Source organism: Anoplopoma fimbria, chromosome 13 (genome assembly GCF_027596085.1).
Source record: "Anoplopoma fimbria isolate UVic2021 breed Golden Eagle Sablefish chromosome 13, Afim_UVic_2022, whole genome shotgun sequence".
Taxonomy (NCBI): domain Eukaryota; kingdom Metazoa; phylum Chordata; class Actinopteri; order Perciformes; family Anoplopomatidae; genus Anoplopoma; species Anoplopoma fimbria.
This window is the reverse complement of record NC_072461.1, coordinates 5,922,908-6,042,366: the sequence shown is the minus strand read 5'-3', so window position 1 is coordinate 6,042,366 and position 119,459 is coordinate 5,922,908. Positions and strand designations below refer to the sequence as shown.

The 119,459-nt window shown below is 39.8% G+C and overlaps 1 protein-coding gene across 1 annotated transcript; it reads left to right on the top strand.

The window, feature by feature from the left end:
* The first annotated feature begins 17,363 nt into the window (after window positions 1–17,363).
* Window positions 17,364–96,738, top strand: ntrk2a (neurotrophic tyrosine kinase, receptor, type 2a). Its single transcript, XM_054610523.1, has 20 exons — window positions 17,364–17,617; window positions 21,414–21,488; window positions 22,986–23,057; window positions 23,510–23,578; window positions 24,766–24,914; window positions 32,558–32,691; window positions 33,437–33,569; window positions 33,805–33,876; window positions 34,057–34,298; window positions 35,251–35,269; window positions 35,805–35,816; window positions 36,754–36,791; window positions 37,031–37,130; window positions 72,256–72,444; window positions 80,231–80,361; window positions 84,595–84,767; window positions 84,964–85,119; window positions 85,747–85,837; window positions 93,770–93,928; window positions 96,553–96,738. The coding sequence occupies exons 1-20, from the start codon at window positions 17,364–17,366 to the stop codon at window positions 96,736–96,738; spliced, it is 2,454 nt and encodes an 817-aa protein (XP_054466498.1).
* The last annotated feature ends 22,721 nt before the right edge of the window (window positions 96,739–119,459 follow it).

Sequence of the window (119,459 nt, the reverse complement as noted above, 5' to 3'; positions counted from 1 at the left end):
AGATGTACTTGGCGGCAGATTCCCTAAGCCAAAGTTCAATGACCAACTTTTAGGTCATGTAATAAGAGATATAAGACCTCTCTCTGTCTCAAACACACACTACACTTTGCAGAGTCAGCGCTCGGTCAGTCCCTGACCTTGTCTCAGTCCTGTTTAATACATAAAGTTGCAGTTTGAAGGTTGGGTTTAGGTGGTTGATTAAAGCATATTTCTGCATACTGGGTGGGCGTTTTAAGTGAATTTGACTAAAATGACAATGATTGTTTTGTCTAGACTACATTGATTGAAATATTTAATATTTAGTATATATTCATATTCAATATATTCCGGATTGCCCGAAGGCTGTGCCTGCGGTGTATGGATGGGTTTGATTTTTTATTCCTGATGGGCAGGTGGCACCTTGCAAATAGTGTATGAATGGGTGATTGACATGTAGTGTAAAAGTACTAGAAACTAGAAAGGCGGTATACTAACAGGTCCATTTACCAAAATAATCTGACAAAAGAAGGGCATTTGACACAGAACTAAGAGTTAATAAAAATAAAACACACAAAATTAAGAGAGAAAACCTTTTGTTGAAAAGTAATGACGAAAAGTTGAATAAAATTAATGGCTTTTTGGCGTCTAAAACTACAATACAATTAAGGGAGATAAAATGAAAAAAATGTGACTAAAACTAATTAGCAAGACTAAGAATATAGCTGAAATAGCTGCCAAAATGATCAGTGGTCCTGTGGGGGGTACTGAAGGTTTACGGGGTACTAGTCATTTGGTCCATGGACCAAAGTGAGCGCTGTGTCCACACACTCGGCTAAAAGTCAAACACTATTACAGTGGGTTATTGTCCTTTTTGTGATTTTCGTGGACAGGATCTCAAGGCCCAGTCGGGGGGAAGATGGTGTGTGGTTTGGGAACCTAATAATTGAGTTACTGCTCTTTGGAGACCAGGGTACACCCAGAACATGCAGGAGGTATTATAAACCTTCAGGGCCTATTTAAATTGGTTTTAGTGGTATTTCCTAATTGTGGTAGCAATTTAACATTTTCAATAGAAGTCCAAGATTCACTGCAAATAACATAAATAACTACTGGCATGTTCAGCAAAAGGAGAAGATGTTCTTTTGTTCTTTATGTTTATTGGGGTTTTTCAGTTTGGTCATTTAACCCTCTCAGTATCTGGCTTAAATTTGAATGTTTGTACTACTTCCTATTTGCCTCCAAAACCTTCTTATGGGCTTTTAATGCAGATGTATTGTACCTCTTCTTTTTCAGAATGACCACAGCTATATGAAAATGAATAGTCCCATTAAGAATATATGACAAATTATAAACATGTAAAATTAAGATGGGCCTGGTAAAAAAAGCATTTATTAGAATTCTGGATGCTTCATATATGATAACTGCTGACAAGAGTCTTAATATATCAGTGAAATTTGTTTTTGGTGGAACTGACTGTGAATATGGGGTCACAGCAGTATTAAAAACAATAAATAACATAGGTGATAAGTATGCACATTAGAAAAATAAATAAAAAATAGTATTTATTTACAGTAAACAAAGTCTGTCTTCATCCAATTGGGTGTCTAAGTCATTGTTTTCAAAGGTCCCCGTTTCTGCCCGTCCACCACCGAGTTTCAAACTAACACGGTGTCGGTAGCGTTTTCAAATGCCTCCGTTTTTTGGACACTACTCTGGAGTAGTGTGGACGCTAGGCCCAAACATAGCAAAAGATATGCGTTTTAAAGTGGAAACGTAGTTTTGTGGATGTAGCCAGACACTGTTAGAACTGGTCCGGCCTGGTAACCCCTGGCCCAGGTGTTAAGGCCTTAACGATCCCCTGCCACCAGGTATCTGGAAAACATGATGGACACACACACACACACACACACACACACACACACACACACACACACACACACACACACACACACACACACACACACACACACACACACACACACACACACACACACACACCTACCTACCTACCTACCTGACTGATTCCTCAAAAGACACATAATATTTGCTTTCCCTCTTGACCTTTTAATGGTGCTGACAAACATTAAAATTAGCTACATTTTGATATATTTTAATGGGAGACACATGGTAACATGGCGCCTAAAAATGTCCTGTGTGTCAGCGTCTGATTGCTGGTGTCTAATCTTTCCTCTCTGTGGGTGTGTGATATTCACACACCTCCTGCCTGCCGAGAAGGGAGCCATCTGACCTTTAGCTTGTGGTGGATTTAATGAAGAGACTGTCATTTGCCGTCTCTGTGTCTGCATGCTCGTCTCACACATGCACTTGTTGAAAGTGCAAACCCCTTGATACCCTCCTCTTTGTCCGGCCTGATCATTTCTGTTAGTATTAATGAGCCTGTTACTTGGACAATCGCTCTGCCAGTCAAACCAGTCTGACTGACTGGTCTGACGAATCTGACGGGCACTTTGGCATGTGTTGCTGAATGGGAAAAAGAAGACACCAGTGACATCCGGTGGCCAATCAATACACTGCTTTAATTCTGGCAGTGATGCTCTGCATTTCAGGTATAGTTTTGGTCCTGTCTATCAAATCTGAGCTGATTTTCTTTCTTTTTGTCTTGGCAAGGATTCTGACTCAGGAGTTATACCAAAACTTATCCTTCCTTTGGAGGGTATGGCAGCAGGCAGGTGGGAAACAAACAAATATATACATCCAACATATATGTACATAAAAAAGAATATAAAAGTTATTGCCATCAAACTTCTCAAGTTGATCACTAACATTAAGACATTTTTTTTCTGAAAATGCATATTTAAATATGCAAATTAGGCAGCATTTTATACATTCTCAGAACAGAAATCTGAATTTTGGATTAAGCCCGGTTCAAAATTCTTGTTACATTTTTATGACATATTAGAGTCAAAGGTTTTTACAGAGGGATTTTTTTTATCACCCATAAATCAGTCAACAGCCATAAAGAAAATATTTCTACTATGTTTTTGGGAATTAATATTATATAATTCAGATTACAAATGATATATGAACAAACCCCTCGGTAAAAACCTTCAGAAAATAGTTAGGAGTTAAAATGAAAGGTTTAGTCTATGTAGGTGCTACTAAAGGGGAGGTTTCTGTCTCAGGGTGTGATAAAAAAATAATTTTGAAAATTTAATTAATTAATTTTATAGATATCTATTGGAAAATTTGCACCATTCTGCAAGACACTACAGGTGCAGGGTTAAATATTGACCAATTATTATCACCATGAAACCTCCCCAGTAAGAGAGTGCATTTTCTGCACATCATCAACTGGGGAGGTTTCATGATTAATAATTAATTTAATTAAAACTCTCTTTTTTAGTGAAATTAGTAGTAATCTACAAACACATAAAGTTTAGTAAAATAAAAATCAAAATTTGTATTTTGGATGTTTTCCTTCCACCAGTGTGAAAGAGGACAGTTAATGGAGCAAAATAGCCGAAAGTCTCAAAATTAACCGGTGCATGAAAAACAATGTTTTTTCCTTTGTTGGTGACATGATTATCATGACATGGTTATTATTCTTTTTTTCTTTTTTTATGAAACCAATGCATGACAACTTCACTGAAATTGTATTATCCAAACAGTAAACAAAATAATACTCATCACAGGGCTCTCTACCATTGAGGTGTGTGTTTTTGTTCACAGTGATTCAAAGCACCAGGCTGTAGCTGAAGTGTGTGGGGGGATGCTCTGACTGAATCCTTCTCCGAACGTCATGTTCCACGGCTTATACACCGTCACACTGCAAAAAAAAGCACACACCAACACCAACTTACTGAATCACAGTATCACTCTTCTCCATCAGCTGTATTCATTCTAAAAAGCTGTTTGTGATGTATTTATAAATGCTCGGAGATGTTGCACTCACTCACTCACTCACTCACTCACTCACTCACTCACTCACTCACTCACTCACACTCACACACTCACACACTCACACACACACACACACACACACACACACACACACACACACACACACACACACACACACACACACACACACACACACACGTTATATAGTTGTGTTCAGCAGTTGACCAGTTGTAAGCTGCTGGTCACATTGGCATTGATGAACTCTGTGCTCAGGAAATGTGGGCACTGAAGATCAGGGATGTACAACATACCTAGAAAACCCACAGAGCACTTGAGTGACAGGATATTTTGTGACGATCTAATATACGGATATTCTAGGACATACTATATTTTCATTACTTATGACACATCGCTCTCCCAATAATTTCCACATGCATTTAGATATAAATAAAGCTAACAGATATACAGAATTGAAATTAAAATCAGAATTAGTGTATTATGTATGAGTCCCATTTACCTTAAAAATGTTGTGGATACAAAATAAAGCTAGAATAATGAAATAAGAATGCATTATTTGCAATTTGTGATTAAAATAATTTCATTATTTATAATATTGAAATTATTTCCACGTAAAATATAAAAATGTATATTATAGATAACAATAAAGGTGCTAAATACAAAAATCATAGCATATCTATTGCCTTAACATGGCTCTCAACAGGGCGACAACCAGTGCGGGGCCAGCTGGACTATTTCAACAAGAGTGAAGAGAAGCTTGGATTAAAACACACAGAAGGACAGCGAGTTCAGTCTCTGCTCAGGAAGCCATTACTCCACTATATCCTTACACAACAAATGTAATGCTTTGAATATCATTGAGAGAACCTTTAAAGAAGTAAATATACAAATATAAGTAAGATAGTAAACATTAATGACTAGAATTGATCAAAAACATTTAAAAATCTATACATTTTTTTCTTGACTGTATAAACTACTTTAACAGTATAAAACAAATATTAATGATCATGGCTTTATATGGTCAGTATATTTTGTCATATGTTATTGAAAAAAAAGACAATTTACTGCATGCTAGTCAATACTGTAATTTCTTATTTCACCTGCCGCCTTAATTTTGAGTTTTCTTTTAAATTAATGAATACATTTCCACCATAAATTGCTATATAGAAATGTTATCAGAATGCAGGAAATTAAGTGTTTGATGATAAAATTCCCTATTGAGGAAGCCATAATTACACTATGTGGATAAATGACAAAGAAGCAAAGAAGAGTAAAACGTCACCTGCAATACAAGCTGTCATACAACAGGAGACGCTGCCTGCAATCAGAGATCTGAGGGCACAAGTGGAGATTTCATTTTCCCGCTTGCAAATGATAGTTTAACTTTGTTAAAAAAAATGGATTTTTTTGCACTGCATCTTCTGCTACAATGGAAATGTATTTCAAATTACATATATCAAGGATGAACTACTAATTTGACATGCTGAAGGCATTAAAATGAATGTTCATCTTTGGAAGAATCTAATCTGTTTCTTTGTTTTTTCATGGAAACATGTTTTCACATCTTAAATCATCATCAAAGGTGACCATTGTTTCAGAGTGGACAGGATGGAAACAACCAAATTTGTATAAATTGTTAATAAAAAAAAAGGTCATACAAATATATAAAAATATTATCACTATGTATGTTTCCTAATTTATATGTAGCTCTTGAAGGCAACAAAACTGATGGAAATGTAAAATTCTTAAAGCCTTATAAACATTTGAACTAAATGCTTTGTTTGTTACAATTGAGACATTCATTGGAGCAATTAAATGATCAAATGGGGCCATAACATTGTAGATAATAATAATAACTTGAGGCCCTTCCACACTAGCTTTTATCTCACACAGGCCAGACAATGACTGATACCACTACATAATGCTCTCTTACTGGACCGATTTGTCAGCTATGTCATACTGAAACATGAAAAAGACAAAGACACTGACGATCTCAACTAAAGAAGAGTGAGAACACAAGAAATTATTGATGATTGATAAATGTCTTTAAGCTAATTAGTTCAGCAACAATGAAACTGTCCTCCCAGGAAACACATCATAGAACCTTAAACAGACAACATTCGGTTTCCATTCAGATCTTCATCAGGTGAAAACACCATATCATTTTTTATTATTTTGACAGATTAAAATGTTCTCTTATTAAATAAATGTGTGGTTGGAGTCAGTGTGCAGATGTACCTTTTCATCTATGATGTATTCCAACGTACATGTGATGTGTGTACATTTACATACCTACTATTCAAATTCTGTTCTCCTATACTTTATGCATTGCATTAATATAATAAGCAACGGCAGTTCTTTCTAAGTACAAAACTAAACACGTAACTTCTTTTCTTCTTATCTTAAGATCACTTTTTTCAAAAACAATTTTACATAATTGTGAAACCATCATACTATGAGATATATGAGATATATTATTCATGGCACCATGAAATCAATTATTTGTGTCTTATACTGTTGGCAATGTTGTGGAGCTAAAGAAGATGCCGACTCCATGGCCTATGAATTAACATTTGTAATCAAGACTGGTTTGTAATTTTTAGGGTCTGATGTCATTCAATAAAACTTTTAATCAATGCTTTTATTCTATCTGAACTAGAATAGTGAACATTCTTACAAATTGAAAGGTCAAAGGCATACAAGCTCTCAGATAGAGCCGACGACTGATAGGCGGAGAGGATTAAGACACAGAGGAGTGAATGAACAGCTTTGTGTATTGTTCAAAGGATGAATGGCGTTAAAGAGAGAGTTGAGAGATGTTTAAAGTTTGTATTGTATTTCCAGCCCATGGTCGATTTTGAGGATATTACTGGCTGTTCCACTCGAGGCCTCTGTTTCAGGCTAGAACATCCTGGCAATGGCTAGAACATCCTGGCAATGGCAAGGAACGCTGGAATAGACATCACTGCTGCTGTCAACAAGTGTGTTGCTTCAACCTCAAAACAGAGGAACATGGAACAAGATATACATTTTGAGGTCAATCATTGACTTCCTGTCAGAGCCGATGTACACTCTAAGGTTAGTGTCAAGGTCAGTCAAGAGTCTGTTGAGTTTTGAAGTTGAAAATAAAATCCCCACCACACACACCCAAGTCCTTTCAAGTTTTTTTTAATTAAACTTAAGTACATCAAAAAGATAGAGTGGTAAATATTTATCAATTTATGGTGAAGTTACAATAATGTATTCTTAAATAGTCTTGCAGTTTACTTAATAATTTATTATCTTTTGTCTTTGCCTTTTCCTAAATGAAAATATTGGATAGATTATAAACTTATTTGCTTGCCTCTACTTTTAGATTGTTATTTATTTTGTAAATAATATATTGGATGTAAAGGGAGATTTCCGTACCTTTGACTGTTTACTTTAAAAATATCGGTGAAGGCATTAGTATATGCAGCTACTGTCTGCAATCCCTTTACTGTGGAGAACTATGATAAACAAATCTCAGGATAATTTAGGTGTTTGTCACCCCTGAAGAAAACATTATAAGTAGTTTGAAAAATGTTAAATTAACTCTGATATATCCCATTGTTTGTGTCCTGCTTTTTAATCATCTCTGAGAATCCATATCATTTTCAAATATATTGGGAAAATGTGTTTACTACTCCTCGTCCTTGATTGAAGTAAATAACGTTTTTTAACTGCTAAACTTGTTCGACTTATTTCTTGGCTTTCCATTTAAAACAATCTATAATAAAATAACTGAGGATATCTGTAGATGTGCTGCTGAGGAGGAAGACATATGAATATATTTTGGTATTGGCAAGTGTTTGCAATCTGTTGGCAGCAGGTGGCAGATGTTGCTTGGCAAAGTTTGTAAATTAGATACTATAAAAATTCTGGTTTTGAATAAATTTTACATCTCAAGGGTTATTATTTACAAGAGAGATTATTATGAAAGGTAGAGCAAGAAGCTTAAATTGGAATAAATGGGAGATCCTGAATAGATATTCCAAGTTATGATTATTCCATGTCACCAACTTAATATTATCTGACTTTTTACTCGTATTTCCTGCTATAAGATGAAGTAATTACTTTGATCTGATGTAGATATGATTGATCTATGGAAAGTTATTTGTGGGTTGGTTTAAGAAGGGTTGGTTTAGGAATTCACACCGTACAGGTAAATCAGTGCCATTCCCTTCCAAAGGAGATATAGGCTCCCAAATTGCTACCAGAGACGGTGGCAAAACCTGCTGTCATCACAGCATGGATCTCAGAGCGCGTTAGCCCGCTGATGTATGGACAAATCAAGAGAGGTGACGCACGGAAAGGGAACGATAAAGATAAGTGCTGGTTTATTTGGGACAAGTGCTTTACCGATTAATATTATTATATCAGTGATTTGCTTGATGTTTTCGTTCTTGTTTAAACTGTTGTTTACCTGTCCCAAGAATAGATTTACAGCAGCAGCCATCGATTCTGCTTGAGATGTTACCATGGTAACCAGCATTATGAATCCAATCTGTGAAAAAACACAGAAAATGAAAAGGAACATAACTGAACTGTAGATGATTATAATGTAAACAATGCAAATCAGAAAAGAAAAAAAAATCATATTTCTGATCATAGCATTGTGCTCATTTTGAGTTACTCTGAGCAGTCAGTATCTGTCTTTTATTCCTTAAACTGTATGTCTTATATGAAAGGAGCTTTAGATATAAAGGGTATGTAATAATTGATTTGACATCAAATATTTCTCTCTGTCCATGCACTTAATCCTCCCACTTCCTCACCTTGCAAATGAGCCAATGTAGAAGAGGATGGAGATGACAGAGCTTATAAAAAAAAGGCAACTTCAGATTCATGGCTACAGGAATAAGAGAGTGACGAGTGCAGCGTGTATTTGTTTCAAGCATCCTGTAGAGGCCAACTCAGGAATCAGGATCAGGAGCTGTTCATTGCCAAGTATGTTACACATACAAGGACTTTTGCTAGGTGATTAATTTGTGCGGACATTTAAAAAACAAATACAGTGCAATAATAAAGACATCATTTTTAAATAGAAAATGAAATATACAATAAAATATGGTCAACAAGTAAACCAATAAGAGTATGTTAAAACAGGTATATTATATTATTAAAGTGTCAAGATGTGCAGGGGTGTAAACTGTAAGACATTGTCCTGGGGATGTAATTATCTAGGTAAGTGGGGGTTTATTGATCAACCCACCTGATGGAAGTAGATCAAACTCCTTGAGCTGGGTGAAAGTTAAGAAGCTTCAACCCCATTTGGTACATGTTTATTCAACCCAGTTGTTACATTCCTGTTATATTATTAAAATTAAAGTATAAATAAAAGTTTTTATATTTTCCATATTGTTTGATGCTTCACTTTTTTACTGTTGTAAGTGGCTTACTTCACTGTAGCACACAGCAGTTCTTCCTCAACTTCACTTACCATCAACTTCCTTTATCCTGCCCTGTTTGCATTCAGTGCTCATACTGGGTAAGGAACAATGAACTTCCTCAGTCTGAGGACATTTTCGTTGCCAAGAGACGTATCTGAACTGTGTTGCACATTATATACATTAGTTATAGCTACTAAAAAGGATTTTTGGTATACTGACTTTACAATGTTTTTTTTGCAGCATCATTTAAAGACCACTGAACCTCCGTCCGTCTATAAATCAGGAAGGTGCACACCAGGGTAGGAAAGCTGAAACAAACCATTTCTTACCATCTGTTTCAAAACCAGTTTCTGTTGTGAAGGTCTCTGATAGGAGAGAGCTCCTCCCACACCGGGTACCCATAGCGTTTCATCATCCAATCCCGGGCAAGGAAGATAACGGTTACCAAGGAGATGACCAGCAGCTCCACAGCCTGGTTGAAGTTAAGGACATATGCCGCTATCACTATGGCAACAAAGCCTGAAACAAATTTAGTATTAATATGAATGACATCCCACAGAGCTGACAACATTATCTTTAATCAGAACAAATCAAATCTTTTTATTTATTTTCTGCTTTAATTCCTTCAGTTAAAAAGACAGCAGGAAGTGAATTTAATTTGAGCCCTGAAATTACTGGTGTGTGACACAGAGAAATACTACCATAAAGGCAAGTCTTGTCGGTAACTCTGATGGTAATGATGGCACTTTTAAAAAGGCATAAATGTAAAACACGAAGTCTGAAATCTTGTGAGCATGTAAAGGATCATTTCACATTTGAGTGTCCTTCATTTCAGTTCTTCTTTGATCTTTTCTTGTCTTAAGTCTTAAAAGCATGCAGTGTGTTTTGATCTGTAATCCTGAACGACCTTTGATTTACAAATACTGAAGGAACTGAACTGAAATAAAGGAGGAATGTGTAGCATTTAAGGGGATCTATTGGCACAATGTAATATATTTTTAATAAGCATGTTTTCTTTAATGTATAATCATCTTCACCACACCTGGTTCTTGGCTTCATTATAGTTTAAATTTAGGTATTTTTTTGCACCGCCATGTTTCTACAGTAGCCCAGGAGGGGCAAACCAAACATTGGCTCTTGCATTTTCGAGTCAGCCACTGTAGTTCTCCTTCACCTGTGGCGCACAAGATACGTTTTAGTTAGTTGCAATCTGCAACCTCGCCGCTAGATGCCGCCAAATCCTACACACTGAACCTTTAGGAAATTAATGCAACTATCTGCAGGATTTTCATTGCATTTTACACACAGACGATTACATTAGCTTGAGAATGGTGCAATTTCGAAAGTCATCTCTCATAGCAAAAGTACAGGGTTTGTGGTTGAGGATTCCAAAACCGTTTTTTAAGAGGTCAAAACTTTGTAGGAAGAGTTTCTTTGGCTGAGCTAGTTGTCTGCAAAATCAACTTCGGCTCATCGCAAATCTTGAAAATGAACAAAACTAAATATGTGGGTTCAGGGGTAAACATTTGAGTTTCGATAGAATGCATTTTGGGAATATATCTCCAGGAACTGTAGAGATATAGTTTGTGTTTCAGAGTCAGAACTGATTTCACTCATCTATTTACAATGTTATATAACATCATACATTTCTCTAAAATATTTGTAAAAAGGGCACAAGAGTCCTTATTAAACTTGAGAGAACATAACAACAAGTTCTACAAGTCATACCTGCAGTACTTTCTGTTATTATCTTTGGATCAAAACAGCTTCACAATACAAGCTAGCAAATGCAAATACGAATCATGTTTATGTTTGTGTGTGTGTTGTGCAGTGTGGACAGCCCCACGACAAACATGCACATACTCATAGCAATTGTGCAGTTCATTTCCCTAATAGAGAATTCTCCCTTTTGCTCTGATTTTTCCACACACAGACATACACTTTACTTAGGCAACTTTAGGGGACATTACATAGACTTGCATTCATTTCATAGATACTTACCCTAAACCTAACCTTAACCACTACTTACCTGAACATGAACCTAACAATAACCATAACCACTGACCCAAAAATCTGCCTTTTCCAAACTTCGGAGACAGCTGCACAAGCCGTCTCCCATTAACCAGTCTTTGGTCTGAAATGTGTCCGGACACAGACCTGCAACCCATTAGAGTCCCGGGTTAAACTTTAATGGATGCTAACAAATATACTTTACCTGCTACTAAAACCAGGTGGACAATCAGGCGGATCTGGTCTTTGTGCTCTGCCAAATAGGCCTGGGATACCTCAATTTTTTTCTCTAGAAAGCTAGGCACACAAAAGGGAGAAAGACAAGAGGAAAGATAAGGAGAGAGGACATAAATGTTACAACAAAGGGACAAGAATTAGGCTTTCAGAAAAAAAATGCAAAAATCTGACATGAGGGATGTGTGTTTGGCAGAAACAAAAACGTAACCTTTTGTTATGTTGGCCTGTCTTTTTCTGTGCATCGTCTGCATCTTCAGTAGCTCTGTCAACTTCAATGTATATCTGATCCTGCTCTTGTCACACACACATACTCAGCTTGAGGAGAAACAATAAAAGGAATATATTCACACAAATGTGCTTGTGCAAGGACACATATTTACTCAGAGCAAAAAGCTAAACTGGTTGAAGAAGAGCTTTTACTCTTGTGTACGCTGAGCGCCTGTGTCATGTACAGGTGTGTGTCTGGTTGAAGCCTTTTTAACCTACAAAGACTAAAACCAAACATTGGCATTCTTGTTTGGCAAACACCTTGAGCAGCTGAGAGGTGCTGCTCTTAAATTGTATAAATTATTGTAACGGGATTCCCTAAACTTGGTATGAAGTTTGTAACCTATCATTTGCTCCATTAGCTAAGCTAATAGTCTGATTTAGTGAAAAACAGCAGAGAGATAAGGTTCTAACAAACAGATACATACAAATTAAGATTTCTTTTCACATAGAATTGCCATTAGTATATTGTTGCAACTGACTGCAGGGGTTCTCCAATGTTTTCTTTTTGATGGTATTATTCCAGTACAGCTTGAGAAACTAGTCTTGCTTACCTCTGACCCAAAGGCCTTGTTGTCTTTCCCCATTTTTTGACTCTTCCTCTCTATTCCATCCAGCTCCACTCACTTGCTGTTCACGTATTTTCAGACACTGGCCAGACTTAATGGGAAGCACACCTGCCCAACCTCCCTTCTGTCTGTCTGTCTGTCTGTCTGTCTGTCTGTCAGTCACGTTTTCATGACTTTTGGGAACAGTAAATTGACTTACATTCATTTCCTGGAGACTTGCCCTTACTCTAACCACCACCAGGCTTATCCTAACCCTTACAATAACCTTAAACTAAATCTTCACCCTAAAATGTAATCATTTACATTTTTGGGATGTGTATTTTGTCCCCAAGGGAAATGTGAGTCCCCACAATGTGACTGTGTAATCAGATGTCCCCACAAGAAAGGTAAAACAGGCCTACTCTCCCACACACACACACTAATAACTTTGTCTGATTGGCTGACTGATGGCTTGTCTAGCTGTCATCAGGTTAAAGGTCATTAAGGGATTTGCTCAACACACAAACATATTCACATGCAAGTTGATGTTTAAAGTTCAGTCATGCAGGGGCTGTTCTTTGCAAGCAGGAGTAACCTTCCAAAATCACACCAAATACCAGTCAGCATGACATGATCTCTTTCTTCTCCATTACTCAGCATTGAAAGAACAGTTTTTACATGTACAATGTCAGTGTGAGTGTTTTCAATAGAGTAAATTGTTCTCACCCTGTATCCTCCCTGAATTGAATATTTTTTAAGGAAACACTACTTGGTAATATTATATTGTTTATATATGGATTTAGCTTTTGCAAATAACACACTGCAGTCATAGTGCTTAAGTATCACAGCAGCCACTAGAGAGCACTAGTGTATAATTTCTCAGGATTTCTTATACACATGGCTGATATGTAGAGGTTAGAATAGGTTCACGTGAGTCCACATGACAATATTTATTCATAATAGGTGACACATTGGGAGCTCTCTTTTAAAGCTAAACACTGAGTTATCTACATAATTAAATACAGGGAATTACATTAAAATATGACCTTGGCAATGAAGAACTCTTCACAAAGATTTCTGTAATTTGACATGCTTGTGTGTAAAAGCTTAACATCCCAAGAAAATAAGCTGTAATAATTAGATTTGACTTCCTTTCAGTTGCAAAAAGCCAGGCATCTGTTTTGCATTTTGTTGGCCGGATTTCCCCCAAAAACTTTTCTCATGGGAGGGTAACAGTGTAGTTCAGAAAGCTAAGTGTCATTCAGTCATTTTTCTTTCCACTAAGGACACATGGGCCCCAGTGAAGACTACCAGCTTCTACCACTTAATGTAACCAATCGACATGTTAAAACCATTATCATGCCGAAGCCGAAATGTTAAAAGAACAAAACTTGGACACAGTATGGAAATGGTTCCGTCCAACTGAGGTTTGTTTATTCATACACAAGGTGCCAAAACCGCTCACAGCTAGTGAAGGAAGAAGAACACTGCACAGAGGAAGAGCTAGTGTGCTTTCTGCACATACTTGTATCTACTCAGAGTGTCTAGTGTCCCAATCATGACCCCATCTCTCTGTTACTCATAGCTTTGGGGTAAAGCAGGATATACGCTTATTCGTGTATTTTAAGGGGCCCACATGAATACATCATAAAAGTATTCAATAAATGTTTGAACTTTTGAAAGATGTATTTTCTTTCTTTACCTTGTGCGAACCTAAATGAAGTACTGTTAATAAACACATTATTTGCTAATTTAAAAGAAAAGAAATTGCAGCGCTGGCATAGGTGAGATCATGTGATGAAACAGATCGTGATGCAAGAAATATTGATTATGCAACAAAAGTTGATAGTGATGCATCAAAAGTTTATCCCGATGCAACAAAAAGTTGATCCCGATGCAACAAAAAGTTGATCCTGATGCAACAAAAGTTGTTTGTGATGCATCAAAAGTTGATCATGAAGAAACAACAGATGATTGTAATGCAACAAAAGTTGATTGTGATGCAACAACAGTTGATTGTGATGGTACAAAAGTTGATTGTTATGCAACTAAAATCGATAGTGATACAAAAACAGGTGATTGTGATGCAACAAAAGTAGATTATGACGCAACAAACATTGAATGTGATACACCTGAACTTGATAGTGATGCAATTAACTAGGTGGCAATGCAACAAAAGTAGATCGTAAGGCAACAACCAGTGATTATGATGCAACAACAAGTGGTTGTGATGCACCTGCCACCTTACCAATGTAAGAAAAATATTTTTAACATGAAAGTGAAAATTCACCTTAAAAGTGGAACAACTATTTCAATTACATTAATTGTTTTTGTATCCATTTATAGTTTTACTATTGTTCATCTCAGATAGTAATTGTGATCGTTTTTTATTAATTATCATCCAGAAACAAATTCCGGAGCTGCTCCTATATAGATAAATGACTGCAGGACACAGGGAAGGGTCTAGCGCTGTGATTTTTGAGGAGCCACTCATTAACAAGGGACTTTGGTTGCTAAGTCAGGTAAAAAATGTAAGTAAAAAAGTATGGACACCTTTACCATTTTGAATCCAGTCAGTGACAGCAATGCATCCATTGTATGTATGTACAGTATAAATAAGATTCACAAGAAGCTAAATAGCATGGCAAACTACAATATGCTCACAGTGTTGGATAAAACACATCCTGACTGATGCTTTGTCTGTGGATGACAGATGGTTCAAAAGCGTGATTGCATGTTTAAAAAGTCTAAGACCTTGAACACAGGTTACAACCTCTGTCAAATTTCAAAAGGAGCATGAGAGTAATTGGAATATTCTGTTTGTGAGATGTTTTAATTGGGACGCCCACACTCTTCTGTGCTGAATGCGTACACCTCGATTTCAGGCATCCACCAGATTGGTTCAGACACAGGCAGGGCTCCATAATTACACTCCTCTATTCAGCAGCTCTGCTCGTGCGTCAGCACAAACGTCATTTTAGAGCTGGGGACAGGATACTGGAGAGGAGAAGAGAGGAGAAGAGAGGGGAGGAACGGAGAGGAGAAGAGAGGTGAGGAGAAGAGAGGGGAGGAAAGGAGAGGAGGAGAGAAGAGAAGGGAATAATGAGAGAAGAGAAGAGAGGTGAGGAGAAGAGATGGGAGGAAAGGAGAGGAGAAGAGAGGAGAAGAGAGGGGAGGAACGGAGAGGAGAAGAGAGGAGAAGAGAGGAGAGGAGAGAGAGAAGAGAGGAGAGGAGAGGAGAGGGAGAGGAGAGAGAGGAGAGGAGAGAGAGAGAGGAGAGAGGAGAGGAGAGGAGAGGAGAGGACTCCTCACAGCTGTGATGTGTTGGGTCTGTTGCTGCTCACAGGCAGATATGCTGTCATTTTCTGTCTCTCACATACAAGGTGAAAGATTGAGGAGAAGAAGAGACTCCGCTCTGTTCTTCAAAGGCTGTGCAGCGTAAAAAGACGGAGCAACCCTTGCGTTAGAAACGCACCCAGCGGTTGGAGATCTATAGTGGCAGAGACTGACTGGCATGCAGCCGTATAGCCTCCACTCTGAGACGACAGATTATTGATTCAGGTCTGGTTTGGCTGGGAGCCCCTTATGATTATGAAATATGGCCTAATGATTTAATAAGGTGATGCTTGGCCTAGTACATGCCAGCTAAACACTTGATGATTGGTGATTGCTCCCTCTTTCTCTCTTGGTCTCCCATTCTCTCTCTCATGTGATGTTTTAGACGTTACATCCCCCTCTTGTCCTGGGTATTTACAGTGGAAGCACCAATCAGCTCTGCTGCCATTAAAAAAGGTCTGTAGGCCAATTACATATGCTAACACACGCTGTTAAATGGGAAATAGCAGGATGTCCTGTTCCCATGTAGAAGACTGTAAATGCGGCACTTGAGTGACTACGTAAAATCAAAATAAGACCTCCTTCAGACAGCTTTGTTTCCCACTGATTAGTTGTACACAGGTGTACTTATGAAACGCCCAGCATAACAACAAGATGATAATGATGATTATAATAGACGGCAGTGATGAATGATTATGACAATTAGAGCCTGTAAATTGATACCCCCTTATATCTCATTTACGCTCATAATCTCAAAGCCATCTAGTAGATAAATGAAATAACATCTTCAATGACGAAACCTTCTCCACCTGACCTCACCCCAGACTCTCTCTCTCCCTCTCTCTGTTGGCCAAGGTCTCTCTGTTCACAACTCAAGGCAAGGCCGGTGAAGCCTGTCACAGACTCCGAAAGGTACTTTAACCTCCTGACTGCCCAAAACAATTTTAAACAGACTCGCAACGGTTGGATGACCAGACGCCTGTCTAATGTGGCCCTGAGCAAGAACCCCCTTTCTGCTCCTTCCTCCAGAACAGGCAACATTTCACCAAAGGGGATCGATCAGGTGTCTCAATACAAGCGGGATCTGCTCTGGTGCTGGTACACGTCCTCTCTCTCTCCTCAAACCAGCCTCCATCCCCTTTCCAGGGAACAGAGATGAGCATCCTGAACTGACACATTTACTCTGTGGCCTACCCATCAACCCATCAACCCACCCACACCCCCAACAGCACCACCACCCCTCTCTCTCTCCCTCTGTCAAGATTCACACACAGAGAACATTGTGTCGAGGGGGCTCCGTCCAGTGCGTGTCAGCTGAGCAGCTGAGAGAGAGAGAGAGAGAGAGAGAGAGAGAGAGAGAGAGAGAGAGAGAGAGAGAGAGATCCTCCTTGGCACACACCCGTCAGTGTGGCAGTGTGATTTTGACTGACTGGCTGACTGACGGGGATTCTGGAGGAAACACACAGGGAAAGGGACGACACACTCTCCGGTTCTTTTTCTTCTTCTTCTTCTATTCTGTCATCACAGTCACAGGCAGATGTTTGTGTAACCGCGCCGCCTGTATCCACCTCAGACATCGGATTTTTGCTTCATTTCTCCTCTCCTTGATTGGCTGAGCCGGGACTAAACCCAGCCAACCTGGGCCGGGCTGTGGGGCTGCTCAGCGAGCCTTATAGCTGAAGTTGGCAACCCCGAGATGAGCGCCTGGAGACCCGGGAGCGGGGCTCTCTCTTGGCCGGGGAGAGGGTCTGGGTCGTGGCGGTGCTGGTGGTGGTGGGTTGTGGTCATCGGGGTGTCGGTGGGCTATGGGGACCCGTGGTTGTCCGCGGAGGCATGCCTGTCCTCCTGTTCTTGCAGCAGCACCAGGATCTCCTGCGTGGATCCGGAGCGGGGCATCAGTGCTTTCCCCGTCCTGCAGAGCGAGGCAGAGATGGAGAACATCACCGACATGTGAGTGTGTCTCTCATAATGATCACATGTCAGATTCACAAGTGCTCCCTTTCATATTCATCCCGCTTTTATCAATATGGCTGTATTCTACAACACATTTCCAAAATAAAGGGATGCCATCCTTTAACCATCATCTGCCAGCTGTGTCTGGAGCTGACTGACACCCAGACCCGGTCCAGAATGTTTGTTGTACTTAATCTTAATCCAAATACATGAATTTAAGTCGAATTCACAGATTTACCAGTTTGAATATACACCTAAAACATTCTAATGTATTGGACACGCACCATGTGTAACCTACATTACATAACAGACTCGTTGCCATCACATCACTAACCCTAACCCTTTCATATCGGGGGAAACAGCTCATTTAAATTAAAAAAAATAAAAAAATCATATTAGACAAAGCACTGTCTGTGTGCGGGCGCGTGCATGTGCCTACTTGTGTATGCGTGTGGCCCGAGACACGCACGCCAGACACCACTGTCCAAATATTTTCACAGACACTTCCCAAGATGGTTTATGAGTGAATTTAAATGAACCACAGAAGCGGATGAAAATCGATGTTGAAGGTGGAACAAAAGCACATTTTTCTAGTCGAGTCAACATTTGGCTTGTGTTTGAAGACTGGACCCTCCTGAACAGGGGCGCCGAAAAGGGGGGGTAAAGGAGACGGATTCTAGGGGCCCATGATGGAGGGGGGCCCAGAGAGGCCCCTAATGATGATGAAATTATAATACAGAAAAAATTCAGAGTTAGTGAGTTAGTATTCAGAGTGCTCAGTTCTTCCCCTACTGTACATGTCAACTGTCATGCTGTTCTTCTTTCACAAATATGGTAATGATAGTCAAAAATACCATTAAAATGCATAATTGTATGTAAAATAGCATCAAAAAATTTTGCCGCTGTGTTGGGGGCCCTGTAAAGATTCTTTTCATGGGGCCCAAAATCCCTAGCGGCGCCCCTGCTCCTGAATACACCATCTCAGTGTGCATTTCAAATGTAGGCTACTCTACTCCCTTTTCATAAAACGTCATATCAATAGATCAATAGTTGATATCCGAGAGCGATTAAAAGAGGAGATTCAAATATTGAATTGCTGCAGTATATATATTCCCTGGCAACGATAGACGGCCTTGTTGATAACGACTTGTCAGAGATGAACTTGGGAGAGAAGCCTTGGGCGATGTTTCAATGAGCCAGCAGTCTGATGAAAAGCATTCACCGAGTGCTTGTCTAATGCAAACAGACAAATTACTGATGACCATGCCATGTCTAATTCCAAAAAAACATAAAATAACGTGGAGATATGTCATCACGTTCTCTGTCCGTGTTAATTGGTTAAATGCATCCTTAGTTTGCTGCCCACAATTTGACAGAATACAATTTGCTTTCAATGTCATTGTGGATTCCTAAATGGGTGTACAATCTTGTATACAGCAGTTTGTGTTGATGTGCTAATATGCTCCAGTAGACCCACATGAGGAGAAGGGTGTACTAAATGATACTGATCAATATTAATAATGTTGGAAGTTTTTTTTTCCGGAGAGGTGTTGGCACTTTTACTACTAGCACAATAGAAACAACAAATAAAGTTGTTTCATAGATAATGCTGCCTTTAATGATGAGGAAAAAGACATAAAACACATAACAGAAATATATTTTGTATCACAATACTCATATACAGGCAAATATAGTTCATTTAGGGCAACTCAAAGCTTAACTCCTTCCTGGATACTAAAACATGAAGTGAAGAGTACATCAAACCTGATAAAAAAAAACAGCGATTTATATACCGTATGTGCATGCTCTTAGTATAGATTGCTGCAGGAATGAGTCCTAAAAGTCGGAAATTAGTTTTTAACTTTGCACTTCCAGTACTCTCGTTTCGAAGTCAATGGTTGGTTTGAATGGGCTTTTTGTTAGATACTTGAGATAACGTCTGTGGTAAACTAAAGCTTAAGAGATTTTAACGTTTTGTTCTTCAATATAACAAACAGCCTTTACCCCTCTCGTGAATTCCGAAGCTTTTATATGTCTTAAAAAGGCGATGGCTAGCCAGTGGCTGAATGACAAAATGTCATCAAGCCAAATACTCGGCCTTCAGTGGCATACAGTGGTATAGGTCGTACATAGACTAATGCTAGCTATTTGCTTCTGGTGATTGAGTTTTCCTGCTACATAAATCATAAAAGTGGTGTTTATTTGTAGAGATTTTCTTGTTGAACAAAACATACAAGTATCATAAAGTCGTATCCCCCCCCCAAAAAAAGAAAAGCCATCCCTGCAGCACTCTATTTGGCTTTGACATTATTATTCTGCAATCTTACTTGAACTGGAACACTGCCTGTCTGCCTTTGACTTTATAGCTGATTTACAGATACTTATCTGCTGATGTTTATACTGTAATTGGTGATTTATTGTAGATTATAAATATATTCTGTACCTGACACATTTTATTTTAGCCGTTATATTCAGGCAATTTGACTCGTATGTGAAAGTAATTTAGTCCAAGAGTGTGTTGAAGATGCTGCTTTCCAAAGAATGCATTGACATTCTGGGTCAGCTTATTTTATTATTGAAAGGCACATATCAAATGTTATCACTATTTCAGTGTTTCCAGGCTTTTTTTTTTTTTTTTTTTTTACTTTATTTGATGGTGAAGGCGGAGGGTTGACAGGAAATTATGTGAGACAGAGAGGAGAGGTGATGAGCATCAAAAGTCCCCTGCCAGCCTTGAAGCAGGGACATTGCGATTGCGTGGTGTGTGGTGTGGTACAGCGTCTTGAACCCCAAATAGGCCACAAGGACACCCCTATGAAATAGTTTCAAGGGCTAAGTGTTGTCTTTTCAGTTCTCTTGTACCAATCGTAATGCAATTGGTATTTAATTCCCTTTTTTCCCTTTTTTCTCTGAATCATCATGTTTCGGTCGTTGGTGAAGGAATTCTTTCTGGACTTAAGGAAAGCTGCAATACTCAACTGCAGCAGCAATAATCACGTTTTTATGAGCAATAAAAGACATTTCCTACAGATTAAATTGCAAAAACTTAATGAGAATATGTCGCATCTTTGTTTAAGTTGCAAATAAACAATATTTTGTATTCCCTTGGTATAAATTTAGAGACCTAAGTGAGGTAAAATAGAGCGTATCTCATCAAATAATTAGTAACAAAAACATATCTTAGACAGAAGGCCCCTCACTACCATTTAATGATCTTGGAAATCAATGCATCTCATTACATATGTTTTTTTGTTCCCATTCAGACGTTGTATGTCCATCACATGAGAAACATTATTCAATGACCTTGTGATTTAGCCAAACAATGCGTCCAACAGTAAGACTGAAGGATTTTCTGCTGTGACAGTTCCAGCACGTTCCTTCTGTAGGTGACATTGTGCTGGTTTTCTTTTTCTCTAAATGTGCTCAGACAATGTAAACCCAAAGCTGGGACGTTTGAAAAATACACGTTGTTTTGCAGAACCCGTTCTCACAGTTTTACTCATTCGCACAAGGGAGTTGCCCACAATCATCTTCTGTTTGCCCTTAAACGGGTCAAGTGCCTTCCTCCAGTGCAGCTGAGGAAAAGAGGGAGGAGAGTTGTGCCTGTTTCTCAACTATTACAAACTACCAGCTCCCCCCGTGGGCCATTTATCAGCCGCAGTTCATTTTTTAAACTTGAACTGTAATTATATGGGCTTATTATGTCCCTTTGTCTTGTCGAAACCGCTTCTGTTTATGCTTCCCTCCGTTTACAAATGAGCCTGCTGACACACACACTTGTATTCCCTGACAGTTACATCGCCAACCAGAACAGCTTCTCCTCCATCAACGACAAAGACCTGCACTACTACAAGAATCTCAGGAACGTGTAAGTTTTCTATGGCCTATTCCAACAACACAAATACTTTGGCTCAGGGCAAATATACATAGCTATTCTCAATAAACACACTTGCTAATAAATGATTACGAACAGTGTTTTTTATGTTATATATTTTGATATTCTCTGGCTTCTATCACACATCACATGTCTGTAGTGCGGTTTATCGCAGGATTTTGTAGTTACTGTGTTTTGCTATGCATCTATGTGTCTTTTATTTCTTACTCAAAACAAATAATTGTTTACCAAGCAGCACTTGGTAAACAATTGCACTTGGTAAGCAGCACTGTTGCAGTATAGCCTGTTAAGTGGATACTACCTAATTTGCCAGCAAATATTCCAATTGGTAGACATATTAGTACAAAGCATGTTATTGCAAGTGTATGCTTTTAATTGTGGTCAGACCCAGTGGGAACAAAACGAGTGCTGTGTTTGAGCAACAATCAGACAATAGTCCCACTTGTCTGAGAAATATACTTTATACACACAATTACACTCTGTCTTGATACACATATGCTAATACTCTTGATGTTTTTACAGTTAATAAATGGTTAAATGAAAACCTCTGCTAATGTCAGTTGAGATGATTTAGTTACAAAACATCTGCCAGACCAGCAGTTCATATCAGATAGTGAAGTCTGCACCTGGTTTTACAAGTCCTGAGCAAAAGATAGTATTTAGGAATATTAAAGGCACCTGACCTTTGTAGAAAGAGGCTTTCTTTTGAGACATCTGGTAAATTTACAAATGTGCAGGCGTTGGCGTTGCACTGTGGCAGAATTTTGAATGCGCCTGAACAGTGGCACACTAAAAAGATCTTAAATTGGGATATTGTGCCCTGGATTAGTGGGCTGAAATCATTGTTTTGTATGATTCATTCATTTTGTATTTCTTAAAACAGATGACAGTGTTGTATTCATGATGCTTGGATTGTTCCTGAAAGATGTTCTGTTGATGTTTGGTACAAATCTAAATTTAGTATTACAGTTACATTCGGGTAGCTAAAGAAACCAGCAGGGTTACTGGTGTCTCTGGAGAGAAAACACTTTGTTTGTTATGTTAAATAAGTTCATGTGTGACAAATAATAAATAAATCACAAATATAACCAGAGGATGTAGATTATCCTTAGATGGATAGCTTTTGATGGCATCATTAGTTTCAGTAGTTAGAAAAAAGCTATTTTTGTCTCTTTCACAGTTATAACTACACACCATTGACCATAACTTATTTCACGATGTTAATGTCTGCCAATGTCAGTATTCAGATGCTACATTTACAATTAGCGATAAGGCAATAATTAGAGCAGAATTTGGGTTGCCAGGTGCTGATTTTTCTGTGTATTCTACACTATAACCTGTTAGAAACTCCACTGATCTGAGTTGATCGGGAACCTGAAAGAATGTTTTTGATGTTGCGTTTTTTGTTAATTATTGTTTTATTCATGATGGCGATGACAATGACGCTGTTGTATTTGTTTTTTGTGTCAGAACGGTGACCAACAGCAGGCTAACATACGTATCGAAGCTCGCCTTTCAAAACAACATCAAGATACAGTACCTGTGAGTTCATGCTATCTATTCCTTGCTTTCTATTGACTTGACAGCCACAGTGCAAATTTATTCATCACCTTTGGTGGGTGAGTTTTTTTTTAAAATATCTCATCTTTTAAAATGTACAGCTATGTTTCAGTTTCATTAATTTATTCATTGTTGAAATTTATGAACAGGAAATGTACATCATAAGGTCGAGAAAACGTATTTGTGATATTATTAAAAGAAAGTTAATGAGACAGGCTCTGGTTCATACTGAACATGATTTATAAATGATCAACATTATGAAAGTTTAAAACTTATTATATTGATCAAATGCACCAATTAGGTTTAATGATAAACATAATTCAGGATCATTGGTGCATGTAAAATGTGTTGTTAGTTTCTGTAACACCAATCTAATATTTTGATGTGGTTTTACAAAAGCAATCTCCTTCCCTGATGTTCGACTTAATTTCCAGGAATCTGAAAGATAACAACCTGTCATCGCTGTCCTGGCGGATATTCAGACACCTCAACATGTCTTATCTGTGAGTTCAGCTCAGCCTTCTCTATCAGTCTGTCTATCTCTGTGTCAGTCTGTCTGTCTGTCTGTTGATCTGTTCCTGGCTCTCTCTCTGTGGTTTACCTGCCATTTATCATCACAGTATGTAGATAAACATATTCCTATAGGATCTGTGGTGTCACCTATTTAAATCTGATGTGATTCTGCTGCCTGCAATCTTGAGATTTCCTGGAGCCAGAAAATTATTATTATCATTATCTAGATTTATATAGCAACAGGGTGGATACAGAGATTAGCAATTAACCCCCAAGGGTTGGTAAATGTGTGATTGGCAATGACAATATCAATAAAGGAAAACTTGCTACCCCAATACCCTTTACCCAGTCTCCCATTATATATTAGTATTATTTGTAATAAAGCAGTAATTTTCACATTGCATCGAGAGATATTGAGAAAGTAAAATGGATGGGAAAGTATACACTTTGCATTTCTAGAGAGAGAATTTGGCCATTTTAAAGGTTCAAATAGTTCAATAGATTATTTTTCATTCATAGAACATTCATTGGACATTGAAATAACAGCATCTTGAAGGAATAATTGGACATTTTACACTTATTGACTTTAGTCGGATGAGAAGATTGATACCATATCTGTCTGTGAAATATGAAGCCAGGAGTTATTTAGATTAGCTTAGCTTAGCATAAAGACTTGAAACAGGGGAAAACAGCTAGCCTGGCTCTCTCCATGGGTCACAAAACTAAACAGCACCATCTTGTCTAATCTCTACAATAAACAGAAGAGTCAAATTACATTTACACAAATAATATTGAATATGTTAATAAGGGAGCTTAAGACGTGCTGGTTGGTTGATTCTGTTTTTTTTGTTCGTGGTTCTTTTAACAGAGCCATACTATCTGTTTCCCCTTTTTTACAGTATTAACACAAAGCTAAGCTAATTTGCTGTTGTTGGAAGCATCGTATTTAACAAACAGACATGAGTTGTATCTGTTTATTGCAGGAAATAAGCACATTTCCCAAAATGTTGAACTATTCCTTTAAGCCACTTGGACAGTAGCACAATTCAATTGAGCTATTGCTTTGTAATGTCAAATGTACTACTCACTGTTCTCGACGTGTCTTGACCTTGTGTGTGTGTGTGTGTGTGTGTGTGTGTGTGTGTGTGTGTGTGTGTGTGTGTGTGTGTGTGTGTAGGATCCTGACAGGGAACCCTCTGCACTGCTCCTGTGAGAACATGTGGATCAAGCTGTGGTTAGGAGAGGAAGCAGACACTCAGGAGCTGCGCTGCATTGAGGATGGAGGAGGACGCAAGCTGCTGTCCAGACTGACACTACCTAACTGTGGTGAGGACACACAAAAACACACAAAACACACACACACACACACACACACACACACACACACACACACACACACACACACACACACACACACACACACACACACACACACACACACAAGCTGGAAAATACATTCACAAGCTGTAGCAGAATGCAAAGTGTTGAAGTACCTGGAGGAAAACACTTACCCTAATGGTTTCCTCTAGAAGGATTTTCACAAATCTTTATTTCTGATTATGTGTTCTCTCATATGTTTTGCATGTGTCTGACACATCTGTTTTTATGTATGTGTTTGCATAAATGTGTGTGTGGTTAAATGTGGGTCATATACTCTATAAAACTTGTTATTGCAAGTGTGCTAAGTGTTTGGTTGGTATTCACAGGAGGTGTGTGGGGAATGAACAACTGGAGAAAGTTTGTTGTTACTGTAAAAGCTATGAGGATAACTGTGCAAAGAATAAAATACATGCATTAACTATAGCCACTGCAGTAATCAGCACCAGCTGGTACATGTGAACTTTCACAAGCTTCAGCGAGGATGCTGCACATACTGTGTTTCACTTACGCAGGACTCTGCTTAACATGTATATTGTAATTTTTCTTGACACCGTGCAGTGCAAAAGGCTACAATGTCTTACACATGAACAAGCAAACAAATGTCCAAATGAAAGCTTGCATGCGCACACACTCTTAGAGCCCTGCTTTCATAGAGGGCTTAAAAATGTAGTAGGGTTTCTACAGGCTGTCATTAAAAGAGCTGAGAGTAAACAGGCTGACGTTATCTCTGTGCTGTAGGGAATTTTCTCATATGATGCATCGATTAGCCGACAGTTGGAGAAGAGTGATATATGTGACCTACAGAGTAGTGTTTGTGTGCACTGAGTGAGAGGTTATGTCATCTTATAAATTAGTTACAGTCATACCAGACATTTGCTCGTAGGTGTAGAAAGGTCACTGTGCAGGACTTATAGAAGCAGGAAGATGTTTTATCGAGAGGGAGTGTTTGTGTGAATCAACACACAGATGACATCAGCGAGTTCTGAAGATGCTGAGTGGAGAAAATTTGCTGCATGTATGACCATAAAATGAAATGTTGTAAAGACCATCTGCTCTATGTCCTATGGCACCAGTGACCTGCTGTCTAGATTTAATTCCCTTTTTTCTCTGAATCATCATGTTTCGGTCGTTAGTGAAGGAATTCTTTCTGGACGTAAGGAAAGCTGCAATACTCAACTGCAGCAGCGATAATCACGTATTTATGAGCAATAAAAGACATTTCCTACAGATTAAATTGCAAAAACTTAATGAGAATATGTCACATCTTTGTTTAAGTTGCAAATAAACAATATTTTGTATTCCCTTGAGGAATTATCTGTTTACAAACCACAATTCTATTTCCAGTAGCAGTGCATTCAGTTATCTACAATGTCAAGTTAACCAGCACGCTTTCTGTCGAGACAGACTTCAACAGACCACAAGCCTTTTATGTACTTGCTTATGGGAGTGTTTAACAAGCTTGAATGTCAGCAGTCAGCTTATGCTTTATTCTTCCTCTCTTAGTTTGTATAAATCTCTCTATTTTGGACTCTCCTCTTCATGACCAGAGCCAGATTACAACTTGACCTTTCTGACTGTCCAAAACAAAGGTTTTTATAAGCACAACTGGCTAAAAGTGACATTTGGTAATAATTTAGAGTTTGAGCTTAACTCAAGCAAGTCAATGAAACACAGATAGTTCAAACCTTCGGGGCAATAAGTTCAATCAGTTCCAGTTTGTACATAACATACATAAAGATTTAAATTTATAAAACACACAATAACAGCAGTCAGAAAATCTTTATAGGCCTCAGTTGGACAAATCAAATGTCCTCTCTAATAAGCCAGAACATGAATCTGAAAGTATTTTTGTCGTCTGGTCCAAAATAGCTCAGAACAATCTGGACACAAACAATAAGTTAGCATGCAGGAAGCTAACCATGTCATTGATAACTGCTATTGATCCGTCCCCTCTGCCTCCCTTCCATTAGCGGGGGTTATTTTTGGCATTAGCACAGTAACAGCAGGGCCCCTGGAGAGGTGGGCAGGGGACCCCCTGGCAGTGTGACATATGAGTAGGAAGATGACCTGGTGGTGCAGGGATGCCAAATGATGCCCCAGGGCTAACAGTGATACACAAAAAGTCCAAACTGCTGGCCTTTTGCTCTCCATGTCAGTTTTTCTCGCTATCTGCTGCCTCCCCCTCTCTCAGGCTGTCTTTCCTCCTCTTTATTACTCATTTTCCATCTCTCTGTCTGCTCGCATGTATGACTGTCTGTCCCTGTCTGGCTGAACATTTCGGAGTGACATATGAGGAAGGCACAAAGCAAAGGAAGTGCCCAACGATGCCCCCGGGCTGACACTGATCTCTCAGGCCACCCGCATATGTTTCGGTGCCTGCTTCTCTCTGTGGACTGTTCTCTGCTGGAGCTCCACTTGGAAACGCTGGCAAAAACAGACTGTTCCTACTGCAGACACATACAAAACTTCACAAAAAAAACGATGCTCCGATACTTACTGCAGTCCCATGCTACAGTAGGTGGACTGTGCCCCTCAGCATAAAATGTTGGGGTCCAAACAGCTGCAGGTTTTAAAAACACTCCCACTCAGTTCTTTGTTAATACAACAATTAAAACAATAAAAAAAACAACTATAAACTCCCAACTCTTGTTTGATTCCCTTTAACAACTCTATATTAAGTTGTAAGATCACTTCAGGGTCATGCTTGTTAATGTCAAGACATTTAAGCTTTAACCACCATCGTACTCATTACACCGTAAATTTATGGGGCTTAATCAGATTTTTTGTTAAATGATTCAAATATATAAAAGCTTTCATTGAAACCAGCTGTCCACAACAAAGGTGTCGTGGAAATGACAGCAGATGGATTACCAAACCTCTGCTGGTCACATCACAGCACTGGTGTCCTCTGTCTTTATCCGTCTACCTCCCCCTCTGTCTTTCTGTCCATTTGTTTGGCTTAAAGACTGTCTATCAGGTTTCATTTACCTTTTCCCATCCATTTTCCACTGTTCAAGTTATTTCCTCTGCTCTCATCCTTCCTTTTCTTCCTTCTGTCTCCTTTGCTTATGCCTGGCTATACTGTACAGTGTAACTATATACTTGCATATCTATCTATGTGTCAAACTTTCTGTATCTCTCTGCTCCTTCCTTTTGTGTAATGTGCTCTTACAGTTGCATATGTTAAACACAAATGCATGCCACAGACTGGAGCTGTAATCTGGCAGTAAAGTCTGACCAAAAAGGCCAGATGGCTCCTGTGTCTGTGGGCAGCAGATGCTATTCACATGTGTGAATTTCCTATAGGGAGTACACTCTCACTTTTTTGTTCGATAACAAGGAATTTAACAACAAGACACAAAAGCTGCATAACTTTAACTTTAAATCAACACAGAACTTAAACAGCAGAAATAAAATCCGCACAGGGCAAATTGACGGAAACAGATCAGGATGTTATTCATGCCTAGCAGTCCTGATGTTTCAGGTTTTTTTTAAAAGGTAATGGACACGATGTTTAGTTGGCCTTTCTGCAGTCCTTTTTAGGCAATGCTGCTGTCATTTAGCAGTGAGATTTTGCAAAGAAAAGGATTTAGGAGAGTGTAAAACGGACAACAGCTTCAAAAACAAAGAGCATAGCTGGTCAAAACCATACAGTTAATCATCACTAAGGTAAAGGGAAGAAAGCAGTTGCTAAGAATTTGAAATGGGGAAGAAAAGTTCTAGTGTAAAGATGGAATATTGTGACGTTACATTTTTTTAATTGAACAGTGGTCCTTCATATGACGAGAATGATGCATAGCTGAACCAGCTCAGGATCATGAGGAATTATGTCCATGTAAGACGGTTATGCGCCTCAAGATTTACGCTCAATGCAAATGCAGGAAGCAGTGTGTCCTTTAGAGGTGGAGCGAAAGGGTGTGGAGGTCGCAATGATGGATGGGTGTTTCTGCCCTTAATGCAGGAGACGAAAGTTTCAGCTTTAATTGACCATTAATGACGTTTCCTTTACTTTAACCATGTTTTTTAGAAACCTAAACATCATCATATGTTTAACCCTAATATATTTGCCTTAAATACAATATCTCCCCGACCCCAACTAATAGTTGCCACGTTGTGCTACAATTGTAGAAAGTGAGAATTAAAAAAATGATGAAACTCGACATGAAAAGACAGATACAGACAGATACAGCTAGGCAGGTGTTGACAGATTTGAGGACAGTTTATGGTAACAGTTTTTGGGTTTCAAAGCTGCTCAGCCAGTTCTGCCTCCCATTCTCCTTCCTATTTCTCTGCAGTCTTTGAACAGAAATTACTCTGTGAATGCCTCTCATAATACAGAGGCTCATTTAGAAACTCAGCATTTTACTGATTTTTTCCTTTTGACAGGAAAAAAAAACGTTTGCAAAATGGACACTGAAATTCAACGCGTGTCTTAACCTTTTACTGTCTAAACTAATTATAAATGGAATTAATAATTTTTTTCAATTATTATTACTGGCCATTATAAAGGCCCCAGTTGCAACAGTTCAGCGGTGTGACCCAGGTGAAAGATGAAAGATCTCCCTCTCTCTCCTGCTTTTCATCAGAAATCCACACATCAACACTTCTCTAAACACCAATGTGGATGCACCTATTGTGTCCCATAACAGGAGCTGACAACAATGACACCTCCAACAATGAGGCTGAAGTAGGCTGTGGTGTATTGTGCAGAAGGTTCAACCCAGAGCGGATGTTTTGCTTTTAAATATGGTCTGTGAGCAGCTATTCAGCTCCACATCACCAGGGCATGTCGCCGATGCTGCGCTTGTAATTCACAGCCCATTCATAGCACATCCTCCTGGTGAATGAAGGTACTCTGAATTCAAGGAGTGCCAAGGACTGGCATATATCCAGCGCTAAAACAAGTCAAGTCATAGACTATTGAAAAAAAACTTCCCAATCGATACGCCCCCATCTTACCATGAAGTACAGAGCCACATGAATCTATAAATTCAAATCTAGAGTGATATTGCAATCAAAGTTGTTACTGCAAGAGTTTACTTTAAGTAAAAATTGGTGGCAGAGTAAAGAAAAAACCTGAATTAGTGAGTTGAGAAACAATTTATGCAGATGCTTCCATACTGGCCATGAGGATTCACCATCCAGTAGAGTGCAGAGACTTGGATAATCCAAAGTACGCTGACGAGCACTGGAACTGTTGAAGCTGGTGGAGGCCCAGTGCTTTACAAGAAAACTGCATTTTGGATTTTCCTTTGTCATCTTTCTGTACTCTATTTCTCCTGGTAATGCAGGTGTATATTAACTGAGCAAATAGAGAAAAAAAAACTGAAAATATGTTGACATCTGAGATCAGAAGCTGTTATGATTTCAACCATTGTCCATGTTGGCTGAAAGTCCCAGTGAAACAGAAGTTTGAGCGGATTTAGCTTCTGTACGGTGAGCATTTCAGAGTGAAACTGAATATTTGAGCGATGTACAGTGACAGCTGGGATTTAAATCATATGGACCTCAAGAAAATGGGCGGCTTAGAATGTAGAGCCATATGGAGCTGAAGAGGACTGTGACTCCAATGTTGCTAAAAGTTGGTGATTGATTGATGGATGGAAGTCATGTTACTATTGGTTGATACAAAGAAATTTAAAAGGGATAAAAGAGGCATTTTTTATTTAATCTCGACTTTAATCACAAAAATTATTTCTTAACATTGAAAATCGTAGTCTGGCAAAACTATTCAAAGCCAAGTTCTAGCATTTTTCTGAGGTTTTATTTTGTAGACATCTGAACACTAGTATGTGGGCCTTGAGTTGGAATTGTTTTGTAAAAAAACTAAATGAAAAACATTTTTGTGCATGGCCTCCTCTCATTTGTCATGGATGTTTTGTATTAGTTGGCTCACCCTCTGCAGACACTTGACTGTCAGTATTTTCCATATGTTTACAACTGTCTGAAGGTGGGTTGTAGCACGTGCCAAACGCTGAAGCACATAATACAGAGATCTTTCCACGGAATGACTCATGTGTTGTCACTGACACAGGCTGGTCTGCCATGCTAATTACGGTAAATTCCTCTTCAATCCCACTTGTTGATTGTGAACACATCCGTGCCGCTGAAGGATTACAATCACACAGGATGTCATGGCTGGTTTGACTACCAAATAGTTTTACATGTAAATCATTTTCTTAATACTGACAGGTCATGATAACTGCACTCACATCAAAACAGACGTTTCAATGTGATGTAGGCGCTGCAGGGTGTAGCTTTGTGTGTGTGTGTGTGTGTGTGCGTGTGTGTGTGTGTGTGTGTGTGTGTGTGTGTGTGTGTGTGTGTGACCTGCAGATGGCTGTCGAGTCAGTAGAAAGCTGATTTATTGAGAGCCTGTTCAGATATGTGGTCCTGATATGGCAGCTGGCCTGCCACCACTGAAATCACTGGTTTTTAGTGGCGTCTCACAGTGATTGAGTGGGTTGCCGTAGTGATAAGTGGGTTGCCCTGGTGATAAGCAGTCTGCTGACGGACAGAAGAGGTGGAAGAGGAGGGGGGGGGAGAAGTGGAGAGTAGAGGGTTCGATAAGGAATCTGTCCAGTTTATCAGCAGGAGCTGTCGACACCCATTTCTTCCCCTCTCTTTTTGTTCTCCTTTTTCTCTATCGCCTCTCCTTTTGCTTCTCATCTTTTATCCTGCTCTGTTCTTCTCCTCTCTTTATTTTTTGCCGTTTTTTCTTCCTCTCTTCTTTTGGTTATAGTCTTGTCTCCTCACCTTTTCTACTCTTTGTTTTTCTCACTTCTATTCTTTTTGTCTAATTTTCTCTTTTCTTCTCCTTTTCTCTTGGTTCTCCTCCGGTATCCTCATCTTCTCTTTGTTGTCGTCTCTCCGACCCTTTTGTCTTCTATCTTTCTTTAATTCCCTTGTCTGCCATCTTGTATTCTATTTTATTCTCTTCTTTTTGTTCTTGTTTTCTCATCTATTCTGCTCTTGGTTCTTGTCTTGTTTTCACGTCTTTTCTGTTTTTACTCATTGTTCTTGTCTCTTCTCTTCTTTTTGCTCATTGTCTCGTCTTCTCCTCTTCTCTTGGATCTCGTCTTCAAACTTTTTTTTGTCCCCTTCTCATCTCTTTTTATCAGGGATACTGTTGGACATGGGATGAGGGTGGCAAGACTCTGATTGAGTCTGATTGGTCATACCCAGGTCACCTCCTGGTCAGCACCAGCGTCTTTGCTTTTGACTGAAGCTTCAGACTGTGTCCAATCAATTTAGTACTTGGGCTGCTGAAAACATGCACTAGTAATCAGTGTAACCATCACCGTGTTTGAACTCTGTCTCTTTGTCTGACTGTTTGATTGGGGTGAGTGTGCTTTAATGAAAGCAAGAGAGAGAGGGAAAGAAGCAGATTGAATTCGGGGTCTGTGGGTAGTGGGTGTGTGTTTGCCTGTTCTTCCACTCTTATTGTCGAGGTTGTTACGTGCCTTGTGTTTCAACTGAAAAGACAAGAGTTGGCCATGAATCCTAAGTTTGCTTCCTCCTCTTTCTCTCCTCCTCGGCACCCTCCTCTTCTGCCTTTCCTCCCTCCCACCCCCCCTGGTTGTATGTAGAGGTTCCCATGGCAACGTTGAACCCACCCAAAGTGACACGAATGGAGGGGGAGCATGTGGATCTGTCCTGTACGACCTCCGGGGTGCCCTCCCCTGAGCTGATATGGAACATGGCGCTGGTCTCCAACTATGAGGTCAGGTCACACACACTGAAACACAAACTCAGACATGTTTGGATTACGCATGTCATATCACATTACTTGCCTTCCATATTAAAGCTTTGAGAAATGAAACAATTAGTAAGTTCATTGGTAGACAGAAAAATAGTATTAATTATTCATATTAATTGTTTCAGTCATTTATCAAACACAAATGTTAAAGGGTTGCTGGTTCACGTCTCTCAGATGTGCGGATTTCGTGCATTTCTTTGTCATGTATGATAGTAAAGAGAACATCTTTGGGGTTTTATACTGTTGACAAAACATGCCAACTGAAGAAGTCACCCTGGGCTCAGTAAAATTATACCTTTCCTATTTATTTCAGATGTAAATAAAACTAAAAAGAAAATCCATGAGGAAAATAAAGACATTTTGCAGTCCTAAATGCCTCACTGATCCTTGATCCCATAGACATTTGGTACCTTAGCTCAGCTATGCCGTCAGTACACAAGCAAACTCACATGCAGACTTTGGATTTTGTAATGAAAATAGTAAAAAGAGAGTGGGATGAGCTACCGGAGTGTGCAATTACTGATATGGAAGCGACTTTTGGTCCATCAAGAGTTTGACGAATAGTAGGAAAAAATGCAATTCTGAATATTCTGAAAAATATAGTATTCCTATAATCAAAAGTTATGTGACTATGAGTTAAACAAACTTGTATGTGTTGAGAAAATAGCCAAATCTTCATGCTGATATATGGATGCGTTTACCCTCTCAGATCGAGACATCAGGCCAGATCTCGTGGCTAAGACTGTCCAACTTGTCATCACTGGACCACAACAGTAAGATCAGCTGCACAGCTGAGAACATCGTTGGAGAGAAAGAGTCCTCGCTGCTGCTGGATATACTTTGTATGTTTGCCCTCTGGCAACCAGTCCTAATTCAATGTAGATTATTGTGGGTCAAAATGTTCATCAGTGCAGTCTTTAAACAGTAGAATTAAACGCTAGAGAAGACAACTGGTTTTTTTGCATGCTTCACTATTTTACCTCTAAATTGCTCCTTGTTCCTATCTAATTTTCAGTCTTAACTGTTTGTATCTCACACTGTTGCTCTAAAAGTCTGTATTCTCTCTGTTACACTCAGTCCCTCCCAAAATCACTAAACTGAGTGATGCAATCCCTGACCATCACTGGTGCATCCCCTTCAGCGTGTCAGGTAAGACAGACATCGTCATCATGTCCTTAGGCATTAAATAAATCAAAATCTTAAATTGTGTCACAGTAAACAGGAATCACAGTAATTACTAGAAAAGCACAGAAAAAGAGACTCATAATAAAATAATCTGAACAATGAGAATCACAGAGTCTCTTGTATTGTCTTCATTACCTTTTTCAGGAAACCCAGAGCCTAAGCTACAGTGGTTTCTGGACGATAAAGCGGTGACAGAGGGGGACTTCATCATGACCATGATTCATGACGTCACAGAGAGGGAGTGGCACGGCTGCCTGCAGCTGGACAGCCCCACCCACCTCAACAATGGGCGCTACAAGCTCTCGGCCAAAAACAAATTCGGTTCAGACAAAAAGGAGGTGGATGCTCACTTTATGCGCAAGCCCTGGGATGGTGAGGAGCTCAATGTTGTTTTTAGAAAATCAAGCTTTTACTTTCTACAAAACGTACAGAGCTTAAAACATTATTCAACAATTGTCATCATTAGCATATTCAGTCTTGAGATATGGCAAAACATGTGCTTTGTGAGTACACACTGACATTTGATATCCAAAATGTAATCAGTTCAAGCTTGTGTGCAAGCGGATATTTGTAGAAATTCCCTTCAGGCGTTTTCTTAGATATTCCGCTTTCAAGAATGGACCGGATGGACGGACAATCTGAAAACATTCTGCCTCCAGCCACAGCTGTAGCCAGAGCTGCAATCACTTTACAGTTTCAGTTATTGTTCCAGGTTGTGCCATTCTCAATCTTTCTCTCTTTTTGTTCCTCATTCTTTATGCCTAGATTGTAAATTGAGTAAATTCAGCAAATAGGGAGTGTTTTGACCATTGTCTGAAGAAGCTTCTTCCTTTACACTTTCAAAGCACGATCCTCTAACTGAGGCCGTCCCACAGCTTGATTATAATACAAATTTTGGGCAAAAAAGGGATGCCATACTCGCAGTTTTTTATATGCAATTATGGGAAGTCACCAGATTTAATGTAGGAGCTGTCATAATTATCATTAATTGATGGAACACAGAACGTGGCAGATTTTAGCATATTAAACATGAGTACGCAGATGATAATAATAATAAATAGACATGTGACGTGCAAGATATTCATTGGCATGAAATGGTTTTCCGAAGATGCAGATAGGTGGTTGAATGAAGGATAACAGAATTGAAGCTGAGTTTCCGAGCAATAAAGCGGTGAAAACTTTTCTACCCCCCTGGGTCTATCGGGCAAATGGCTAACATGTCAGATATACGTATATATAACTTTAATCAAGAGTGTGAATACTGTCCAAGGGATATTTGATCTAAATTAATTTTCAAACGTAACCTGTTTTTTGTTGTCTGTATGTGCAGGACCGGAGAAGGATCCTTACTATTATGGTGAGTGAAATAAATATTCTTCGCTACAAATGTAAAAGTGTCAAATCCAACACATCCAGTTAAGATTCATTGTGTCTTCATAGTGTCACTGTTCTCAGATCAATATTTTTTTCTGTTTAACATCTCGTTATTTTTCATCCTCATAAATTAACACAAATTACATTTTAGAAATCTTTCTCTTTCTCTTTTTTCTTTCAAGTTGCTGAGGGTGCGTTACATACCTACACATCCTTGCAGCTAGGGATTAGGGTTGTTGTTTGTCTTTTTCCCACACTGTGTCCCCAATGTTACATATATTTTTTTTCTGATGTTGTGCATGTAAAATATATGTTGTTTGTTGGTTTGTGTATCGTGTTTGAGTGATGAATATGTTTTTTAAAACAAGCTCAGAGAACAGGCATGACTGACAACATTATTTGTGGAATGCATGTCAAATAATTTACACTTCAAGGATATTGATTTGTTTGGGACCTAATTTGTCTCCATTGTCTCTTTTCTCTCCTGCTGCTTCTCCAACACCACCGCCCTCCTGCAGATGTAACCACAGGTACTGCCATGCCTTTTATTTGCTCACTCCCGATCACAAACATCGCTAAGCCCTGCCCACCGAAGTTAACGTTAATACGCCTATCGAGCTTTCCGTTCTGGCATAGCACATATGCAGTTAACAATGATAATGGTGGCAGATTTACCTTGATTTCATACGGAGGTTGACAAAAGCAGGCTTCTCATTTCTAGCCGTTGAATATCGATTTTGTTGGATGAAATGACAATTTATGTGCTTTAACTCATCCAATGTTAGCCCCTTAAGTTGGTTGAAAACACTGTCTCTAGCTGATTTTTTAATGTTTTCAGCTGACTAAAATGAGAACACTGTAAAAGGCTCTTAAATATACACTTGGCTAAACACATTGTGTTAAACACCTGAGACTAAAGCTGTGCGTCACAGGCAACATGTAAATAAAGGAACAGCAATGTTCTTGAATTGCAGTGTAGAGCTAGTTAGTAATATGTATAAGGATAACCCTGACATACAATACTTTAGATTAATGCTTAATTATTCGTATGCTTAAACATTATGTCCGACTTTTAACATTACAAGGGAAGAGCCTTTAGAGGACGAGGGCCAACCAAAGTTTTTGCCAAACGTACCTCAGATAATAAGGCTGAGGTTGCGGGAGCTAGAAGAGAGGGACAGAGCTGCTAACATAAGCCTTCCCTCTTATATTATAGGAATCAGTAATGGCTCTCACACATGGCTCTGTCAATTAACAAAGTGCTAAATACTAACCACCTTGAACTAAATTCACCCGCTGAACAAGCTGTTCAATGTGATCAGAAGCAAATTGCCAACAATTCATATTTACTCAAGAAAGTTGACTATTATACTGTCCTTCACCCCGGCTGCAAATCAATTCTCCTCTCTCTCTCTCTCTCTCTCTCTCTCTCTCTCTCTCTCTCTCTCTCTCTCTCTCCATCAACAGAGGGCCCCCCTGTGGACCCCCCTGAAGACAGAGTTGCTGTAAGTCACGTATTACTGTTGTACTCTATTTTTCTATTTCTTTACTGATTGCCTCAGTCCGCTTTTGACTGTTTGTGCCTTCTGAATATGTGTGTTAAAAACATCTAAGCTGCAATCTATTTTTTCATTCAAAGATACATCAGTACTTTAGAAAACCTGCCTGTGGTTTGTGAGTGTATTGTGTGCGATTGTCTCTTCAGTATAGGAGATTTATAAGTCTATTTTTTAAAATTGTGCAGGTGTACGTGGTGGTGGGCATTGCTGCTGTCGCCTTCACGGGTTTCCTTCTAATGTTGGTTATTCTGAAGTTTGGAGGGAACTCAAAGTTTGGCATCAAAGGTAAGACTTCTGACTTGTATCTGAATTGGTGGTTTCCATCTTTTGGGGTGACTTAGTTAATAAACAGAAATGATCCCCGCCAAAAAAGATGGCGATTTGTTGTTTGTGGACATTGATGGATTCATGGATACATCAAAAACACATTTCAAAAGATTTATCCAAAATCACATGCTATGACTTCCAAATTGACTCGTCTTTTACGGAGGTTAGCAGAAGACAACTGAAGTGATGAAGAAAAAGAAAACAAAATTAATTTATGGGTTTGGAACTCAAAATTTGTGTTAGTGGTTGCACAATAAATCTCATTGTAATGTGCAAACCATCATGTGTCAATGAATCCATCCCGTTCAGGTGGAAACAGAAAGTTGATCGGGTGATTAACATGCATGTCGACTAAACTGCAGTCTTTGTCATGTTGATGTTACTACTGCAGTGACTTCTGCAGGGGCTACAAGTGTAACTAATCTATTATATTTATCATACTGACTTCCTGAGACTGATTTGTCTTTGTTTTGCTCATTCTGACGCTATGCTGAAAATTCCTCATACTTTGTGCACTAACAACACCTCCATCACTCCTTCCTTTTCTACGTACATACCGATGGTAATGCTGTTTTTTTCAAATGTAGACGTGTTCAATGTGCAGCTAAAGAACTGCAAGCATACAGAGGATCATCTTTGATTTCCACTGGCTCATTTTTGGTTGTAAAAGAGATTCAAGTTGAGACTTTATGAAAATCCCAAGATACATAAGCTTGGCGTAAGAACTGTTTTCTGTTCCTTCTATTCAGTTGACTTTGGAATTGCTTAGTTTGGTTAAAAAAGCTTAATGCTTTCATGATAAGCAACCCAAGAAATCAATATTCTGAGGACGTAATTTTGAGCTGTTTAAACAGTTGTTTTAGGAATAGATAACCGTTTTGCGCTGCTCGAACCATTAGAATTTGATGCAGTGAAGGTCCACATGTGCCTTTACCTGTGTGTGTATGTGTGTGGGTGTGTGTTTGAGTGTGTGTGACTCACAGTTTGCACTGTTGAAGTGCAGTATTTTGGCATTGATTGATTTATGACCCCCCAGAGAGGAGGGGTGCAAGACAGATGAAGCAGCTAGTACATACATTGTATGTGTGTGTCTGTGTGTGTGTCTGTGTTTGTATTTATGGTCTTTTGTATTTACGGTTTCTTCTTTCTCCAAGAGAGGTGAATGAGGTTGCTCAGAAGGAAATGATCCATCTAATGCCTCTCTGCATCCCCCTATATATCAGTATTTGTGTTTAAGTGTGTTTTCTTGTACGTCTAAGCATTTTTGCGCGTGTGTGCGCTTCTTTTTTGTGTGTAGGATGCTAGCTCACATTACGGTTTTGCCCTTCTGATTGCTCCCCTTGAGTCTTGATCCTTCTCTCTTTCCACTGTCGACTTCCTCTCCTCATGCCGTCCTGTCCTCATGCTTCACATACATCCAGATGTATGAGCCCTGCAGCATGTTGACATTGAGTGTGTGGAGAGAGAGAGAGAGAGAGAGAGAGAGACTACAACAGTGTATTAGAGCCATTGGAGGCAAAAAGAATAATAATTACAGAACTGGGGGAGGGGGTCATATACGGAGAGAAACTCCTTCTGAGATTAAAGTAATAAATAAACTATGAGGGAAAAAAACAAATAGTGGAGCAAAGAACTGTGGTAATGAAAAACAGTGTGCTTTTTTTTTTGAGTAATCACATGGCTTCACTTTGCAAGGTTGAATGAACCTGATCACACCACAGATGCCAGTGTTAAACACTGAGTGCAGAACATATCATAATGTAGCGGACTCTCCATCCATCCAGTCTCATCTGCTTATCTGTGACTTATCTGAGCAGACTAGGCATCCCAGACGTCCCTCCACCCAGCAAACTCTGCTGACATTATTCTCAGTAATCTGTGGTTCAACACAAGCAGAGATATCATCTGTCTTGTTTTTCCTTCACACTGAACAATTGACAGTTGGACATGGTCCAAAAAGAAAAATGCTAACATAATAGCACTACATTAGGGGCCGGAGAAATTAGACTGATGGTTTTAACCACGGTTTAGCACTTCTTATGAATTTATGACTTGATAATCAGTTTTTTTTCTCTGTGTATGCCTCTCTCCCCCAGCTCCATTATTATTACTTTTAAGTTTTTTTACTACGCAATGGCCCTAATACACTGTTCTTCAGACAGTGGTGTCAGTATGAACAGCAGAGTCAGACGCAGAGTTGGAGAGCTATGAGTAATCCACAGCAACGACTGTGCCCACCCTGTTTGAAACTTCCACATTTTTCCTATACTTGACCGCTGACCAGAGTTCATCATCAGAATAATATATATTTATACATAGCCGCAGATGTCAGCACACTAGCAGCTCTTATCAAATCTAACAGCACTTTGTCATAGGAACATGGTTTTCAAAACTCACAAACATGTGCGCAGATGTATTTACATGCATCCTCCCACACACACAAACATGAACACGGTGCTGACTATGATGATGTACTTGTGATCAGTAAGTGGTAATTTGAAATGGTCTTGCATTTGTTTAGCACCTTTCCAGTCCTCTGACCACTCAAAGTGCTGTACACTACATGTCCACTTTCACCCATTCACACACCGAAGGCGCAGCATTCAGGAGCAATGTGGTTCTGTATCGTGTCCAAGGACTTTGACGTGCAGACTTTAGGAGTCAGGTATTGAGCCCAACGATACGCTCTACGTCTGAGCCACAACTGTGGAGAGAGTGCTTGAGGTCTTGTACCTTATAGAACAGGTGTGCATGAGAAAAGCACAACTCGCCTCACTGACTCTGGATGTCCGTCTCCTTCTGCCAGTCGAGTAAAAAGCTGAGGCTGGTTTACAATATTTATGTTGACTGCATTATTATGCTCCTCTCTCATAAATAACACATGGGAAACATTTGGTACACGTTGCTTCTCACGATCTCTTCGCCGCTTCTTGACACCCACAGGATGGATATACTGTATATAGTTGTGTGTGTTCTTGTGTTGGCAGATGTAAGATTAACCATGTGGGTAGCGATGGTGTTCGATGGAGATTCAGTGGAATACTGTAAATGTTGTTTGTCTTTGCTCTTGACATGTTAAACCAATCGTGTCACAATAAGCGCAATATTGCATTACTGCCCTATTGGACCGCATGGGATGGCGAGCAACCGCCAAAGCAGCTCTTTTTTTGACGTATTTTCATTTTTTTTTTTAATTCTTTGTAATGGGATCCCTGTGTATTTACCCTGTGCTACAAATGGCAGCAGCGTGAAGCTCGTTTGGTGTTTTTTTAAGGTCGCCAAGAGTTGAAAAATGTGAAATTTAAGGTAAAATGCTGCTCTCGTCTCTGTCAGTTACAATCACAGTGGAAGAGGGGCAGGACAAATAGCAGAAAGACCGACCGTCAGATCCTACATGTATGCTATGCTGAAGTGCTGAACAACAATGCGATGGAGGTGAAATGATTACACACAGACCTGCACGTCCGTCATCTCTCCCTACATTCGTCAGCCTTCCTTTAATCCAGAGAACACTACCATGTGCAGACATTTTTACTGCTGCTGACACTCTGTATCATAGCAACCAGACCAAAGCATCTCAGCTTAAAAAAATGAGGTGCCTCATAGCCCTTCTGTTTTCTAAAATTTACTTTAAACAAGTATTTAATTACTTTTAAAACATCTTTGTCATTTAAAAAGAAACATTAAACCTAATAATAGCATTACAATAAAGCTTATTTATAATGCAGTGAAATCAGGATAATTTAAATAAAATGTACAAAAACAGGCAATAATAACGCATAACACGCTGTTTAGCCAATCAATATCACTGCAGGGGAAATTCCTCGCAACAGCCCTATCAAAGCGTAAGGGGAAGGTAAAGTAGCCAAAAACTGTAAACAAGTAAGAGTACTGCTACTTGGCAAACCAAAGTTCTTCAGTAGAAGCAAAAGTAGTCATCAAAATCCCTCCAAAATATTACATCAAAGCACCAAGATTTTGAGGAAGGTCCCAAAAAAACCCTTATTGTCAATATACATTAGAAAGCCACACGTGCTGAATGCCCAATGACCCTTCGTTTGTGTTTTTAAAGGTTCATGAAATACACCATTTTTAGAATAAGCGAGAATAACAAATTTATACTGCATGCAAAAAAAAGTTCATGCTTTTTGCCCTAAACTGTATGGGAGTAGCATAAAGTGGGCATATTTGTAAAGAGGAACCTTGTATGTATCCATAGAAACCATTCGAGGGACCATTACTAAAATTGCAAGGCAGTTTTCCTTCGCCAAGATTTAGCCTGATTTTGGAGCATTTTTCAGCCCCTTTCCTGACAAGCTAGCATGATATGTTTGGTACTTAATGATTCATTTGGTAGTTTAGTTTCATATGATAACAGTATCTTCTAGAATTAAAACTTAAGCAGCGCTTGAGCCTACAGCCTCTGAAAGACACTATGTTGGATTGCTGGTGATCCCGCGCTTATCTATTAAATACATGTATGTTCACTTCTTCACTTTGACCTGAGGAAGACCATCTGTGGTTGAATCATTATATTAGTTGATCCACATTAAATAAACACAGCTTCCACATCCCCGGTATGTCTCGGTTACTCGGGACAAGCCTAGGATTCTGCTGTGAACTATTTGTAGTGGGTACTTTTAAATTAAAACAACAAATCACAGAGCAGTGAGGTGTGTGTTATCTGGATTAATGGGGGCATTGTTTCTGGACAGAGGTGTTTGTTGAATCAATGTACTCTGCACAGCCAATAAGACCACAAACCACACAATTGATTAGCTGCTTTAAAGTTAAAAAAGTATTATAGTATTTGGATATAAACCTGAGAGACTTGAAACAGAAATTCCTCCGTGGCTTTATAGTGGCTTTGCACGTCGGTATCGTTCATCGTCCAACTTGCTCACAAATTAGGCTAAAACTATCTGATCAATACAACCTTCCATTCAGAAGGAGGAAGCAACTACACCGCCTAAGTCTCGGCCTAAAATACCACACTAAGGCTGCATTTCACCTAACAAAATTTGGGGTTGTATCCTGGATGAGTCCCATTTGCCAGAAATTGGCTCAAAAGGAAGGTAATCTTGTGAAGTCCCAGTGCCAGCAGCTGTTATTTACACTGAAGTGTGTGAACAAGCGAAAGATTGTAATTAAGTTTGATTTATTCAGGAAGTCATCTTGAAATTAAGATTTATTTTCTAAGAGGGACGTAAGAATTCTGTGAAAATGTTGAATGCTGCAAAAAATGAATGATTTGGACTCTGAGAAACAGAAAGGGTGATAGCAGGCTGTCTTAAATAGGCCCTGTTGGAAGCTTGACAGTTTCCACAAAATTACACATAACGACCCTCCCAAAGTGACAGCAGCTTCCTGGAAGAGAAAAACGGATCAGACAGTGCAGGCAGAGAGGGAAGGAGTTACCTCAGCAGCATCTATATGTGTTCATGCCCTCGAAGCACCTGCAGGGAGGGAAGCGTATACATAAACCTGAGTTCTGATGCAGGAACAAGACGGAAATGTCAAGGCAGGGAAAAAAAAAAAGGAGTGAAACAGTAAATGTGAAGTGGAGAAAGTGAGAGGAAGAGAGAGTGAATGCTAAAATTGACATTTGACAAAAAGAGATAAGAGAGATGGAAAGAAAGCAAAGAGGATAAAAGAGATGGAGAGATAACAGATAGAAAGCAGATGTAAGAAACAGAGAGCAGGACGAAAAGGAAAAATAAAAACTGAGAGGAAAAGAGGGAGACGGAAGAAAGTCCTCCTTCGTCCACTTATCAATGATTCATCATTAGTGCAGGTTTCAGTTCTCCTTGTTTGGTGGAGTTACACGCCTCCATCCATCCGTCCCCCTCTCTCTATCTCTCTCTCTATCTCTCTCTCTCACATGCACAAACAGCTCCTCACTGCTGATCGATCAATATGACACCCTCAAGGTCAGCAGGGCTTCATTCCGGGGCCGACCGAGCATGCTCAGCGTACCCACAACCTCCTCCTACTCCTCACCCGCCTCCCTTATTTCTTCCTCTCCTGCTCAAAAGTAGCTATTGCCTCCAGCTCTTGAGGTGTTTTTTCGACGAAAGCTTCTCACCCACAAAACTTTTGAAAAGGAAGCAAAAGCTGAATGAGTTGAACCACAAACTGAAGAGGCTGAAAAAAAAGCTATCTATGATTCTGTATTTTTCCAACCTTAATTCTTTTAGAGCACTGGCAGGAAATGTGTCCGCACAACTGTAGTGTCAGCATCTGCTCAGATTTTCAGTCTTATTCTTTGTTAAAATATGTCTTGATTTAATTTAAAACTTTAATACTGGTGATTGTAGACTGTAATAATGCAGGCAAAGATCCTGTGTGGCTGCTTTTTATTGAGACAAAATGTATCATTGATACATTCGGCAAGTTTGATTCATTTTCAGGGTATTACCCAGAAAAAGTTGTTAGGCCCAGTGACAGGGGCCTGGTAACCATGGCAGCGACAGACTAATGACAGCATTTTTACTACGCAATGTGTTGTTATAAGGGAGACATTTATTCAACACACATTTGAAACAAAATAAACCACTTTAACAGATTCTTACAAATAATCTGACAAAGTTAAGTCTTGGCATGCTGTAATGCTGCACCAAGAGCAATAAAGAAATTTAATTTAATTCAAATAAATGATATTTATACTTAAATTGTGTCCACTCCTTCATGAGCTCCTTCAAGGTACATGGTAGATGGATTTGTACTTGATTAGGGCTTTTTCTGGTCCTGCCACCACTCAAAGCGCTTTAACACTACATGTCATTCACCCAATCACACCTACTCATCCATTGATGGCAGAGACTACTGGAGCAATTTTGGGTGAAGTGTCTTGAACAAGGACACATTGTCATGGACTATCCTCTGATTGAAGGCCTACCCGTTATAACACTGAGCAACAGTCCCGACCAAGTGGTGTTGCTACCATGTTGCATTAAACTATCCATCCTTTCTGGTCGTCCATCTCAGCCACCATTTATTTTGATCTGCATACAAGCTTCTCTGAGAACTGTCTTGATCTATTGAAGAATAAACACATAAATGCAGTCATTAAAATGGAGCAACACAAATAACTTGTATAAACACCTTACAGACTAGCAGGTGAAAAGAGAATAATCACATGTTCTACCCTCTTTATGGAACAGAAGTCTCTTTCACAGATCACACAGAGAGCTGAGCTGGTCTTGAATACATAATCCACAGTTTATCAGAGTCAGAGGGCAGCTACTTCATCACCTCCAACTGTGACTTCTCCTAGGATGAAGCAGAAATATTTAAAGAACAAGATTTTCATTTAATGTGCAAGATTTTTCATCAAACAATTCATTTTCAAGAATTTCATCAAACATTTGTTTAGTAACACATTAACATTTTCTGCTCCTCGCCTTGTAAATACACCTTGAAACTGGCCCATTCCTTCAGCAATGCCCCCTCATCTACGAAGGGGAATCATCATGCAAGAAGTTTTACATTTTCAATGCTGTAGTCTTCCTCTCTCTCCAATGCTCGTATGTTGATTACATTGAACACAACTACAATGTTAATCTACGGGAATCTCCTCTCCAGGTGCTTAATCAAATGGTCCCAAGGACGACTTCATTAGCCTCTGAAAAGATGCGAAATGATAATAAGAATAAAAGTTATTTGATTGGCACTTTTGCAACGCTCAAGGTGATTAATGACATAAAATAATCACATTAGAAGCAGTGTTTTTAAGGTCCTATTTTTCAAGACTGTAACTCGAAACACTGAGTATTTCAATACCCAATTCCGAAAATGGGTTAAAAAATGGGATTGGTCCCCATGCCCCCCGTGGCGTCTCCTTCTTTCCTTTTATGTCTGAATGTTTAGACTTTTCACCCAGCTCGCCAAAGTGTGACCCTGGTGGCCTCTTTGATTTGTCGAATGTTCTCAATGTGACAGGAACCTGAGGATTTTAAAGCAATATATTAAAAGAACAGGGTGATTTTCTATTGATAAATTGGTGTTCAGTCAGTAATTTTAAGTCAACTTAAATTGTTCTGTAATAGTTGAAAAAATTTAATTTTCCTTCTGGAATAGTTTCGAAAGCCACTTCAAGTGAGGACATCTGCCTGAAGCCTCAAACCTGTTCATGGCACAGTGTGTATAAACACCACAGTGGCCAGGATTATGTCAGCTGGTTGGCAACACCATTCTGTTTTCATCAAAGATGCAGATCACATTAAGTTCTGTGTTTGGTCTAAAACACAAACTAGCTCGACTTAAAAGCAAACACTTCTTACCTTTCATCATAGTGGCACTGTCTCTCACTAAACAGAATATACAAGCCGTTGGTATCTCTGTGGTTGCGACAACCTCACGGATGGCTTAAGCGCCGGGGTCAGCCCTCTAATTACTGACTCCATGTCAAGGAACTGACCAAAAGGTGGCCCTTCTCTCTGCCTAAACCATTCAAAACATCTATATATTTCATACAGTATACCCAGCTCGAAGTCAGATTTATATTATTCAATTATAAAATGAAAAAATGAAAGTATAATCCAGCTGCCCGGTCTGTGACACATACCCAGGATATCCAATTTGTCATCCATCCTTCTTTTCATAAAAATCAGTAGTATTCATCGTCTTGAAATCATGACTGTTCGAAGAAAAAAAGTCATGGCAATCAATCTAATAGTTGATATTTTGGTCTGAAAAGTGGTCGACCGACAGACAGATCGACATTACCAAACATTTGGGTTTGGCAACTGTATAGGTAATTATGATCACTATGCAGCCCCAGTTTTTGCAAGACATTCCACTCGTATTTCAGACAATAGTAGACAACCACATCTCCCGCCAGTCATAAATAAGGACAGGTTTAAAGATTAGTTGGTTAGGAGGCTAGAATAATGCCTGCCAGAATACAACTCCCTTCTTTACACAGACGTTTCCTTAGCAACCAATACAACTTGTTTGAATATCTGCAGGTTATTTGAGGTGAACAACCTAAAGCCGTAAGTACTCAAGTCACTGAAGCGAAAACAAAGGCACTCACAAGATATTAACTTATTCAGCAATTATTTGGCTGGTTGTAGAACATAAATGGGTTGCTAGTTGGATGGACAACAAGGCCCAGGCTATAGTGTTTTTTATTATTTCCCTTTGCGTCCTAGATCACGTTTTTCAAGGAACAGTTTGGTTTGTTTGCAGATTTTCGTGTTGACAGCAGGGGAAGAAAAGACTAAAGGCCTGTGGCGGATCCTGAGGGCAGTGATGGTATGAAGTGCTCTGAAATTGGAAAGTGCTCTAAACGTTGCCTGAAAGATCTTGTCTGTGCACGTGCCTGTTTGCAGCGTTTCTTTTTGTACACATCGCACAATTCATAAGTGATTGTTTTAGTGTTTGGTCACATTGATTTCTGGTGTGTTCCCATGTTGTTCTGGACATATTTTGAATTCAGATTCTGTGAATTCATAGTGACCATGAGATGGTCTCTCTCTTCTCCTCTTTGTTAGGGGAGTCCATTGTGCTGCTGTACATTATTTACTGTACTGTATTGGTCAGCTTGACCTTTACAAAAGGTCAGTGTAGTGAGAATATGGATGGTTGAAACTGGGAGCGACGTGGGGTAACAGGACATTTTGTATGCAAACAATTTATGCAGGGCACAGATGAAAAATATTACAGAGCGGCTGAGAGCAGCTGAGTAGTTAGAATTTGTTTCCATTTTGAAATACGAGGGCTTTTAAAATTTGATTATTCTCCGCTTTAAAAAGGAAGCACTTTGAAATGTTCAGTGTGACCTCATTTGATTCTCCCACATGCTTATCAGAGAACATAAATGGACTTTCAATGGTCATACAAGGAAACCAGGGGGTCATGAGGCTTACTCAGCACATGCACTAACTTCATATTTATCTACATATTTAGGACATTACAGATACCAGAGTCTGGGATGTGAGGTTTTCTGGCGGCAGCTGTCATTTATTAATGGAAATCATTTCACTTTAATGTTATTTTCAGATGGCTGAACATAGATCAATGGTTGGACTTTCATGTAATTGCAACATAAACAGAGCTCATATTTAATTGTTGGAAAGTATTCTATAAAAAAACACAGTATGACTATTGCTCAAGTGTATCCTGAGATTCTCTTGGCAGCACAGCTAAAACCATCGGTGCCAGTGTTTCCTCTAAACACCACTCAACCCGCCAAACCCCAAAAAAGGATCTCATCTGTGAGAAGAGGAAAATGACATGAAAAACAATCTTTTTAATTAAATTTTCTCCGGAACAGATTCTGCCATTGTTACATGGACGGCCAGCGGTTACCACATATATTTGAGGCATTCAGAGCCTTGACATGTATATGCCTGATAACACTTGAATCACAACAGAGCTTTAACAATTTAGTATAATTTAACACTAAATAGAAATATTCAAGTGAAGTACAAGTACATCAATACTGTACTTGCTGTTGCCAGGAAACTTGGGAGCCAATCTTTGCTCAGTTTTTTTTGGGAATATAACTGTTACTGTTTGGGCTTGGGAACAATATTGTCAAAAGGCACAGGGTTTGGGAGGAAGGGGCAATATCATGTCATTTCAAGTCAAAAGGCTGAAGTCCAAGTGAGCTCAGGAGTGGATCTGAAGTCAAAGTGAGCTCAGGAGTGGATCTGAAGTCAAAGTGGAGTTTAAGTCTAAAGTCATAAGATTCAAGTCATCAAATGAAGTTATGGGAGTCCACACCTGTTTGTGTATGCAGACATTCATATTGCCTGTTCGTGTACATCATGTCAGTGGGATTTTTCCCCTCCTCAGACAGTATAACAAAGTGTTTTTGTTCAAGGTCCTGCTGGTCACTCTGTAAATGCCACCGCTGCCAGAAAGTGTGTACATGCTGCATCAATGTGGCTTTTTCTTGGCAGTACAGTGAATGTCTGTATGATAGGGACTATGATAATGAGGCTTTAGATATCGATCAACACCTAGTCCTGCTGCACTCAGGCAGATACTCAAGCAACCAAGGGACAAACAAGCACACACACACACACACACACACACACACACACACACACACACACACACACACACACACACACACACACACACACACACACACACACACACACACACACACACACACACACACACACACACACACACACAAGTCCCCAGAGAGTTGGCAAAGATGCATGCCAATATCATTTACTGTGTCTGGCAGCTTTTGTGTTGTGTATTTATAGAGCATTTTCTGCACAGCAGGGAAGGATATAAAAGAGAGGGGGAGAGAGAGAAAGGAGAGAGAGAAAAGAGAGAGCAGCAGTACTGAGCGATTGGGAGCAGCACTATAACGGATAGAGGTTTATTGATTGATCAATTGATCGTTTGCCTCTCCAGACTGAGCCCGTCTTCTTGGCCCTGCCTTCCCATCACTGCCTAATGCTAGGTTCAGCAGCTCTGGTGTGTGTGTGTGTGTGTGTGTGTGTGTGTGTGTGTGTGTGTGTGTGTGTGTGTGTGTGTGTGTGTGTGTGTGTGTGTGTGTGTGTGTGTGTGTGTGTGTGTGTGTGTGTGTGTGTGTGTGTGTATTTGTTGCATCCAAACAAACAAAAAAGTCCCCTGTGAATAAATGTGTGTGTCGGTCATAGTCCTTTTTTCCCTGATACATAAACATGTTCATACTCGCATGTCAAGCAAAGTGCTACAAAACAACCAATTCCTCTTTATTCTAGAGAGCTTCAGAGACACATCCAACCAGTTAGATTTATTACTGGTTCTTAAAACCCAGTCTGCACTCGCAACAAATCTGAAGCCAACATGCAAAGAAAAAAAACTGCCAGCATATTTCCTGAGAGCATGCTGATAAAATAGATGTTTCACAGAATACAGTCAAAATGATGACAAAAAGCTAGTATGTTGAATAATTGCACATTCAGAAGGTGTTGCATTAAACAAATTGATTTAAAGACGAGATATTTACATGACAATGATCCAAGACCGTGGACTTTATATCATTATGGCGGCGGCTGTGGTGTAGTGGAGAGCAAGGTAGTTCTCCAATCAGAAGGTCGGTGGTTCGATACCCGGCTTCGGCAGTCGATGTGTCCTTGGGCAAGACACTTAACCCCAAGTTGCTCCCGAAGGCTTGCCATCGGTGTGGACTGGATGTGAATGAATGCTAGTTAGAGTCTGATGGTGGCACCTTGCATGGTAGCCTGTCATCAGTGTGTGAATGGGTGAATGATATGTAATATACTACTGATTGTAAGTCGCTTTGGATAAAAGCGTCTGCTAAATGACTGTAATGTAATGTAATGTAATTATCAACAACAATAACTACAGAATTCGTCCAAGTACTGTTAAATTAAAAAATGATTACAAAGAGTCAGCCATCCTGCAAAGTTCATTAAATGATAATAGTTTGAATATTTACAGAAGTGTGCTTGTTTGTTCATTTGCATTTCTGTTTATTTTTTCAATTATTGGGCAATAAGCGTCACGGTTTCTTTCGCTGATCACAAAAAAACATCAAAAAGAAAAGTAGAAGTAGCATTAAATATTAAAGATGATGTATTAAAGATTGTATTAGAGATCCTATGAATTTTTAACAAAGTATCTAAGTGGCAGGATTACTGTAAGGTGATTATCTTTTATTTTTTTTATCATGTTAGATGTTAAAAGTCTTTCTAAAAGTTTTTCTCATCAAGGGGGTTAATGCCACTGTTTATTTCCTCAAAGGAAAACAGAGAAATGAGACGTCAACCAAATCGGTCTGAGTTATGCCTGTTTCTATATTACTTTATTAGAGGAAATGTTTGTATGGTCGATGTAATGCTTGTTTGATGGGATAGCTGATTCATTTCAAGAGTTTTCATGAGAATTTGAGTGAAAAGGATTCCAATTTGAAATTCATGACACTGGCTGGAAGATAGTGGTGCATGATTGTGTGTGAGGCGTACAAGAGGGTGAATCTTGGCGTGTGAAGAATGGAGAGAAAAAGAGGAACAAATGTACGTAACAGACAGTGAAACAACAAGTGAAGAGCACAGAGAAAGCCTTTAATTTCTATGTGTTTATGTCTGAGAGATAACATCCAAACAACAGATACAGAAACAGATACTACAGCAGATACTGTATGTTAGCAGCCTCGGAGCACAGCCGGTTGGATTTATTACTGTGTTTCTTGAAGTCCAGTCCGTGGCACAGTGCCAAGACCTACCATTTTGCTGAGCTGTCCATGGGTTCCTTAGCTGACATAAGACAACTGATGAAAGATACCAGCAACCAACGAAGAAGCAGTGCCGAAGCTGACATGCACAGAAAAGCAAAATCTTCTTTCCTACGAAAATGCAGTTTAAACAGACTCAGAAAGCAGTCAACACAATAAGGAGAAATATGTGTTGTATATGTAAGCATGAGTAATCTTTATTGCTCAATACAAGCACATTTCATGAGGAGCTTTATGGATTTCACAAATGGATTTGTGAAATCCATATTGAAATCAGTTGGTGGGTTTCTGCAAATTAGGCCTGCAACTAGTAATTATTTTCATTATCAATCCATCTTTCCATTATTTTCTTGATTAATTCTTCCATTATTTGGTTTATTAAATGTCTTAAAATAGTCCCAGAGCCCAAGGTAATATTTTTTTCCAATTTGCCTTTTAAAAAGATATTTAGAAAAACAGCAAATATTCACAGTTGAGATGCTGGAGCCAGACTTTAACAAATGAGAAATAACTAAATAAACAAAAAAAATACAATAAATGATCATTTATTTATGAAAACAGTCCCCATTTCATTCTCTGTCAATCAAAATACTGTTTCAGCTTCAATGCATATGGATATTCCAAATGCATTGATTTTTATAAAAAATGCATGATTGCAACAACTGCTGATTTGTGTTATTCTCACAGACGTAACGTCTCTTTAAGCCTGTCAGTTATTTAAAAAAAATAACGGATTACAATGATGAGATGCATCATTTACCATTTAAGTTTTGTCAAAACCTGATCATTGATGTCAAACAAGATGACTGAAGGAAAATGAAAGAGGACTAAAACTAAATAACAAGGTTGTTGAAGGGAAGTTTGTTAAGTGCAGAATAGACTTTTTCTGAAATGAAGGAGGTTAAAATGGGAATGATGTTCAGTGTTGCATGTTGACACTTTCCTGTGTGAGGACTGCATGTACGGCTTTGACCAGTCGTTGCTTGTAGCGGATGAAGCCTTGTGGTGTGTGTGTGTGTGTATGTGTGTGTGTGTGTGTGTGTGTGTGTGTGTGTGTGTGTGTGTGTGTGTGTGTGTGTGTGTGTGTGTGTGTGTGTGTGTTTATGTGTGTGTGTGTTTATGTATGTGTGTGTGTGTGTGTGTGTGTGTGTGTGTGTGTTTATGTATGTGTGTGTGTGTTTATGTATGTGTGTGTGTGTGTGTATGTATGTGTGTGTGTTTATGTATGTGTGTGTGTGTGTGTTGTATGTGTGTGTGTGTGTGTGTGTGTTTATGTATGTGTGTGTGTTTATGTATGTGTGTGTGTGTGTGTGTGTGTGTGTGTTTACAGAAAAAGTGAGAGACAACAAATGAATCTGTGTGAGAGATGTAGACAGAAAATGTGTACAGTATATGTGTGTATGTCAGTGTGTGTTTCTGTGTGAAAAGTTGTCAGAAGGTCTGTAGTGTGACATAGGCGACATCCGTTGCCCATTGCCTGCTGTTGCCATGGCAACCTGCGTCATTGCCAACCTGCGCTGCTCTGAAACTAAATCATTATCACTAGCTGAGTCTGGGAGAGGAGTGAATCACTACCTTCAGACACACGCACACACCCACAAACACACGCGTAGCAACACCTGGGACCGACTACAGCCAGCAGTCGAGACAGAGAGAGGATCAGACAACAGACGTCAAATCCTAAAGCACGAGTTTATTACTGCAGTATAATAATAATAGAGAGATTGTTTGCCCCATTTACTGGCTTTGTTTATGAAAAGTGAGTCTTAGGATTTTTTTAACTCCTCCCACACGGACTGAGAGTGATTGGCAGCCAAACCGGACATTGACATGTTTTTTTGAGGTTGATATTGTAACATTTAGTTTGGGTGGAGTGATGCTTTGAGATGCTGGGCAAGGAAAAAATGCCTGCACACATTGTGACAAATGCAACTGAACATTTGATTTTATTTCATGTCTGACACAAATAGATTTGCACAACACAGCACATAAACCTCCAGGATTTTATGTATTTATTTTAGAGCAGTGAAATATTTTTGTGTTTCCTTAGTCCTTCTGAATTTAGAATAATAAATGTGGTAAAATAGCTGACTTTCAGGTTTAATTTGAGGATATTTACATCCATGTCAGTCCAGCTGTGTAGGAACTATAGTACCTTTTCATATATTAAACATTCCATCTTTGGGGGACAGAAAGTAATTGGACAAGTTAATAAACAAATAAAGTAATTATATTCAATATTTTTGAAATAATTTGCAATTAGTGAAATACGCTTTTTATCTTCTATGGAGGGGCTTTGTGATGCCAGTACTACAGCTATCAACGCTTCTTGCTTGCTTCGGGGACTTCTCTTTAGTTTGGTCTTCAGGAAGTTGGATTTAGGTTATTTTGCTATTCATTGTTGCTAGTGTCATCTTTCTGTATGTTCTAGTAACTTTTCGGGGTGATAGAGGTATTTTTTGCAGTTGAGAAGTTGAGCCCTGACCCAGTTCTGGCTTTTGCTAAATGCATAAACCATTACATGGAAACCTTCTGCGATACCAATAAACCTCTTTGATCTAACATTCCTCTGCTGTGTCTCGGGATTATTAATCCACTAAATTTCCACACAAGTTCTACACAAGTATTCAGCTGAGTCGGGGTACAAATTAAAGCCCTAGGTGTCTCTGGTGGATTGTTATTAGGTCACTGCGTGAATCTCAAGGAACGTTCCTCAAGGGGAACATCATGTTTTTTGTCTTTGTGGTTACTTTGGTAGTAAAGTAGGTGCTTTTGACAAGTTGGTTTGTTTTTTTCTTGGTTACGCTGCAGATTTTACCAGAAAAAGAAACGACAATTGCAGCTAAAGGGGGAAAGCAGGCTGTTGTTTTTGGCTCGCCTCACCCTGTCCTTTATCATAAAGTGTCAGCTGCCTGGAATGGTTTTCTCCTATACATTCCTGTCCTGACAGACGCCTCAGCCATTCCTTGCCTGGTCTCACTTTATTTCCACTGCACAAGCTCCCTAATTGCACATCCTTCTTCCACAGACCGCCAGCAGTTGTGGAGATATTCTTTTGGGACAGGACATAACAAGCAGCTACTGTACGATTAAACTCAATCTGGATGTATTCCTCAGTATTGTGTGTTTATTCAATAGTGCTGTTTTTCAGTTTCAATAAGCAAACAGAGATGCCAACAGAGGATGAGTATCACCTCTATCTCCGACTCTCTTAACCATTGGCCCTCATTAGTTTTTGGATAAGAGCTACAGGAGTTATAGCGTAGCTCTTACACTTATTATATGAGTTCAGGGAGCCAATGCAGATTTACACCTCAAGATCATCATGATCTTAACATCCAATGCCCATTGAGGCAGCAAGAGAGTGTGGTCTTTTTGTAGCAAGACAGAAAGTAAGGGAGTGATGTTCGAGTGGTTGGTGGTTTGAATTTCATGCAGGAGACTGGAGTCCTTGTCCCGTCACACAGGTGACGTGGGAAAGTATTTTAGAAGAAGGGCTCTGGACAAAAGCATTTTGGCGCATAACCATGCATACTTCAACCAAATTTTAATGTTCAGATTACAATACATAAGGAACGCCACTGATAAACTACAGAATGATATTAAAAGCTAAAAAGAAAAAAAAATGAACTTGCCCTTTAATCTCTCTTGTTTGACAAAACTGTTTCCTTATGCAAGAAACAAGAAAATGGACAAGAAAATGACCTCCATTGTTAAACTAAATGTTAAAATCTCAATAGCTGCATGAGTTGGCATATATCCCCTCTAAAACACAGTGGGGGGCCAGACAAGGCCTAACAGCAAGTGTAGTCCAAATGATTAGAAGCATTTTTTTTTTTATCTGCTTAGGCATGTTGAGCGCTGCAGCAGGAAATCTAAAGAAATGTAACATCGCTGTGACACGCCTGGAATTTGACTCTTATTCTCCCTTTCCCTCATCTCTATCTCTCTCCCCTCGTCTGTTTGATGTTTGACGAGACATGACTCACTTACCTACAACCGTCTTCCATCACACAAACTCTGGCTGCAGGTGTTTTGGTGACATTTCTCATTTTCTATCAGATATTTGGAATGCATTTAAGCCTTTTATGCCACATCCAGCTGAGAGGTTTTATTTATTTTGGCTGGCTCAGCCTCTGTCGTAAACTGACAGGTTGGTAACGTGTACACACATAATCCTCCATCACAGATAAGGCTCTTATGTTTGGCTGGCGCTGACTCCCCCAGTGTCATGCCAGGTGTTAGTATCAGGCCGTAGCTTTTACTAAGAAACGTGCAGTGATTGTCTTTTATGTGTGTATTTGCAGGCAAATATGTGACATAAAGTTAGAAACAGTTGGATATGTTAAACAGCCCATTGTGCTAGGTGTGAGGGTGTCCTTTGATCTGGGAGCATTTGGAAGGTCGAGGAATATAAAGTGAAGCTCAGATGTGTGTAGGATCAATACGTTTATTGTTCAGGTTTTGGTAAAAGGTCACTTCATCCCTACTGTGAGTTATTTTTTTAAATAAATAAACACTTCACTGGGAAGCTGCTCTTTTGTGGATCTGTGTAAAATATCACGGTGGCTGTGACCTTTGCTGCCTAATTGATAAGTAAATACACTCAACATGATCACACACAGTGAGACGATGAGGTCTGTGTGCCGGTTAAACTGTTGGCTTTTCTTTGTTCCTTAAGATCTTGATCGGTCTTTGGAGATGGGGTTAATCTAGAAGGCTAGTTGGTCACACTTCATGATTATTTGGCTCAAACAGTGGGTCCACACTGAAATCTCTCAACTATATGACGGATTCAATTTGGTAAAGACATTCATGGTCCCCTGTAGATGAATCCCACTGACCTTAATGATCTCCTGACTTTTTCTAGCGCCACCAGCAGGTCAACATTTGACTTTCTCCAATACTTTTGATTTATGGCTTTAAACTCAGGAAAAAACTGATGACATACCCTAAACACTTTGAGTTTAGCGCCAATTAGCAAATGTTAGAATAACACTCTAAGATAAGACGATAAAAATGGTAAACATTACACAGTCTAATCATCAATAGTATTGTCAGTGTGAGCATATAAGCATTGTTTTGGCACCTAGCTACTACAACACTGTTCAGCGCAGTCTTACGTTATCGGACTTACTTTAAGTGTTTGTATCTTTCATACTTTCCAAAATATTTTACATTTTTGGGGAATTTTTCCCCTTTCACATCACTATACAGAATGTTCACAGAATGGGTAAAATAATACGCAGAGTGGGGTTAAGCTGTCGAACCGTTTTAAAAAAAAATTATCTTGAACTTTCTCTCACTCACACAATAATTACTCTTCATTAGATAAGATAAGACATTTTCCCCCACAGGGAAATTTGTCTTGGGCTCCAAGCCGCTGCCTCACACAACACACTTGTCAACAACCTCACGATGCACACACACACCTAGAACATCGATCATACCTCCATAATTGTTTCATCAAATTGTTATCTTTCAAACACTGTAACTATGAAACCAAACCAATCTACACATGTTGATATATGATCTTGAAAGTGCCGTCCAACTGCCCCATTGACTCCAGTGTTTCTGTTTCGTCAGTCGACGACGGGAGGTTTGGTCTGTGGATGAGTGCTCATTTGTTTCCTACCATGTGCTCTCTTAAACTAGCTGAATGTCCGTTTGGGCATTAATTAAACGGCAAGCTGATTCTCATCTGGCTGTGGAGAGAACAGTAAATGACGACTTAAAGAATCCGGGAATTCCGTGATCTTCCTTCTGCAGGTTAAAGTGTGGGAGCACGGGGCAAGTTATCCGTTTCTCCTTCGTTTCTGTTGTTCGGCCATCACCTAGGGATTTTTCATTAAAGGCACCAACGTTGTTTCACTTCCTTTCATACAACTCGAGTCACATAGGAAGGCAGAGGGTTAAGGTATGCGCTGGTTCATATTGCCTTGGTGACGACATGGCCGTGTCACAGGGACTCCCTGGGGTTCCCGTTGATCTTTTCCAATGAGGCAACAGTGTTGTGGTTTGAACAAAATCTCACACATGGGTGAGATTGAAAAGTCTGGCATTGATTTTTAAAATCTCAAAATTACATGTAGGCCTCTCTCTTTGTTTCAACCCCATGATGAAGTCCCAACAGCTATATTGTATTTCCAAGTACACTGACTACAAGAAGCTCTCTGCCACTCTGGTGTGAATAACAATAACCTAATTTACTAAACCTCTGCTCTAATACCAGATTGAAATAACCTAGAAGATTCTTTACTCACAGTACGTGTAGCATAAATGAATGAAGGGTGGAAAAACTACACAAGGATATTGATATAAAGCTTCATTTGAAAGATTGGCATTAAACCTCAAAGAAAGTTGCTTCCTTAAGCATTAAATGATGTTGCAGAAGCCTTGTGTACTTTCTCCATCCTACAGTGCAACAACATAGAAACAACTTTTTTAACAAATACTAAGCAAAAAAACTCTTTGTGGTTCTTACACCAGCAACTACCCCTCTCTTGCAAAATTTGTTCGTTTTATTTGACTCGTATTATTTTACAGTTGTGTTTTTCTTTTTGTTACCGTTGTTTTGTTTTTGTTATTGTTTATGTTTTCTGTCTTTCCCTTCAGGCTGTGCGTTGTTTCAGAACACCCCAGTGGAGTTGGTCTCACGCTAACAGAGACGGACACACAAGAGACTAAAAGCAAGAGAGAAAGATTGTTTGTGTGTCTAAGAGAGTGTTTGTGGGAGAGAAAATGGGAAATGGAGGAAGATAAAGGAGAAGAGAGTGGTAGGGGGTTACGGGGTTGTGCCAACACACACACACACAGTGGTCAGGTAGACGGTGTCCATTATCAACTTCTAAAGGTAGAGGAACCAGGTAGAGCTCTGGGATGCAGCAGCCTGATCAACCAATCAGAGAGAGCCTTCAGAGACACATAAAAGCCTCCCATTGGATGAATTATTCAGCTCAGAGGGACAGAGACAGCCATTAACCTACATCTTCCCCAAATACACACATGCCTCCTACCTCTCCACACACCCAACCCTCTACACACACACACACACACACACACACACACACACACACACACACACACACACACACACACACACACACACACACACACACACACACACACACACACACACACACAGCTGCAAATTTAGGCTGCTGATTTTGGACATTATCACCCAGCCCCTTAGTGCTGATATAGCCCAACTTAATATTTATTCATGCACACTACACAAGCCCCTCTTACGTGCATCCAATCCTAGCTTTGTAAACAATGTCTATATTAATTTGTATAATAACACCACATCCAGACACGAAAGACATTCAGCAACTCTACTGGCTCTTGGTGATGCTGCCAAACTGACAGAATAGAGCAGAGCAGTTTGAAGAAGTTTTGAGGTTCATTAAACTAAGTAACCAAAACCACTTTGCAGACTGGGGAAGAAAAAAGCTTTGAAGAGAGAGAGGGAGAAAAAAAAAGTGATTTTGTTTGAATTTGGCAGCGGCTTCCTGTTAGTGTAGCCGGCGCCGCTGCAAGTCACAGTTAGAACAAGTAATAAAAGTGATAAGAGGAATGGGAAGGCATTTGAGAGGAAATGGCTTCACTTCCATTTGCCTCGCTCTTGCGTGCTATAAATGCTAAAAAGTATAACTACGTGATGAGTTGGGCAGGTTTCTAAAAGTCTATATTACAGATTGTTAACACCAGGAGTGACAGAGCACCCTACCTTACTGTTTGGGAGGCACTGTGCACTCAAACTGCTGAGTTACCGTTGAATTAGTTTTGCAAGTATTCACCACAACTGTCAAAACATCCAGCACATCCGCCAGAAAAAATGATTTATTTTCCTCCCGCTCTTCCTACCAACAGTGCATGCATAGAGGAAAATCAGTAGTTCTATAAATCAAACAATGTCAGTAGAGTTTTGTTTTTTTTTTACAGTGAAGGATGTTTAAGATGTTTCATTCCTTGTCTGTAATCCACCAGGGAAGACACACCTCGTCAGTTTCCGATACTGACACACACTAGATCATAAATTGAGGTCTCTGTTAAATTAATCATTGGCTGCCTTCCACCCACCTTTCCTCTCAGAGACAGATGCAGTCACGCGTGCACATCTGTCTATAACTGTACACATGTGCACACACAAAGACCAACATAGAAAACCATAATAGTTTAGGCTACATTGGACTTTTATAAATATGTTTTTTAATGCACTTTTCAGTGTCCATGTTGCTCACACATGTTTATTTTAGATACGTGGAAGGATTTGATGCTGCACATCTCAGTTACATTGTGGAGGCAGATAAATGCTTATATTCACAATTGCACACATGAATTAATAATTACATGCACATGTCAAGTGCTTAGGTGTCCCATATGCACGTGTAGGAAGCATTTTACTTTTTACAGTCCGCCATCAGTGCTCATGTCAGGTCAGTATGTGGGATGACTCTCACACACACACACTCACACACACATGTACCCAGAGAGAGGCAGCACTGTCTGAGATTGAGGTCAGGGCAGATGCATGGGGAATATTTGATTAAGAGGACTACAGGGTGAAGAAACACTGACACTTTCTGATGGTGTGGGAGAAGTATTTTTTTTTTAATCCCAAACCCCAGACAGCCAAACTGGTCAGCAAATCTAATCTGAAGAAGAAAAAAAAACACACACACCGTATTGTGTTTTCAGATAGCTGATGTTTTTAAATCACATTATCTTAAGAGTGTGCACTTGAATAGCCTCTGCATCCATTAATAAAACAAAAACAAGAGGGGCGGTGCACTTTTACTTATGTATGAAAATTGACATTCCAAGTGGTGCTCACTGATTACATTGTGGTATACTAGCTGCTAAACTGCACTTAGTGTTTATACTTTATATATACTTCAGTTTAAGGGTTCACCTCTTTACTGTTAGAGTGATTTTGAAAGTGCTATGGTTATGGTTTTTATTTTAGAAATCAGCCTTTGCCATAAACTACCAGCCTACTCTTAAAGCTTTCTCAAGCATTTACAGAGTCAGATTGATTGGATCAAATATGCAAATTAGGGAAAATAAGTTTGGTTAAACCTTCACAGTCAGTTTAGTTTGTTGGTTTAGCTCACTTGTTATTCATAGAAAAAAGAATGAATATGCTCATAATGAGAAAACCCCATATTACAATCATTTTGGGCCTTAGAAAAAGAGATAAATAATCAATCTGCCAAAGTGCTAATTAGGCGTCAAATACTTAATTAAATTTAAAAAAAGATCTGACTGATGAACGTTAAAAAATGCAACAAAATGTATAAATAAATAAAAAGGTTAATAATATTAATTAAAAAAAGCCCTGAAGCAACTAATGATGAAAGTGAATGGAGTGGGTAGATTGGGCAGAGTGGGTGTGTTTTTGTCTGTCTGTGGTTACTGAGAGTGTGTTTGTGTATGCATTGTGTGTGTGTGTGTGTGTGTGTGTGTGTGTGTGTGTGTGTGTGTGTGTGTGTGTGTGTGTGTGTGTGTGTGTGTGTGTGTGTGTGTGTGTGTGTGTGTGTGTGTTTTATGACAGATTGACAGACAAGAAAGATTGTTTCAGTAATGGAGGGTAAACGTCAACCGGACACATTATCAATCTATTTCTGACATTGTAGCTCCATCAGCAACATGAATGTAACTTTGTGTCTGTTGCTATAAGTGTGGACTTGCATTTAAACAGCTATGGTTAAAAAAATAAATAAAAGTATAGTATAGTATATATATATACCAGAGAAATTTACGGTCAGTTTTTTTATATTTTCATTAGCGTTTAGTGCAGAGTGCAGTTTTACCAACCATTGGACAGCCATATCGGTAGATCATTTACTTGGATAAAACCAACAACCAAATGTCACATGACCAGTATTTAAACTTCACTGCTGAACAAACAGAATGGACTGAACTACATTAGCCTTAAAACCTTTCAAAAGTTCAACAGTTTGTGAAATACCTTTTTTCGTTTGAAAGATTATGTTTAAAAAAGTTTTTTGTACAGATTAAACCACCAAGATGCAACATGTTTATTAATGAGTTTTACATGTTCTGGTAGGAAGGTTTTGTTACCGTTTCCCCTTGTTTCCAGTCTGTGTGCTAAGGTAAGCTAATGGGCTGCTGGCTGTTTTTTCAAAGGAAAGACATGGAGGGTGGTATCGATCTTGTCACCCAACTCTCCGCCAGAGAGCAAATGAGAATATTTCCCAAAATGTCAAACTATTAATTTTTAGGGGAACAAACACAAGAGGTGGATTCCTGTAAATCAGGATTTGCTCTATATCCATATTTTGAGCTAACTTTGGTCAAGAATTTATTTTATGTTTTTCAACAAGCTGAACATTTCGGACATTTCATTTGGGATTTTTATAGCCAAGATTCCTCTGTATGATTAAACAACATATAAAGTGCATTGCCATTAATGACTTTAAACCCTTACAGTTTTTTTTTTTTTTTATAAACCATATGCTAGGCTACTTTTAAGTCTGAATTGCTTAGATTTTTTGCACATTATTGTACATATTTTATGTTTGATCATTGTAAATTGCATATTTTGAGCTTCTTGAAATTGTTAAAGATGTTTTAGCTAAACATTTACAAGAACACTAACTAACACTGGGACATATGACAGTACAGTATAGTAGGTTTTGAACTGGAAGTGAATGTTATTTTATGTTATGTTTATTGTATTTGTCCTTTGTATTTCCTTTGTACATTCTGATACACAATATTCTTAGGGCCTGTTTTAACTTCATGTGTTTGGGACAAACATAACCATACCTAGTCTTTCATGCGTCTCCATCAGCGATGGCATGTCCTCTAACTGTAGCACAGTCCCTAAAACCTTTCGATATTGCACAATGGTAACCTTTATACCTCTCCATCGTTAGCACATAAAAACATGTCAAGTCATGTCATATCTAGCACAAAGGCGAAGCTGAACAACAAAAAATAAATAAACAGCTACATTTGGAGTGACAAGGGCTTTTTGGTTATGATCCTCTTCCATAAACTGTTGTTGTGGCATTATAGCTGCGCTCAAGAGGCTAATTGCTTAAAAGGCTCATTTGAAAAAGATATTTGATACTTCAGAGGGAAGAAAGTTTTTTTTCTTTTCAATAAAATAAATCATTTATTGGTGTCCCTTGTGTGTAAATGTGTCTTTTTCATCGGAAAGTGCAAGAGCTTTTAGGTGTGCGTCTGTGCATATCGAGTACTGTGTGTTCCTGTATTTATCAGTACAAATGGCTCAGTGAGACCGGGTACATGAAACAGAATATATCTGTGACCATTCTGGCTTTGAAATCAATGCCACATCCAACTCCTCGTTTATTGTACTTCCTCTTTTCTGTAAGTCATATTTTCCTTCCTTCCGTCTCTTTGACTCTGTCCATGAAGGCAGCAACAGTGTTTCAAGTCATCAAGGCTTTTCTTTTTCAAATGCAAAACAGTAAGGATTTCCAACAGTCCCACTGTCCCCGCCTAATTACAGTTCAGAGCTTTGTTACTGTTATTCATGGAGTGAGAAGTTTTAATATAGTGGGATGGGTTAAGCTTAAACTAATATTCAGATCCTTTACTAAATTTAACAATACCACATTGCAAAATACCTAATTTCATGTAAGGTGCCTCCACAGAGTCGTTTCCTTAAGTAAAAGCAAGTATAAAAGCAAAATGTACTAAAAGTATCAAAAGTATTCAGTTCAGAAAGAGTGTTAAGGTTGGGTAATAATTTGTCATCAGATCATATTGGAAAGCAAACGTGTTTCTAGGTAATCTGAGTGTTCACACTCCAAGCTGAAAGGGATTAGGTGTAATAACCGGTGAACGGTGCTCATCTCTTCAAGCACTCCCTCATGGAAGGCATACATGACGTTGCCACTCGTTTATTCATATGAAAAGTGACAGTCTAGTTGTGTAAAGAGAAGAAGGAAAAAACAGACCTAGACAGGGAAGTTAAAAGCCTGATTGAGTGGTGGAATTTAATTTAGTAAATTAACTAGAGCACTTTACTGAAGCCCAAATCTGAGGTACAGTGTGGGTACTTTTAGTTTATGCTACTTTTATTTCACTACAATTTAGAGGGTTATATTTCCCTTTTTACTCCTCTAATTGTATTGGACATCTAATAACATTTCCATAAAAAAATAAAAATAATAATAATTTAAGTATCTGCTTAAGGCCCTAAGAGTTCAAATTACCCAAGATTTGAATAAAAAAAAAAGCCAAAGATAAGAGAAAAACTAAGTAAATACAAAAAGTGCAGCTTATAGGTGATGCATGAATATTTGCAACCTAATTATGGATAATATCATCTTATGTTTTGTGTTTAGAGTCAGAGGTATAGGGGCAATATTGAAATACTTAAGTTGAAGAACATCAAATTTGTACTTATATAAGTATATGTACTTTATAAATAAATATTGAGATCTAAGATTTACTTATTATTTACCATTAATTTAGGCGTTATTAACAGGTTAAAGAGGGGTTTGTTAATGTGAGATAAAATAAAGGTTGAGATACGATTCTCTTTTATAATATGTTCTAATCTGAACACATTTTTCTCCACAGTGAACAAGTGCCTGGTGCTATGATGGCCACACAACTAAACAACACAGTCATTTTTTCACACTTTAATTCCTTTCACTGTCGCCTCCTTCCCTGCTTCTTGGTTTTCACATCTCTGACCACCTCAGAGTGCCTTCAGTAGGAGGAACCGGTCTTCCAGTGTGTCATATGAGAAGGTGAATGTGGGTTGAATATTAAAAATAGAAAAAGATCAGACTGAGGGGACAACAAAGAAGAAAAAGATAGAGAGAGGAGAGGATGTGGGGGGGGGGGGGGAAAACAAGATGACGAAAGAAAGTGTGGTGGTAGACACATGCATGGAGATGTGAAAGGAGATACGTGACGCGAGACATACGCAGTAAGACAGAGAGAGAAGAGGAAATGTCTATTTTTACCAGTGGTCGGTAGAGAGAAAGGGGAATGTGATAGGCCTCTGCATCAGGCCAAAGAGGAGGAGGATTTCTGACTTGTACAGGCAGATTCGTACGGACATTTACTGAACTGCAACGTAGAGGAAATTCTACCCATCTACTGAATCCATCCCACTAATTCTCTGCCCTTTCTTCTTTGTTAGCCCTTCTCCCTCATTTATGAATCTTCTTTGTCTGAATTTCTATTGTTTCTCTTTTTAATAGTTTTCTGTATAATCTTTTTATATTATATCTTGCTCAGGAAATAATTTGACATTTATTTCAAAGCTATTTACTATCACAAGTTGCCATATACCCCAGGAACGAAACATACATGCAGATAGGTACCTATACAATGGATACATGATAGAAATAATTACATAGTAGATTTTTTATTCATTTTTGAAGCAAACAAATGTCAAACAATCTCTGGTTACAGCTTCTCATGTGCCACATATTATTGAAAATATTTTGTGTTGGTCAAACAAAACAAGACATTTTAAGACGTCAACTTGTGATCTGTGAAGTCACCCTGAATGATTAATCAATAATGACAATAATTGTTTTTTTTTTTGCAGCTCTAATAAATGTAATGAATGTTAGATAAACCCTTTCTATTTGTCAACAATTTATCATGTTGCAATCCTATGGAAAAGAAATCCAAATGCTCTGGGGAGAATTTTAAAGCCCCTGAAAGACCCGGGTTTGAAATCTCAAGTTTTCTATAACATTAAATAAAAAATCTGAATTTAAATATAATCAATATACACAATATAGAATTCCAGTAATGGAATTGCAGAATTCCATTACCAGGGCCGGTAACAATAACTAATAATTATCTGTTTATTGTGGCAACAATAAAGACCGAAAACATTTGTAAATATATCAGCAGTAAACTTTTTCAACTTTTTGATGACTAAATAAGCAATAATCAGTCATGTTTTGGTACAAACAGCCTTAGTTATTACTTATCAACACTAAAAAACAGTTTCTTCAGGATGAGTGTGGGTGGTAAAATCAGATTGACATGGAAACATAAGCAAAAATCCCCGCAACCTTCATTTTATCTAGATTCAACTAAATAGTAATTTGTGACATCACCCCTACCTTACTTCAAACAAGTTAGAAGAATAAAATACAGAAATCTTTTGTGGGAAATAACCTAAACTGTTGTACCGTATTGCTCAGAGACAGAAGCTGATTAGCCAAAATAGTTTTCATGCTCTAAAATGTCATCTGCATTTTTTCCCTCTTGCCCTGCATTATTTGACTCTATTTATCCCCCGACTGTCAGCCAGCCACTCAACCAATCTGCAGCTCTTTACGCTCTTCTTAACTCCCCCTTTGTTTCTGCTGTCTCTCCTCTGTCTCTGTCTGTCTCTCCTCTGTCTGTCTCTCTTCTGTCTGTCTCTCCTCTGTCTGTCTGTCTGTCTGTCTGTCTCTCCTCTGCATCCCTCCATCCCCCTTCCTCCTGGATCGATAAATTACTTCCTGTGTTCAGCAGGGTGACAGCACAGTTTAGAGACCACGGAGTTCAGGTTACCAGTCATCTGTGTGTGTGTGTTTGTACGTACTGTGATGGGCTTCAGGGGTCACCGAGACCTTTGGGGTCAACAGTGGCAGCAGTCCTGTGTTTGCCCTGAAGCCTGAGTGACTGCTCCACTGACTGCTTGGATAAAATCCACCAGAGACAGAATTAGGGGGTTTACATGGGAATTTCTTGTCTTTTTGGTTTGTAGTCAATTATTTTTCGTCGAGAGGTGAAATGTTTATATGGCAGCCAGCGGATCTGCATATTTGCCTGTGAGATTGTCAAGAATACCTCTGTTTCTGCTCTGGTACATGATATTTAGTCATCAGCTTTAGAGCCAAGAGGGTTGCAGTAAATGTACTAAATTCCTTTTTTTGTCAACTTGTACGTGATATCTAAGCTGTCCATCACCATCTCTGAAGTACATCTGAACCCTACATTTCAACCAATCTTGTGCTCTGACCTCACGGACTACGACCAATGAAATAATCTCAAGTCATGAAATCCACTATTATCTGCAAACAACTGCTCCTGCTGTTCCTCTATTGGCACAAGACAACCAAGCTGTTTTAACAGACTGACTGACAGGGCCCTGATGTCCTTAAATCCCATAATACCCTCTCTGCATCCATCGCCCTGGGCAACGAGCAGCGGTAAATGGCTTCAGTTCGTCTGAGGTGTACCCAGAGAGCCTAAGATAGATCAATGTAGTCACTCACAGTCATCGCTTTAACTCCACTCCAGCGTAGGCTCCTGCCATAAAACTCCTGCTCCACTACAGATCCCCAAACCCTCGGGCTCCCACAGCAACGCCGGTGTCACAGCAGCAGTTTAAAGAGCTAAAGAATGGACCGTAGCAGTGTTACATTGTGTGTGACTCAAAATCATTGGTTAAGGCTGGTTATCAGTACACGAAAAACCTTTAAGATATCAACTGGAATAACCCAGTACCAAGTAGTATCAAAACTTATACATTAAATTACTAATTGTACGGTTTTGCTTGCAGCCAAACACAGCAAGCATTTCTTTGATTAAATGCGACGTGTTATTGGCTACCTACTGCAGCAGCTACAACACATACAGCCGGGGTTTCCTGCCTGCACATGGCTCTGAAAACTTAGATGTCTGAGCTGCTGGCAAGCAGGTAATGGTGCGAACAGTTTACCTGAAGGGTAACCAGAGGGTGGGCACTATGGTTCCCCGACAACGCGGTCCCAACATTGTGAGTTGGGGGACAGCGCTATCAGCGGTAAGCATTCATAATGTTGACATTTCAAATATAATTATTATTATTACTAATAACTTATGTAATTATTACCAAAATGTACAACCTGTTGTTATCTATCAACGTATTTTGCTTTTGCTTATTTGTTGGCATTTGACTTTCCCCCCAATTTTTTTTTAATGTGGTCAAAAACTTTTTGCTCTCTTTTTAACAATACCACGCCCTATTGGTGAGTTGCATCTGTAGGTCTTCCATCACCCCTTTTCCTCGTCATAACTGTGACATCTCTGAATTTGTACAGAATGCCTCAGGGGTGCTTTTTAGCTGAATTACCATTGATTTAATTCCCGGCACTCATTGTGTAAATCAGAAACACTGTAGAAACAAGATATGTGTCCAAAAACTTCAACACCTTTTTTTTTTTTTACACTACAGCACTAAAGTTTCCGTCATCTCCTCCACATTTAAAGTGGGGGGATTTCCTTCTATCTTGACAAAGTTGTATAATGTTGTATGCACCAAGCATCTAATTTCCAGCACTCTATATAAACCTCTAATGAAGCAGGCCGTGTGGACTAAAGGTCATTAATTTAACAATGTCACTGTTCATGAGCTGTACTCCGATTGGATGGCAGTATTGCCCAACCTCCCTTGACAGAAACAGCTGTTCAATTAGACACAGAGACAAACCTTTATCCAGAATCAGACCTAAAGTAGCAGCAGTCCTCATATGGCTCAATCATAATGATGCTGTGTGATGAGTAGCAACCTATTTTCATAGTTTGGTCATCATTCCTATTTGTAATAGTAAGGGTTTTACCCATCACGTACAGACGTAGGAACGAAGCAACATCACTAAAAGTAGGTAGGTGGTGTGAACTTTATTAAAGGCCAAAGCAAAGTGGCAAAGACCCATGTGGTCGCAAATGAGTGGCACAAAACGAGCTGAAGGGGAAGTTATTTCTACTTTACCACAAAATGCACAATTTGTAACCCACTTTAACTTCGACATAAATTCCATTTCACTGACGTCTCAAACACCCGACATCAAAACACAGTGCCTTTACCTGTTATTTAAAAGACAAATAATTTAAAACAATGTCATAATTGTTATTGTTAGTGCTCATCCTCTTGCCATCCACCTCTCAGTCATGACCTGAACGTTGAAGGTGAGGCACAGTGTTTTATTGACTGTTAACCCGAGCTGCTCCTCGCCAGACTGCGAGAAGCCCCAGTCTCCACCAGTTTAAACATCGGTTCCATGTCTATTAACAGTGTTGGGTCATGACCTGACCCCACTTATACCTTCACCTCTCCTGTCCATCTCTCTCTTCCTCCCTCCACCTCCCCACTCTACATCTTTTCATCCCCCTTTAACCAAGTCACTCCCTGTGGACCCTCGGCCACTTCTCTTTCTCACACACACACACACACACACACACACACACACACACACACACACACACACACACACACACACACACACACACACACACACACACACACACGCACGCTCTTGTTGGCCCTCAGCTTAACAGTATTTATAACGATCTGACCCTGGGACCTCTCTGCGTTAATGATCTTCAGCCCCTCCCAACACAAACACAAACACACACACACACACATGATGACAGACAATAACCAGCACTCTCAAGTTTTTCTTCTTCCCTTTGTTACGTTGCGATAATCTCATAGCTGTAAACATTGCAAGTAATTAGACAACTCAAATAGCACAAAACTCGCAGCTTCATGCCTTGAATGCAGAATTTGGAAAACCACGTCCTTTTCGAACAGCCAGTTGTGTGGTATCGTAAACTGTAATATGCAAAATGGCTGCCTTTAATTTAGTAATGCTGAAATAGTCTCAATTTAAGAGGAAACAACAATCTTCCTCCATTTAAAAACATGAATTAAATGCACAACTCTCAAAAATCAAGTTTTAATTAAAACCGATTGAACCAAAAAAATGTATCTCTTCATCTGGTGATCTGTACGTTTTCAGAGAAACTGAATGATTCTATTTGCCTTCATGGGTTGTCTAAATCTATTTTTATCCTCATTTTAGGATTCAAAAATGGAAATATGTAGAATCATCTAGAAAATTTGCATTATCACGGAATTAAAAAAAACAAAGCTGTTTTCTTTCCTCCTTTTTTGACCAAATATGTATTTCCCCTTCCAAAAGAAAAAAATCACTACATGAGTAAGATATACAATATATTACAAAATATAAAAAATAAAGTGAAAAATCCTAATAATACAAATAATATCAAGACATTGACATTTTAGAAAGAGGTTGACATTGTTTTCCTAAGGCAGCAATTATTTTTAATGTGTGAAAACAATTGTCACAATCATGAGTTACACCTGAAAAGAGTTTAATTACATTTTTTTAATTCCCCCCACAACTTGTTTGGTATTCATCGCTCGCTCCCCTTTTATCACTCTGTAGGGTCTATTAATTGAAAGTGACACATTAGTAAACATGTCTGATCCTGGACACAGAAAGATGCTGCTGGAAAAAAACACTGCAAACACATAAACACTTAAACACACGTAGAGCAAGCATGCACATCCTCACACACAAAAAACAAACTAGTGTGCTCTCGCTCTCATTCCTCTTCTCTCCCTCTCAAGGCCTTTTCAATCCTCATGAGTCACCAACGCACGCACGCACGCACGCACACACACACACACACACACACACACACACACACACACACACACACACACACACACACACACACACACACACACACACACACACACACACACACACACAAACTCTGTTTCTCCCTCTCAATCAAGCCCTGTCAGCGGCACTAGAGCCTGATGTGAGGCCAGGGACAGAGGAAATGAACGACGTCAACCAGTGTTATAATTCAGCACGAGCGATCACATGAGAGGGGATACATCTACTGTACTTTGATCTCATGGGAAATCAATCTCAACTCATGATACGATGTTGCTTTTTACTAATGCTTTGTGTCTTGGAGATGTCTGGAGAAGGAGTGTGTGTTCACTCCGCGGGCGTGTAACTCTGAATAATGTTACCCGGTTGAAGGGACCCATGCTCTGACTTGTCTTTAGTTTTATTTTTTCTTGGACTGACACACGGTGAAGAGCTGATGAAAGACCAAGACTAGATGGAAGAATCTAATTATGCTCTATAAGAGATCCTCATACACACACTCGGTTTTCTCTCGTTCACACCCCTAAACCAGCGAAGAACGCATAAAGGAGTGAGAGGCATGAAACAGACCATCACTCACAAGCTCTTATTACAGTACTTGTAGGACAATGCACTTAAAAGCAGTAATTTGCTAACCCCTCCATGTACCTGAGTGATTAAGATGATTTACAAGTGTTGCCGGTTATCATTAAGTTATTTTGTGTGTTGGCACTGGAAGCTCTTTCTCCTGTGATTTTAAAATCTGGTGCAAACACATAGTTGGTGTTGTGTAATTTTCAACGAGCTCTCCATGCTCTCCAGAAGTTTGTTTTCTTCTGATCTGACACCCTTGTCGGCTGGACGACATCATTTTGATGTGCCTTACAAAGTCGTCACAAATCATCGTTGAAAAATGAGTCTGTTTTATGATGAGACAACATTAAGTTTAAGGTTTGCTTAGATTTACGCAGATAAATCACTTACTTAATGACGGAAATATCATTTTTCGGTTCCAATAAGTACTTAGTTAGGTTTAGGGGAGCTTCGTTGTCATGGCAACAATAATATGCATGTATCTAAGGTTTTGCAATTGTTGTGCCCATGCTTCTGAAAACAACGTTGACTTGTGGAGGGTAACAGGGAACAAAAGAGCAGTCTCCTGTGTCAAAGTCTGACGCTTTGTTGACCCATCTATCACAACCTCATCTCCCGTGTTTCGACAGGAGGAACAAATACAACGACCAGTGATGCTTTCAATATGCATACGGGCATGTGGATCTTGTTTTAAGACAAAAATGTGAATATATCCTGTAAGGTTGTGAGTTTAAAGAAAACACATTAGGGGTTAAAGGTGACAGAAGCTCACACAGTTATGTTGTGAAGTATGTAGCAGCATTGTTCTGTGTGTTTATGTTCCTTCGTATGTGTGGGAGAGGGAGCATCAATGTGTGCCAGTTTGCACACGCATATGAAGCTGCCATTTAGTGCTGATATTGTTTGCCTTGGCACTCCACCTAACAACACAAAATATTAGATGCAAGATCATGAAGGTGTTCTGTAACTGACAAACTTGTCAAGATGGGATCAGCTTCATGGACTGTTTCCACTGTCTTAATTAGAAACTAATAGCACCTCCATTCTGTTGCCAAAACACACTATTTAAGGGTTGGGCCCAGTGACTCTTGCATCCCACCTATCTTCTGTTTCCAACTCCATGCCTCATGTTGTTCAAAAATGTCTGTTGTATAAAACAAAAAGTTTAATCTAACTTTATTAATCAAAGCAATATTTGTTAAAGCTGAAATATGTGTCAAGAAACCATTTTAAATTAAATATTGTTGCTTTGAAGATATGACCTGCACATCATCTACATACGCCATAATCATTCGAATGTTTTCAATAAATTGAGAACAATTTTCATTTCCTCTAATATCGCAAATCATATTGCAATTGCAACACCAGTCAATTATAATCGCAATTACAAATTATTTCTCAAAATCCTTCATACCCAATATTATTATAGTAATAATAGTTTAACTGAAAAAGTGACAGAAATCTGAGTTTTGATATAGAAACGGTTAATCTCCAGAGATCTTTTCTCAACCAGGTTCCCCGTTTACTGGCTTTCGTCTTTTTGAGGAAATACATTAATTCCGTCGGTTGCCCACCAGCTTTGTAGAAATTCTCTTTCTTTATCCTTTTTCCTTGACTTCATCATTAAATGCTTAAACCCAGCACTCAAACATGAAAACAACCAGTGTTGACAAAGCACCTCGTGCTATTCTTCAGGCTTGGCCCTTTAATAGGATTGTTGAGGCTAAGACACCCGTTTTCCACACACGGAAATGTCACATTTCTCATTCAAACAAGATGACCCATGTCAGCACTATGGGAGCTGCCACCACCTGTTCTAAATATCCAACAAACAGTAGTCTAACTTCTCATATGCTATTGTCGGCCCTCCTCTGACGTCTAAGCAGTGCTGTTGCACATTAGGATGTGTTAGTGTTTCCAATGCAATGGGGCTCGTGTGGTCAGCCCAAGGATGTACCTCCCTCCACATTCTGTATAGCAAGAAGGTGTGGTGAAAGCCTGTTTGGAATACAATAAGTGGATGTCCAGACATTCAGAAATATAAGAGGCTGTGTTATTGAATACTGGTGAAACAGGAAATACGATCCAGTTGGTTCAGTTCAGTTCAGTTCATGAGTTTGATGGCTAATGAGCACTAAAAACACTGCAACGCAGTTTAAAATATTTGGAAAGTAACCATGGCGGCATCTATTTTACTCCCCAGGTAAACAGTGGAAATACAGCGTCACAAAGTAGTAAACTAGGAATGTGCATTAGCCAACACAGCATCCAGGTTTAACTTTTTGCCACACAACTCTTTTTACAAAATGCATCCTGGTCAAATTGGTGGTTTCGGAAAAACTCCCCCCAATTCCAACCCCGTAAAGGAGTGGGGAGAGGGTGTCTCAGACACTGCTCAACCATCAGACAAATGCTTAAAAGCCATATTTGAGGGTGAAGATGTCAATGATAGTAACAAACTGTACTTTACTCTTCTTCTATGGTCACAATTGGAGCTTTGTCATGAGTCTCTTTGCCATTTCACAAGTCAGTGAAAACTTAGGGGGTGATTAGGGATGGTAAAAACACATGAATACATACGTGACTGTCCATTTTGTAGCTTCCACAATCTAATGTTATGAATCTAACTGATGTCTCTCTCTCCTCTTAGATGTCTATTGTGATCAATAATAACAGCTTAACTTCCCCTCTTTATGATCTCATCTCTTCAATCTCTGCTAATAACAGCTTAACAACTTCATTCATTCTCTTGTGTCTTTATACCATTAACAGGGCTGCCATGTGTACTGAAATGTTCCGTCTCACAGGCAGGACCTCATGGTTTAAGATAACTGAACTCCCTCTTTCTCTGCTCTCTCAGGACCATCGTCGGTGATCAGTAACGATGATGACTCGGCCTCTCCTCTCCATCACGTCTCCAATGGCAGCAACACTCCTTCGTCCTCAGAGATGGGCCCTGACGCGGTAATCATCGGCATGACCAAGATCCCGGTGATAGAGAACCCTCAGTACTTCAGGAGCACAAACAGCCTGCTCAAAACTGACACGTGTGAGTAAAAAAACCTCACTTATCCATCATGCGTAACCCAAATGAACAATGTTAACAAATGCCTGCCAATCCATTATGAGCAATGTGCTCCAAAGTAGTCAAGGCCTTGTGGTGTACGTGGGGGTTACCGTGGCAACATCGTTCCTGCTGTCATGGCAATGACCTTGGAGCTGCTGATGATAAGCTGTCAATTCTGAGGGACAAATGGGAAATAGAAAGTCTATTTATATGCATGTGTGTCTGTGTGTGTGCCGCAGCATAGGTTAAGCATGAATCCATTCATAAATTTGAGACGTCCATGTGTGACTCATACTCGAGCATTAACCAGAGCTGAAGGTAGGCAAGCATACAAGAGTCTGTGAGCCGTTACAGGTAGAAGTTTTTTTTTTTTTTTTTAACAGCACCACATTTGAATAGTGACACAAAACCAACAAAGCAAGAGACAAAAGGGCGAAGAGAATGTGGTCAAAAAAAGTGGAAAGGAGAAAGAGACAAACTGAAATAGAAGTGAAGAGAAACATGAGGAGAACAGAAGGAGACAACAGTCAAATAGATGGACAGAGAGCACACACCGATATTGACCTGGTCCATCAACATGACATTAGGATTATTGGCAAGTAATAAAAGCTTCTCCGGGCTTTGTCCTTGCGTTGCAGTAAATTATGGAACCACATATATGCGTGTTTGTCTGTGCGTGTGTGTGTGTGCGCTGTTATTTTTGAGGGCACAGTTGAGGGAGATATAATAATGGGAGGGATTGCAGGTTGACCTCTTTGGTCGTGCGTTATTACGAAAAGATAGACTGGGATTTACAGCCGAGAGACAAGAATGAAAGCGCTGAGGATCAATAAAAGTCAATAACGTACCACTGCGTTTGTGTGTGTGCCTCCGTGTGCGTTTTTAAAGATATAACAGCCATTACAACTATTACCCTGTATGCTTCTTCGACTCGCAGACAGGCGGCATAAATACTGAAAGTATCTGACTGATTATTTGGCACTCTTCCTTTTTCCGACCCGAGCACCAGCCATTGATGGAGACAGTTTGGCAAAGTAGCGCTCAGTCCCCTGCCAGGAACTGAACTCTTTTTAAACATTGGTCTTAAACAGCTTGCGGCCTCTAATATTGAATACAAGCTTTGGCATTAAAGGTGGCACAGGCCTCTTCCTGGCAGCAATAAAGCAACAATTACTCAGCAGAGATGATGGATCCGTGTGTAATTACGGGATCTGTTAGCAGTGGTGCAAAGCTTCAGTTGTGCAGCTTAGCTCTGGAGTGAACACCTCATTAACAATAATTACCTCAGAGGAGCTAGCGTGGTTGGAGAGTGTGTTGCATTCATTTTCAGAGACTTATAGTGAAACCCCTATGGACTTGCAGTGGTTGGAACTACTGTGTTTATTATCTTTCTCCATCCCCACATAACTGTGTTCATTTTATGTACACGATGTCAGTGTGTCGAGCAACTGAAGCAAACGTAGTGAAGATTTTAGAAGTAATGAGGTCATGAATTCAATTCCCAACAGTAACCCCATACGAAACCAGAAAAAGGGTCTTATTTTTTAATTCATCAACCCCTTAAACTGAACTCTAACTATAAATAACTGTCAGTAATTTCCCTATCCTTAGTATTAGATTACATATTGCTTTTCAGAACACCTCTCTTTGGAGAGATTATTATTTGGACATTCTGACCCATCTTAACATTTTGGAAAAATACGCCATTTGCTTTCTTGATGAGAGTTAGAGAAGAGTGACACCACTCTCATGTCTTGAGTTGTGTGACTATTTCTTGGGCAGGTACAGCAACTTCCGGGAAGCTAACTGTCTTTGTGCTAAACTAATCTAACTGGCTTGAGATACATATCAATCCCGTCATCCAACTATGGCATGAAAGGAAACACTAATATTTTTTTTCCCAGAAAGTCCTAATTCCTTGCAGGATTCAAATTGAATGCTAAAACTCAGAGAGATAATAAAGAGGACTTGACCTCAGTTTCCTCAGTAGTAGCTATAGCCCGGAACTGAAGGAGAGATTTCTCTTTCTTCATCTTTGTGGAGTTACACCTTCCTCTTGGCTTCGTCTACGGTATCACTCAATTTTTCCACCGTTTCCATCACAGCAGATCGTATGGGGTTTGTATTTTGTTGTATCTAGGGAATGAGGATTAACTTTGTTCTGGAAAATGTTATTCACAAGTCAACACGTGCGTACAGCAAATGAAAACACCCATTTACACAAACACACACACACAAACACACGTACACACTAAGCTTATGAAAATAAGGTCACAATTAGCTACACCTGCTAGGACGACATGTAGTTGGGAATTTGGCTGAACAGAAGGAGTGTAGGGAAAAATAAAAAAGGAAATATACGAGTCGTGACATGAACTGCATGAGGAGTTTTATAGAGAAAAGGGTTGAAGTCTCTATTGACTGTGTTTTCAAAGCATCTGTCAAACATGATTGTCTCTTTGACATGTCACATTGCTTGGTTCAAACTTCCAACACACAATTTCCCGAACTGTTTTATGTCAGCATCCCAGGTCATGGAAAGAGTTTTGGGCAGATGAGGTAAGGAGAAAGGGAAGAGGAGGCAGACGGGAAAAGGTGGAATAATTATGTCCCGAGACATTCATTTATGTGGTTGTTTATAAGATGCTGATTAAGGAGGAAAGGTATGAGAGGCGGCTCTTTCGGGAGATGTGGAGAGCTCGGAGGGACCGAGGGAAAGGACAGATGGAGAAATATGGGAGAGGAGGTGGTTGATGGGAAATATGAGTCCTCTAGATGTTAATGTTGTCAGCGCTGTCATAAACAAGTGATGGAAAACGAGGGATGAAGCAACAGAATGGGGGAGAACGTGTGCCTGGATGTTAATGTTTAGAGGATGTTGATTAAAAAGTGATATGTTCAGCAAATGAAGTGAAACGAGAATAGAGGGAAATAAATGATGGAGCAGGGGGATGCTAAACAAGGAAAGTGAGAGTACGATAATGAGACTGGATGGAGGGATGCTAAATGAGGGAAAATGGGTACTAATTAAGAAAAACATCAGAGAGTGATAGTGTAAAGTTTGGTAAATGGGGAATAATATTTCTGTAGATCTTAATTAAAGATACTGATTGAGGAGAAGAGAGGCGATGTGTAGCGCTGCACAAAGAGATACAGTTTAATAATGAAAGCAGTGAGGAAGGAGTGTAAAACTGGCAAAGGCAGACAGCTGCAAAGCAGAATTCATGAGCAATATGAGGCCACAAAAATAAAATAACTTGATTTTGAAAGTTCTTGATTGCTATGCGAAGCAATTATGGAAAAATCTTGAATATATGAATGCGAAATGAGTTGCAACGACACATTACGAATGTAACAATAAAAGACACATTTAAAAAGGGGGAAAAACAGCAGGAAAGGCTGTGAGAACAACACCAAATCTTCCTGCCAAAGAAAGAAAAGCGATAGGGGAAGCATTGGTCTGCACACGTCAATTTATTTCCTATTTGAGGGTGTTAATTAAGGAGAAGTGGTGCGAGGCGTTTTCATGGGTGAACGCTTATTATACAACTGCAGTAGGAAATGGTGCGGTCAGGTAATTAGCTGGTTAAATAGTGGGTATAGATGGCAGATTGTTTAGTTGGTATTTCCTGTGTTTTCCTTACATCTGCTATTCTTTAAAGACATTTTACTCACGGACAAGTAAAATTACTTGGGTAACAATGTCACAATGGTAACTTAGATAAAAGTAAAAAGTAGGTCAGTGAAAATGGACTATGATGAGACCACACAGGCCCCTAATGTCAAATACAAAGATGTATTTCTATTCTCAAGATGGCACTTTGCAGCTTGTGCACACAACTTATCATCAATTACACAAGAACCTTCCTCAGTGTGTAACATTACTAGAATTTACTAGAAAAGAGGCCACACTTAAGACAATCAAACAAATCCGATCACCAATAAATAAAAAAGAGCTATGGACACGGCGGAGGGTGTAACACGCATTAAGGCACATACATGAAATAACATGACACTTCTCATAGAATCAAGAGTGGAATAAAACAGCAGCAGTACAGACAAACACACAGATGTAGCAGCTGCAGCCACAGACACACCAACAACTTGAGCTTCACAGTGATACACACCGTGTGATGCACGCACACGCACGCACGTACGCAACGCTACGTTGCCTAGCAACGTTCTCCTCTGAAGAGTTACAATCATCACAGCATGTGTGTTGTTGCACTCGCCACTTTCTTCTCTGTAGGAGCATTGTGCAACGCGAAGTCCTGCACAAATCTGGTCCAGGTTCAACTTCTCTGCTCGTTTTATTCCCAGTGAAAAGTCCAATCAGCCTCACTGACACACTGCGCCGCTTAAAGTCCTCAAACACTTTGAGCTGATTGAGGCTTTGCAGTCACTGCGAGGATTATTGTCACAAAAGCAGGAAAAAAAGGCCTCACGCGGCTCACTGAATGATCCGTGAGCATTTCAGCTTTTAACAGATCTAGCATGCACCTGCTGGTGATGCAACTCGTGGTTGTGTCTGATTTGGATCATTACATATCATTATTTTTTACTAAAACAGTGTACCCCAACTCTGGCTTCACTGTGGGCTCAGCAGACTAGCGTGACACTGAGGCTGTTACATTCACACCTGTCCCCCCAAAAACAGGCAGGTAGGAACCGAAATTACTCTTAGGCTAATGGGGCCCGAAATAACAAATAAAATGTACACGTGTAAATATATACTATCAAACTTAAGTTTGATAGTTATGTACAAAGAAACAGTAGTAGTAGTATTAGTAGTAGTAGTTTATATATATATATATATATATATATAAACTACTACTACATACAGCGGGTAAAATAAGTTTTGAACACATCACCATTTTTCTCAGTAAATATATTTCTAAAGGTGCTATTGACATGAGAGTTTCACCAGATGTTGGTAACAACCCAAGTAACCCATACATACAAAGAAAACCAAACAAATAAGTTATGAAATTAAGTTTTGTGTAATAAAAAGGAATGAAACAGGGAAAAAGTATTGAACACGCTTACTGAAATTTATTTAATACTTCGTACAAAAGCCTTTGTTGGTAATGACAGCTTCAAGACGCCTCCTGTATGGAGAAACTAGTCGCATGCATTGCTCAGGTGTTATTTTGGCCCATTCTTCCACACAAACAGTCTTCAAATATTGAAGGTTCAGTGGGCCTCTTCTGATCTTTAGATCTTTCCATAGATTTTCTATTGGATTCAAGTCAGGTGATTGGCTGGGCCATTCTAGCAGCTTTATTTTCTTTCTCTGAAACCAATTAAGAGGAGTTTCCTTGGCTGTGTGTTTGGGATCATTGTCTTGCTGAAATGTCCACCCTCGTTTCATCTTCATCACCCTGGTAGATGGCAGCAGATTTTTATCAAGAATGTCTCGGTACATTTTTCCATTCATCCTTCCTTCAATTATATGAAGTTTGCCAGTGCCGTATGCTGAAAAACAGCCCCACACCATGATGTTCCCACCTCCAAACTTCACTGTTGGTATGGTGTTTTTGGGGTGATGTGCAGTGCCATTTGACCTCCAAACATGGTGTGTATTATGGCATCCAAAGAATTCAATTTTGGTCTCATCTGACCAGACTATATTCTCCCAGTGTTTCACAGGCTTATCTAAAAGTTGTGCAGCAAACTTTAAACGAGCTTCAACATGCTTTTTCTTCAGCAATGGAGTCTTGCGTGGTGAGCGTGCATACAGGCCACGGCGGTTGAGTGCGTTACTTATTGTTTTCTTTGAAACAATTGTACCTGCTAATTCCAGGTCTTTCTGAAGCTCTCCACAAGTGGTTTTGGCTCTCCTGATAATACTTTTCACTCCTCTGTCAGAAATCTTGCAAGGAGCACCTGGTCGTGGCCGGTTTATGGTGAAATTATGTTCTTTCCACTTCCAGATTATAGCCCGAACAGTGCTCACTGGAATATTCAGAAGTTTAGAAATCCTTCTGTAACCAATGCCATCAGTATGTTTTGCAACAATAAGGTTGCGAAGGTCTTGAGAGAGCTCTTTGCTTCTACCCATCATGAGATGTTTCTTGTGTGACACCTTGGAAATGAGACACCTTTTTATAGGCCATCAGTTGGGACTGAACCAGCTGATATTCATTTGCACTGACAAGGGGCAGGATTGCTTTCTAATTACTGATAGATTTCAGCTGGTGTCTTGGCTTTCCATGCCTTTTTGCACCTCCCTTTCTTCATGTGTTCAATATTTGTTCCCTGTGTCATTCCATTTTATTACACATCACCTAATTTCTGAACTTATTTGTTTGGTTTTCTTTGTATGTTTGGATTACTTGGGTTGTTACCGACATCTGGTGAAAATGTCATGTCAATAGCACCTTTAGAAATATATTTACTGAGAAAAATGGTGACGTGTTCAATACTTATTTTACCCGCTGTATACTACGTATATATATATACTACTACTAATGTTAATTTTTACATAACTATCAAAATTAAATTTTATTATATATATATATACAAATATTAAAATTATTGTACATAACTATCAAACTTAGTTTACAAGTACAAAATAACAGTGATAGTAGCAGTAGTAGTTTGCAACGGTGTAATTCATTTTTTATTCAAAAAATACATGTGGAAAAACAACTAAGTTTGTAGGAGACCGGTGTGTAATGTGCAAAGCCTACAGACACACAGACATATTGCATGGTGTGTGTTCCTCTCCATCAGAATCTCAGATGCTTTTGAATATTTGACTTAGATATTTTCTCTTTCTCTCTCCCTCTCCCCCTCTATCTCTCTGTGGATGTGTGTGCGTTTTTGTCTTTGTGTGTGTGTCCCTCTTTCTCTGTCTGTACAATATTCGTTTATGGTGGACCTCAGTAGCTCACTGTGTAGATCGATGCAGCTTCTGGGAGTCTAGCTGGGCTTTAATGTGATATTCTGAGTGGACAGCTTTTCTTCAAATGCAGCTCTTAATCACATCACAGATAAATCTCAGCTCTTGGTGTCCTCTGTGTGTGTGTGTGTGTGTGTTGTGTGTGTGTGTGTGTGTGTTGTGTGTTTGTGTGTGTGTGTGTGTGTGTGTGTGTGTGTGTGTGTGTGTGTGTGTGTGTGTGTGTGTGTGTGTGTGTGTGTGTATGTGTTCAAGAAGTACCCAAGTGCATGTGTTATAGGATAATATGTGTTTCCTTGCATGCAGAGAGTTGCCCATGTGGTCTGCAGTCCTAAAACAGGGCTTAGCGAGGTTGTAGTAAGGGCACCTTTTTCTGCAGAACAAAATTTAAAAACTACGCTGGCATTGAGTCGCGAGTTACTTAGCAACAGAGAACAGGTTTGCCGACCCAGACATAAAAACAGAGAGAGAGTGACACGTTTTAATGATTTTAATTATAGTAAAACCTGGATCAAATTAGTGTATGACAACTACAGAGAAACATTTCAAAAATGTATAAATGGTCATATAAAACCTCAGCTTGTAGTAATAGAAAATAAATCTACAACAAGATACGTATTTCCTTTTATTTTCTTTAACTTGTATTGTAGTTTGTCTTGCTGTGATAAAATCACACAGACAGAGATGAAATAAAACAAACACATTTAAAAATGTAATTGTTTATATTTATTTGACATAATGTGTCACAAAGTCAGGCATCTCGTTTTTGCGACCTCATGTGAAATAACAAACATAATGTTTCTAAACCAAGATGGCCACCTTTAAAGGGAATTCTCCTCTTTCTCTCCGTCTTTCCTCTATTTCCAGTCGTCCAGCACATTAAGAGGCACAACATCGTGCTGAAGAGAGAGCTGGGAGAGGGAGCCTTCGGAAAAGTCTTCCTGGCCGAATGTTACAACCTTTCACCTGACCAGGAGAAAATACTGGTGGCTGTCAAGGTAATCTGAGGGCCTTCTGGTCTTATTTTCCCTTTCTTTACTGCATGAAACACAGTTCAAACGTATGTAAAGCAATTGTGTATGTTCCTACTGTTAAAGTGTTATAGTTTCCTCGTACACTTGTATGAATATACTGTTTCTACAGTAGTGAGAGTCATAAGACCTCTGGAATTTGTTTTCATGGCCTATTTTCTGTCGCCCTATTGTCCTTAAAAAATGAGATTATTAGTGCAAGTGAAGAGTCGCTCAATCACTTTGTACATAACACAAATTTAGACATGGAAGGACAGATTGGCTCTGCCAAAAGAAATAAAAACATGTATAACAAAGAAGGCGCTTCAAATTATGAGGGGTCTAGTTTCAAAATGAGATTTTGAAAACCCCTGCACCTCCAGAATGATTGGTGGCACCAAAATAACAATGTTGATATTTTAGCTGAAGTTATTGGCTCCTCTACACCTCCATTTCCCTTGCTTTGTTAGAAGGTCTTCCTTAAAGAGGTTCTGTATAAACGAAAGGTGGAATTACACTCAAACTGCTGACTTCCGGGGTCAAATTGAATGGTTTACCGGAGAGCTTCCTCCCATCACGTCTTTCCGTTCATCCATCTCTCCATCAAGGATGCTTTCTCTCCTGGTCTGCGGTGAAACACGATCTGATTGGTGGAGATCTTCTCATTAACAATACATGACCTGTGAGAGACCCCCCTTCCCCCTGCTCTCTTTCTGTCACCACTTCCTCTGTCTTCCATGCCTCACCTCTAACTCTCACCTGCAGTACTTTTCCTTTCTCCTCTACAGCCTTTCTTCTTACTACTTTCCTCTCCTCAAATCCTCCACCTTCTTTTTCTCTATAAACCGCTTGCTGGCCCGCTGGTGTTTGCTGCCAGCTTAGCTTCAGCTCAGTCTGAGCTCTCTGTAAAATATGCACCTGAAAATACCACAGAAGCACAGTTCTTTCTTGTAGAACAAGATGCTGTGTGTTGCTGTACAGCATGTCAAATCTGGTAACATTATATAATCAGCAGTCAACTTACACTAAATTTAAAGTACCATAGGTGTGGTTGCATGTAGATGAATCCTTTAGACATTAAAGTAACCTCATTGATTTAACTCTTCCTATTCATTGGATTTTTTTCCCAATTAGCTAATGTACCACCTGCTTACAGCACACTCTTCCTGCTCTTTTCATCCTAGTGTTTTTGTCAACTGGTATGACTCACTGTTTCTCTCCAGTTGTCTTTTCCTCCTCCTCCTTGTTGCTGCATCAACAAAGAGGAGACGTGATGAAAGCTGGTGGAGACACATTTTTCAAATAAACGATTGCATTGTCATTGACTTCTTCTTGCTTAAAAGGTTGGTTCATCCAAATTATAAAACAAGCTAAAAGAGGGCATTTCTTTGGTGGAAAGTACAGTAATTCAACTGTTCAAAGTGAGGTCTTTTTTAAATGCTGTGAGAAACCACAAACAAAACAAAAAAAGCAGATATCTCAGAGGCAGATTGCTCAACACTTGGATAACTTAGACAAAAAACACCATGATGTTTGACTACATGAAACAAAAACATTTTTATTTGGGTGGTCTGACTTTCCGATTTTGGCAACATCTTTGTTGATGGCCATTGTTGAAATGTACAGAAATGTAAACAGAGAACATAAATTAATCAAATATGCTATATATGGATTCAGAGCATTAATGTAGCATTAAAACATAATTTGCTATGTAAAGATATAGTGGAGTAAGTCTACCTGAGCAGAGAGTGAAGCCGCTGTGTGCGTTGTTATTCGAGCTTCTCCTTGATTTGTTGACGAAGTTGAGCAGGCCACAAGTGTTTTTGTTGCATTTGAGCATGTCCTACTGGCTAGCTCATGTCTGCCGCTCTGCACTAGTCTCATACGGCATTTACAGCTAACAACACCTTCCCAACTTACAGCGTAGTCACGTCAGCGTAACAACCGCCCTCCGATCCCCCTTGGTAATCACGTATAGCTCTTTTAGCGCTTTTGCCATAGTTTGCACTGTTAACACTGTTTGCACCGTTGGCTGAAAACCTCCGGATTAGTCGTCACCATGTTGAAAGCCATTGAGAGGCAATCAAAATGCTCCCAATCTTGCACTTTTAATGTAATATAATTGCCATATTACAATTAGTACAGTTAGCATAGGACTTAAATATATTACACATCTCACTGGCACTTTGGATTATGAAAGTTTGCAACAAACTGATTTCTTTTTTTTCCTTTTGCAAACATTCTGAAATTTCTCGTAAAATTCTTATAACATTTAAAGGGATATACATATCAAAATGTACATATATCGACTCCAAGATTTGTCAGTGCATTCAATCATCATTACTCATAATTTCTCCACCTTTCAGCATAAAGAGAGCATGTTGAGCTCCCCTCATAAGTACCTTCCTCTTGTACATACCGTACTTATGTTGCACTCTGTCATGTATGCTACATTAGAGAAACATGTACTCCACATCCAAATAACCTACACTCACTAATAGACCCTAATGGTCCTGGTTTAAGAGTCAGCTATCAATCAGCCAGTCAGCCATAATACAGAAGCGAGTTTCACCGTTACTGTATATCATACAGTGAGGGGCCATGGACCATAGGCACACTTTAACAAGTGCAGATACACATAGAAATATGTACGCGCCTATGTACGCTTACTATCCTGCAAGCCATCAATCATGAGCACCTAGCACTTTCAGTAATGTTGCCTTCGCACATGTAAATGTGAGTCACTACATTCCTGGGCTAGAGGTTGTTGATTGCTTCTTATTTGTCCAGGGACCTGAATGTGTGCAGACTGGATGACTAACAATATTATGGCTTCTAGCCCGGGAATTAATGCAGCGTTGAGTTCAGAGACTCAGAGCGTGATAGTTCATTCTGTAGGTAGATGTTTCATAGGAAAGTCTCTGAATTTAACATTAAAATATTTGTTACAGTGGTCATTTGATAAATTGAACCATTTGGTTAACTGATTGAATGCATGTGTTTTTCTGGAACAGACTTTTCTCTTAAATTTGAATATAGACTTTCTTGTTCAGGGAGCACACAGTGTAAGCTACATACAGCACAGTGCAGTGTGAGTTCTGTAGACCAACCATCGGTCGAATGTGGATTTATAAAAATTGTCACGCTTGAGCCATCTCATTTTAGTGCCGTTTTTTAATAGGTCACTCTATATATAGTCACATAAACCGAAACTGAAAGGTCTAACAAAGACAGGCTTTTAGAGGAAAGCCAGCCCAGTTTTCCCATACACATCCAACATCACATTTTATACTGAGATTGGAGTGTAGGCTTTCATACAGTATCCATACTGTACTAATCCACCATCATCATGTAGTATCACATTACAGCCTATAATGTACATGACCAAGCCTTTGTTTGATCATGATACGTGATTGGTTGAATATATAGATGGGTGGAGTTACAGTCCGTCTCATTTTCCGGTATCTCAGCGTTTCAGCTGAAAGGTCGCGGGTCATTTCCGCCTCCTTGAGATTTCTTAGTGACTTCTCCTTGTCCTTTAAACATATATGTGTAATAGGAGCTTCTATCTGTGATGTTAGTCCACACACACACACATTAACACACACAACACACACACACACACACACACACACACACACACACACACACACACACACACACACACACACACACACACACACACACACACACACACACACAAGGTGAAAAGCGAACATATATCCATGTCATATACTGTAGGAAGACAATCAATTATTCATGTAGGACAGAGGAATTTTTCTATATTTTTCTTCTTTTGATGTGAAATGAATACAGACCCTGTATCACTTTTATTTTCTGCATTTCTCATTCTCTCTCTCCCTCTTTCACGTACACCTGTTTTTCTTTCTCAGATGCTTGCATTAGACAACCTTCCAAATGGAAAATAATGAATGTAAACAGTGTTGTACATTGTAATGGCTTACATAAATATAGAATTTGTCCCTGCTCTGCAATTGTATCACTTCTCCGTGCCATGAATTTTACTCTCTGTGTGCCGGGTTGCTGTAACTCACTTTTACAAGGCAAGACATTCACTTTTCTTCTCTAGTGGACATCAGCCAAAAATTGGAGCAGACTGGGTCTACTGTGCAGATGACTAATTGGCAATAGTGTACGTGGCATAATGTGTGACTTTTTCATTTGTCAGTGTATTGAAATGTCGCTTCTGTGTGTGTGCAGACACTTAAAGAGGCCAGTGAAAATGCCAGGAAGGATTTCCACCGTGAGGCAGAGCTGCTGACCAACCTTCAACATGAACACATTGTCACTTTCTACGGGGTCTGCGTGGAGAGTGACCCTCTCATCATGGTGTTTGAGTACATGAAACATGGAGACCTCAACAAGTTCCTCAGGCACGGCTCTTTTCTTCTTTACATCAAAATGTCATCAAGATTCTTTTGATTTTGAATTAGATTTTTTCTAAAATGTTGTTTTGACAACAGAGGGATCACTAGACAAAGAAGATTGTACAATAGAAGTTTCCTCGCTTTTTTAAAAGAGTCAATCTTAGACTATAACTGTGACAACTTTCCACCTGTTTCCTCACAGGGCTCACGGTCCAGATGCAGTTCTGATGTCAGAGGGTCAGACCACCAGACCTGTGGAGCTGACCCAGTCTCAGATGCTGCACATCGCCCAGCAGATAGCATCTGGCATGGTCTACCTGGCCTCACAGCACTTTGTGCATCGCGACCTGGCCACTAGGTTTGTCACTTACTCCCTTACTTCATACACTACACACTGCTTATTTCTACAGCCAACATCTATTATACAGGGAAATGTATTCAGACCTTTGCTCATTTAAGGAATAACATATAATGACAAAGTGAAAACACACTTTTTTCAACAATTTTAGAATGTTATTAAATAGAAATACCAGTTAATTAATCATGTTTCCTTTAGTTATCCTTTTAGATTTATGTAGATGGTTAAATTACACTTGACAAATTCAGTCATTTGGAGATAATTTATGAAGCTAGTATCGAAAACATGAGTGGATATTCTGTAAAACAGCAGCTATCAATCATCTATAATTGACTGATTAATTAGTTTTCTCATAGAGTGAGTAAATGAGTGAATGATTTTCGTGTGATGAAACAACACCATAATTAAAAGCATGTGAACCAACCAGTGATTACTATTAAAAAAAGATTAACTATTAAAATCAATTCTGACTTCTAAACTTTTGTCAGGTATAAACATATGTATGGTAGATGTTTAACATCCTGTAACACAAGGTATGTAAAAATATCCACATTTATGTCACCACAACATTTTGCTGTTATTATTTTGTACTAATTTTGTTGTTTGGTTATGTCTGTTGTCCAACAGGAACTGCCTGGTGGGGGAGAACCTGCTGGTAAAGATTGGTGACTTTGGCATGTCCAGAGATGTCTACAGCACGGACTACTACAGGGTAGGTGTATGTGTCGATATCTTTTTTGGCCCTTTTTTTAGCCTCAGTCTCCCCTGCTGCATGGCTCCCTCTCTGCTTCTCCCCTGCATGGGCATGATTGACTGACTCCAGTGGAGTTACAGTGAGAAGCTGGCTGTAGAAGGTAGAGCAGTGATATTAAACTTAACATGTAGCTCACTGTGAGGCGGTATGCAATTAAAAATAAGGGGAGGGAGGTTAAGTTTCATGCTTTGTTAGGTCACACTTTGTGTAAAATAAGGGCTGTGCGTTTGGATAAATACTGCAGCATTTTCGGCCACTGAGGGCTGATATACAGCATTTGTTTTACAGTATAATTTATTCACTATTCATTTATTAAGCAGGTGTTCATTTTATGTAGCTGCTGTTCACAAGAGAACCGCAGAGCAGAAAACTGCATTGCAAGCATCAATATATTTGAATACCTCCTCTCATGAAAACTATTTATTACAATGAAAAAGAAAGAATAGAATAGGAAGAAGAAATGCCAGAACCTCCCCTTAAGAAGCCATATTGATCATTTGTGATGCATTTTGATTGGCCAATCAATGACAAGGTAATTTAAGGGTCTTTAAATATTATGCATATAATATATTGCATATAATGAATCATATTCATATTATTCGAATACATTCAATCATATGAGCACACATTTTTTTATAAACTGTAAACAAACTCTAAGATATAACACAAGAAAGAGTTTTATTTTCACTACCTTACTTGTGTATCTTATTTTACTTTTCTAAAATGTTATACAGGGAATGCACAAACTGCACATAGTGTGGTTTTTCAAAATATGTAAACATAAAAACATTGTATTTTGTGTTACTTGGGCCAATCAAACTCCAAACCACAGCATTATAAGAGTTAGTTTTTTATTCCAATATTTTGAATCTGATTTAATCTGTAAATACAAAGCAGAGCTGCACAAAACACATATATATATACAGATCTATTCACACTACATACAGGGATGTTACACTGACCTGAAGACCCATCCTAAGGGAGGTGTAGAAAGGGTTTCTTTGCAGCAAGCAAAGGAATAGGAAATGCAGCTGTAATTAAAAAAGTTAGACATGAGTTCACACTTTGTGTATGAGTATGTTTGTGTGTGTGTTGCAAGGACATTTAGCAGCTCCACTATGAGTGTCACGATAACTCAGGGGTATGAGAGACAGCTGAGAGGTTGTGTGTTTTTTTTGTCCCTACACCGTACAGCAATCTGTCACCTCTCCAAAAGGCCAAAATCAAATAAATCGTACTGATGGATTGATAGTGACTGTCCATTTTTCCTGCCCTTTCCCGTCCACTGTGACAAACTGACATAAGTGACAATGACAGAAAACTCTGAGAAGGAGGGAAAAAGAGGGATAGAGTTTAAACTTAACAATAAAATTCTGAAAGATAACAATGATCTGTAATCCGTTTGATGGATGTACAATTCAGTAATGGCATCGAGCGATGCATTTTATTTTTGATGTAGGAATCCATCCAATGAATCACCAGCTTAACATGGGGGAGGGGGTTGTGTGCTCCAGTAACCCTGGGAGCTGTGTTGTCGGGGGCAATAGCTCCTGGTAGGGTCTCCCTAGGCAAAGAGGTCCCAGGGAAGGGGCTAGACCAAAAGTGATTCACTGAACTTATATAAGAGTTGTAGCACCTGCCCGGAAAAGGGAAACCGGGGCCCCCTGCTGGAGCCAGATCTGGAAGGGGAGCTTGCCGGTGAGCGTCTGGTGGCTGGGCCTTGACACATAGTGTTCCGCCAGGCACAGCCTCAAAAATCAACATGGAGCTGCCGATCGCAGGGATAGGCTTTGGGGTTGGGGGCATTGTGAGCCCTGCACCTGAGGCCCCTGTCCACGAAGTCTTCAACTTCCGCCTCCAGAAGAATTGTTTGCGTATTCTCAGGGGAGGATGGAGACATGGAATCTGATGAAGAAGAAGAAGAGTTTAAAACTTTGGCGAAGACATAATCTCATTCCTGGCAGAAGTCGCCGAGGTAGTCAACAAGTTTTTCGTCAAGGCAAGATTCCCTTAGGGATTTTCATGGATAAGATGCCAAGGGCGCAGCTGGGAAGCAAAATGTTTGGTTTGGGGACCTCAGAATTATGTATCTGTTGTTTCTAGATGATGTGGCTCTGTTGGCTCCATCACACAGTGAGCTTCGGCACGCACTGGGGTGGTGTGAAGCGGTCAGTATGAGAGTCAGTACCATCAGTCTGTCTGGGGCCATTCTTCTCTGCCAGAAAACGGTGAACTGCCCTCCCTGGTTTGGAGTGAATCGCAACTCCAAGTGAAGGGGTTCAAGTATCTACAGGTCTTGTTCATGAGGATAGAATGGAGCAGGAGGTGGACAGGCAGTTTGGTGCGGCGTCAGCAGTAATGCAGTCATTGTACCGGACCATTGTGGTCAAGATTGAGCTGAGCTGGAAGGCAAAACTTTTGATTTACCGGTTCATTTAAGTACAGAGCCTCACCTTTGGTCATGAGCTTTGGGTAGTGACCAAAAGAATGAGATTGCAGATACAGGCAGCCGAAATGAGCTTCCTTTATAGGGTGGCTGGGCTCAGCCTTAGTGAAAGGGTGAGGGGCTCACACATCCGGAGGATACTTGGAGAGGAGACACTGCATCTTTCCGTCGAAAGGGGCCAGCTGAGCTGCTTCTGGTATCTGATCAGGGATCCTGCAGGAAAAGCTTGCTGCCCCGTGACCTGGCACCAGATAAGTATAAAATGATGGATGGATGGATGGAAAAGCACAACAGTATAAAAAAAAAAAAATGTTCAGCGTAGTTAAAGAAATACAAAAAAATTGCTTTTAGTCTGTTAGGAAAGGAAGATCAGTCTAGATTAAATGTATATATTCCAATTTGCTAATCATATTTCACTTCCCCCACAAGAACAAAATATTTCATGACCTAAGCCACAATTTGAAAAGGTCAAACATACAAGATCCACATGGCCACAATCAGTCCGTATTCTAAGCACATGAAAATTGACTTTTCATTGGTTCATTTTATTTTATTTTTTCCACTGTGGAGATTAAATATGAAATAACTAGTTGCATTTTGCATCAAATTAAAGATGTAAAAAAAAAAAGATAATGGTCTCTCCACTTTTGTACTATTGCTATGTGAAGACACACAGCAACCCCCTCTATTCCTTCCTCCTTCTCCTTCCTTTAACTCTTCAATACAGCTAAGCGCCGAGGCTGTAGTCATGACAACGGGCGAAGGCAGTGGCGGAGAGCCTCGGAGTTGTATCCAACGTTTCTCAGGAAGAAAAATAATCAGAGAACTTCCGTTTAGTATGCTGAGGCAGTACTAGAGAAAAAGGGGGGGTGGGGGTAGATGGAAGTGTGGGAGATGGAGGCAGGAGGGAGGGTGGCAAAGAGATGAAAGGAGGGAGAGAACTGGAAAAGAGAGAGAGAAAAGGGCAGGAGGCCAGGGAGGGAGAAAACAAGACACAAATAAATACACAAAAGGAGAAAAGGCAGTAATAGAGCCATAAAGCAGCATACACATGCTGAGGTGGCAGAGGAGAGGTCTGCAGGCAAGGCAGCCTGTATACAGTTTACAAGACAACAACACAATACTGCAGCTTTAGACATCCACAGAGACGCATATCAGAGACAGAGAAACAGCAAGGAATGTCAAAGAAGGACCGAAATGTAGATAGACAGGGAAAACAGCAAAGAAGAAGAGAGGTACAGCATGGTGGGAGGGAAAACACAGTGACCCAGCCATGTTTCAGCATCCAGGAGAGACAGAGGTGTGTGCGTGTGAGCGAGTGTGTGTGGTGGTGTTTTGGGGGGTGGGTGGTGTAGAGACCCAGTCATGCTCTTGCGTCAGAGAAGAGCAAAGATGAGTCATAGAGGAATTGGAGCCCCGTTATGTGTGTGTGTGTGTGTGTGTGTGTGTGTGTGTGTGTGTGTGTGTGTGTGTGTGTGTGTGTGTGTGTGTGTGTGTGTGTGTGTGTGTGTGTGTGTGTGTGTGTGTGTGTGTGTGTAGGGAAATAGAAGCAGAGGCGGTGAACTGTAGGGGCTGTGGTGACGTCATTGAATCCCTTGTTACACAACGAACCCGACAGGCGCTTCAGAAGATAGACAGAATGCCTCAATTCAAACCTTGAGCCTCTCCTTGCAGCCTTTTCGCAGTGTGCGTGTGTGTGTGTGTGTGTGTGTGTGTGTGTGTGTGTGTGTGTGTGTGTGTGTGTGTGTGTGTGTGTGTGTGTGTGGGTGAGGCTTGATTTGCAGTTGGAGAGGGATGTTGCTGACACAAACTTAGCTGTAGGAAAACCCCGGCAAACAAGCAGAGCTAAACAATCTCTGAAGAGTTATTAGATTGGACGATACTGTACTGTCCACGTGTCAAAATCACATTCAGACAGACATAAACCCACCGCACTATATGGATTATTAATCTATATAAAATTGGACAGCAAAACAAGCAAACAAACCAAATCTTAAGCCACGGTTTTGCAGGAAAGTGCAATGATCTGCTTTTCAGGTTGGAAATAAGACCAGGAAAACTACTTGCTCGTTTATAGCATGAAGGTCAAAGTAGTGTCACTAACAATATGAAGTTCCCTCACCTGTCCTAACTCTGCTTGAGTCCGTTCATTTGATTGTAGCTTGATCATTGTCCCATTCAAAGCTCATTTTGTTGTTCTCATGTTCCAGTTCTGCTTTAAATTATCTGATTCAGAGATGGCACAAAAACATTCCTAATGATCAATGGCTTCAGGTAGCCACATATTTAGAGCTGCTGCAATCCAACCTCAACAACCTTTTAAATATATGATATCATTTTTGGTATATTGAAACCAGAACACTGTTAAAAATAAATAGTTTGAGGAATACAACGGAATTGAGTCCAGCAGCAACTGTAAGAATTCACTTTGTTTTTAACTTGACAATTGAGTGGTTTGAAAGTCCTGAAAACAGTAAATATATTTTTTATTTGCTTGACATAATTCATTTATTTGAAATGAGTGGCAGCATCACTAAAATCAACAGCGGCACGTTATGTATATTTCAATCATTTCACAGTATCTGGGCCAGGCCAGGAGAGTAAGCGCCTGACTCCAGGAAAAAAAATATAACCAATACACATAAAGACACACACAAACACACAGAGAGAGAGAGAGAGAGAGAGAGAGAGAGAGAGAGAGAGAGAGAGAGAGAGAGAGAGAGAGAGACCCACACCAGCATTCTTGGAAAGAGTTTTTGTTTCCATAGAAACACAGAGGGCAATTAAGGTAGGGTTCCTGAGTAACAAAGAGTGGGCGGGGTTAGTCACATAAGCCCCTCCTACACCACATCCCATAATGCTTTCTTTTTTAACGAATCCAGTTGCCATGGATACCACAGCCTCCAGGAGGTCACTACAGAGAGCCCACAGCCCTCCTCTGCTTTTTTTTATCCTCCCTTTTTGAGGCTTTCCTGGAACACTCAGAGGCAGTGGTCTATAGCCTAAATGATGCATATTTATAAGATAGAGAGGGAGAGAGACAGACAGGCGGGCTTAGAAACGGTGAGGGAAGGTGAGAACGAGAAAGAGTGTGAGGGGGAGAGCGAGAGAGAGCAACAGCAAAGGAGACAAAGACTGAGGAAGGCTTCTGACAGCAAAGAGGAAACAGAGAAAGAGCTGATGACAGAGCGAGATGCTCCGTCTTTACTTCAGTGAAAATCTATGAAAGTTTTCGGTCTACAGCTCCTTTTCTTTATTTTTGATGGCAATGACAAGAAGATTTAATCTATGGCTTTCCCTTCCTGCTCCTTCATTTGTTTTCTTTCCTCTGTTTTCTCTTTCAATTCAGCCTTGTTAGAGCGTTTAAAAACAAAGGCTGCCCTTCTCTCTCTCATACACACTGAGTCAGATAAACATAAGACGAGATGTAGCCCTGTGGTTCAAGAGCCCAATATTAATATTTCAGACCTTCAGGGGAAATAATCAGCCATGATGAATAAAACAAAAAGACAAATGTATGTGAGAAGGTTCAGACACATCAGTGAATAAATAATGTCCAAATGTAGAATAGAATAAACAATGTCTGTCTCTGACACTTTCACTATTTTGAATCTAATATTAATCAATATCTATTTACTATGTAGTGCACTATTTCTTTTTTTTGTTTGTTTACACCAGCTTTGGGTAAATCCATATCAACATACACTACAAATGCAATACATTGAGATACATTTGAGGTGTTTATTTTTCAAACTGTGAAATGGTCTATAGCCTAGTTCAAATCCATCTTGCCTCTCTCTTATCTCTGTTGAGAGTTGCACATGCGCAGTACTGATCAGGCAGAATGTAGGCTACCGATCCCGTATTGACGATTATACAGTTTACGTGTCGATGGTTACCCTAGATTTGCGAAAATGTCCAAAAATTCTTGTGCGACTCACTCCCCAACCACCTATGCAAACCTTAAACATTTAAAGACAATGCCTAACCTCAACCACCTCACAAAAGTTTTGCAAATTGATCTGACATCTAAAAACGACCAATTATACCGCATGACCCTCGTTGCACTGCAGCACTTATCGTTGCACTTAAACGTACAATGGCAAAAAAAATTCAGAGCATAGCATTGTTATTCTGATTAAGGATATACAAAGATTGAGGAAATGTGCATGTTGTTGTATAAATAGCATGTGTTGTATGTGTAATGTGTTAACCATTTATGTCTTTTTTATTGTATTCTGTATAATCATTCTTACATTCTTACATCGTAACCCTTCTACCAGGCTACTTACTGTACTTCATAATGGCCTTCCTATAAAGCACAGTGGACCTTGACAGAGACAGAGAGAGAAATGCAAATAAGGCCCAGACAAACCAGCAGCAAGACACAGCATTAGAGGGAGAAAAGCGAGGACCTGGTGATGGAGAGTTAAGGGCTGCAGATATGTTTCCCAGAGAACCCGATGGCTATCTATGTGACCGTGTGCATTTTATTACTCCATTAAATAACCCTCTGACTAACAAAGAAACAAGCCAAGTGTGGGTACCAGGCCATTAATAATGGATTGTGCTATCTGTGTGGAGCAATGGAGTGCAGATGGGTCGGTAGATTCATGTTTGGGAGTTAAAGTGTGTATGGAGTCAGTTCACAGGGTTGGGTTTAATTCACTTTCTCTTGGAGCAGGTTTGGTTTTTTAAGCACCCCAACCTCAACGCAGTAGATTATTCTGATTTAAGGCTCCAGTCTGTGAGAGTCTCAACTCAGAAATGAACTGTCATGTTTATGGAAAGTAAAAACAGTGAACAGATGGAATAATCAAAAGGTTTCAAAGGCTCAATTCAGATTAGAGTTTAATGAAATTGGCAAATGTTTCTCAGAGTGCCTGTGATTTCCTGTGTGGGATTAACTGTTGATTTATGCTTTCTGACAATCGCTGGAACTCACTCTGATGACTGTTAATCCATAAATTCTAGTTTTTATCGTTATTTGATCAGTTTGTGATTGATCACTGTATAATAAATTTTCGGGGGCAAATGAATTAGTGTTTAAATTGTTTTTCTGAGGGAATATAAAGCAATGCTTTTCTCACCAGTGTACCCTTCAGTTAAATCAAATTATACACCAATCAGGAGCGAGGTGTGCCTCAGTCACAGAGATGATGCAGTCTGCTGTGCCATACCATCAAACTTAGCTCCCTGCCTCGACACAATGCCTCAGGCGGCAGTTTTGAGGAGTGAAATGTTTGCAGCGCTACTTTAAAATGTATTGAAATTCTTGAGTGATCCTTGTGAAAAATGTGAAAAGCTGCATGACCAGAATAGAAAAGAATAGTAGAGAACTGGATGTAAAGAATGTGAAGCTAACTAAATCTTTCTTACGCTCACTGTACACAATACTGACTTGATTCTCTCTCTCTTTCTGTGTGTGTGTATGTGTGTTGTCTTCAAAGGTCGGAGGTCACACCATGCTGCCAATCCGCTGGATGCCCCCTGAAAGCATCATGTACAGAAAGTTCACCACAGAGAGTGATGTTTGGAGTCTAGGGGTTGTTCTCTGGGAGATCTTCACCTATGGAAAGCAGCCTTGGTACCAGCTCTCCAATAATGAGGTATGGCATGAAGTCACAGTCACTGATCCGTCACAATGGCTTTATGTGTGAACTGAAAAAAAAGAACGGTAATATAATTCTTTGTAAATGTTACAAGGGAGTTCACCTTCATCTTAATAAGTGATAGCAAACAATATTGCAGCCCAGAGATATGAGAAAGCAGCCCAGTTCATTTTAAGACTAAATATTTGATCCCTTTTGTGTGCAAGCTTCTTATCGATATATATATAGTGAGAATAATTTTGCCCGAGTCATCTCATTATATGAAGCTAAAGCAAATCATTTTCTCATTTTGTCTTGAATCAATTGTGAGTACGACACAGAACTGGGGAGCTTGGAAGCTTGGGAGCAAGATACTGAACTAAAAGCTTTTCGATGTGTTTTTTGCTGGTTTTGCTCGGCTCACCATTCACAGTGTGGCAGAAGGGAAGGTGCTGTTGTCAGGCAGGCCTTTTTTTGTCATGGATCACATTGAATTTTGTGGTCTGGTGACACTGATACAAAAAATGAAAAAATGTTTTTTTTCCATCTGCCCTGGGACTGGGATCCCTCCTCAGTTGCTCTTCCTGAGTTTTCTTCCATTTTTTTCCTTTTTAAAAGTTTTTTTTCAAGAGCTTTTATTTTTTCTGAAACAGGGGTCCGAGGACAGTAAAGCTCCTTGAGGCAAATTTGTGATATTGGACTTTATAAATACATTTGATTTGACATCAAGTATACAGTGACACAGCCACTAAAACTATGATTTCTTCTAAATATTCAACACTATGGCTGCAACCAACCATTACTTTTGTTATCAATTACCCTGATGATGAGCTTCTTGATTAAATATACACAAATTGGAGAAGCCAAAGATGATGACTCCAGATGGCTTGTTTTGTCCAACAAACAGACCTAAACCAAATATATTCAATGTATAGTGATACAAAAAGAAAAACAGGAAAACATTACATTTGAGAAGCTGGGACCTGCGAATGTTTAGCATTTCTGCTTGATAAATTACGTTTATCGTGATTGCCATTTAAACAACCTTAATAAGCAGCGGCCTGCTTTTAAATTAGTCGAAAGAGACTGAAATAAAGCAGCCAAACATTCAACACCCCAATAACCAAATTATAGTGGAGACCACAAAGCTCCGTCAGGATGAAGCCTGGGGGGAATATGAATGATGCACAATAAATCTAAAATATTTTCATTGAGTGTTGCAGCCATAAAAAAAACATTGAATCTTGGAAAGATTTCAATCGGGGTAAACATCATTTAGCCTCACTGAAGAGCTGGAACAAGCTGATGTACTGATTATATAATGTGATAACGTCAGACAGTGTGGAATAAGATGATTCTCGACATTTTATACCTATAAAAGGCAGAAATAAGACAACATTTTAAAAGAATAATTCCTGTTGAGTGTCTAAACGGCCCCAAATATCTTTGGGGCATGTGCAGTGTTCTGCATCAGTAGAAAAACAAATAATGAAACAAATAATAAAAAAAGTAACAATTGGTTGGTTTTTTTTTAACTCTCACCAATCTATTCTTCAGCAAACTCAGGGTCTTGACCCAGTTTCAGGAAAAAACAAAGTTGTACCAGAGCCCTCCAACCTTTCACCTTCACCTCAACCTTATGATTTCCTCAACTCTGGTTACAGCTTTCTAACCATGTCAGCAGCCCCTTTTTTTATCCTGATTCACTCTGGTTACATCCAAAATTAACCTTCAGCCCTTTCCACAGTCTTCTTTTCCCGTTTCCATCTATTAAGTCTCCCTTGATTCACAGTTCACTCACCTCCCGACCCAAATCTGATTCTCAGATATCTTTAACACAGGATATGGAGTTTTGTTCCAAAGAGAGATATTCATTATTCATCTACTCTCACAAACAGATAGCAATCACAGAATGAGGAGGAGTAAGTAGCTGCTCAATCAGCAAAGTGATCATTACAAACTGTAATTTAAAGATCTTAAATGATAATCTTCCGGTATTACATTTTTTTAATGGATATATCGCAATTTGGGAGGCACAACTGTTTTTTGCAGCTTAATAGAAACCAGTAAATGGTATTAAATCCATGCACACAGCAGGGTGTATTTAAAGGAGTAGGAAATTAGTCAAAGCTTAATTATAGTACATTATAGATATTTTACAAAGCACTGCCAGAGAGTGATATACACTCTTTGTACCAGAGAGCTCCCTACTGTATATAGTAGTTTGATTTTTCAAAAATTCCACTCTCCCTGAGCCACACGTCCTCATACTTAAGTCGATTTAGAGCTAACATCTGTAGCGTTTAAATTAATGTATACGTCTTGGAGTGTGTTAAAACATTCCCTCTCACGCTGCTATTGAAGAATTGGATTTGATTTGTCTGGCTGACTGCTCCAGTGTCGTTTAACTTCATCACTCCAGTAAATCATTTATTCCCAGTGACATTTTCACCGTTTGGCACTGCAGTGAGGTGAAACTTCCTCACCAAGCAGATGCTCCATCATCTTCAACGTGTAGAAAGTTGCGACTTTCAGCTTGAATTGTTGAGGAATGCTCCTGTTAGTTTTTGTTTGTTTGTTTTGTAACAGAAGACTACCGCTGACATTAAGCTGGATGTCATCTTTTTTTTCTTCCTCTGTAGGTGATAGAGTGTATAACCCAGGGCCGGGTGCTGCAGCGCCCCAGGACCTGTCCTAAAGAAGTATACGACCTGATGCTGGGCTGCTGGCAGAGAGAGCCGCACATGAGACTCAACATCAAAGAAATCCACGGTCTGCTCCTCAATCTGGCCAAAGCCTCACCTGTATACCTGGATATACTTGGCTGAACACGGGCGGACCATAGAGGATGTGTGTGTGTGTGTCTGGGTGGGGATGGCTACTGTATCTTAGTGTGTCTGTGCATTTGAGGTTGCATGCATGTGTGTGTGTGTGTGTGTGTGTGTGTGTGTGTGTGTGTGTGCTAGGATGACATTTGTGGATGAAGTGAAGTGTGTGTTGCTCTTGCAAGTGTACAGGTATAGCTCTACAGGATGTGACGCTATTATCAAACTCTTGACGGCAATCAAAAAAATTCCTCAACTCATCCCCAACCGTGTCTTTCCTCCCCGCCAATTTCCTCTCCTTTGTGCATCTCTACTCCTTCCCTCCTTCCTTCCCGGAGAGACATTTACTAAGACTAAATTAACTTTGGATAGGGAAAAAAAAAAAGCTTCTTTTGAAATGCTTTAAAATGACTGGGGCTAAACTGATGAAAACCTGATTAACAGGACTCTAAAATTGAGTGACTCATCCATGGCTGCCTGTTGGACAACAGGACTCGTTTGAACATCCAGAAATTTCAAGGAGGCGCAGCGTTGGGAGGATTTCCGGAATCTTCAGTCCTTTTGCCTGTAAATATATGAGACTGTGCGACGGTGAGCCATTTAAGAGGAAATGGCTCTGTGCGATGTCGAGCCATAAAGACACTGTGTTTTCCCCTCTCTGTATGTCTGTCTGTCCGTCCCTCGGAACTGTTCATGAGTATTAATGTCAGCATCCATCCAACTTGGCCAGACGAAATGACTACACAATTGATGATTAACACACTGGTAAACATTCAGTAGACTGACTGTAATGGGAAGGAATGGCCAGTAGAAATGAACACAATCTGGTATTGTCAGATAAAATCAGGAGGTGAGATAATAAAGGATGATTTCTGCTTGGCCAATTTCACTCAAGAAAAAATAAAAATCTCAATCACTTACAATACAGTGCCTACTGAAGCTGAACTGAGCTGCTGGTGAAAAAGGCTGAGGTATTCTACTATACTGTAATTCAGAATACTAGAAATGTAGAAAAAAAAAACCTTGATTTATCTGGCACTGATCTTAATATCTCATCATGCAACATTCTGATATTCATGATTATAAGGATATATGCACTCATATCTGCATACTGTTTTCTCTAGCATATTTACTTTGCTCAGGCCTGGACTGAACTGTCACACAGCACAGGGTAACATGATGACTACTTTTTTTTTCTCCCCCGAAGTGACAGATGCTTCACATGTGATGTCAAGCGCTCATGTCGGAGGTCAATTGATTAATTTGTACGCAGCTGTCTCTGATAATCGGGAGGACTTGGTTGTTGGGGGGGGGGTTGTAAAAGTTGCTAAGGGAGGCTGGGTTTTGAGTGGTCAGATCATGGTCATATGTGTGGGTGACGGCGATGTTAAAGGTGTGGTTCATTTGGTCAACCCATATTAAATCATCAAGGCTCTCAGCACTCAGACATCCTTGAAAACCACATCTGTGCTAGAGGGGATGCACATGGGAACACACACACACACACACACACACACACACACACACACACACACACACACACACACACACACACACACACACACACACACACACACACACACACACACACACACACACACACACACTGTATACCTTATCCTCCCATCCCTGGATCTCCATATAAACACAAACACACACAGTGAAAGACACTCAAAAGGGGACGAGAAGGAAATTGAATTGTGCATGTTTTATTATTTGAGCGGTGCAGTGCTTTAGCCAGGCCCCGTCCATTGTAATGGTGTAATGTATATTTCATTACAGCCTAATGGGCTCCATTAGCACAGTCTCCTCACAGACATTCAAGACTTATTGTTTTATGGCTGAGAAGGAAGGATGGAGAGGAGAGGAGAGGTGAAGGAGAAGAAAACAGAGAGAGAGAGGGGGCTGTAATGAGGAGCAGTGGAGAGGAGAAATAAGAGGAGAAGTAAAAAATGCATATTAGGGAAAGAAATGGAGAGGAAGGATGAGAGTTCAGGACGGAAGCAATGGGGTAGAAAGGAGAAGACTGTCGGAGTGAAAAAGGCAAGAATGGGTCATGTGGAGAATGATGGAGAAGGAGAAGATGGTAGAGTGAGAAGGGAGGAAGAGGAAGGGAGAGGAGGTGTGAATCTCCTCAGGGAGGAAAGTAAAAAGCGAACATCCATCATTGCCGCGGCCCGCAGATGTTCGCTAAAGACCCAACTTCAACCTCACGCTCCCATCACATTCCTACGGATGGACTCAACCACACAGACACACACACACATACACACAAAAAAACACACACACTTCAACCACTTCACACACATCTTACTGGCAATCCACAAACGAGCTCAATAATGCACCACACATCCCCTTTATAGAGAACCACTTCACTCACTTACAGTACGGCTCACACATGTGGTCGCAGCGCTCACACACACTCTGTATATACAACCGCTCACATGCATGCACGGAAACACATTTAATGTTTTTTTTTTTGCATTTTACCGGGACAAATTGAACTCTTTGCAGACATATTGAAAAGTCACAATCACTGAGGTTTCACCACACAGCCATTTGAATTAGCTGTAAAAACATAAATCTGGAATTGTGAGTCCTATTTGTTTATTAACAGCAGCACTTGATGGTATTGATGTTCGTGAACTTGAAAATGTTGGTTTGATTGATTTATAGTATTATTTATAAATGAAGAAGAATTTTTGTACATTTCTTTCTATATCTAATGTTGCCTTTTGCAACAGCAAACTGAAATTGATCACTGGTTTAACTGATTATGTTTTAGCTAATGTGTGTAAGATTACCTTGAGTGTATATGTATTTTTTATGTCGGGCTCCCTCCTTAGAGCAGCCTGTCCTCATGAACAGCAACTCTACAACAGGGATGGATGGCATTGCAAAGTTATTATTACCTGTCAGAGAGTGTCTGCGGGTCGGTTAAAGGTCCTCAGAATACATCCCTGCAGTATAGTCAAGTACTCAACGGTCATAAGACTTGCTACATAATAACTCTGTGCAATAACAGAGGGCCGGGTGCGTGAGGGCCTATGTGAGGAACAAACGCAGTGCACACAAACGCCTCCGATGTCAAAAGAGTGGAGTTCGTCGAAGAAACATCTCAGCTAGCTGCACCGTGTGTGTAGCCTGCGTCCCTGCTTTGTTTCCTTTTCTTTTTCTAAAAATGAACTGTGTATAGTTGGACGGAGGGGGTGTTTTTGAGAGTTAGCCTATAGGAAGACGGTTTAAGAGGGATGTTTGTTATGATGAAGACTTGTCAGCACAATGCAGGAGCGTACTGTGAAATTTTAACCACGGCTGAAAATGGGCTGTCTTTGCGTCGATGCCTCAGATCAAAAGATATTGGATTGACAAAGACAAGAAAAGCGAAAAAAAAAGGAGGAAAAACAACAACTGCTGTATGAATGGAAAAGGAGGCACACTGACAATCACAGACTTCTCTCTCTCTCTCGCTCTACTTCAAGTGACCTACTGTAAAAAAAGACTTCTCAACCAACTTTCCTCTTCTATGCTGCCTATACTGTACGTGATAGTCTTAAACTTTGGTCTCTAGAAGTGCTACTTTTTATTTATTTCTTTTTTGTATAACAAATAACAGCGAGAGGAATGAACAAAAATACATGTACAAAATGTGAATAAGCTGCTGAAGGAAATAAGCGCCGCAAACTGCTGTGTCCGAGACTGTGTCAGTATCTAGATTGTACCGTTTTCTTCTTTTGTCTTAGAAATGGAGGGCAGAGAAATTGCGTAGCTACGTGGGAACTCACAAATACACAAAGCGACATGCAGCAGCCCCCGGGGGGATGCAGAGTGTGGATGCTCATTCTCCTGGGTGGTGTATGTGTGTGTGTGTGTGTGTGTGTGTGAGTGTGTGGAGAAGACTGATTGATGCCAGAGTGAGTCAGGATGGATCCGTAGGCCGGGTTCAGACTCCAGCCAAATACAGCACCAACCTAGTTTAAATGCAAAGAGAATCAACTGAGGAATCAGGAACTGATTTGTTGTCGCTGTTCACCAATTCATGATAAATGACTTAGGACTATAGGTTGGTAATATGGCAGCTAAGATTTATGTAATCACTCAATTGCTTTATTTATGACAAAAAACAATCTGCCATCTTCTCCACAGAGCTCACTACAGCCTGGGTTTCACAGAAGTATATCAGCAATATTAAGGGATACGTTGAATATGACAGAAATATCAGGCTGAGTTTGGGCTAAACCATGTGACTCAGCGAGCATATTCCTCATGCAGATACACATCCCAACTTGTGTTATGATCCATATTGCATTTAATCCCTCCCCCCTCTCTCTCTCACATCACAGTCTGAGCTAATAGAGCTGAAATATCATAAAGGTCATCTTTAAGATTACACTTGTGCTCGGATGCTTCTTCTCCCCTTCGCCCTGAAGAATGCAATACCACAAAATCTGCTCAACTGCTGCAAAAAAAAGAAAAGAAAAACCAAACTGTGATTTGCTATATGCAGTATCTCTGTTTTTCTGTATTTTTGGTTCTGTGCTATTTGTCTCTGTGTTTAGAGGGTTTCGCAGCTGCCACCGTGGTAGGAAAAAAAAAGAAAAGGTGGATTTTGGAAGATGTTTGGATTGTTCGAGGCTTATAATAGGACACAGGACAAAACACTGTAATGATTCCGTATGAAAGAGATATTAAAATGTTATTTCTATGCCTAAAAATGCTCCTCAAAGTGAAAGAAACATCTGTACTGCAGAGGTAATTAACAGCTGGTCTGATGCAGCGAATGTCTGTCTTTGCAAGCTGGTTGTTGTTCGGTAAAGCGAAACTTTTGAAGCCACTCATTTGTGCTCTGTGGGGAACACACACACGGAGAAAACAGACACCAGAGGGAACCTGTACAGTCATACAGTTGTGCGTGGTGGAAATTATCACAGTGAGTCATGATGGTAATGATGAAGACGATGATGATGATTTTTCCCTGAACGTGGACCAGTCTGTCGTGATACAATGTCATTAATAAAAAGTGTTATGTCACATCTAAGCTCCTGCAAGTGAATATGCTGAAATGTTAAGTGTGTTTATGTGTGTGTGTGTGTGTGTGTGTGTGTGTGTGTGTGTGTGTGTGTGTGTGTGTGTGTGTGTGTGTGTGTGTGTGTGTGTGTGTGTGTGTGTGTGGAGAGAGAGAGAGAGAGAGAGGGAGAGCGAGAGAGACACACACCCAGCAAAAACAGAGGCAAAGGGAAAATAAAGTGAGGGGCTTTGTAAGAAACAGAGGAAGTACTCCGGCATGCTCAGGGCGAAGGGAGAGAAACAGAAAATATGCTAAATTGAATTCAGTGATAGGGCTGGAGTGTCTGAGTGATGCCAAATCTCTCCTATTCTATTAATCCCATATTAATCCCAATATAAATCCTGTGTATTTTAAGAAAAGAGAAAACTTGCTCGGTTTGAAGATTAGGAGCAGGCTGGGGGCCTTTGCAGGAAATTGTACAAGCAAATTGGACAGGAGAGTGCGTCTAAATCCCTGATGCAATTAGGCAACAGCTGAATTAATATGTTCCTTCTACACAGAACTCCGTCTACTATTTATCCTTTAATAAAAACATCATTGGAAAGGAAATGAGAAATGCACAAGGCGGCACAAAATTCACCTTAGTGTTGGAGTGTGAGTTTGTGTGTGTGTGTGTGTGTGTTTCCGTGGGTGGATGAAGAGGAAGGGAAAGTACCTAGACTCAGCATACTGTATGTGTGTGTGTTTGTCTGTGCATGACTGGTAGTAGTGCTCTCCTTGGTGTACAGAGGAGAATCCCTGCACTCAGCACTTCAACCTCATAAATTACACTTTTAAACACACACACACACACACACACACACACACACACACACACACACACACACACACACACACACACACACACACACACACACACGCACAGTAGTAAGGAGGAGAGAGGCTGATCTACTTTATGTCATGGTAAGACAAACTCAGAAGAAGACATCTTTTTTTTAAAATTACGGCTAAACATCTTTGTCACAACACCTCCCCTGCGTTCTGCCTGGAGACAGTCTTACCACAGCCTTGATCTCAATTAATACATGCTTAACCTCAATAAGTGTGGTCTAAACTGGTTCTTCTTGAGGAAAAAAGGCACCTACTCTGGTGCTAAACACACAAAGAAAATATTGCCGTGCTCCCCCTATTGACTCACCACCATTTCTTAATTGCATCTGTTTGGAAGTCAAGTAAAATTTAATCTGTGAAGCACTTAATCATTAAAGTGTCAAACGGCTGCACATTACCAACAAATATATAAATAACAAATAAATATATATAAATATATAATATATAAGTGTGTTTGACAACCCAAACTAATGGGAGAAATTCCTCCAAAACCTCTTCATAGAAAAAACCAAGAGAGGGACTTTTCAGAGGGCATCACTGACAAGGGGCCAACCTTCAGGATGGTCAGGCATGCCTAGAGCAGGTTAACAAAGAAGAAACACTGATATCTAAATGGAACATAAACAACATAGACAGAATAAACACAATTACACTGCTCAGCTGAGCGTCATCATAGTCAACATTGTCATTCTTGTCAACAAGGTCATGACAGGGAGGTAGGACGAGGGGAGACGTGATATAAATTTGTATCGGCGATGCATAGTGCTGAAACACAGTCAGAGGTGATGGACAATGTTTCCCTGATTTTTATTGCTAGGATGTTGGCCATTTTACCTGTCCAAGATAATTCAAAAATGCACCACCTTTGTTTTATGTTTTGATTTCACAGCATAAAGGGACAAAAACTGCATTTCAATGTTCAACCCAACGTTGTACAATAACAATAAATGAACCTTGACAGCTGGTGCAGAGACATGTATAAGTAGTCTGGAGGGAAGCCGACTCTGCCCAGTCGAACATGATGATAAGATATTTGGAGAAAAATCCTGGACAAGCAACTTTTTAATAAGCAAATAGTAAGCATTACGTCGACCACAAATGTGAATTGTGACTGAATGCAGCAAGTAAAGAAAACAAAGCTCCTTTCAAGTCAATATGTGCATTAATAAACAACAATGAGTTTCAGCAAAATGTGGCGGGTGACAGCCAAGGTATTGTCCGTGACATTAAGGAGAATGTTTTCACAGAAATGTAAGAGTTGTTTCAATACAACTTGTATTTTAACACCAAAAAAGCTTCGGATACCTGGAAATTGCACCTGACAACATTCAAGATGGAGTTCAAAGCCTAACAAAGCCACTTAAATGGGTGATGAAACATCCGAGTGGGTGATATTACACCTGACCTGAGTGACTGATACCCCACAAAAAACAATGTCTCAGAACCTTTTGACCTTTTCCAGACAGGAAATAATGGCCGCCAAGCCAGGGTTTAGGGCCTCCATCAAGTGTGCTGTACATCAAAGCTTTAGTAATTCTGCCTGTGCCTTAATACTATACTATTAGCTGTAGCCTCATCCCAGAAGATCTAAAACACAGCAGGGAAGAGCAACTGTGGCTCGGGGGGAATGTGTCATTATTACAGAAACATAGGCTGAGAGAGGAAACACACAACAGAACAATGGTTCAGCGGAGACAAAGACGACCCAAAGCTGCCTCTTAATACTGGAGACCAATTAGAGATTTATAAGGGAATGACAGGCCGTCATTATAGTGGTTAATCCCTCGCTGCTGCACCTGTGCGATGACATCATGGACACCACAGTGAGGAGTGTGTGTGTGTATGCGTTTCTCTCACATACATGTCTGTATGTGAGTGATTCATGGGTGTACCCTGCTGCAAATAGCAATAAAAAGCATAATGAATGTGTTTTTGAATATTATTTTCTCTTAACTGTATTTAGCTGAAAACATATCCTGACGGTGTTCAGAGGAAGATGTCTATTTCTGCCCTGTTTTACTCTTGGCTGAGGTGGAAAAGTTGCTGTATCGATAAAAACTAAAATACAACAAAGTGCAATTCAAACAGAGACTTATAAATCAGTGATGATATACATGAAGCATGGTTTTCAAACATCAACTAAAGCCTCAATTACACATGAGAAATGTAATTGTTCACAGAAGAAAACATAAGATGGAGGAGACTGTAACATTCCTCAAATTTATGTGAGCCAGCAAACTGACTGTGAGCCAGCAAACTGCAAGCCAAGTCAATTCATAGCTTAATATCACAAATGTACCTCAACTGGATTTTCAATTTGTACAGTATACATCACTCTATGTCTTTAGAAAATTGATGGGAACACAGAAAAAACTGGTCAGGTGTGTCTGTTACACAACAATATCTCATGTTATGTAGCTAACATTGACCAAAAACCCCTGTGTTTATTGAACTGGGTAAGATATGCGTCTCACAATTTAGTAGTTCAACTATTCTAAACTCAGAGGAGAATAATTTCTTCATGGCAGGACATGTTCACATTATTGACGTTTAATCAAAACCAAAATCTTTCCCATTTGTTGCCTAAATCTAACCACATGCAGAACCTTAATCACCTCCCTTTGACTTCGTTGCAGTAAAAACACGTAGAGCTTTCTTTACTCAGAAAAAACTTCCTACAACAAAACATAATCGTGTCAGAAACAAGTGTTCAGGAGTGTTCCTGCTAAACAAATCAATATGAATGTAACTTTGTGGAGACAGGTTTGATTTCTGTTCCCCTGTCAGTCTGCTGGGGCCTCATCAGAGAGAAATGTTACTCTTCACAGGTTTCCTGTTGGATTGTTTAATTATTACCGGTAAACGCATGGAAAACGATTAGAAGTAATTGATCACTTAAAAAAAAAACACAAAAAAACAGATGAGTTAGATAATGACACAAATATTAGGATGGATGAACAAATACAGATATGATTAGGAACCACACCTCTGCAGAACCCTCCAGTGACTTCAACACACAAGCATGCGCTTTCCCAGAGGAAACCATCAAAATGGAAAACACAGAAACCTCATGAACGAGGGCCATTCTTCATCCTCCGTCTCCTCCTGCAAGGGTTTCCTGTTCCACCAAAACGGAACAGCCAGTGGCTTTATCAAGATTTATGAGCTAAATTATCATTGGAAATATAAGACACTTGTTGTGGAACAGAGGGAGACGCAGGGGGGGGGGTGATGCCGGCTGGAGCGGACGTAGATAAAAAGGGAGTGGGAGAAAAACAGCAGAGAAAGAGATGACAGGCTCAAGACAAACATAGGGAGATAGCGAGGATTTTGGTAAGAACAGATGTCTAGACTTGATCTAAAAAACATCTTCAGTGGCATCTTTAATGCTCCTGTGGTTTTCCTCTCTAAGTGACATCCCATTCGAAAGCTGTTATCAAGTCAAACAGTCAAACACTAAAAACAAGCCGAGGTTCAGAAGAGATAAAGGACTGAATTGACTGAAGACAAATGGAAAATGAGGTGAATCTTAAAGTCTATCGGCCATTGCTGTTATATTACACGATTCTTCTCACTTCAGCTTTGTTTTTTCCTCAGGACAACAACAATGACACATACATAAGAAAGACAGAGAGCTGAGACTAAAACAACACATTAATAATGCTATGACATGTATCACAAGAGGAGCTACAGGTCAAAATCTCCTGTGCGAACGTTCAGAGTACTGAAGCCAGGAGGAATCATTAGGCAAGCAACGGTCGAAACCCTGAAAGCAGTCCAAATCAGACAGAAGGTCGGGCAGGTACAGGTTCCAGGTGTGGCCATTACAGGGCACAGGGATCAGATGATAGAAAAGAAACCGGCAAGAAAACAACAATGTTACATGGCAACTTTGGCTAACTGGAGGGGAATGATTGAAAGAGGCTGATGTCTGCAGGGCTGATGAGGAAAGTGGGAACAGGTGTGTAGATGGGTGGGGCAGTCAGGTGGTGAGGTCGGAGGGCATCTGGTGGATGGATGGAAAATGTCAACGAAGGAGCCAGAGAAAAAGGGAATGTGGCTGGAGAGGAGGGACAGACTGTGAAGTTTCATTTATTATGATCAGTAGTTTTTTAGTCACATGATCTTCATTATTAGACGGAGTTTGCTCACATCGGATTGCTGATGTTTGTTTAATCAAGTTTCAAGTGTGAGTGTTACCATATGTTCACTTGCTAAACCTAGATCCAGACCTTTAAATATATAAAACAGGATGTGCAGGTAGAGGGCAGGAAGAAGATACATTTTTGTATTTGTTTTTTTAGTAAATAAAAATCTACCCTCATATGTAATGTTATATGTGGTATAAGCTTTCATAACCAAGACCTGCGGACAATAAAACTATTCAAATCGAACTACAAAACATCAGGCGCAATAAGCAATCTATTTATGAACCAAACTCAACGTTTTCTTTATTACAGTGCACCAATCACTGATGCCGGGTGTGGTCAGAAATGCAACAGCAATGAGCATATTTACCAAAATGTTAAGCTATCTTCTTTAATGTCATGTACCTAACAAAGTAACAATTCTAATCACATTAAGCCCAACTAAATATCATAACTCACGTTGTCTCATTTGTCACTCCATCCCTTTGTAAGGGCAGTGTAATCTATTTCCTGGTATCCTTGTTTAAACCTTGAGTTCTAAGGCATCTGTTCCGTAGCGATCTGCTGAATATTTAATTGCACTGATGTGAAAAAAACCCAACTTTAATCAAAATTCAAAGAGTGAGGTGCTTGATAAATGCCAGGTCTCATTATTTTGCCGCTTGTGCCACCTTTAATGAGCTTAGCGTCTGTCCACTGAACAATACGACACTCTAAAATGACTGCTGAGCCACGTGTTGCAAATGTAATGAAGTGTGTCTGCAACTGATTTTCATATGATTGACTAATACATTTATGTAAGTGACACAAACTAAACTAAATCAGCTTAATTTGCCCGTTCTGAGATTAGAATGATAACTGCTTGTATATTTCCTGTTGTATGCCGAGATGTCTGAAGGAAACTGAAATACTGGGAAAAAGAGAGGGAAATTAATTTTTGATAATATGTTGCAATAAATACAAAAAAGAGAGGGAAAAACATCAATGGATAAAGGACAAATTGCATGAGAGCAATAATAAGCAAAACAAAAAATCAGACTGGATTTAAAGCAGGTGCAGACAGTCCAATCAAGCATCAGGAGCCAACAAGAGGAACACTGGGGAGCCTGATGCGGAGAGAGAGATCGCCAGAGAAAGCAACAGAGGAGAGCCAGTGAACGAGGGATGGGCTTTTGATGGAGTCTCATCTGGAGTGTTTATGACGAGGCAGCGCCAGCAACGTAATGAGTTGACTGATCAATCTTTCCTCCTTGCCGCGCTGGATCAATAGCACTGTTTTGACATCCTACATTAAGCTCTAACTAATTGCCAGATTGCTAAATGCTTTTAAGAAGGAAGAAAAAAAAACAACATATGCAGGGCAATCAATAATGCAATCACACCAGTGACGCTCCTGTACTGCCCAGGGAGGAGGGATGAGCCGGCGTGTGTCTGTTTGTGGGAGTGTGGTGAGTGTTAAGGGCCAAACTGTTACCTGGTTCATGAATTGTATGGCTTATGGATGCATGTTATTTGAGTGTGAGTGGTGTCGGGGCAGCTGGGAGTTGTGGTCAGGGGAGGCGAGCGGAGCAGGGCGCTGGTGTGTTTGGGGTTTGAACCTCGGCAGCCTCAAAGGGACAGTTTGTTGATTTGGATCACAGATCCGTGGCTAAACCACCAAGAATTTAAAACAGCACTCACTGACAGGGGAAAGGAGCCTTAACAGCTCCGTTAAATAACGGCTTTGCGTGTATGAATATTGAACAATCCTATAACAAAAACAATGTACAGTACCTGTTCAGTACCAAACAGCAGACAGACACAGTTCAAAACTAGCTGGTGAACATTGGAAGCTTTTAGCAGCTACCAGCCGCATAGTTCTCTCAAGAGCTTATACCAAAAATATAGGATTAAAAGAGAGTGAATACATTCATCAGGTGGACAGAAACACGGCTCCAAATGAATGATCATGTGGCCCTGTATCTGCTGGAGGTGCAAACAAGCAACATTCCTCATATGAAAAAAATAATTGCAGGTTTAAACGTTGAGCTCGACAAATTATTATTGACCTTAAAAACATTAGCTGAAAAAACAACACCTCCAATTTAAACAGCGAAATATGTTGTTTTTAACCGCTCTGCAGAACGACACTTGAGGGTTTTGGCAAAGCTATGGTTAATGTTTGGTTAGGTTTTAGCGTAATGCCTTGGGTACCCTACATTTTTATGGAAAGAATTAACGTAATGCCCTGTTGAGAGGTCCTGGTCATTTCACATATTTCTGTTTAATTGCCTAGTCCTCTGCTGATGCTGAAGGTCAGGAATACACTGTTTCCCTGTTAGACTTCATTTCTCTTCCAAACTTATTTGAAACAGGCGGGTTAGCTAGCGCTGCACGCTTCAGCAACTTGCTGAATACGATGTTTTCATAACCAAAACTATTGCTGTAAAAATATGGCCCAAGTTATAATAAAGCCAATGTATCATATAAGTGTCTATCTTACTTTCTCTTTTTGTTTTGAGGATCAACACCTGAGGAGTTGATAACCTAGAGATGATATTACAGAACAATGGTTGAATAAGCATGTAGTTCCTACAAGGTCTGTGTGTGTGTGTGTGTGTGTGTGTGTGTGTGTGTGTGTGTGTGTGTGTGTGTGTGTGTGTGTGTGTGTGTGTGTGTGTGTTGTGTGTGTGTGTGTGTGTGTTTGTGTGTGTGTGTATGTGTGCACTTAAAGGCCAACATGTTTTTGTCACAGGGTCAAGGATGCATCAGTTGACAAGATCGGACAGCATTCTCCTCCTCCTCTCCACCTCACCAAAACAAGTGGGGGGATAAAAAACATTTTTCATGAATTTTTCACTCAAGTGGTTCTTTTTGGGCTGAAGAGCTTCTCCTCTGCAGTCTGTTCATGCATTTTTAACAAGGAGAAACACTCCGGACTAAATGCCATCTTTTTCTTTTCAAACAGCTGGCGATAAATCATGAGTAAAAATTGAAATGGAGGCCGGACAGACGGACATACCACAGGATGCACATGCACAACATGATGATTTTAATTTCAGGGTACTGATTGTTGCTGAAGCTGATTGCATGCAGATGATATAATGATGGCAGTTTGATTAGGCTCTCTTTTATTTTTAATATCACTAATAAACCAAATCCAAATGTCTAGGGCAAAGAGTTTGCACTTATACTGAGACCTCTGAAAGTATTTAGAGCGGAAATAAGCAATTTAAAGATGAGCTGACTGATCGACTTAGTTAAAGTCACTTTTCAAGCAAGAACTCCAACAACATACTGCTTCATGCTTTGCAAATATGATGATTTTCTGCTTCATTTTATAGACTGAACATTTACACCATTCAATCGATTAATTAAGAAAATAGTTGGCAAAGGTTTCAGCCCTAGACGTTTTTATTTAGTCCTTTTCTTTGTTTTTAAATCACTTGTTTCTCCACAGCTGCGCTCAGACTCATCAATCATATGCTACGTGGCAGCAGCACAAAAAAAGGAAAGTTATTTGCACATGGGAACATCAACAGAAGACTCTTAAGGAAAGATGAGAATTTCTCTTTCATTTTTCTCCACCAGAAGTCTCAGTCTGGGATTTCTTTAAGCGTCCACAGGCTCATTACCATTCAGCTCTTCTTTACCACCCTTCGTCATTTCACTGCTCTCCTGTTTTTCTTCCTTGTCCTTTTTCCATCACGTCTTCTCCATTTGTCCCGTTTCTACTCATCCTCCTCCTCTTCCTCTGGCTCCACCTCTGTCTCTGACTCTTCATCTTCCCCTCTGCTTCCATATTGCTGCTATTAAAACAACTAAATTATTAAACCCATAGTGATAATCAATCAATAACACTCATTCTTAGAGGGATAGATGGCTTAATTGACTATTTCTGAGGGGACCTTTTCCCCCAGTGAGTATAAGAGAGTGTGTGTGTATTTGTGTGTGTGTGTGTGTGTGTGTGTGTGTGTGTGTGTGTGTGTGTGTGTGTGTGTGTGTGTGTGTGTGTGTGTGTGTGTGTGTGTGTGTGTGTGTGTGTGTGTGCATATGGCTCCTTGGAAGTGCCCATCCATTTGCATTTGTGTGCACCTGCATGAGCTTATTGTTCTATTCTGATTGAGGCGAGTGTTATTAAGGTAGACTGGCTCTGATGAGGGTCATGGAGGACTAATTAAACCCTTAACTCTGATTTCTAGAGACGGAGGAAAAGAGAGCCCTCAGTGGATGTAATTAGAATGACTGAGCCACAGGTGCAAAAGGGTAAACAAACACATTGCATGCTACGTCACATGACCAACTCATTTATGGGGATTCATATATTTTTAAACCTTTTACCTCTCCTTAAATATCCCACCCTCTTGTTCCAATTCAACCTGTTTGTGTGGAAACAGAAACATGACCCACTTACAAAACAATGATGTGTCCAGTGAAGTCAGACATTACAGATCCTGGTCTGTGAATTCCTGATAAGATCTTGGTTGCAAATAAAATGAATCCATCGTGTGTAATTAAATGTTTTCTTTTTACAGTCACTGTTTTTTATCATTTGGTTTTATTGCTTGGCTTCTGCTTTGTAGAGATGGAGAACATTTGTCTGCATCCACTGCTAAGGCACTGCACTTTAAAGCTGCTCTAATCAATACCTCTATATTAACAATGAGAAAAAGACTATGTAATGTGTCGCTCCTAGAGAATTATCACCCAGCTGAAGTTCCCCTCAGCTCTACAGTGTTTTAGCATCTTATCCTATCTGTATTGTAACTGTAACGCCACATCATGTCAGTGATGTGATTAACTTGTGCCCCAAAGTGGCCCTATTATTTAGTTAATAAGTTAATTATAAATTTGTGTTCGCTTTCTTGCAGAGAGGGAGATTGCCACAATGCAGTGAATACAGGGAACAGAGATAAGAATCTAGATGCAGATGAAGTGGGCAGACAGGATCAGCTCAGTGATGTATTTAAAGTATGTATGGGCTTATTGGCAGGTGCAGATTATGAAGGCTCAGGTTCTGGGTCCGAGTTGGGTTTCAGGTTCCAGTTCTGGTGCCTTGTAAGCAAAGGCATGTAAAGTAAGTCTGCCCAGCAGAGCTGTCTCAGCGTTTAGCGTTGGCTGCCCTAAAGCTCACTCCAAGTCAACTGTTGTTTTCCAAGAAATAGGTAACTTCCCATAAAACATTTCCTTTTTACAGTACTTTTTTAAAAATCTGTACAGACAACACAAACAAGATACAATGTATATATTAATAAGCTTTACAGGTGCTGGTGTATTTTCAATCTTTGGAAAGAACCAGGCTAACCATCTCCCATCGTTTTCAGTCTTTATGCTAAGCTAAGCTAATCACCTCTTGGCCCCAGCTCTACACTTGATGTTACAGAGATATCAATCTTTTTTTCCCCCTCTTGGAAATAAAGAAAATGAGCATTATATTCCTTCAAAAACAACAAAGGAACATTTTTGAATTTTGTATGTGCACCATTCATAATTTGACAAAATTAACAATAATTCCAACAATATACTTTTTTTCATATGAAACTAAGATTCCAGAGCTCTGTCTTGTAGATGACCTATGATCAGGCTCTGCTTGTGTTATTGTCAGGTTCATGTATTGTATTACCTGTTCAGTGGAGCTTGTTGTATTGTACACACACTCTGATACTGATGTATTGTGGCTCCTGTGGGTCTTTGCTCTTAACATACCAAAGTGCTTTGAAGCTCTTTCAGTGAGGAATTCGCCCCTCATCCCATCTCTGCCTTCTGCATCGATAACAACTCTCCTGTCAATTGCTGCAGTCAAGTGCTGGCTGCCTGCCCCAATCCTTAAATTACCTCCTAAATCTTGGAGAAGGGTCACATAACTGCTTTTTCTCTCTGATGGGATTCGAAGCTACCTATTACCTTGACAGTTAGTCAGTCGAGCACTGGGGTCGCTTAGGAGGTCACGTATTTAAGACTTACAGATGTTTTGATTGACAGCTTTGGGGAGAAGAGAGATCATTAGTAGAAAGGATGTCATGTATCCCCATTATTTTAAGAAAAACTGGAGAAAACAATAATTCACCACCTAATATCTTTAGTCATGTTAACTCTGAAAAAGGTACGTGTCTATACTTTGAAAAGGCGTTTGTGATTGATCGGTCAGGTCAGGGGTGCTCAGGTCTTAAACAACCTGTCTGTCACCTGTCACAAACCTGAATTCCCTTCTTGCTGATGCTGAGTGATCTCCTGTTTAAGATTCCTCAAACATCAATCTCTCCTTTGACAATTACCTCTGTCAATTAAAGAGGAAGGTACAAACACATGCACGTATGGATAAAGGAAGTTGTAAATTCTGTCTTTGAATAATTTATACTGTTTTACATTAACAGTAAGATGCATGCAAAGAGTAAAAGGGATGTTGCCCTGAAAACATATCACACTGCAACTGTTTTAAGGAAACACTAGCAAATGAAGAAAACATCTTCACCAATTAAACAAATGAGGCATAAAAAAGTGCCACAAACAGACACAATATAAGAAATACAGACTTTTACTGACGTTGACTACCTGTCAGTCGTTTGAAAATGATTATATGATTTCAGTTATTTCAGATTTATAATCCTCCTAATGAACCAGATATTATTGCACATCATTTATAGTAAGTGAATGTAGGCAAACATTACATTTGTGAAGTTCAATAGAAAATCTCAAGGAAGTGGCTATGTGCTTTTATTAACAGTGATGGGCCAGTTAACGAGATGTACATTTGCCAAATTAGTAGTTCTCTGGTACAACTGAAAAAGGGATAAGAAAACACTTACGATAAGGCCCTAATCTCAACTTTGTATTGACAGTTGTAGTTTGTTTTTTGATTGTGGAATGCCCTTTGTGGCCCTTTACAGAAAAAACACCCACTGTACACCCACATTTCTCATCAACTCTCATGCCAACGGGTGTTTACTGCTTTCCGGTCTCAGGCGGTAGCAATGAGCACTAGAAAACTTACTTTGACAAGGGACACAAATGTCAGATTTATGGTTTATCTGAAGTGTTTACAGCCAATGTTTTTCAGTTTCACAACAGAAAAGACTTCAAGGATGAAGACTACAATTTTGGCAACCCCACCTCCAGTCGCTTCACTGGGCTTTACTACGGGATTTACCGATACTAACATAGCCTATGTCACGTTAAGTCATGCAGTGACTGTCAATGGACAAAGTACCTTAATGAGCCACAACTGAGGCAGTAACATCTGTTTTTAGTCGCTTTGTTTTTCAACCTAATTATGGTTTTTTTCTGTGCAATTTAAAGCATTTTGTATTTGCTTGTGTTCTTCATAATTACTGGTGCTGTCTGAATTTGGATGTGTTTTCTATATCAACAGTCCATTTGGTAATGCTCCATATGTGTTGTCAAATCGGTGAAAGATCTTAAGTTGCAGGGCATTGAGCTGTCAGGACCAACGTGGTGAACAAAAAAGAATATGTGGGCATATAGAGCAGGACGCAGAGAGATCGCTGCGCTCATATCTAAAGCAGACGTACTTAAACTTACATATTAATGACCCTCCTGAGACAATGTGTGTGCCAGTCTGTCTGTGTCCGTCTCTCTCTGGATCTATCATCACCAGTCTCCAGCCGTTCCACTACGTTCATTAGTATTATGTTTACTGTGCTGTACTACCCCGGCGTCCCATGAACTTACTATGCTTTATGCTTTATGTTAAGTGTGTCTGTGTGTTTTATGCATACATGTGCACAGTGTGTTTTAGTGTGTAGCAAATCCTTGTGTTAACATGAAGGTTACAGCTGTTGACCTTGCTGGCGTCCGTCCATCGACGACCCCGTGTCGCCTTGGTCTGGGGTCTGACTGGACGCTGACTCAGGACTATATACTAGTTTGCTGTCTCTTTGTCTTTTCTATCACCATCTCTATATCGCTCTTTGACAGAAAGCTGACACAAGTAGATAAGCTGTCCCTTCTCTTCTTCTCACATTCTCAGCATCTTTTTCTTCCTGTTGTATTTTCCTATCCAAATGATTAAATCTCATTTTTTTTCCTCCTTACATGTCGCCCCAACTTTACGCCAATTCTTCTCTCTATCTTCTTCTCTATATATCCAGTATTCCTGTTTTTCTTCCTCTCAAAAACTTGTGCCTTAAGTGTGTAAGTACGATGCAGGTTCCCTGTTTGATTTGAAAGTTAAAACTTTCATGTTAAATAAAAAAAACCTAAATTAAGCCTTCTCTTAATTCCTCCATGTGTAGGGTGACATGTAAAGACCACACCTGTGTAGCAGTGGGCCAATCTACAAGGTGGATGAGGCCCCCCACTGCTGAATATAATAATAAATAATGAGAAATATGTTCCTCTTGACACTTGCTTTCTAAGTGATTGAAAAACAAGCTGATCCTGAATGACACTGGATTATTCTATATATATTTCCAAGCTGTACAGAACTCTTTGTTTTGTCTTTCTTCCCACCTGTGTTCTGCTGAATCTGTTCATAATTGATGTGCTGCTCTGGAGCTTTGACATACTTTCCCCTTTTTGCAGGAAGACACTCATGCTACAAAAGAGTGTTTGTTTGTGTGTGTGTGTTTGTGTGTGTGTGTGTGTGTGTGTGTGTGTGTGTGTGTGTGTGTGTGTGTGTGGGGGGGGGGGGGGTGTGTGTCTGATAATAGTATCTCCAGAGTTCTGTCTATGGAGCAATACTTCCTGTTTCCTGCTTTGCTGGCCAATGATAACCTGATACACCCTGGAGAGAGCTGTGGGGTCGTCGAGGGGGGAAGTGCAGAAAAAGAGGCAAAGGATGAGACAGAAACAGAAGTAGAAGGAGATACGCAGTAAAGCGATGCTGCATTGGGGTTGAAAGTTAAAAAAGGAGTCAACGTGTACAGATGAAATGATCAAATCAGTCTCCATTGTGCCGATAAAACAGGCAGGAGCTCTTTGAATTGGTATCATACAGATTTTGTAACTGCTCAGATGTGGTGTCATTGGGTCTGAGCCACTATCTCTGAGCGCACAATGCTGTTCGTTATTCAATCCGTTTTAATTGGGTTTCAAGTCTGCCTCTTTTGCATATGCATGCTAAGAGGGCATCTTATTGGAGGAGAGGTGGGAATGGAAATGGGTTGAAAAGCACCTAGAGAGAGAGAGAGAGAAGAGAGAGAGAATAGAGAGAGAGAGGGGGGGATAGAGAGAGAGAGTTGTATAAAGAAAGGCTAAAAGGAGGAATGAATGAACAAACAAAGTGAATAACAGACGGGATGTGAGTAAGTGCTTCTAGAAAAATCAGTCTCTCTGGTTACCAAGGCAACGAGAGGTGCAAGTTGGCTCTGCTCCCTACGTAACCAATTATGTCTGTGTGTGAGTGTGAGAGTGTGCGTATCTACTATCTAGGGCTATTCATATGCAAAAGAGGAAAAAGTGGGTCCATGTGAACGACTGTGATTATGTTTGCAGGGCATTTGATTTTAACACGACGTGTTTGCATCTGTCATCCGTGTCAAGCTGTCTTCTGTTGGTTAATCACCAGCCCAATTATGGTCTACCACACACACACACACACACACACACACACACACACACACACACACACACACACACACACACACACACACACACACACACACACACACACACACACAGAACAAGCGGCTTCGAACCAGCAGTCCACAAACCAATGGGTGGCCTCATGCTGATTACGTTCACTTCTTACATACAGTCTACAGTCTCTTAGTACCTCAGCTTTATGGAAGTGCAGTATTAGATTGTTGGAGAGATAAGCAACTTCACATTGGTTTCCAGTTGCTTTTAGAATTGATTTGTAGTTTTACATATTGCTTTTCAAGCACTCCATGGTCTCGCTCCAACATATTGTGCATTAGTCAGCTGTGCCGGTATCTCCGGTCCTGCAACACAACTCTGTTTGAATTTCCCCAAAATAGATTTAAAAGTAAGTAAGATTGTGTTTTTGGAGTGATGAGCTCAAACTCTGAAACAGCCCCTTTGTGGAAATTTGTCCTGCTACAGTTTTATAGTGACTTCCTTTTAGTATCTACTGAAAACACATCTTCATGAACTTGCCTTACTGCATTGTGTAGTCTTACTGGGCCGTCACTTTTTGTTCTTTTTGATTGTTTGGCGCTTTCTTTACAGACCTCCTTGCATTATTTCAATAAAAATATCTATCTGAATGTTTTGGCATGTGGTGTTTTAAGAGTTGACCTCTTCCTCCTGGAATAACGATCAAAAAGACTTAAAAATGGTTGACGCTTTTTCTTCCAAATTCATTGTTTTTACAATGTGATTATTTTGATAGTTTTTGATTTTTGACACTTATACTTGCTTATCTTAACTGGTGTGCGACAGTTGTTTTAGCCTGTTAATGTTTCACATGGTTATAGGAAGCATACATATATGCATTTTGTACTTTTAGTGTTAGTGCCACCATTTTTATCCAATCAACTATCTTTAAAATCACTTCTCTTTTCACAATGTGTAACAGCTTATAATGCTTAACTCTTTATTGTGGACTTCTGATACTGACTTACAATGAGATCACACACACACACACACACACACACACACACACACACACACACACACACACACACACACACACACACACACACACACACACACACACACACAGTTTTTTCCAGTCTTGTGTGCTGTTGTGACATGCAGCCTATACACACAGGTCTTTGTCAGGCCGTTCTTTGTGGACTTGTACCTTTTCATTGGAGCCATTCTGTCCCTCAGTGGGACCACCAGTGAGCTGGACAAGCGGCCAAGTCGGACACTGGCACTAATTGGCTACGCTATTAGAGGCCCACGGAGCCACACTTTGACTACAGAAATGAGCTCGTCATGAGGATGGAGGATGGGCACGGTGCCTGAGAGAGAGAGAGAGAGAGAGAGAGAGAGAGAGAGAACGAGAGAGAGAGAGAGAGAGAGACGAGAGAACGTGAGAGAAAAAGAGAGATTTCTAATTAGGGAATTCTGATGAACTTGAGAATCCTCCACCCTGCAACACACACACACACACACACACACACACACACACACACACACACACACACACACACACACACACACACACACACACACACAGACACACACACACAAACACACACACGCTTTCTGTCCTCTGACCAGAGCAGTTAATTGGTCGGTTGGCGCTGCTGTTTTGTGGTGGTGGTTGGAGGGTATTGGTAGGTGGGGGGGGGGATCTTTGTCTGATGCACTTCAGCTGCTCTGATTGACAGCAGGGACAGGAAGTGAGGGCGTGGGGCTTAGAGAGGAAAAGAGCTTTTCTCTCCCCGCTGCCTTCCTCAGATTAACATTCTCGTCCACCTCTCCAAATTCCTCTTGTCCTCCTCTCTGCTTTCACTCTCTCTCTCTCTCTCTCTCTCTTTGGCATGTTATACTTTCCTCCTCCTCTGCATCCTTCTGTCCATTTATATCTATTCAGCATCATACTCATATTAAAGACAAGTACTTTTGCTGGCTTTTTGTACCTTTCTTCTCGCCTTGTTCATTTCCTCAGAAGCAAAAGATTAGGTTACTCGGGGGCCATTAAGCAGCGGAGGTACATCGCTAAACAAATGCTTATACAACCGTGCCACTGACATGCAGTGATTGAGTGTCTACTTATGCTCTATTAGCCCAGAAATAAATCAACTCAATCCAAACGCAGACAGAGCTTTGTAGACAGCTACCGGTGCTGTTACGCCTTTCAGAGGTTAATTGTCAGGTTCGTCATAGTTTTGAAATAAACTACAAGAAGACTGTTTCATCACTCCTGATGGCGTCTGTGAGAAAATAAAATCATTTTCTATAGCCCTCAACACTGAACTGAGAGCTGCTGCGCACCACGAGGTTGATTGAGGACAAATCATTACATCATATTTTTGAAGCCTCTTCTTTATAGATTTAACTGCTGCATCTGACTGGAAACAAAAACGTTATCTCTTTATCACCCGCAAAATGACCATCTAAATAAAGAAGAACAATTTCTCCTTCTGTCTCTGCAGAGAACAGATCAATTTAAATATGTCTATATCTATATTTAAATATATCTATATCTATATATAGATGTATACATACAACTCTGCAGAGATGAAGGGGAAATTATATTTCTCACTATACATATATAGATCTCTATCTATACTTACTATCTATACTTAAATATCTTTCTTGAATATCTTCCTTGTGTTTTTTTTATCAAATATCCAGAGAACTTATTTCCTTGCTGAGCTGTGGTGGAGTTATAGCAACACGATTGTTTAACTCAGACTGCTGAAGCATCAGAGGACAGTGGATTTTGTCCCCCAATCATTTAGACTAAGATGTCATTAGGAAGGAAGCTTTTTCAGCATGGACAGGAGGAACAATTACAGAGACCAACACTGCCTCAGTTAAACATATGGGCATGTGAGTTACAAAGTCCCCGATATTTTAAAATTACAACACTAATCTCCCTAAAATCTAAAAATCTCTTAAAAACAATAAATTCAATACTCCAGCAAACACATTGATTATCTGTACCTGAACATAACCATATTCCCTGTACACCTATTCTAAAGGTATTTATAAATCCTAATTTTCCTAGCTCATATATCCCAGATATGGGAACATGTTTCTAGGCAGCTAACTGCAGTGAAACGTCTACAAGGCTAGACAGCCTTACAAGGGAGTGGACG

Bases quoted from the DNA above. Each gene is read 5' to 3' on its own strand.
- ntrk2a (XM_054610523.1), top strand. From the start codon at position 17,364: ATGAGCGCCTGGAGACCCGGGAGCGGGGCTCTCTCTTGGCCGGGGAGA. The intron at 32,692-33,436 runs GTCAGGTCACAC...TTACCCTCTCAG, and splicing joins CGCTGGTCTCCAACTATGAG to ATCGAGACATCAGGCCAGAT. The intron at 37,131-72,255 runs GTAAGACTTCTG...CTGCTCTCTCAG, and splicing joins CTCAAAGTTTGGCATCAAAG to GACCATCGTCGGTGATCAGT.